Source organism: Oncorhynchus mykiss, chromosome 20 (genome assembly GCF_013265735.2).
Source record: "Oncorhynchus mykiss isolate Arlee chromosome 20, USDA_OmykA_1.1, whole genome shotgun sequence".
In the NCBI taxonomy this organism is placed as follows: domain Eukaryota; kingdom Metazoa; phylum Chordata; class Actinopteri; order Salmoniformes; family Salmonidae; genus Oncorhynchus; species Oncorhynchus mykiss.
The window spans coordinates 2,925,901-3,047,796 of NC_048584.1; the positions used below are offsets into that span (position 1 = coordinate 2,925,901).

The window sequence follows — 121,896 nt, forward strand, 5'->3', positions numbered from 1 at the left end:
TTTTGCACGCCCAATTTTTCAGTTTTTGATTTGTTAAAAAGTTTGAAATATCCAATAAATGTCGTTCCACTTCATGATTGTGTCCCACTTGTTGTTGATTCTTCACAAAAAAATACAGTTTTATATCTTTATGTTTGAAGCCTGAAATGTGGCAAAAGGTCGCAAAATTCAAGGGGGCCGAATACTTTCGCAAGGCACTGTATATGGAATCCTGTAGTAACTAAAAAACTGTTAAACAAATCAAAATATATTGTATTTTTGAGATTCTTCAAAGTAGCCACACTTTGCCTTGATGAAAGCTTTGCACACTCTTGGCATTTTCTCAACCAGCTTCATGTAGTCACCTGGACTACCTCATCTACAATGTAGAAAATAATAAAAAATAAAGAAAATCCCTGGAATGACTAGATATGCCCAAACATATGACTGGTACTGTATATTGGTCCATCCCTCCCAGACAAGACGAAGTAACCTATTAGCCTTCTCCCGCCGTTGGGCAAGTTTACCTATTTTAAGAGCTTTGATTGGTTCAATCAATCAATCAAATGTATTTATAAAGCCCTTCTTACATCAGCTGATGTCACAAAGTGCTGTACAGAAACCCAGCCTAAAACCCCAAACAGCAAGCAATGCAGGTGTAGAAGCACGGTGGCTAGGAAAAACTTCCTAGAAAAGCCAGAACCTAGGAAGGAACCAGGCTATGAGGGGTGGCCAGTCCTCTTCTGGCTGTGCCGGGTGGAGATTATAACAGAACATGGCCAAGATGTTCAAATGTTCATAGATGACCATCAGGGTCAAATAAGAATAATCACAGTGGTTGTCGAGGGTGCAACACGTCAGCACTTCAGGAGTAAATGTCAGTTGGCTTTTCATAGCCAATCCTTCAGAGTATCTCTACCACTCCTGCTGTCTCTAGAGAGTTTAAAACAGCAGGTCTGGGACAGGTAGCATGTCCTTGCAGGTCTGGGACAGGTAGTAAGTCCTATGGAACCCTGAACAAGTCAGGGTTCCATAGCTGCATGCAGAACAGCTGAAACTGGAGCAGCAGCAGGGCCAAGTGGACTGGGAACAGCAAGGCCAGGTAGTCCTGAGGCATGGTCCTAGGGCTCAGGTCCTCTGAGAGAGAGAGAAAGAAAGAAAGAGAAAAATAAAATTATAGAGAGCATACTTAAATCCACACAGGACACCGGATAAGACAGGATAAATACTCCAGATATAACAGACTGACCCTAGCCCCCGACACAAACTATTGCAGCATAACTACTGGAGGCTGAGACAGGAAGAGTCGGGAGACACTGTGGCCCCGTCCAATGCACAGCTACGAATACTGGAAACATAACTGTGCATTTCATGCTGGTCAGATGTTCATGTTAGAATAATGGTTAATTGGCTAAAGTTTTCTTATGGGAAAAGCTAACAGCTACTATGCTTAAACCTTTGTAAGTTTGGACCCATAGCATTTACTCCCAGTCCAGCTTTAAGTTCTTACCAGTGCATTGTCACAAAGCTGATCCTGCCAGACAAAGAAAACACAGTTTATCAAATACCAACTCAGTATATCAAGTTATTAGTGAGCATCATCAAGAAAAGCACCAGACCTAATGATAAAACAGCAGGCAGAATTTTGAGCTAGAATTGTGCCCACAAGAAATATGCAAAAAAATTATGTATATTCACTTAAGGTCAATTAAAGTTAACATGTTAATTATGCATTAAAGCACAACATTGTCACTCCCTGATATGTTTCATCTGTCTTTGTGATTGTCTCCACCCCCTCCAGGTGTCTCTTATTTTCCCTGGTGTATTTATCCCTGTGTTTCCTGTTTCTCTGTGCCAGTTTGTCTTGTATGTTCAAGTCAACCAGTGTGTTTTTCCCGTGCGCCCGCTTTTCTATTCTCTTTTATTAGTCCTCCCAGTTTTGACCTTTACCTGTTTTTCTGGACTCCATTCCCGCCTGCCTGACCTTTCTGCCTGCCTTGACCCTGAGCCTGCCTGCCATTCTGTACCTCTGGAACTGAACTGGTTTTGACCTTTTGCCTGTCCATAACCATTCTCTTGCCTACCCCTTTTGGATTGTTAATAAACATCTTGGACTCTAACCATCTGCCTCCTGTGTCTGCAACTGGGTCTTGCCTTGTGCCCTTCGAGTACGAACCAGACCTGGACCAGCTCTGCCACGCTGTCTCCCTGCAGAGAGCCGCCGTCTCCCTGCAGGGAGCCGCCATTGGAGGAGCTACTTCAGGACCTTCTGGAAGGGCTTCGTTCACTGATGGAACGCCATGACCAGGGGTTAAGCCTACCACCTCTGAGAACCCCCAACCACTCAGAAACTTTTTCCCTGTGAGTGGTGAGTCTGTACAGCCTACCCCGGCACCCCGAGAACCCCGCTTACCACCTCTGGAGCGATACTCTGGGGATCCTGGTACCTGCCGGGGTTTTCTTTCTCAATGCTCCCTTATTTTTGAGCTACAGCCATCTTCGTTTCCTTCGGACTGATCTATGATAGCATATATTATTACGCTAATGTCGGCAAGGGCGCTATCCTGGGCGTTGGCTGTTTGGAAGCAACAATCCACCGTTTGTTGTCATCTCAAGGACTTTATGTCAGAGGAGAGAAAGGTTTTCGATGCTCCGGTATCCAGTGCCTGGAATCCGGAGTCCCTTTTTGATACCTTCCTTCACGGACTATCTGAGGAGATAAAGGATGAGCTAGCTGCTTGGGCATTGCCTGTGGACCTCGATTCCCTCATCGACCTCACCATTACAATTTATGAGCAGCTAAGGGAACGCAGGAGTGAGAAGAGGTCTGTCCTGGATCACACTAGTTCATCCGCAGTTGCTCGCTCACCTTCGAAGGAATCCAGAAGTGAATCCATCGAGAATCATCAGCGACGGGTGAGTCAGATACTCCGGAACCTATGCAACTGGGCAGAGCTAGATTATCGCCTAAGGAGCGTTCACATAGGCTGAGTTCCAACAGATGTCTGTACTGTCTGTATTGTGGGACTGCAGGACATTATATAGCCACCTGCCCAGTTAGGAGACCTATCTCTATAGTAGGCACAAGTACTCTAGTGAGCCAGACTGGGAATCTTCTTAATCCCATTAACCGTACTCCCTCCTTTGTTATACTGCTGTGGGGAGACCAGTCTAAATCTCTTCGGGTGCTCATTGACTCTGGGGCAGATGAGAGTTTATGGATGCTACTCTAGTTTCTGAATTAGGTATTCCCACTCAACTTCTCTCTGTTCCCATGGATGCTAGAGCACTGAACGGACGCTCCATTGGAAGAGTTACCCACAGCACTGTGCCTGTTCATTGAGTTTCCCCATGTTCCAGTTGTTTTGGAATTTTCTTGGATTAAGAAACACAACCCAGTTATTGATTGGACCACAAGTTCAAACCTGGGTTGGTCCGTTTTGCCATTCCCAATGCCTCAAAGCAGCGCAGCCTTCCCAGAGACAGCCTCCTCAGGGTTTAAATCAAGTCTCGGATTTCTCTACCGTTCCCAAAGAGTACCACAACCTCCTGGAGGTTTTCAGCAAGGCACAGGCTACTTCTCTTCCCCCACATCGTCCTTATGATTGCGCCATTGATCTCCTCCCAGGCACCACACCACCTCGTGGTAGGTTATATTCTCTCTGGGCCGGAGACCAAGGCCATGGAGGTGTACATAGAGGAGTCTCTGGTAACTGGGGCCATCCGTCCGTCTGCATCTCCTGCCGGCGCAGGGTTTTTCTTTGTGGAGAAGAAGGACAAGACCCTGCGTCAGTTCATTGACTACCGGGGTCTTAATGATATCTCGATTAAGAATTGTTACCCCCTACCACTCCTCTCCTTGGCTTTGAACCTCTCCAAGGGGCCACCATTTTTTCCAAGCTGGACCTTTGGAATGCCTACCACCTGGCTTGGATATGTGAAGGTAATCAATGGAAGACAGCATTCAACACAGCCAGTGGACATTATGAGTACCAGGTAATGCCGTTTGGACTCACCAACTGTCTTCCAGGACCTGGTAAACGATGTGCTCCGGGACATGCTAAACCAGTTTGTGTTCGTATACCTTGACGACATCCTGTTTTTGTCCCGGTCTGCCCAAGAACATGTTCTGCATGTCAGACAGGTCCTTCAAGTGTGAGTTCCACCACTCAACCATCTCCTTTCTGGGATATGTCATTGCTGAGGGAAATGTCTAGATGGATCCTGGAAAGGTGAAAGCAGTGGTGGATTGGCCTCAACCCAAGTCCAGGATGCAGTTGCAACGTTTCCTAGGTTTTGCTAACTTCTACCGCCGTTTCATTCGGGGTTACAGCACCCTGGCGGCCCCCTCTCTGCACTAACCTCTCCCAAAGTACCATTTACATGGTCTCCAGCTGTCAACAAAGCCTTTGTGGAACTGAAGCATCGGTTCACAACAGCACCCATCCTCATCCATCCGGACCCATCAATTTGTGGTTGAGGTTGATGCTTCTGATGTTGGAGTGGAGGCCATCCTGTCCCAGCAATCTGCCCAGGACCAAAAGTTTCTTCCCTGTGCCTTCCTGTCCCATCGACTTAACTCTGCAGAAAGAAACTACAACGTGGGTACCCGAGAACTCGGGGGGGGGGGTTGTGCCTGATGCGGTCTTGTCTAAGGTCCTAGAATGGGCTCATTCCTCCAGGCTTACCTGGTACTTGTTCCTGATGTCTCTGCCTTCGTCGCCGCATGCATGCTATGCGCACAAAGCAAGACTCCGCGGCAAGCTCCATCTGGCCTCCTACAGTTACTTCCTGTCCCTCACTGCCCCTGGTCCCATATTTCTCTAAATTTCGTCACTTGGCTTCTTCCGTCAGATGGCAACACCACCATTCTGACAGTCGTGGACAGATCCTCCAAGGCCGCCCATTTCATCCCTCTTCCTAAGTTACCTTCAGCCAAGGAGACGGCCCAGCTTATGGTGCAGCACGTCTTTCGTATCCATGGACTCCGGTTGACTTTGTCTCGGACCCGGGGTCCCTGTTCTCGTCCCAAATCTGGAAGGCGTTCTGCACTCTTATTGGGTCGTCAGCCAGCCGGTCCTCTGGGTTTCATCCCCAATCTAACGGCCAGTCGGAGCGAGCCAATCAAGATATGGAGACGTCGCTCCGGTGTCTTGTTGCCAGTAACTCCACCACCTGGAGTCAGCAACTGGTCTGGTGGAATATGCCAGGAACACTCTCCCCTGCTCTAGTCTCTTCTACTCTGTGTTTTACTCTGATCATTGAGATTAGCTAGCAGCAGGCAGTAGCACTACGATAAATCAGTTTGGTCATTTCACTGGTCTCTTCTACTCCGGGTTTTACTCTGATCATTGCGATTGCTACTGCCTGCTGCTTGCTACTACGATAAATCAGTTTAACATCAACAAGTGGAGCGAGGGTAGGAAAAAAGTTACAAGCAAAAAACACATTTTCTCAAAGCACTTTCTACATATTTCCTTCTCCCTCTCCTTTTACACTTGATTTGAAGGGTAAAAAAAGAAGGGTTTCATGACATTTAAAAAAAAAATGTAACCTTTATTTAATTAGGCAAGTCAGTTAAGAACAAATTCTTATTTACAATGACGGCCTACACCGGCCAAACCCGGACGACGCTGGGCCAATTGTGCGGCGCCCTATGGGACTCTCAATCACGGCCGGTTGTGATACAGCCTGGATTTGAACCTGTAGTGACGCCTCAAGCACTGCAATGCAGTGCCTTAGACTGCTGTGCCACTCAGGAACCCAATATTCATAAGCCATACACAACACATCAACATGCTGTACAAAATAACTATTTTATTGCATTTCATGAATGCAAGTCGACATAGGATTATTATTGTGACATACAGAGTTTTCAGAAAGTATTCACAACCCTTTACTTTTCTACATTTTGTTGTGTTACAGCATGAATTTACAAGGTATTACATTTCGATTTTGTGTCACTGGCTTACACACAATAAATCAAAGTGGAATTATGTTTTTAGAAATGTTTACAAATTTATTTAAAATTAAACGTTGAAATGTCTTGTGTCAATAAGTTCTCAACCCCTTTGTTATGGGAAGCCTAAATACATTCAGGAGTAAAAATGTGCTTAACAAGTCACATATACTAAATATAAACGCATACATGCAACAATTTCAAATGAGTAAATTCAAATAAATGAATTAGGCCCTAATCTATGGATTTCACATGAATTGGAATAGAGATGGTCACAGATACCTTAAAAAGCATGCCAGTTGCACGCACCCTCAAAACATTTGTGGCGTTGTGTGACAAAACAGCACATTTTAGTGTGGCCTTTTATTGTCCCCAGCACAAGGTGCACCTGTGTTATGATCATGTTTAATCATCTTCTTGATATGTCACACCTGTCAGGTGAATGGATTATCTTGGCAAAGGAGAAATGGTCACTAACAGGTATGTAAACAAATTTGTGCACATCATTTGAGAGAAATAACCTTTTTTTACGTATGCATATTCCTAAGATCTTTTATTTCAGCTCAAGAAACATGGGACTAACACTTTACAGCACACAAGTACACTTTTATTAATTACACTTTGGATGATGTATCAATACACCCAGTCACTACAAAAATACAGGTGTCCTTCCTAACTTGCTGGAGAGGAAGGATACCGCTCAGGGATTTCACTGAAGCCAGTGGTGACTGTTCCTGACAGTTACTGAGTTTAATGGGTGTGATAGGAGAAAACTGAGGACGGATCAACATTGTAGTTACACCACCACAATATTAACCTAAACGACAGACTGAAAACAAAGAAGCTTGTAAAGAATACAAATATTCCAAAACATGCAATAAGGCAAAAGTAAAACTTAAATAAATGTGGCAAAGAAATTAACTTTATGTCCTGAATACAAAGCATTATCTTTGGGTCAAATCCAACACAACATCACTGAGTACCACTCTTCCCATTTTCAAGTATGGTGGTGGCTGCATCATGATATGGTTAAGTTTGTCATCGGAAAGGACTAGGAATTTTGTGGGGATAAACCCCCCCCCCCCCCCCCCGAATAGAACTATGCATACGCAGATCCTGGAGGAAAACCTGGTTCTGTCTGCTTTCCAACAGACACTGGCAGGCCAATTCACCTTTCAGCAGGACAATAACATAAAACACAAAGCCAAAATACACTTGAGTTGCTTACCAAGATGACATTGAATGATTCTAAGTGGCCTGGTTACAGTTTTGACTTAAATCTGCTTGAAAATCTATGGCAAGACTTAAAAATGCCTGCCTAGCAATGATCAACAACCAACTTGACAGAATTGTATAAATAATAAATGTGCAAATATTGTACGATCCAGGTATGCAAAGCTCTTAGAGACTTACCCAGAAAGACTTGTTGCTGTAATCGCTGCCAAAGATCCTTCTAACAAGAATTGCTTCAGGGTGAATACTTATGCAAATTAGATATTTCATTTGCAAACATTTCTAAAAACATGTTTTCACTTTGTCATTATGGGGTATTGTGTGTAGATGGGTAAGGAAAAAAATGGATTTAATACATTTTGAATTCGGGGTGTAACGCAACAAAATGTGGAGCAATATGAAGTCAAGGGGTATGAATACTTTCTGAAGGCACTGTAACAAAAATATAAACTTGTCATTGTTGAAAAATAAATTATGACATTCTCATATACTTTCTTATGAATGTTGTGTATGGGTTATGAATGTGTAATGAGGTAACCTTCAACATAAACCACTTACAGCACTTTTCAATTCCCTTCCTGATTCTACATGCACAGTTCCCTCAACATTATCTAATTGTATCTTGGGGTAGAAATTGCTCTTAATAGATCTAGGATCAGGTAACCCAACTCCAATCCCTTACTTCATCCATCAGGTGAATTAAAAAAGACCAGACCCTATATCAGTTAGAAGCAACGTCCACCTACCCCCTAGGGCAGGGGTGTCAAACTCATTCCATGGAGGGCCAAGTGTCTGCTGGTTTAAGACCTAGACAACCAGATGAGGTGAGTTCCTTACCAATTAGTGACCTTAATTAATCAATCAGGTACAAGGGAGGAGTGAAAACGCACAGACACTCGGCCCCCTCCGTGGAATAAGTGCGATACGTGCCCTAAGGCAACACCTTCTCACAACATTGTCTAAGCATTTTCTATGGCCGATGCCTCACTCGTTGTGGACATCTTGACTGTGTTCTCAATGGCTGAGACAGAGGTGGAAGCCATCATTGACTCTATGGCTGAGTTGGAAGACATCATTAACTTCTTGACGCTGCTATCCATGGAGGAGGAATTGGACTTCTTCACCGTTTGGATGGTCTTCTTCCTCTTGACGTGGAGGATCTCCATTGCGTCTAGATTGACTCCCGACTGCTGGAACTCTTTGCTGGTCTCAACAGGTTCTGACAGCTGCTGCTGCTCCTCCATCTGCTGCTGGTGGATGAAGAGAGAGATTGGACATATTTACACCTTCCATATTAGTTTTGTGTATGACCAGACTCCTTGCAGATATAAATGTGTTAGATCTGTCATTCTCATTGATAAGTGGAGATCAAATCCTAAAATCTAATTGTATTTGTCATATGCTTCGTAAACAACAGGTAGATCTGTGAACCTTCCCAACAATGAAGAGAAGAAAAAAAGGAGAAATAATAGAAGAATAATAACAAAAAGGAATCAATACACAATGAGTACTGATAACGTGGCTATATACACAGGGCACCACTACGGAGTCCATGTGCAGAGAGCTTGGGGGTAGAAGCTGTTCAGGGTCCTGTTGGTTCCAGACTTGGTGCATCGTTACCGCTTCCCGTGCATTTGCAGAGAAAACAGTCTGACTTGGGTAGCTGGAGTCTTTGACAATATTTTGTGCCTTCCACTGAAACAGGATGCACCTGAACTCAGTTTCAAGTCTCATAGCAAAGAGTCTGAATACTTATGTAAATAAGTTATCCGTTTTTGATTTGTAATACATTTGCAAAAATGTATAAAACCTGTTTTCACGTCATTATGGGATATTGTATGTAGATTGATTCCATATTGCAATAGCATTTTCATTTTTAACAATTGGCACGAACAGGATTCACCTTTGAGAGAGACTTGGTGGGAAGGAGAATCGGTAGGTGAACAGCCTAAAATAAAAAAAAGCTAGTTTCTTACCAATACCTCCTGTATTAAGGGCCATCTACCCTTTCTGTATCTGTAGGAGAGTGAAGTTTCAATTTGTTTATGTGATTGTTGGTGAGAGGGGTACCCTGAAATAGAGGCCGGACAACATAAGAATGCAGACTATTGGTAGTAGTTTTGAATTTGGGGGAAGGACTGTGACATATCCGGAATGTCTAGCATGGGGGCCTACGGCATTACGGTCGGGTTGTATCATCGTATGGTCTGAGGTGGGATTTCAGTATACAGAGTCTCACCAGAACGTTGTTCGGAGGGTTGTTCAACGCAGACGGGTCATATTAGGTGATCGATTCGGGTGCGTCCCTAACAGAGAATAGACGTGCAGTTGTGCCATGTTCGCCGCAAAGACAAGGGAAGGGGAAGGGAATACTGGAGTGGGCACTTGCATTTAATATAGGTGAAAACAATGACTGTGTGCTGGCTTTCATGGGCGAGAGCTGTATTTCATGAAACTATCCACAGGTGAATGTATACACTGTTCAAAAGTTTGGGGTTACTTTCTTTCTTTTTGAAAGAAAAGCACATTTTGTTGTCCATTAAAATAACATCAAATTGATCAGAAATACAGTGTAGACATTGTTAATGTTATAAATGACTATTGTAGCTGGAAACAGCTGTTTTTAATGGAATAGCTAGGCGCACAGAGGCCCATTATCAGCAACCATCACTCCTGTGTTCCAATGGCACGTTGTGTTAGCTAATCCAAGTTTATAATTTTAAAAGGCTAATTGGTCATTAGAAAACCATTTTGCAATTATGTTCGCACAGCTGAAAACTGTTGTCCTGATTAAAGAAGCAATAAAACTGGCCTTCTTTAAACTAGTTGAGTATCTGGTACATCAGCATTTGTGAGTTACAGGCTTACAAAATGGACAGAAACAAATAACTTTCTTCTGAAACTCGTCAGTCTATTCTTGTTCTGAGAAATGAAGGCTATTCCATGCGAGAAATTGCCCAGAAACTGAAGATCTCAACGCTGTGTACTACTCCCTTCACAGAACAGCGCAAACTGGCTCTAACCAGAATAGAAAGAGGAGTGGGAGGCCCCGGTGCACAATTGAGCAATAGGACAAGTACATTAGTGTCTAGTTTGAGAAACAGATGCCTCACAAGTCCTCAACTGGCAGCTTCATTAAATAGTACCCGCAAAACACCAGTCTCAACGTCAACATTGAAGAGGCAACTCCGGGATGCTGGCCTTCTAGGCAGAGTTGCAAAGAAAAAGCCAAATCTCAGACTGGCCAATAAAAATAAAAGATTAAGATGGGCAGAAGAACACAAGACACTGGACAGAGGAACTTGAAACTTCTCTTGAGCTTTTTCTCAATTTCTTATTGCAAAGAGGTTGCAATAGCATTTTTTAAAACAATATACATAAAAGCTGTATTTCGCTCTCTCACCATCATCATCATGTGTTGGTACTGGGCAATGGCCTCCTCAGTGCTCACGCTCTCCGTCAGGCCCAGTTCTGCAGCCCGCCGGGCCATCTCCACCTTATGGGAGCCAGGGGGGGTCCAGCCCACACCCCTGATCCAGTTCAGATCTGACTTGTAGTTCACCTGCAACAGATCGCGTTGGGGGGGGGGGCACAAGTCGATATTAGGAAGGTAATCCTAATGTTTTGTACACACAGTGCATATCTTGTACCAGTCAAAAGGGTTTTTCTTGAATTTGACCATTTTCTACATTGTAGAATAATAGTGAAGACATCAAAACTATGAACTAACTCATATGAAATCATGTAGTAACCAAAAAAAAGTGTTCAACAAATCTAAATATATTTTACATTTTAGATTCTTCTAAGTTGCCACCCTTTGCCTTGATGACAGCTGTGCACACTCTTGGCATTCTCTCAACCAGCTTCATGAGGTAGTCACCTAGAATGCATTTCAAGTAATTTGTGGAATTTCTTTCCTTCTTAATGCGTTTGAGCCAATCAGTTCTGTTGTGACAAGGTAGGGGTGGTATAAAGAAGATAACACTATTTGGTAAAAGACCAAGTCCATATTATGGCAAGAACAGCTCAAATAAGCAAAGAGAAATGACAGTCCATCATTACTTTAAACATGAAGGTCAGTCAATCCGGAAATTTCAAGAACGTTGAAAGTTTCTTCAACTGCAGTCGCAAAACCATCAAGCGCTATGATGAAACTGGCTCTCATGAGGACCGCCACAGGAAAGGAAGACCCAGAGTTATCTCTGCTGTAGAGGATATGTTCATTAGAGTTAACCTTACCTCAGATTGCAGCCCAAATAAATGCTTAACAGAGTTCAAGTAACAGACACATCTCAACATCAACTGTCCAGAGGAGACTGCATGAATCAGGCATTCATGGTCGAATTACAGCAAATAAACCACTACTAAAGGACACCAATAAGAATATGAAACTTGCTTGGGCCAAGAAACACGAGCAGTGGACATTAGACCAGTGGAAATCTGTTCTTTGGTCTGATGAGTCCAAATATGAGATTTTTGGTTCCAACCGTTGTGTCTTGTGAGACACAGTAGGCGAACGGATGATCTCTGCATGTGTGATTCCCACTGTGAAGCATGGAGGAGGTGGTGTGAAGGTGTGGGTGTGGGTGTGCTTTGCTGGTGACACTGTCTGTGATTTATTTACAATTCAAGGCACATTTAACCAGCATGGCTACCACAGCATTCTGCAGCGGTACGCCATCCCATATGGTTTGCACTTAGTGAAACTATCATATGTTTTTCAACATGACAATGACCCAACACACCTCCAGGCTGTGTAAGGGCTATTTGACCAAGAAGGAGAGTGATGGAGTGCTGCATCAGATGACCTGGCCTCCACAATCACCCGACCTCAACCCAATTGAGATGGTTTGGGATGAGTTGGACCGCAGAGTGAAGGAAAAGCAGCCAACAAGTGCTCAGCATATGTGGGAACTCCTTCAAGACTGTTGGGAAAGCATTCCAGGTGAAGCTTGTTGAGAGAATACCAAGAGTGTGCAAAGCTGTCATCAAGGCAAAGGGTGGCTACTTTGAAGAATCTAACATTAAAATATATTTTGATTTGTTTAACACTTTTTTGATTACTACATGATTCCATGTGTTATTTCATAGTTTTGATGTCTTCACTATTATATTCTCTGCACTGGAATCCCAGTAAATTGAGTATACCTTAAACTCTAAATATTTTCTACAATTTACAATGGGTACCCCCCCACAGACACACAAACACATTCATGCACGAGCACACACACACACTCACGTCACTCTGCAGCTTGTAGGCCTGCTTGGCGTGTTGGACGTTGAGCTGCTGGGGGTCAAAGGTGTAGTCATGGAGCCTCTGGTGATAGGTCTGGTTGCTGGCCAGAGCTTGGCTCTTCTTGGCCTGCTGGAACACAGGCTGGTTGGCATGCATCTTGAACTGGGAGCGCGTCTCTTGAGCCTGCCTCTTGTACCCCAGGCAGCTCTGGAGCTTGCTGGCTGCCAGGGAGTGCACCATCTTTGGGTCATCTTCGACACTGAGCAGCCCCACCTGCTGACCCTTCTCCTTCACAAAGGCTTCCTTGTAGCGGAACTGAGGGTGCAAAGACAGGAGCATTTTAGAGAATCGCCCAATTCCACTTGGCTCTACACTTGGCTCTCACGATCCTGACCGGTCTATTGTTTCAGCCCATCAACTGATGTGGAAAACGGTAAGCCGGTTTTTCATTTCCAAAAAGTCACAGAAGATGAGGTCTTATCTGCACCATCTGTTATAGATTAGAAGAAATCATTAGGCGCTGACAATCTGGATCCATATTTACTCAAATGCGGGGCACCTATAATTGCTAGTGCAGTGACGCATATCTTCAATCAAACATTAGCCGTAGGAAAGATTCCTAAATCTTGGAAAACAGCTTTTGTTTTACCACTCCTCAAGGGAGGTGATGGTAGTGAATTGGATTATTATCGGCCCATCTCTAAGCTCTCCTGTTTGGCTAAATTTTAGAGTCATTGGTGCTACAATGACTACAATAATTTTTAACTGTTAAAAATACTCTTTCTAGCAATCAATCTGGCTTCAGACCTAAACACAGTACCACTATGGCCACTGTACGTGTTGTAAATTATATTACAAACGCCCTAGATAATACAAAGTACTGTGCCGCCTTGTTCATAGATTTGTCTAAAGCTTTTGACACTGTAGACCATGTGATACTTTTGGGTAAGCTGTCGTCAATAGGACTGGGATCGGATGCCTGTTGTTGGTTTCATGACTATCTAAAGGATAGAGGTCGGGCTGTTTGAGTCGATGACATCCAGTCGGAGCCATTGGAGTTGGTTAAAGGGGTCCTACAAGGTTCTATACTTGGTCCATTACTGTTCACTCTCCACATAAACAATAATGGTGATGAGGTAAGAACGTGTAAAATACAAGTCGCAAGTTTACATACGTTTAGGATGGAGTCATTAAAACTTGTTTTTCAACCACTCCACAACTTTCTTGTTAACAAACTATAGTTTTGGCAAGTTGGTTAGGACATCTACTTTGTGCATGACACAAGTCATTTTTTCCAAAAATTGTTTATAGACAGATTTCTTCACGTATAATTCACTGTATCACCATTCCAGTGGGTCAGAAGTTTACATACACTAAGTTGACTGTGCCTTTAAACAGCTTGGGAAAATGACGGAAAATGATGTCATGGCTTTAGAAGCTTCTGATAGGCTAGTTGACATCATTTGAGTTAATTGGAGGTGTACCTGTGGATGTATTTCAAGGCCTACCTTCAAACTCAGTGCCTCTTTGCATGAGTCATGGGAAAATCAAAACATCATGGGAAAAATCAAAAGAAATCAGCAAAGACATCAATAAAAATCTGAAGACCCCCACAAGTTTAGTTCATCCATGGGAGCAATTTCCAAACGCCTGAAGGTACCACGTTCATCTGTACAAACAATAGTACGCAAGTATAAACACCATGGGACCACGCAGCTGTCATAGCGCTCAGGAAGGAGACGCGATCTGTCTCCTAGAGATGAACGTACTTTGGTGCGAAAAGTGCAAATCAATCCAGAACAACAGCAAAGGACCTTGTGAAGATGCTGTAGGAAATCGGTGAAAAGTATCAATATCCACAGTAAAACAAGTCCTATATCAACATAACCTGAAAGGCCGTTCAGCAAGGAAGAAGCCACTGCTCCAAAAACGCCATAAAAAAGCCAGACTATGGTTTGGGGACAAATCATACTTTTTGTAGAAATGTCCTCTGGTCTGAAGAAACAAAAATCAAACTATTTGGCCATAATGACCATTGTTATGTTTGGAGGAAAAAGGGGGAGGTTTACAAGCCGAAGAACACCATCCCAACCGTGAAGCACGGGGGTGGCAGCATCATGTTGTGGGGATGCTTTGCTGCAGGAGGCACTGGTGCACTTCACAAAATAGATGGCGTTATGAGGAATGAAAATTATGTGGATATATTGAAGCAACATCTCAAGACATCAGTCAGGAATCTAAAGCTTGGTTGCAAATGGGCCTTCCAAATGGACAATGACCCCAAGCATACTTCCAAAGCTGTGGCAAAATGGCTTAAGGACAACAAAGTCAAGGTATTGGAGTGGCCATCACAAAGCCCTGACCTCAATCCCATAGACAATTTGTGGGCAGAACTGAAAAAGCATGTGCAAGCAAGGAGGACTACAAACCTGACTCAGTTACACCAGCTCTGTCGGGAGGAATGGGCCAAAATTCACCCAACTTATTGTGGGAAGCTTATTGTCGGGACTAGGCTACAGTACTAAGATCATAACATTTTCACACCCTAATTACAGTCTAACCAATACCCAAACTGAGATTCAGTGAGAAAAAAAATATCATTGATTTATCAAGACCAGTCCCCATACTTGTTTCAGAGCAGCGCAGCAGAGATCACTTGCTAATATTCAGTCAACACATATATCTTAAGAATATCATGGAATACAATTGAACATTTTAGTTTCTCATAGAATAAAAACCTTTGTGTAACAACAGCTTTAGTAAGTAATACTGACGAGTTAGTAACAAAATAATAAGTGTATTTTTCCGGGTGTGAGCGTGCAGGACAGAAGAATAGCAATTCTTACCTATATTCAATTACCTTCTTCATCATTCGATTAATTGAAATAAAAATGTTGAAGTTGTGCAGAATTATCTGTTTCTATTTGTTTCACGTTGCCCATTCATTGTCAGTTAGACACATTAGCACCTTGGGACCCAAAAGCATAACCAGTGCTCTAACTCCCCCTTGGGCTGGTCTGGTGCAATGAAGCAGTGCGCCAGGGTACCGTACTAAAACACAAATGACCTATTTAATGAATTATTAAGTCCCGCAGTATAATCTCAAAACTTTTAGTTGAGCAACCACTGTACCTCAGCTCTTTAGCTAGCTCTCAGTCTCATTGACCACCAAATGTTGCTAATGCTAGCTCGCCACTAAACTTGTTTTCTAGCTAGCTAAGTTAGCCATGTTATTAATACAACTGTCTGTTGTCAACATCAGGATACAATTTGAGAGTTGAGTGCCTAGTCACACCACAAACACAATTTACACAAGAGTTTCCTGATTAGCAAGGGGTAGTCTGTGTTTATTTTCAATGTGTGTTGAAAACACATTTATGATCATTGTGAGGGCCTTTCGCCAGTGGTTAGAAGGTGAAATTGGGCTTCCTGGGAAAATGTTGTCCAAGGTTGCAACAGTAACCAAGAGGGGCGGGGCTTAGCAAAGGGTAAATTGCCACACTGCCTGTTGCACACAACAAGCTTCCATTCCTGGTGTCACAAGGGGATATACGGCTGACTTGAGAGATGGGTGAGAGAAGTTGAATGTGATCTTTACGACAGAATGTTACAATAAGGTGAAATCAAACATTTTTTAACCAAGTCAGACTTCTTAAAATCAACAAATTGGTGTAACGTCCAAGGTAAGACAAAAACCTTCCTCAATAAAGCAGCTATTAGCAAAATCAGTGCTAGTAAGTAAAATACAAGTGTAAGTGCAAGAAAGACAATTAAAACAGCAATGTGTTAGTATTTTTCGTAGCTTTTTTCTCGTGTAAACTAAACTTACATCACTGGCGATATTCGTGGAAGCCTTGGCCGTCTGGAAGGGAATAGCATCCAGCCTCAAGTCGTAGCCTGCCGACCTCATCTCATCCCCAGACGCTTTATAGGCTTTCTGCAGAGGCCGGGACAAAGAGATAGACAGGCATGGTTACTAAATCAGGATAGTTTGTGTGTTTCACTATGGACTGTTCATACACAGTAGGTGATGCATGAAGATCTGGGTGGGTTACCCCCACTGTTTTAGCACATGGTTCATTACATTTTCATTCTTGTGGCATGGAAATGTGTATTTAGGCTTACTCTGGTGTTTTGGTCTGGTACTTATGTAAAGTACACTGTCTATAACAAAGTCGATAACAGTACTTGTCTGGTACAAAATGGCACATTGCCAATCATGCATCCCTACAAACTGAGGAGTAATTATTGGGCATTGCATACGGAAAGTATTCTGACCCCTTCCTTTTATCCGCTCATCAATCTACACACAATACCCCACAATGAAAAAGTGAAAACAGGTTTAGAAATTGTTGCAAATGTTTTCAAGTGTATGTATTCAGACCCTTTGCTATAGGACTCGAAATTGAGCTCAGGTGCATCATGTTTCCCATTGATAATCCTTGAGATGTTTCTGCAATTTGATTGGAGTCCAGCTGTGGTAAATTCAAGTGATTGGACATGATTTGGAAAGGCATATACCGGTCTTTATTGTTTACTCCATGTGTAACTCTGTGTTGTTGTCTGTTCACACTGCCATGCTTTATCTCGGCCAGGTTGCAGTTGCAAATGAGAACTTGTTCTAAACTAGACTACCTGGTTAAATAAAGGTGAAAAATATACAGTGCCTTGCGAAAGTATTCGGCCCCCTTGAACTTTGCGACCTTTTGCCACATTTCAGGCTTCAAACATAAAGATATGTTATACAGTGTATACAGTGCCTTCAGAAAGTACTCACACCCCTTGACTTTTTCAACATTTTGTTGTTACAACCTGAATTTAAAATGAATTACATTTAAGGAAAGAAATATCACTGGCCTACACCACAATACCACATTTTAGAAATGATTTACAATTTAATAAAAAATGAAAAACTGGCATGTCTTGATTCAATAAGTATTCAACCCCTCTGTTACGTCAAGTAAGTTTAGGAGTTAAAATGTGTTTAACAAGCCAAATCAAATCAAATGTTATTTGTCACGTGATGAATACAACCTTACAGTGAAATGCTAACTTACAAGCCCTTAACCAACAATGCAGTTTTAAGGAAATACCCCCAAGCAGGTAAGAGATAAGAATAACAAGTAATGAAAGAGCAGCAGTAATACTATCGATGGAGTAGCTGTAAAACCTTTTGAGGATCTGAGGACCCCTGAGGGAGAGGTTGTTGTCCTTGCACCACAGGGTCAGGTCTCTGACCTCCTCCCTATAGGCTGTCTCATTGTTGTCGGTGATCAGGCCTATCACTGTTGTGTCATCGGAAAATGTAATGATGGTGTTGGAGTCGTGCCTGGCAATGCAGTCATGAGTGAACAGGGAGTACAAGAGGGGACTAAGCACGCACTCCTGAGGGGCCCCAGTGTTGAGGATCAGCGTGGCAGATGTGTTGTTACCTACCCTTCCCACCTGGGAGCTGCCCGTCAGGAAGTCCAGGATCCAGTCGCAGAGGGAGGTGTTTAGTCCCTGAGTCCTTAGCTTATTGACAAGCTTTGAGGTCACTATGGTGTTGAACGCTGAGCTGTAGTCAGTGAATAGCATTCTCATATAGGCGTTCCTTTTGTCCAGGTGTGAAAGGGCAGCGTGAAGTGCAATAGAGATTGCGTCATCTGTGGATCTGTTGGGGAAGTATGCAAATTGGAGTGGGTCTAGGGTTTCTGGGATAATGGTGTTGATGTGAGCCATGACCAGCCTTTCAAAGCATTTCATGGCTACAGACGTGAGTGCTACGGGTCAGTAGTCATTTAGGCAGGCTACCTTAGTGCTCTTGGGCACAGGGACTATGTTGGTCTGCTTAAAACATGTTGGTATTACGGACAGGGAGAGGTTGAAAATGTCAGTGAAGACACCTGCCAGTTGGTCAGCACATGTTTGGAGTACACGTCCTGGTAATCCGTCTGGCCCTGCGGCCTTGTGAATGTTGACCTGTTTAAAGGTTTTACTCATGTCGGCTGCAGAGTGCGTGATCAAACAGTCGTCTGAAACAGCTGATGCTCTCATGCATGTTTCAGTGTTACTTGCCTCGAAGCGAGCATAGAAGTTATTTAGCTCGTCTGGTAGGCTTGTCTTACTGGGGAGCTCTCGTCTGTGCTTCCCTTTGTAGTCTAATAGTTTGCAAGCCCTGCCACATCCGACGAGCATTGGAGCCGGTGTAGCATGCTTCGATCTTGGTTCTGTATTGAAGCTTTTCCTGTTTGATGGTTCGTCGGAGGGCAGAATGTGATTTCTTATAGGCTTTCGGGTTAGAATCCCGCTCCTTGAAAGCAGCAGCTCTACCCTTTAGCTCAGTTCGAATGTTGCCTGTAATTCATGGCTTCTGGTTGGGGTTTGTACGTACAGTCACTGTGGGGATGACGTTATCGATGCACTTTTTGATGAAGCCAGTGACTGATGTGGTGTACTCCTCAATGCCATCGGAAGAATCCTGGAACATATTCCAGTCTGTGCTAACAAAACAGTCCTGTAGCTTAGCATCTGCTTCATCTGACCACTTTTTTTATAGACCGAGTCATTGGTGCTTCCTGCTTTAATTTTTGCTTGTAAGCAGGAATCATGGAGATGGAATTATGGTCAGATTTGCCAAATGGAGGGTGAGGGAGAGCGTTGTATGGGTCTCTGTGTGTGGAGTAAAGGTAGTCTCGAGTTTTTCCCTCTGGTTGCACATTTAATACGCAATAGAAATGAGGTCAAACGGATTTAAGTTTCCCTGTATTAAAGTCCCCGGCCACAAGGAGCGCCGCCTCTGGATAAGCATTTTCCTGTTTGCTTATGGCGGTGTATAGCTCATTGAGTGCGGTTTTAGTGCCAGCATCGGTCTGTGGTGGTATGTAGACAGCTATGAAAAATACAGATGAACTCTAGGTAGATAGAGTATCTCATGATAAGCTGTAGACCACACTACCTCAGGCGAGCAAAAGCTTGAGACTTCCTTAGATAACCTGCACCAGCTGTTGTTAACAAATATACATAGGCCCCCGCCCCGTGTCTTACCAGAGGCTGCTGTTTTATCCTGCCGATAGAGTGTATAACCCACCAGCTGTATGTTATTAATTTCGGCATTCAGCCACGACTATGTGAAACATAAGATATTACAGTTTTTAATGTCCCGTTGGTAGGATATACATGCTTTCAGTTCGTCCCATTTATATTCCAGCGATTGAACGTTGGCTAACAGTACGGATGGCAAAGGCAGATTAACCACTCGTCACCTGATCCTCACAAGGATCTCTTTTCGCAAAATCTCTGTTTCTTTCTCCAGCGAATGACGGGGATGAGGGCCTGTTCAGGTGTTCGGAGTATATCCTTCCCGTCTGACTCACTAAAGAAAAATGATTAGTCCAATTCGAGGTGAGTAATCGCTTCTGATGTCCAGGAGCTCTTTTCGGTCATAAGAGACGGTAGCAGCAACATTATGTACAAGTTACAAGCGATGCGAATAAATAAACAAAATAGCACAGTTGGTTAAGAGCCAATGAAACGGCAGCCATCCTCTCTGGCGCCATCTTCATTTTAACATAATAAGTTGAATGGACTCAGTCTGTGTGCAATAATAGTGTTTAACATTATTTTTAAATTACTACCTCATCTCTGTACCCCACAAATACAATTATCTGTAATGTCCCTCAGCCGAGCAGTGAATTTTAAACACAGATTCAACCATAAAGACCAGGGAGGTTTACTAATGCCTCGCAAAGAATGGTACCTATTGGTAGATGCGTAAAAAAAAGAAAAAGCAGAAACTTGAATATCCCTTTGAGCATCGTGAAGTTATTAATTACACTCTGGATGGTGTATCAATTCACCCAGTCACTACAAAGATACAGGCATCCTTCCTAACTCAGTTGCAGAGGAGAAAGGGAACTGTTTGAGGATTTCAAAATGAGGCCAATGGTGACTTTAAAATAGTTACACAGTTTAATGGCTGTGATAGGAGAAACCTGACGATGGATCAACAACATTGTAGTTACTTCACAATACTAACTTAACTATAATATAATATAGAACTATAACTAACATAAACGAAGGGAAAAGAAGGAAGCCTGTACAGAACAAAAAATATTCCAAAACATGCATCATGTTTGCAAGTCACAAAAGTAATATTGCAAAAACACTATTTTTTTAAAAAAATAGTTATGTTCGGGGCAAATCCAATACAACACATTACTGATTACCACTCTCCATATTTTCAAGTATAATGGTGGCTGCATCATGTTATGGGTATGCTTGTAATTGTTAAGGACTAGGGAGTTTTTCAGGATGAAAAATAAACAGACTGGAGCTAAGCATAACCAAAATCCTAGCCTCATGTTTTAGTCTACTTTCCTCCAAACACTGGGAGATGAATTCACTTTTCTGCAGGAGAATAACCTAAAACACAGGGCCAAATCTACTCTGGAGTTGCTTACCAAGAACACAGTGAATGTTCCTGAGTGGCTGAGTTACAGATTTGACTTAAATCTAGAGTTACCAGCCTCAGGAATTGCAGCCCAAATAAATGCTTCACAGAGTTCAAGTAACAGACACATGTTCAGAGAAGACTGCGTGAATCAGGCCTTCATGGTCGAATTGCTTCAAAGAAACCCCTACAAAGGGACACCAATAAGAAGAGACTTGCTTGGGCCAACAAACACGGGCAATGGACATTAGACCGGTGGTAATCTGTCCTTTGGTCTGGAGTCCAAATATGAGATTTTTGGTTCCAGGCCTGTGTCTTTAGGAGACGCAGAGTAGGGGAACGAGTGATCTCCGCATATATGGTTACCACTGTGAAGCATAGGGGAGGAGGTGTGATGGTGTGGGGGTGCTTTGCTGATGATACTGTCTGTGATTTATTTAGAATTCAAGACACACTTAACCAGCATTCTGCAGCGATACGCCATCCCATATGGTTTGCGCTTAGTGGGACTATCATTTGTGTTTCAACAGGACAATGACCCAACACACCTCCAGGCTGTGTAAGGGCTGTTTGACCAAGAAGGAGAGTGATGGAGTGCTGCATCAGATGACCTGGCCTCCACAATCACCTGCCCTCAGCCCAATTGAGATGGTTTGGGATGAGTTGGACCACAGAGGGAAGGAAAAGCAGCCAACACGTGCTCAGCATACAGTATGTGGGAACTCCTTAATGACTGTTGGAATATTTTGAGAGAATGCCAAGAGTGTGCAAAGCTGTCATCAAGGCAACGGGTGGCTTGAAGATTTGAAGATTCTAAAATCTAAAATACATTTTGATTTGTTTAATGCTTTTTTGGTTACTACATGATTCCAAAGTGTGGCCCATGGCTCTTTACCATCATGTAAGGTTGCACCCTCCCAGGCCTCACCATCTCACTGTAATTTGCATTTTAATTTTGCCTTATAGAAGAAGAGGAATAATAATATTAATTAAAGCTGCAGGTAGCGTTGCCAGGGTTCAGCTGTGTGCTCACTGTGCCACCATCAGGACAAATTGGACACATTGCACTAGGATGAGCTAATTCTTTACTGTTTACAATGCTTGCCAAATATCAGAACTCCACATTGAACAAGTCATGCAATATTTTGCTTTTGAGCCATTTTCAATGATGTTGACTACTTTAAATGTCTTCCTTTCCAGGACCGCTGTACCGCTTGGCACCAAATTTGGTATATATCATCTATGTAGCCATGTCTTTAAACTGAACATTTTGCAGGACTCTAACTGAAACAGTATGGCTGCTATGAGCCAATGAGCTTGCATTAATGTGCGTTGGACAGGAAAAAACATTCATGCAGCCAAAATATACCATACTTTACAGGTTAGCTAGACTCATATCCCTGAGCATGTGTGCCAAATTCCATCACTCTGAGTCAAACAGATCAAGTGATATAAACATGCGCCCGTTACAGGCCCACAGTGTGAGGAGAGGAACCTATGTACACTTTTTTTTGGACACAGGGTGAGGGGCGTGACCTTTTAAATTTAGCATTTTTTTTGAATTTGCATGTGTTGTTTGCATGTATGTTCTCTTCACAGTGTTTGGAACATGTGTACCAAGTTATGTTACAATACTTAAATCTGTGACTGATTTATATGCATTAATGAGAATAAATATGTGCCCGTTATAGCACCACCGTGTGGTCAATCTCAATATGCTTGCATATGTTGAGTCTCACAGTGTTTGGATTTGTCTTGGATATTATGCATCTAAATATTTTGTTTGACATTTTCAGGCCCTGTACACACTCAGATTGACAACTTATGTACAACACATTTGACACAAGGTTGTGATGCAACTGATATTTTTGGTCTCTTACATTGCTAATCTGCTGGGCGTTGATCCTTGCTCTGATGAAGTCTGGGTCGTCGGCATGTAAGGTGTATTTGTGCATGGCGTCCGAGTCTCCAGACTTATACAGCCTCTGTGGTGAGAATAACATTGATAACAATTACACAGAATTTGCCTTTGAAGGGGTCACAGACATACATGGTTTTAAATACTATTGTAAATCTTTCAAATACTTATAGCGTTTGCTTTAGTCTGCCTGGAGTGCCAAATGGGTGGTGTTTGCTCTTTTGAGACTAGGCAAGCTCAATCAAGCTCAGCTGTATATTACATATTTCCCAAATAGTATTTGAAGCCTGGTCTGCTCAAATAGCAAGTTCCATTAGATTTAGTAGCCCTTCACAACAGGACACTGAAGATTTTACAAAATGAATAGGAGCTCATACCTCACTGCACTGGAGGTAGCTGTTCTTAGCATGAACAATGTCTGGAGAGTCCGCCACTTGGGTGAACTTCAGACTGTCTGGCAGTTGACGATATTTCTTCTGCAAGACCAATTCACATGAGGATCAGTCACACACACACACTCTCACTCTCTTATTTCTCAGGTAACACGGCCGCTAGTTGTGTACTTACATTACTGGTGAGTTCTCCGGCTTTCTTTGCCAACTCCATTTGAGGCGCACCCACACCATCCCAGGCCACGCCCTTCATGAAGTTCAGATCCGACTTGTACAGTTTCTAGAAAACAGACGCAGGGAGAGGGTTTCTATTTATACCCTCATATTTACTGACACTCTTATTTGAATATTGTTCTTTGTATTTCCTGAGAAAGACTTTGGTTGAGATGAAAATGTACTATGGTAAAAAATTATTCTATTTGATTGTATTCTCTTCTAGTCTATTCTAAACAATGTTGCACCCTGGGACATGATTTGTTAAATTAATTTGAGGGGAAAGGCCCTGCTCCAATATCCTAATACTTAATAGTATATTTCCCTTAATCATGTTCTCCCTCTCCCCTCCACCCTCCACTCTCCTCTTCCACCCACCCTTCTCCTCGCTGCCTCACCTCGCTCTGCAGGTTATAGGCCTTCTTGGCCCATTGGACTTTAATATCGTCAGGGAGGACAGTGTACGCATGGAGCCTCTTCCTGTAGTCCTGATCGCTGGCCAGAGCTTGGGCGTTCTTGGCTGTCACTAAATTGATCATATCTGGATTGAGGTGGTACTGGCCGCTGGTGGAAAGTGCGTCTTTGCGGTACTCCTGCTCACTCGTCAGCCGGCCCATCTGCATGCAGTGTAGCATGCGCGGGTCATCCAGAATGCTGCGGGCGCCGATGTGCTTGCCCTTATCCAGCAGGTGGTGGTGCTTGTATTGGACCTAGGTTGGTAGAAGGGAAAGAGAAGAGTGAACATTTCATTATTAACACATTATTATATTAACACATTTTTTTTGTTTATTTCCCAACACCCCATTGTATTGTTGTGCACCTCATATACCAAACCCCCCTTTTTTGCACTCAAACACTAAACCCCCCGTTTTGTCCTCAGAACAGCCTCAATTCATCTGGGCATGGACTCTACAAGGTCTGGACCATTCTACAAGGTGGACCATTCTTGATACATACAGGAAACTGTTGAGCGTGAAAAACCCAACAGCGTTGCATACCCCATTCAAATGCACATAAATCTTATGTCTTGCCCATTCACCCTCTGAATGGCACACATACACAATCCATGTCTCAATTGTCTCAAAGCTTAAAAAGCTTCTTTAACCTGTCTCCTCCCCTTCATCTACACTGATTGAAGTGGATTTAATAAGTGACATCAATAAGGGATCATAGCTTTTACCTGGATTCACCTGGTCAGTCTATGTCATGGGAAGAGCAGGTGTTCTTAATGTTTTATATACTCAGTGTGTCTTGCATGCAAATAGGTACTACTGTAGTGGCTAAGGTTCCCAGCTAAGGTTCCTTTTATTTTGTGTCTTTTCATTTACGGTTTTTGTTGGACAATTTTGTGCAGTTTTTGAGTTTCCTTTTTGCCATCATTATCATCCTGGAATCTGTTCAAATAACCTGGAAATAATCAATGCGTTCATTACTCAAACCTTGGAACAACTGTACCTGGGAATAATCAATGCGTTCATTACTCAAACCTTGGAACAACTGTACCTGGGAATAATCAATGCGTTCATTACTCAAACCTTGGAACAAATGTACCTGGAAATAATCAATGCCTTCATTACTCAAACCTTGGAACAACTGTACCTGGAAATAGTCAATGCGTTCATTACTCAAACCTTGGAACAAATGTACCTGGGAATAATTACAATCAAGAAATCTCAAGTTGTTTTATTGGAAGATTTGCATTAATTGGAAATGAGTTGGAACCCTACATCTATTTTGGTGTCTATTATACAACGGGTGGGTCTAATCCTGAATGCTGATTTGGTTAAAACTGCCTTCCAGCCGGTGTCTATTCCACAAGTTACCTCTGGCTAAAGCTATGATGTTAAAATGCCTATTTACTCTGTTCCATCTGACTGCGCAATCCACTAACTCATCAGCCCAGCCAGGCAATTTATAAAATTGATCTCCACTAAGAAAAGCATCTAGACATGATCTCACATTTCTTTTAGACAAAAAATGTAGTTTTCAACAGCTGAGATTCTACCGTTGTTATGGCTTCTGTTCTAATGTTCCAATTCGCCATTTCTATTAGACACCAAAATACAGGTAAGGGTGACGACTCATCTTCCAATAAAACAACTGTACATTTCTTGATTGCAATTATTAACATATTTATTACTCACTAAGTTCAGTTATGAACTCAGTTTCAAGGTTTGAGTAATGAACGCATTGATTATTTCCAGGTTATTTTAACAGATTCCAGGATGATAATGATGGCAAAAAGGAAACTCAAAAAGATACAAAATGATTCAACAAAAACAGCCAAAGGATAAGGAGAGATATGAAATGAAAGACACGGAAATGGTGCCATATTGCCAGCTATAAACTGGTTCTAGGTGTTAGTAACATGAATGGCCACCAGGTGGTACAATAACCTAAATAAAATGGGTTCAAAACATATTTATTTCTCCAGGTAATATTCTTTATATTTCTTACACAATTCTAGCACATTTTCTAATATTTAAAAATGGCTATTACAACTACTGTACTTTCAAAGAGTGCATTCATAAACGGAGTACTACTCACGTCGCTGGCTAAATCCATTGAGGTTTTGGCAGCCTGGAAGGGGATGTCCTGCATGGTCAGTTTGTAGCCCTGAGCCCTTAGAGTGTGCCATGACTCCCTGTACTTGGTCTGAAGAGGAAAACAAACCATCAGTAAGTCCAGGCCCTGGTTTGCCAGAGCCTTCATAAGCCTTAACGTAGACTGGATCAGTTATCATCTAATGTTACAATTGTTCATTGGAGATCCCATCATAAGGTGCGTCATTACACCTGAGCTGTTTGTCAAAATCAACTTACTATCTAGACTCTCTTTCTGATGGTATCTACATTCTGGAAAACGATTACACCTCGCTGCCCAAATCATGTCAGTTTCTGGCCCCATCACTGGCCCCATCAAAATAGAAATATGTGATGCTTTTAACTCTTAATATTTGAGAATTCTACCTTATGGTTTCTACGCAGACTGTAGACAGTGTGGAGCTCAACAGACACTAGGGATCCTTTGCTTTCCTTTAATCAGTTTACAGACAAGGACATGCTTCATTCTTTGCTTACTATAGAAGTTAAGTCCACAGGTTGACCAGTTAGATCCTGGTCATCTAGTTGTGACAGTCCCTCTTATTGTCAAACACATAGCCCATATTTTCTTAGTAATATTTCTTTCTGGGATTATTCCTAAAGAAGGGAAAACAGTGCATGTTTTCCCTCTTCACATCTGCCCGATATCAACACTTTTGTGTTTGGCTAAAGCACTAGAGTTATTGATACATTCTCAAAGTCGCTCCTTCTTTAACAGAAACTGTATCCTAAATACAGTACATATCAATCTGGATTGAGACAAGGACATAGTACCATCTCAGCTGCATCCCTTGTTGTCAACGATATTGTATGCTCTCTTGATTAAAAAAAAAAACGCATTACACTGCCTTGTTTATAAACCTGTTAAAAGCTTTCGACACTATGGATCATTCATTGTTATTACAAAGCGGTCCACTGGCGGACTTGATAGAAATGCATGTGCTTGGTTAAAAAAAACGACCTAATGGATAGCTCTCAATTGCTGACTATGTCATCTCGCAATTCCTCAAAGTCACAAAAGGAGTTCCTTAAGGGTCTATGTTAGGGCCAGTACTATTCACACAGTATTTAAATTATATTGGTTCCATAGTAAATAACTAAGCTACACTTTTATGCTGATGACACTGGGCTGTACACTTCTGCCTCCTCTGTGAACCAGACTATAGCTGATGGCTTTTAACTTCGTACAAAAAACTCTTCTTGACCTTAAACTGGTACTGCATGCAGATAAAAAAGTAGGCCTATATAATATTCTCTAGAGCACAACTTTGACTGTACAGACTTACATATTTGCACGTTAAATGGAACACAAATTGAGCAAGTCCCATAATGTAAATACCTTGGCATTTGGAGTGATGACAAGTTGTAATTTCCAGCCCTTGACTATGGCAACATTATCTATATGAACCCAGCTGCCACTACTTTAAAAACCACTGGATGTTGTTTATCATAGTGCACTCTGCTACGAGTGACCAATTTTGCACACATCACTGTGATCTGTGGGCTGGCCGTCACTGGCAACACAGAGAACGCAACATTGCCTTCTATTCACTTACAAAGCTTTCATGCAGAAACAACCATTTTACCTTACGTCGCTCCTCCTACAGAAGTATGAAATACCTTACTTGCTCACAGGAATGGCTAACTTGAAATTCCTTTTTATTTACTTGCACTAGTGCCATTCAATCATTTTAGGGTTCTGGTAAATGGTTCTGGTAAAGACTAATGTACGTGTCTTTAATCATTATATTTGTATTTTGCATTTCTCATGATCCCACATTTATTGTTGTAATTGTATCACTAATTACTTTGTATTTCTTGCAGCAATTTTTTGTGAAGCAGGGCTCCCTTGCAAAAGAGACGTCAACGGGACTTCCTTGTGTAAATAAAGGTTCAATACAAAGATACAATAGCTGCGAAACCTTTTTAACAAACACTCTAGCTAAGACTTAGGCCAACTAATTTAGCATATCTGATTCAGATCGTTAAGGTCTTGTTGACAGGCAGCTAATTTGCAGAATCAGTTGTGTTAAATTAGGTTTGGACTGAAAACCCACAGGACGGTAGATCTCCAGGAAGAGGGTTGGGCAGCCCTGACCTACATGTTTCAAGCAGACCACCATAATCCCTGTGCCCAAGAATGCCAAGGTAACGTGTCTAAATGACTACCGCCCTGTAGCACTCACAGCTGTAGCCTTTAAATGACTTGAAAGGCTGGTCATCAACACCAACTATAGCTCAGTGTCCAACACCATAGTGCCCTCCAAGCTCATCACTAAGCTCAGGACCCTGGAACTGAACAACTCCCTCTGCAACTGTATCCTGGATTCCTGACGGGCTGCCCCCAGGTGGTGAGGGTAGACAACAACAGATCCGCTATGCTGACCCTCAACACTGGGACCCCTCAAGGGTGTTTGCTTATTCCCATTATGTACTCTCTGTTCACACATGACTACATGGCCGCGCATGACTACAACACCATCATTAAGTGTGTTGACAACACGATGGTGGTTGGCCTGATCACTGACGACAATGAGACAGCCTATAGGGAGGTCAGTGACCTGGCAGTGAGGTGCCAGGACAACAACCTCTACTCTCAACGTCAGCAAGACAAAGGAGCTGATTGTGGAAAAGGAGTGCCGAGCACGCGGGTTGAGAGCTTCCTCTTGCAAAGGAATTATCATGGTCCACACACACCAACACAGTCATGAAAAAGGCACGACAATGCCTCTTCCCCCTCAGGAGGCTGAAAATATTCGACAGATCCTCAAAAGGTTCTACAGATGCACCATTGCATCTCGTCTGGCTGCATCACCACTTGGTATGGCAACTGTTTGGCATCCAACCGCAAATAACTACAGAGGGTAGTGCTGTGTAGCTCAGTTTTTCGAGCATGGCACTTGCAGCACCAGGGTTATGGGTTCGATTCCTGAGGGGGACTGTAAGTCGCTCTACATAAGTGCGGCTGCTAAATGACTAAAATGTAGTGCGTACGGCCCAGTACATCACTGGGGCTTAGCTCCCTGCCATCCAGGACCTCTAGACCAGGCCTTACAAGTTGTCAAAGACAAAGACAGCCCCCTAAGTCATAGGCTGATATCTGTGCTACTGCGTACCAAGCACTACAGATACCAAGTCTGGAACCAACAGGACTCTAAACAGCTTCTAACCCCTAGCCATAAGACTGCTAAATAGTTAGTAGTGTAACTATTTAACTCAGACTGCATCACATATGCTGCTGCTACTGTTTATCATCAATCCTGTTGCCTAGTCATTTTATCCCTAACTACTGTTTAAGTACATATCTACCTCAATTACCTGGTACCCCTCCACATTGATTCAGTACTGGTACCCCAAGTACAGTGCATTCGGAAAGTATTCAGACCCCTTGACTTTTTCCACATTTTGTTACCTTACAGCCTTATTCTAAAATTGATTACATTTTTTGATGCAAGCTTGCTCTTGTTTGCTGCATGTAGGCCTAAAATACCACAGACCAAAGAACTGGTGGGGAGTTTGAAAGGAAAGAGTGTGATCACATTGAATGGTGATGATACATTGATAGACTAACTCATAATGTGTGCTCCGAGGAAGAAACAATGATATAATGGAACAACACCGGCCGAAAACGGCCACATTTTAGTTGAGATTATAATTCTCCAATGGCATTGATCATGGTATTGATCATGGTATTGATCCTGGTATTGATCATGGTATTGATCCTGGTATTGATCATGGTATTGATCATGGTATTGATCATGGTATTGATCCTGGTATTGATCATGGTATTTATTGATCATGGTATTGATCATGGTATTTATTGATCCTGGTATTGATCATGGTATTGATCCTGGTATTGATTATGGTATTGATCATGGCATTGATCCTCTTAAAAAATACATAAGCCAGATTGAAATATTTAAGGGCATGTCCAATGGTCCGCTCTGCCGTTGCTCTCTTGATGCACTGATGATGCACTGATGTTGCACACTGAATGTTGTCAGGCTGGCCTGATTGCATTTACACTGAGCTGAGATCGGAACACAAAGCCAGCTCGTCCACCTCCGGAGGTCCTCAGGAAAATCTGCATTGTTTGCATTTAGACCTGGCATTAACATGCGTTTCTTGTTATGCAAATTATTTTAATGCAAGGTGCAAATTGGGTCTTCTTCCGGAGGTGGTCAGGCTGCGTGTTTTAATCATCTACACCTGATTAAAAATGTGGGCACAATCAGAACATGGACAAGATCAGGACAAAAGTACACTTTGGAACCACGCTAATACAATGAATTGTATCCCGGACTTAGGCTAAGACAGATATACCTCGCTGAAGTTAGCCGCGTTGATCTTAGCCTGTGTTATCTCTGGTCTCTCCAATGTCATTGTGTAGTTATGCCTGTCATTCTCCCCTTTCATCTTGTACAGGCGCTGATGAGAAGAAAATGTTATAAAAAGGATGTTTTGAATGTCTGTTCAGGACTATGTGAAGATATGTCCCCTCAGTGTGACGATAAGTGGCACATCTCACCTCGTTGGTAAGCTTATTGCTGAGTTTGGCATGGACAATGTCTGGTGAGTCTGCGACAGATGTGTGCTTGAAGGAGCAGGGCTGCTGACGGTAGTTTTTCTGTTGGAGAGGAAAGAATGAAGAGGTTAACATTTTCACACCAGTATATTAGGTAGCACTATATAATAACACCTTGCAATGAAGCATGTATAACGGATAAGTAAATAGTTTATTCATGTTTTGTGTGACTAGTGTAATGTCTCACAAAAATATGGACCTTCTAGCAGTACCTGATGCTCGTTGCGGTCTTAAAATAGCCTAGAACATATCAATGATAAAGGAATGAGCACACAACACAGCATGGGTAGCCTTTTGCACTCGTAAAAGGTTGAAAATGACAGATTTGGGCACTGATTAGCACCTAAATTGGAATGCAGTGCCTGGCCAGTAACATGCTATAAATGATGTCAGGGCTCTGGCTCTGCACTTCACTTCACTTTGTTGTATGGGTTGTGACTGACAGCCGTTCTGAATATGAGCACCGCACACACCAAGAAGTTTCCCTCCTGGGAATTGGGCAACTTTTGCACAGTTTTTGTTGTCTGAGTGAGGGAAATGCTGTAAGAGTACTCAATATATTTTGAAAGATGAGACATTGATGATTATAATAGATACCACTAACTGTAATCATCATGTGCGCTCAGAGGAATTGAGCTAGAAATGCCAATGGTACAGATGTTGCTGTTTATATTCAGAACCACATTCCTGTAAAGATGAAATACTGTTGAAGTAATATGGCTACAGGTTCATCTGCCTCACCCTAAAACCCACTCTGGTGGGAAGCTGCAATAAACCACCAAGTGCTAACAGTCAGTGTCTGGATAACATGTGTGAAATGCTTGATAATGTATGTGGTATAAACAGAGGTATATTTTCTGGGTGATATAAATATTAACGGTCTTTCATCGAGCTGCCCACTCAGGAAAAAACTTCAGACTGTAACCAGTACCTGCAACCTGGATCAGGTTGTCAGTCAACCTACCAGGGTATTTACAAACAGCACAGGAATGAAATCATCAACATGTATTGATCACATCTTCACTAATGTTACAGAAATCATCTGGAAAGCAGTATCCAGAAAAATAGGATGTAGTGATCACAGTATAGTAGCCATATCTAGGAAAACCAAAGTTCCAAAGGCTGGGCCTAATATAGTGTATAAGAGGTCAGGCTGGGCCTAATATAGTGTATAAGAGGTCAGGCTGGGCCTAATATAGTGTATAAGAGGTCAGGCTGGGCCTAATATAGTGTATAAGAGGTCATACAGTAAGTTTTGTAGTGATTCATATGTTGATGATGTAAATAATATTTGTTGGTCTGAGGTGTGTAATGAAGAGCAACCAGAAGCTGTTCTTGACACATTTATGAAATTGCTTATTCCAGTTACTAATAAGCACTCACCCAGTAAGAAAAGGACTGTAAAAACTGTTAAATCCCTGTGGATTGATGAGGAATTGAAAACTTGTATGGATGAGAGGGATGAGGAAAAAGGAATGGCAAATAAGTCTGTCTGTACAACTGATTGACAAATGTATAGCGAATTGATAAATCATGTGACTAAACTGAATAAAAAGAAGAAACTACACTATGAAACAAAGATAAATGAAGTAAAGAATTATAGTAAAAAGCTTTAGAGCACCTTAAATTACATTTTGGGGGGGAAAGGAAAACAGCTCCAGCATTCATTGAATCAGATGGCTCATTCATCCCAAAACCAACTGATTTTGCCAAATACTTTCATTATTTTTTCATTGGCAAGATTAGCAAATTTAGGCATGACATGCCAGCAACAAACACTGACACTACACATCCAAGTATATCTGACCAAATTATGAAAGACAAGCAAAATTCTGTAAATTTAGTATGAAAGACGTGAACAAATTATTGTTGTCTATCAACAATGACAAGCCACCAGGGTCTGACAATTTAGATGGAATATTACTGAGGATAATGCCTGACCAATAAACCCGTTACCAACCCTTAATAAACTTATGGAAAAAATTGTTTGACCAGATACAATGCTATTTCACAGTAAACAAATTGACAACAAACATTCAGCATGATTATAGGGAAGGACACTCAACAAGCTTAGCACGTACACAAATGAAGAGAAATTGATGACAGTCTGCTGCAGGAAAAACATGTGTTTTATGGCTTTACACCCCCTGCTATATTGTGGATAAAGAGTTACCGTTCTAACAGAACACAGAGTGTGTTCTTCAATGGAAGCCTCTCCTTCATAATCCAGGTAGAATCAGGAATTACCCAGGGCAGCTGTCTAGGCCCCTTACTTTTTCAATCTTTACTAACAACATTCAGTAAAGCCAGTGTGTCTATGTATGCAGTTGACTCAACACTATACACGTCAGCTACGACAGCGAATGAAATGACTGCAACACTCAGAGCTGCAGTTCATTTCAGAGTGGGTGGCAAGGAATAAGTTAGTCCTAAATATTTCTAAAACTAAAAGCATTGTATTTGGGACAAATCATTCACTTAACCCTAAAACATCAATTAAATCTTGTAATAAATAATGTGGACATTGAGCAAGTTGAGGTGACTAAACTGCTTGGAGTAACCCTGGATTGTAAGCTGTCATGGTCAAAACATATTGATACAACAGTAGCTAAGATGAGGAGAAGTATGTCCATAATAAAGCTCTGCTTCTTAACACTATCAACAAGGCAGGTCCTACAGGCTCTAGTTTTGTCTCACATGGACTACTGTTCAGTTGTGTGGTCAGGTGCCACAAAAAAGGACTTTTGAAAAAAAAAATTGCAATTGGCTCAGCAAAGGGCAGCACGGCTGGCTCTTGGACGTACACCGAGAGCTAATGTTAATAATATGCATGTCAATCTCTCCTGGCTGAAGTGGAGGAGAGGTTGACTTCATCACTGCTTGGATTTATGAGAGGAGGTATTAAGATGTTGAATGCACCGAGCTGTCAGTTTGAATTACTGGTGTACAGCTCGGACAACCATGCATACCCCACAAGGCATGCCACCAGAGGTCTCTTCACAGTCCCCAAGTCCAGAACAGAATATGGGAGGCACGCAGTACTACATAGAGTCATGACTACATGGAACTCTATTCCACATCAAGTAACTGAAGCAAGCAGTCGAATCAGATTTAAAAAACAGATAAAAATACACCTTATGGAACAGCGGGGACTGTGAAGCAACACAAACATTGGCACAGACACATGCACACACACACACGATAACATATGTACTACACACACACGTACATATGGATTTTGTACTGTAGATATGTGGTAGTGGAGGAGTAGTGGCCTGAGGGCACACAGTGTGTTGTGGAATTTTTGCTGGACCTCAGGAAGAGTAATGGGGATCCATAATAAATACAAATACTGCATAAAGCAAGTCAAACACCAATGAGTCCAAATGTGCACTTCACATCTCCATATCATAAAACTCATGTCATATACCGTGGCAACGTTTATGATCACGATGTTTGATGTACAGTCACAAGATGACATGGCGTCATACCCTGGGTTGTTCTGAACAGAATCAGCCTGTTAGTCTATTGTGAATAAATGTTGCCGCAGGACACGCACCTGAATGCACTCATGACTCCTTTGTATGCGCACCAAAATTACAATCTGTTTCTCTGAATTGCCTTGTCAAAGCCTAACACTGTAGGATTGCATTTTATCATTTTGCTAGTCATATTGGCTATAGAACAAGCTTTTAAATGATGCCGACCTGAACAAGATTGCGATATATAATGGGCTGTGTTGGATTGCGTAAACAACAACAGTAATTGTGTGATGGTGGAGATCCAGTGTTGTGTTCCGAAACAAAACTACATGTGTGCTCTAGTTCCTGAACGGCACTAGGAGATAAAAAAAAGATTTAAAAAAGCACCTTACAGTTCAAGACTCTTCTTACGGTCATAGAAGTGCATTGAAATTACTTAGGAACCGCAAACATTCACTCAAACCATTGTAAGTAAATGTTTTGTCATATGTTGCACCTGCCCCACATTTTCAAATAATAATCTTATCATGTTACTAATCATTTCCCCATAATCTCCAAACGGTTCGCTTTCAATTGCTACCATGCTTTTGCACATGGTGTTCATATTTCTTCTGTAGGATAGAAATTGTAGAAATTGCAAATTTATAACAAAAAAAACATGAAATATAACATTGACATAAGTATTCAGACCCTTTACGCAGTACTTTTTTGAAGCACCTGTTGCAGCGATTACAGCCTCAAGTCTTCTTGGGTATGATGTTACAAGCTTGGCACGCCTTTACTGGGAAGTGTCGCTGCACAGCTATTTTCAGGTCTCTTCAGAGATGTTTAAGTGGGTTCAAATTCGGGCTCTATCGGGGCCACTCGAGGACTTTCAGAAACTTGTTCCTAAGAAACTCCTGCGTTGTCTTGGCTGTGTGCTTAGGGTTGTTGTCCTGTTGGAAGGTGAACCGTCGCCCTAGTCTGAGGTTCTGAGCACTCTGGAGCAGGTTTTCATCAACAGTCTCTCTGTTCTTTGCTCCATTCATCTCTCTCTTGATCCTGACTAGTCTCCCAGTCCATGCCACTGAAAAACATCCCCACAGCATGATGACCATCTGGTTTGGTCACCTCCCTGACCAAGGCCCTTCTCCCCCGATTGCTCATTTTGTCCGGGCGGGCAGCTCTAAGAAGAGTCTTGGTGGTTCCAAACTTCTTTCATTTAAGCATGATGGAGGCCACTGTGCTCTTGGGGACCTTCAATGCTGCATACATTTTTTGGTACCCTTCCCCAGATCTGTGCCTCGACATAATCCTGTCTCAGAACTCTACGGACAACTACTTTGACCTCATGGCTTGGTTTTTGCTCTGACATGCACTGTCAACTGTGGGACCTTAGAAAGACAGGTGTGTGCCTTTCCAAATAATTTCCAATCAATTGAATTTACCACAGGTGGACTCCAATCAAGTTGTAGAAACATCTCAAGCATGATCAATGGAAACAGGATGGACCTGAGCTCAATTTTGAGTCTCATAGCAAAGGGGCTGAATACTTATTTAAATAAGGTAGTTCACTTTTTTATTTTGAATAAATTTGCTAAAATTATAATTTTCGCTTTGTCATTATGGGGTATTATGAAAAGATTGAGCTATTTAATCCATTTTAGAATAAGGCTGGCACATAAATTTTTTTTGGAAAAGTCAAGGGGTCTGAATACTTTCCGAATGCATTGTAGGTCAATTCCCACAAGTTTATTTCCAAAAGACCATATCCACAAATTGTTCATATGTGTTTTTTTCATCAGAAATGAATGTTTACCTTGTGTGTGTAAAATATTAGTCCTCAGATTTTTTAAGATGTGTATTACAATGGGCTTTGTTAAAAAAACTATATATCCATTGTTTACGATGTATGTATCCTGCTGGAATGAAATGTTCATATCCTGTATATTGAGCATATACAGTACATTCATCACATCATAAATCTAGCCTCATGCTATAGTGTTTGGTTAGAGTTAGGCCTTGTCCCAAATGGCAACCAATTCCCTATATCGTGCCCAGAGCCACTGGGTTAACGTAGTTTCTCTGGAGAATACAGTCATTCCACCTTCAAAACACTAGCTTCCTTTCCTTATGCAGTGATCCATCTATAGTTATATACCGTATTTAGCCACTATTTATGAACTTTTTATAAAAATGCATCATAAAATAGCCTAACAATGGGGAAAAAGTAGTCTGCTCGAGGATACATTTACCCACTATTTATTGTTGAACTCAACGGGTTTTGTCTGGCAATAGCCTACACAAATGGGCTGAAATATACAAGGGAAATGAAATCCAACTTGAGACTCCCCTGGGGTCCTTTTGTGTGTGCAAACGTTTTCACCGTGGCCTATAGGTCTAGGTTGCGGGTCCGACTGTGTTCTATGCTCAGTATTGCAGATCCAGACGGTCTTTCCTGAGACGTTGTGCATTATATGTCCATGCAATGAAGGAGAATGAGAGGCTCAAGAGATGTTACAGAACATTCTTAAACAATAACATTCAATTTTATCTTTATTTAAGTTAAGAACAAATTCTTATTTTCAATGACAGCCTGTTCAGGCGCAGAACGACAGATTTTTACCTTGTCAGCTCAGGGGTTTGAACTTGAAACCTTCCGGTTACTAGTCTAACGCTCTAACTACTAGGCTACCCTGCCTCCCCAATGTCCAGCAATGCAATTACATTGAACGTTACAAATTGGGAAACTCCATTCGATTTGTATTATTATATTCCTATATTATTTACAAATCTCATGACATGACTATGAGATGTAGGGGAGTATATTTAACTGAGCCTGCTAGCTAACAAAATTTCAGCTAGACAGCCATTGTTGTGAAGTAAGCGAAATGATTTGAAATAACAACAGGTAGCTACAGTAGGTAAACGACTACAAAGTCATTTAAATGACAATAAATAAAGGTTAACTTGCATGTTTTCCTCTGTCCGGTGGCACCACAATGGGGCATTTGATTTGCGAACTCATCACATGATTAGTGTCTCCTCAACATCACAAAAAATAAAGTTCTCCCAGGTCAGTTTATAAAAAATAAAAATCATAGTAATGTTATACTATAAAAGTCTCAACTTATTTGGGTTGAAAATGTGTTTTTTAAAAGATGTTCCAAGGACCCCAATGCAAGTCACTGTATATGAAAAAACATATTGGCTTATAGAGCAGAAACTATGCTGGTTGCCGCAGTAACCAGTAGGTTGACCAGTTGACTCAGTAGGGTCTCTCTCTCTCTCGAAAGTATGCATGATGTCTTTTCATGGGGCTCTGAATAGTACGACGCGTTGCTGACCTTTTTACTCCACCCATCCCATTGGTGGCCCCAATGCAAATCACTATATATGGAATACACAATCATCACATGTGTGATTACTGCGCTACAGAAAACCCTCTAACCAAACAACAGGGCAGGGCATTGTGTGTGAATTAAACTGTGAATTAACAGTGAATGAATGGGCAAATACACTCTAAACCTAAGTTTCTTAAATTTTTCACAGACCTCAAAAGTAATCTCATGATGTGCTTTTATCCAATGCGATTTACAGTCATGCGTAAAAATTTGTTCACGCATGGGTGGTCCAGGGAATCGAACCCACTATCCTGGCGTTGCAATGCCCTATCAATATGCATCACAAGGTTATTAATGCTTTGTGAAGCCTCAATTTAATATCGTTTATAAGGCCTTTATCAAGCGGTGCTTATACCACCCTTTATAAAGCACAGGTTTATGTCACATTTGACATTGGTGGTTATGTCACTCAGTTATGCCACATTTACGAAACCTTTATAAAGCATGACATACGGTTATAGATTATATGTAACACATTTATGTAGTGTTTTAGTCCTGACTGCTGACAAAATTGTTCAGCAATATTTCGCCCTTTGGTGGGCATCACCTGAACCAATTTATCCTGAAATATAGGTCTATTACTTCTACATTCTTATACTCAAATATGATTTGATTTAAATCAGCCTTCCATTTCCGATACTTCTGAAAGGTTGATCATTCATTGGGGATGGGAGTAGAGCACATAGACACATCTGTCTAGTATCATAACCACTTGACATAGTAACAGCGAGAGATCAACTGATCTGCTGGTTTATTATTGTGTGTTTTTGGTTGCAATGAAGTTTGTTAATGCGCAGGTGCATGTCATCTCCTGTTTGTGGCATTTTAAGAAATCCAGCGGGAACCTGCATGTTCAAGGTCCATTCTTGGACCATTCTTGATACGCACAGGAAACTGTTGAGCGTGAAAAACGCAGCACGTTGCAGTTCTTGACACAAACCGGTGTGCCTGGCAACTTCTACCACACCCCATTCAAAGGCACTTGACCGTTCAACCTCTGAATGGCACAGACACAATCCATGTGTCAATTATCTCAAGGCTTAAACATCCTTCTTTAACCTGTCTACTCCCCTTAATCTACACTGATTGAAGTGGATTGAACAAGTGACATCAATGAAGGATCATATCTTTCACCTGGTCACTCTATGTCATGGAAAGAGCAGGTGTTCTTAATGCTTTGTACACTCACTGTATATGTAATAATTTTGGACTAAACTGACCCTTTAAGGTCTGCCTCTTCGGTGCAATCAGGACTTCATATATGACATTTTATTCACAAAAGCTGTTGTAAAACAACTGTTGCATGACGTAAGGAAAAGTTGTAATGTGAATGATTTGCTAATGTTGTCAACCTCGCAAAAGCGAACTAATCATAAAATAGGGAGATGTATCCTACACACAGCTGGCCTGACGGGACTGTTTTTCTAGTGGATTTTGATTCCTTGATTACTACTGATGTGCGATTGAGGTAGAAACAGCTATGATTTGTAGGATTTTTCTTTTACAATACCCATGTAAGAATGCTGTTCAACAACTACAACTCAGCCTGCAACAACATACTCATCACTAAGCTCAGGGCCCTGGGTATAAACCCCTCCCTGTGCAATTAGATCCTGGACTTCCTGATGGGCCGACCCCAAGTGGTGAAGGTAGGCAACAACACTTCTGCCATGCTGATCCTCAACACGGAGGCCCCACAGGGGTGCGTGCTCGGCCCCCTCCTGTGTTCTCTGTTCACCCATGACTGCGTGGCCACCCACGTCTCCAACTCAATCATCAAGTTTGCTGATGACACAACAGTGGTAGGCCTGATTACCAACAGCGATGACACAGCCTACATGGAGGAGGTGAAAGCCCTGGCAGAGTGGTGCCAGGAACATAACCTCTCCCTCAACGTCAACAAAACGGAGGAGCTGATTGTGGAACGCATGAAACCGCAGAGAGCACACCCCAATCCACATCAATGGGGAGAGAGTCAAAAGCATCAAGTTCCTCGGCATGCACATCACTGACAACCTGAAATGTTCTCTTCACACAGACAGCGTGGTGAAGGCGGCGCGACAGCGTGGTGAAGGCGGCGCGACAGCGTGGTGAAGGCGGCGCGACAGCACCTCTTCAACCTCAGAAGACTGAAGAAATTTGGCTTGGTCCCTAAGACCCTCCCAAACTTCCACAGATGCACCTGGTACGGCAATTGAACGGTCCGCAACCGCAGGGCTCTCCAGAGGGTCAACCCAACGCATCACTGGGGGCACACTGCCTGCCCTCCAAGACATCTACAGCACCCGATGTCACAGGAAAGCAAAAGAAGATCATCAAGGATCTCAGTCACCTGAGCCGTGGCCTGTTCACCTGCTACCATCTAGAAGGCGGAGAGTACAGGTACATCATAGCTGGGACCGACAGACTGAGAAACAGCTTCTATCTCCCGGCTGTCAGACTGTTAAACAGTCACCATTAGCCTTAGTCACTGTTCTCTTTTCATCTATAAAGCCCTCTTACAAAAACTCCCATTTTACCTAACATCATTAATTACCTTTAGACGAACAAGTTACCACACACAGGCTCATGCATGGCTAACTCTGGAAATTCCTTCGGTCTCTACTAGTGTTGTCACGATACCATCATTTTGACTTAAATACCGATACCAGGTTTAGTATCACAATACCATCATTTTGACTTAAATACCGATACCAGGTTTAGTATCACGATACCATCATTTTGACTTAAATACCGATACCAGGTTTAGTATCACAATACCATCATTTTGACTTAAATACCGATACCAGGTTTAGTATCACGATACCATCATTTTGACTTAAATACCGATACCAGGTTTAGTATCACGATACTCGATACCAAAACGATACTCGATACCAAAACTCGATGCCAAAACAATATTACAGCAAAAAAAGAAAGCGTATTAGCTAAAGTCACAAAATAACCACTGGGCTTTTTTTAAACAATATGTTGATAACTGGTAGAACTAAAATAACAAATAAAATATGTTATATTCTATATCAAATGTATTTTTAAAATAAAACAATATTAAATGACAGAACAGAATAAAATAACGTTGTCGAGAATGATGCACTAACAGACTCACATACTTTATTTTCATTTCAACCCTTTGATGCCTGTCACGGCGTCATCGGAATGAGACCAAGGTGCAGCGTGGTGAGCATACATTTTCTCTTATTTGTAAAAATGTCACCAACAAAACAAGAAATAACAAAAATGACCGTGAAGCTTACAAAGGCTATAGTGCCCCTAACAAAGACAACTTCCCACAATGACAAAATGGGAAAAGGCTGCCTAATCTGATTCCCAATCGGAGACAACGATAGACAGCTGTCCCTGATTGAGAGCCATACCCTGCCAAAACATAGAAATACAAAAACATAAAAAACAGAACGCCCACCCAAATCACACCCTGACCAAACCAAAATAGAGACATAAAAAGGCTCTCTAAGGGCAGGGGGTGACAATGTCTATGATGTACTAAGTGCCTTTGTCACGCCCTGACCTTAGAGAACCGTTTTATTTCTCTATTTGGTTAAGTCAGGGTGTGATTTGGGGTGGACATTCTATGTTGTGTATTTCTATGTTGGCCTGATATGGTTCCCAATCAGAGTTGTCTGATTGGGGATCATATTTAGGCAGCCCTTTTTCCCACTTTCTGGTGTGGGATCTTGACTATGTTTAGTTGCCTGTCTGCACTAATTTGTATAGCGTCACGTTACGTTCCTTGGTTTTGTTAAGCGTTTCATTAATTAAAAAAGAATGTACGCATACCACACTGCGCCTTGGTCTCACTCATACGACGAACGTGACAGCCTTGCTCATAGGTGTTGATTCACTTGATCCCATCTCACTGCAGCTCTCTGACCCACTTATTGCAGGACCCATGACCTATAATTTTTACTTGACAATTCTACTGTCATTCCTATCATCTGGAAAGTGGCACATGTCCTCCCTCTACATAAAGGAGGAGATCCTTCTGACTTAAATAACTCCAGTCTAATTTCCAAGTTATCTTGCCTTTCTAAAGTTTTAGAATCCCTGACTAACTTTCAGCTAAGAACTTTTTTTAACTTCTCACTCTATTCTTAATGTGAACCAATCCAGTTTTAAACATGGACACAGAACAGTTTCAGCTGCTACGCCTGTTTTAGATATGTTTATTTGCTTGGAATAAAAATAATTGTGCTGCCTTATTTATAGACCTTTCCAAGGCCTTCGACCGTCTTGACCACTACATTCTCATTCAAAGGCTGACTGAAATAGGCCTGGATCAGGCTTCTTGCAACTCGTTTGAGAATTATATGTTAGATAGGACACAATGGGTGATTTCTGATGGTGTCTAGTTTCCTGTACTGCAGGGGTTGGTATTGGGATCTGCTCTCTTTACTATGTATATCAAAAAATATTGTCAGTATTTATACATTGGGTGGTTCTCCCATTGATCGGGTTCCCACCTATACATTTCTGGGCATCTGGATTGACAAAGAGTTCATGTTTACAAAAGATGGGGATGAGCTAGTTAAAAAGCTATAATTTAAAGTGGGCTTCTTTTTTAGAAATAGATCTTGCCTCACCCTAAATAGCAGGAAGCAGATTGTACAGTCAACTTTCCTGCCAGTTCTTGATTATGGTGATACCATTACCCAGATTGCAGCAGCCACTACTCTTAAACCTTTGGATGCAGTTTTAATACTCACCATTGCATCCTGTATCAAAAGGTTGGCTGGTCCTCATTAAATTCACAAATATTAATTAATTACGCCCTTTGTTTACAAAGCCCTACTACACAAGCTTCCAACTGACCTAACTTGGTTTCTAACGTATAAAAGAAAGAGATACCAAACCCTTTCACTGGGTGGCTGAACTCTTCAGATTAGTCGGATCTCCAGGAAGGTAAATCCCCTTTTAGTTTCCCCTCTCCACATGTTTGGAATCACCTACAAAATGAATTACATTTGGATTCCCTCTAGGGCACTTTAAAACCCTGATGATAAATGAGTTCACGAGGTGTGCAATTGTTTTTGATTTATTGATGTAGTAACTAGTTTATGATGGCTGTGATGTTGGTGATGTTCTGGTGTAGTGTACTTGTTATTTTGTTATATATGGTCTCAGGGCGCCATTGAAAATGAGCCCCTCATCTCAATTGAGCTCCCCTGATTAAATAAAAAGTTCATGAAAAATTACAGGAGACATTTGACATAAGTACTGTAAGTAACACAAATTCTAATACCGATGTGTTTTTCATGTTATAGTTCAGAAAAAGTACCAAAGTTTCAGTACAGCGTGCAACAGTAGTCTCTATAGGTAAATCAGCTTTTAGTCGTTTTTTTTGCACCATACTTACGGAATAATCTTCAAACTTCTCTGTTTTGGTGCCTCTAGGTCAATTCAGACAGCAGATTGAGGACCTTGTGTTTGTTTTCTATGATCATGTTTTGTTTTTCTGTTTTACATTTAATTTGATGTGTATATTTTTGTAATTACAGGGTGCATCTGTAAAAAAGAGACCTTGGTCTCAGCATAACTATGTAAAAAAGAAAGGTTAAAATATATATACAGTGGGGTCCAAAATTATTGACACCCTTGATAAAGATTACCAAAAATAAATATTTAAAATACTGAGCTAGATAATGTATGCAAAAAAAATAGGGAAATTACGTATATTATTTTATACTAATACAATTGCTCAGAGAAAGAGATTTTGTTTATCAAGTAATTCTATATTTTTTCAAAAAGATAGGGCTCAAAATTATTGACACCCATGTTTTGAATACCTTACGAGGATAACGGCACTGAGCCTTTTTCTCAAATGTTTCCACAGAATCTTTCCAGATCATTGATATCCTTCATCTGAGCTTATGGACTGCCCTCTTCAGTGCAAACCACAGGTGTTTAATGGGGTTCAATCCGGAAACAGAGATGGCCACCGCAAAATGTTTTCTTTGCAAGCATTTCTTTGTGGATTTTGATGTGTGCTTGGGGTTATTGTCTTGCTGGAAGATCCATTTGCGGCCAAGTTCCAGCCTGCCGCAGAAGCCACCAGGTTTATGGCTAAAATGTCCTGGTACCGGGTAAAGTCCATGATGCCGTTGACCTTAAAGCCCCAGGACCAGTCGATAATAACCCCATAACATCAAGCATCCACAGTAGGGATGGGGTTCTTTTCTGCTCATACATTTTTCATTTCAACACCAAAACCACCACTGGTGTGCATGGCCAAAGAGCTCTATTTTCATGTCATCCAACAAATGTGAACACCTGGAGTTTGCTACACGGCAGATTGGAACCGATGCCTTGGTCAGATGACATGAAAATAGAGCTCTTTGGCTACACACACTAGTGGTGGATTTGGCATTGAAATGAGAATGCATAAGCAGAAAATAACCCCACACCTCCTGTAAAATATGGTGGTGGATCTTTGATGTTATGGGGCTATTTAGCTTCCAATGGTCCTGGGGCCATTGTTAAGGTCAACAGCATCATGAACTTGGCTACTTGGCGAATGCATTGGGAAAGATAACATAAACAGCCTTCATTGAGGAGAGGGGAGGCTATGCTTGGTTATTAATCAAATGTAACGAAATATGAAAAAAAGTTTCTAAATACAAAGTTCACCAGCACAAAAATAACATATCTTGTTCCATGAGCATATAGGCACTGTTCATCATGGCTGGATAGGCTGCGATTCCACTCTAAAAATCCATGCCATTACCAACTGTGTTACCTCTAGGACGTGCTTTTTGTGGGTCTTAATTCTCCCCATTTGCTCTGTATGAAACTGTCACTTGTTTTTAAGGACACACCTCAAATATTGCTACCCCTCTCCCTCAGCGAAAGTGAGCTGATGCTAGACAGGTAAATTGCTGAACATGGTGCAAGGGGTGGGAAATTCCAGAGTGCCAGTTGTTACATGCCAAAATTGCCAACTAACATGCATTTGACAAGAGCACTGCCTTAGCGCCAGCCGAAAAAGCCCAGAGACTGTGATGTTGAAACAATTTAACATATAATAATACACCCCATTTAGCAGACACTTTTATCCAAATCAACTTTCAGTCATGTGTGCACTGCATACATTTCAACATTCTATTTCTATGGTTAACATACTATACTTAATAAGTCCAATGGTATCTTTAGTGACCACAAAGAGTCAGGACCTCAGTTTAGCCTCTCATTTGAAAGACGGTCGGAGGGCTAGAGCAGTTGCCTAAATGGTACTGACAATGCACCTTTTAAAGGCAAGATCGCACTCATGGTAAGCGCTGCGGAGTCAAGTACAATGCGCTTGTCGATTACTCTGCTTTGATTTAATTCTGGCCCAAGTCTCCCCTGGGTGGCAGCTAAGGACAGAGTTATAGAAGAGTGGAGTTTGACTCACCTCACTAATAAGGTCTGTGGCCCTTTTGAAGCCCTCCATCTGGAGGGCCCCGGTGCTGATCCAGGCTACACCACGCAGGTAGTTCAGGTCAGCGCGGTACACTTTCTGAGGGCCACATGCACACACACAAAATGATTGGTTCAATATGCAAAGTAGCACACTGCTATCTAACAAACTATCGAACACAATACACAAAAGAGTGTTCAATGTGCTTTAAATGTTCTTTGAAACTGTAGGGAATAACGCTCCTCTATCCAGAGACGTTCAATCACCAGTCTAGAAACAGAACCCCTCTTATAACGTCTAAACACTACGAGAGAAGGTTCCCTGAACATAGATTGGTATTTTATTTGACTGTCTTATTGTTCTAGAAACGTTCTGACAACAGCAACGTCTTTTACATTTTAATTCTATATCAATATATGAATAACTGAGCAAATGGCAGCTACAGCAGGAAAAAGTTACTGGTTAGCTGGGGTGTATTCATTGGTGCACACTGTAGAAAACCATAGCATAACGTTTTTCAATGAAAACAAGAGTTTCTTATTGGACAAATGTAGGTCCCTCCCAGTTTCAACCATTTGGTTCCTAGTGAATAGACCCCTGGTGAGGGGTTGTTACCTCGCTCTGTAGTTGGTAGGCTCTCTTAGCGGCCTGCACCTTCATGTCATCGGGTTGAGTAGTGTACTGGTGGAGTGTAAGCCGGTAGTCCTGCTCACTGGCCAGGGTCTGGGCCTTTTTAGCATGGGCCATCTCCAACATGTCCATAGAAAGGTGGTACTGAGAGCGCTTATTCACAGAGTCCTGCTTATACTTGATCTGCAAATAGAGAGCGACAAAGAATACAATTACACCGTGTCCTCTAACAGTGCATGTCCGCATATATCACTTACACTACACCATTTCAATACACTCAACATTTAACGCTCTGCAGTCTTTTTCAATCCATTGGTGTTTGAGCATCAGGGTGTGCACATTTTTTCTCTAACAGGAACACACCTGATTAAATTAATCAAATGCTCGGAAATAGTTTAATCAGATGGATTGTTGGTGGACTAGAACACACCCCTGGGGGTTTCTACCAGGAATTGGTTGAGAAACACTGCCTTACTGTATGAAGTGTATTAATCTACACTCCAATCACTCCCTTTCATACTACACCCTATACACCCATATTACTCTGATACAAACCCATTGCTCATGTTGAGCTGGTACTCACGTCACTCTGCAGTTTACTGGCATTCACAGAGTGAGACATGTTCATGTCGTTCTCCAGTCCCTTCAGTCCAATCATATGCCCCTTGGTCTTTTCAAACTGCTCCTTGTACTTGTGCTATAACAAATGTTTTATTTACGTACAATATGTTTTATGTACTGTATGTTCAGATGTTTCACAGAGAGGATCACTTTGGAAATACACGTTTAAATAATGCTTTTAAATTATATAGTCTGGAATCAAATTTCACCCAAAATAGAATATACAGTGCCTTGCGAAAGTATTCGGCCCCCTTGAACTTTGCGACCTTTTGCCACATTTCAGGCTTCAAACATAAAGATATAAAACTGTATTTTTTTGTGAAGAATCAACAACAATTGGGACACAATCATGAAGTGGAATGACATTTATTGGATATTTCAAACTTTTTTAACAATTCAAAATCTGAAAAATTGGGCGTGCAAAATTATTCAGCCCCCTTAAGTTAATACTTTGTAGCGCCACCTTTTGCTGCGATTACAGCTGTAAGTCGCTTGGGGTATGTCTCTATCAGTTTTGCACATCGAGAGACTGACATTTTTTCCCATTCCTCCTTGCAAAACAGCTCGAGCTCAGTGAGGTTGGATGGAGAGCATTTGTGAACAGCAGTTTTCAGTTCTTTCCACAGATTCTCGATTGGATTCAGGTCTGGACTTTGACTTGGCCATTCTAACACCTGGATATGTTTATTTTTGAACCATTCCATTGTAGATTTTGCTTTATGTTTTGGATCATTGTCTTGTTGGAAGACAAATCTCCGTCCCAGTCTCAGGTCTTTTGCAGACTCCATCAGGTTTTCTTCCAGAATCGTCCTGTATTTGGCTCCATCCATCTTCCCATCAATTTTAACCATCTTCCCTGTCCCTGCTGAAGAAAAGCAGGCCCAAACCATGATGCTGCCACCACCATGTTTGACAGTGGGGATGGTGTGTTCAGGGTGATGAGCTGTGTTGCTTTTACTCCAAACATAACGTTTTGCATTGTTGCCAAAAAGTTCCATTTTGGTTTCATCTGACCAGAGCACCTTCTTCCACATGTTTGGTGTGTCTCCCAGGTGGCTTGTGGCAAACTTTAAACAACACTTTTTATGGATATCTTCAAGAAATGGCTTTCTTCTTGCCACTCTTCCATAAAGGCCAGATTTGTGCAATATACGACTGATTGTTGTCCTACGGACAGAGTCTCCCACCTCAGCTGTAGATCTCTGCAGTTCATCCAGAGTGATCATGGGCCTCTTGGCTGCATCTCTGATCAGTCTTCTCCTTGTATGAGCTGAAAGTTTAGAGGGACGGCCAGGTCTTGGTAGATTTGCAGTGGTCTGATACTCCTTCCATTTCAATATTATCGCTTGCACAGTGCTCCTTGGGATGTTTAAAGCTTGGGAAATCTTTTTGTATCCAAATCCGGCTTTAAACTTCTTCACAACAGTATCTCGGACCTGCCTGGTGTGTTCCTTGTTCTTCATGATGCTCTCTGCGTTTTTAACGGACCTCTGAGACTATCACAGTGCAGGTGCATTTATACGGAGACTTGATTACACACAGGTGGATTGTATTTATCATCATTAGTCATTTAGGTCAACATTGGATCATTCAGAGATCCTCACTGAACTTCTGGAGAGAGTTTGCTGCACTGAAAGTAAAGGGGCTGAATAATTTTGCACGCCCAATTTTTCAGTTTTTGATTTGTTAAAAAAGTTTGAAATATCCAATAAATGTCGTTCCACTTCATGATTGTGTCCCACTTGTTGTTGATTCTTCACAAAAAAATACAGTTTTATATCGTTGTGTTTGAAGCCTGAAATGTGGAAAAAGGTTGCAAAGTTCAAGGGGGCCGAATACTTTCGCAAGGCACTGTACATGTACAGCGCATTCAGAAAGTATTCAGACCCATTTGTTAAGTTTCTGTCACACCCTGATCTGTTTCACCTGTCTTCGTGATTGTCTCCACCCCCTCCAGGTGTCGCCCATCTTCCCCATTATCCCCTGTGTATTTAGACCTGTGTTCTCTGTCTGTTGCCAGTTCATCTTGTCTGTTCAAGTCAACCAGTGTTTTGTGTTTCAGGTCCTGCTTTTCCAGTTTCTCTTTTCTCGCCCTCCTGGTTTTGACCCTTGCCTGTCCCGACTCCGAGCCCACCTGCCTGACCACTCTGCCTGCCCCTGACCCTGAGCCTGCCTGCCACCCGGTACCACTGCCCCACCTCTGGTTAACTGAACCCTGCTTGACCTGTCTATTACCTGCCCCTGTCGGAATATTAAACTATTGTTCGAAGTAGTCTGCATCTGGGTCTTACCTTCATACCTGACAGTTTCAGCCTTATTCTAAAATGGATTACATTGTTAACTCATCAATCTACATACAATACCCAATTATGACAAAGCAAAAACAGGTTTGGATTTTTTTTGCAAATGTATTAAAAATAAAAAACTGAAATATCACATTTATATAAGTATTAAGACCCTTTACTCAGTACTTTGTTGAAGCATCTTTGGCAGTGATTACAGACTCAAGTCTTCTTGGGTATGATGCTACAAGCTTGGCACACCTGTATTTGGGGAGTTTCCCCATTCTTCTCTGCAGATCCTCTCAAGCTCGTTCAGGTTGGATGGGGAGCGTCGCTGCACAGCTATTTTCAGGTCTCTCCAGAGACGCTCGATTGGATTTAAGTTTGGGCTCTGGCTGGGCCACTAAAGGAAATTCAGAGACTTTTCCCGAAGCCACTCCTGCGTTGTCTTGACTGTGTGCTTAGGGTCGTTGTCCTGTTGGAAGGTGAACCTTCGCCCCAGTCTGAGGTCCTAACCACTCTACTATAAAGGCCTGATTTGGTGGAGTGCTGCAGAGATGGTTGTCCTGCTGGAAGGTTCTCCCATCTCCACAGAGGAACTCTGTCAGAGTGATCATCGGGTTCTTGGTCACCTCCCTGACCAAGGACCTTCTCCCCTGATTGCTCAGTTTTGCCGGGTGGCCAGCTCTAGGAAGAGTCTTGGTGGTTCCAAACTTCTTCCATTTAAGAACAATGGAGGCCACTGTGTTCTTGGGGACCTTCAATGCTGCAGAGGTTTTTTGGTACCCTTACCCAAATCTGTGCCTCGACACAATGCTGTCTCGGAACTCCACAGACAATTAATTCGATCTTGTTTTTTTCTCTAACATGCACTATCAACTGTTGGAACTTTATAGGCAGGTGTGTGTGCCTTTCCAAATCATGTCCAGTCAATTGAATTTACCTCAGGTGGACTCCAATCAAGTTGAAGTCTCATTGGCAAAAGCTTCATTTTGAGTCTCATAACAAAAGGTCTGAATACTTATGTAAATAAGTAACCTGTTTTCACTTTGTCGATATGGGGTATTGTGTGTAGATTGATGAGAGAAAACATGTATTTAATCAATTTTAGAATAAGTCTGTAAAGTAACAAGATATGGAAAAAGTGAACTTTCCGAATGCACTCTAAAATATATACAGCATTAATTCATGAAAAAATGTGTTGACAGTTTTCATGGTCTTTCTTTATATGCAATATAGTAACATTATATATATATATATATATATATATATGACGTAAAATCAAACTCACATCACTAAGTATGTTCCCAGACGCTTTGGCTGACTGGAAGGGAATGGCATCCAAACGGAGCTTGTAGCCACCATCTCTGATTTTAGTCCACGACTCCTTATAGCGGGTCTGCCAAGACAAAAAAAATCAGAGTCCGTAAACTACCGGCACAAATGGATCCAACGATAGGTAATCAGAAAAAATAACTATCCACATTTGCTTGATTTATCTGCAAAACCAAGTGAGAGAACGGGTAAATTAATGGATCAATGGATGGATGAATAGGCAGCACTCTATTCGTTATTCATCTTTGCAGGAGTGTGTGTGTGTCTAGGGTACTGACCTCACTGATGTTCATGGCATTGAGCTTGGCCTGCACGTGTTCAGGCAGATCTCCGGAGAGTGTGTAGTTGTGCTTCATATGTTCCCCCTTTTCCCTGTACAGCCTCTGAAAAACACAGGTCAACCTTGTTGTGGTCACAAAACTATTGTACAGTCCTACAACGAATGAAGCATTTTCTTGTCATTTCTCACAGACATGTTCATGGCTATGATTCTTTGTTGTTGCCATTTTCACCGCGGGTAGCGCAAAACGGCTGGGTTTTGATACAATTTATTTATGTTAAGTGTGATGAGGGCTTGACCATTCACTGGCCAATCAACGTTTTTCATGGCTTAATTCTGAATTCGATGGTCTCAAGTTTTGTATGCTATTGAAGATCTTTGAGTTATCATCAACTACAATTCGGCTGGAGGGCACGGAATATTATTGTCCTAATCCATTGTGGATTGATACCGTTTTTAATAGGATACAGTAACTAATAATAGCAACAGTAGAATGCATCCTGTTTTGAAAAATAAGTTTGCAGTCCAAATAGTTCGAGATGACTTCAACAAAATCCAAAATAATACAAAGGGAATGTACTGTTTTGCTGTTCCCAAACGTGATCTTTCAATAAAGCTTTTGTGCTTACGATTCATTTCAAGGCAGTCTCACAAGCAGCAAAATCCTTTAGAATAATTTTTAAAAATCGTGAAAAAAAGCATTTGTTTTTTACGTTTCTAATTATAGATACAAGTTTCACCAGCCCATCTGTTGTTCCATGGGCATAAGAGCATTGTGCGTCCCGCTCTCAAAACCAATGCCATTGCTAACCGTGTTACTGCTAAAACCTGCTATTGGTTAGTGTTAAATGTCCCCACTTGCGCTGCTTTAAACTGGCACTTTGGCGCACATTTTTGAGGACCGCTCAGATATTGCCACCCTTCCCCCTCAGTGCAAGTGAGCTGATTTTAGACAGGTAAATTGCGGAACCTGGCGCAAGGGGTCGAACATGTCAGAGCGCCGGTATTTATATTGATTTGTACAACGATGGGTCTAATCCTGAATGCTGATTGTTTATTCCACACGTTATCACCGGTTAAAGCTTTGACCGGCTAAATGTATGATGTTAAAATGCCTATTTACTCTGTTTCATCTGACTGCGCAATCCACTGTCATCGGCCTAGCCAGGGAAGTTATAAACTTGACCTTCACTATAAAAATCATGCAGATATCTTTATTTTTTTATTTTTTACAAACATTACGTTTTCAACAGCGGAGATTTGTATAACCCTTTCTGTCGGTGAAAAAAATATTAAACGAAATTAATTGTATCTAGTTTGCAGTCTTCCCAACTTCCGTTTGAAGTTTGTGTTCGCTGTGTTGTTGGCTAGCTCCTCTGAACAACAGTGTCTTTATTTAGCAAGGAGACGTGGGCAGGGCTCAATATCTTGCTTGATAAATGAAAAACACTTATGAACGGTCCCTTCTGCCTCTGGTAGTCGTTTCTTCTTACACCGTCGGGTGCGGCATCTCGGCCGTGCGCGTGCCCACGACCACCTCCGCTTTTCCCTCGGCCCAGTCTCTCTTTGGATGAAAAACTGGCACTGGAAGCAGATGAGGCGCTGGTTGTAGAGCGTTGATCAGACCGGGGTGGATCGAAGTAAGCGGCATCCCTCCTGCGTCTGTCATGGAGAGGAGGAGCAGGACCTCTTTTGTCAGGGTTTCTCCAGAAGTAGACTTTGTCCTCGGCCTTGGTTGAATTGTTTGGTTTTAAGTTCCGTTATTTCTGTAGACAACTTGTCCTGGAGCGCTTGGTTAGTTTATCAGTTCATTGAATAGACCATCATTAACAGAGCTGTGCGTTTCTCTTCAATCGTGTTATCCATTTCAACATCCTAAATAAAAGCGCGAATTAAAAGTTTATCTCGGAGCATCGTAGCACCATTAGGTGCAAAAACTCGACTTACCCAGTTGCGGCCCACTTTTTGGAAGCAACCCATCGATTTTGTCTCTACGTTATTTGGCATCGAATATGTCACCCTCCCTAGGAGATGGGGTGACCTCGAAAATGTATTGTTAAAACGAGAGGCTGCCTGGATCTTTAATTTAAAGACCCTTGCTACCTTCGGTCTCAACGTAGACTTTGATCTCTAGCCATTGTTGGGATTTTGCTACTGTAAATGTTTCTAGGCTTATGTAGCCAAATTGTATCTATGATCGTACACTATCCATTTATGTTTTTTGTATGCTATTTCAATATAATATAATTAACCAATGATATCAGGCCACACCTGGCCATGATTACAGACACCTGTGTGTCTTTTGACACTATATAAACGAGTCACCCCGCAGTGTTTGTCATTATACCTTGATGAAGACAGATTGTCTGTCGATACGTTGGACATATACATTTTTTTTTGCATCTGAGCTCCTCGAGCTCTCCTTTATTTTTTAAAACCTTTACAATAAACACCTGCTGCGCTTGAAACCAGCTCTGTGGCTTCCCTTGTGTTCATTACAGTAGGTTTATGTGTATGATATTGGATGCGAAAGTGTGTATATCTGAATAAGAGTAGCGCAATAACGTGTGATGTCCAAATAAATAATAACCCAGACAATTTGCATTGTTGAGTGTATGTGTTTAACATGAAATGAGCATAGCCTTAATATTCCGGTTGATAATTGTAATCCATATCGTATCATCATCATAGATGCATCATATTGAAATTTAACAACATTTTCAGAGAAAAACATCCCAGCATTTCCATAGCAATTGACGTTTCAAGTGACTATGAAAGAGACCTTACTATAGATGGCTTCACTACAGTACACATGTATCCCGTACAATATGTTATTATTCCATAACGTCCCTGTTCTGATATCTTCCCATTGCTTGTTAAACATATCAACATGTAGACAGACATACAAAGGATAGACAAACAAAAACATTACATTTGAGAAGTTTCACAATAAAGAGTGTTCGATCGAGTGTTCGTATGTATAAGCGTCTATGTCATTGAGTGTGTGTGCTGATAAAGTTCATAGTGTTGAAATATTTGTTCAGCTCCAATATGTTTCCGTAACCTGACGTCCCGGTAGAATTTAGTACAGGTGTTATGGAGCAGTCTCGGAAGAGCAGTCCATAATGAGAAAGGCACACTTACCTCTCTCCCTCTGTTGCCTCTGTGTCTTGCGACGTTCATTTGTCTCCCGGGGAAATTGGTAATGGATTTGGTCCCTTTAGGCTCGCTTCCCCTGCTTTAGATCAGCACCTTTTGTTGGTCGTGTTCAAATTTTGCGTTGGTCTTGTCGCACTGAGCCACCTTGTTTACAGTCTCTATAGTAAGTTTCAAGGTGGATTGCACGAACTATCTGATCGCCCCCTCTGGACTATTTGATGCGTCCTCAGGAATCCCCCCAAAATATTAGATTTTCACGCATGCTACGGGTTTGTATGTCAAGTAGCGTCTCCTTCATCACCCTGTTTTCCCTGAGTAGACAATCCATGTTGGAATCGTGTATTTTTACCTTGGCTGTGAGTGTCTTGTTTTCTCTTTGGAGCTTGAGAATTTCACTCTGGCTGAACTCCGAACTCCCCCTCAGCCCTGCTACCTCCTCACACAACTGTTCCATTGTTGCATGGATTCCAGCCAGAACACTCGCCTCTACTTCAAAAGGTAAGTAAATCATCAGTGTCTTTAGATTAATCTGCCTTTCTATTTTTGTAGGGTTAGAGTTATTTTGTGAGGTAGCCGGATCTTTCTACAAAGGAGTATGTTGTTCCTCCATTGCATAAAGCTGTTGATACTCGTCGATTTCCCTCAGGATCTCCTTAGTATCACATTTGGCTCAGAACTGCAAGCAGTTGTTACCAAAACTTTTAACGACGTGTCTTTGCCAGGACGACCGACGATGTTATTGAGTTTGTTTAAAAATAAATAACAGACTGGCGAGATATTCTAACCGTTTTCCCCATTCACTTTTCCCATTGTAAAATAATGAAATTAAGCAACCGCATCTAAGCAGAATGAGTACAATGTAAGTGATGTCATTTCAATGGATAAACAAATGCATTGCCGTAAGATGACCACTTTTGTTTTTTGCTGAGCTTGACCTCGTTGATTATATTCATAATGCATGATAAATAGCTTGTGGGAAGAGGGGGATGCATGCTTATGGCATTGCCAGCAGTAAGATTTGAGTTCGATTCCAAAAAGGAAATCGCTGTAGGTTATGAATGGTGTGTCATTTATTTATATGTTTTACCTTATTAGACGGCGTTAGTGCACATGTTATCGGATCCAAAGCAACCGCCCAGAGTTTAAGTAGTGTCCCTTTTTAGCCGCTATGTATAGACTGGTGGGCTTACGTCTAGGGCCAGTTTGTTGCTGAGTTTGGCCTGGACCATCTCGGGAGTGTCCTCCACGCTGGTGAACTTCAGATCGCTGACATGTTGACGGTACTTTTTCTGGAAAACACCACAGATAAAGCACAGTATGTGAAATTAAGTCAAATCTAACTGTATTAAAAATGCATTTAAAATGTAAAACACACTTTACAGTAAAACAAATAAGACGTTAAAGCAAATAAGAGGTAGGCTGGGTCCAAAATAACTACCCCCAGTTAATGTCAATCTATTTTAGACTGTTCTGGAGCTGAAATAGTTGTTAAGGAAATTATAATAAAGGTCATTACTTTACATATTTAAAATCAACCCTGCAGAGATTCACAGAAATGAAGGATTAAGGCTCACTGCTAGCTAAAATAATGAGATGGGTCAATCATATTGCTTTCACATATCGTGTCACGGTTGGATTGAGGTCAAGCTGGAAAAGGTGCAGAGCAATACAAAGACGTTATGGTACGTAGACAGCTATACTGTAGCTGTTTTTCAATAAAACTAAACAGTTCGCTTGATTTGGCTGCTGGTGGGCAAGGAGACCCCCAGCTCCCCAAAACCATTAACAACTATGTGCCGTTTTTAAGGGATAGTTACATGTTAACTATTTGGTTTTAATACTGTATAATCACCTATTTAGCATAGTCAGAACTACACATTTCCTATTATTCAATATAAAACAATTACACACTTAGCTCCATGAGAGTTATACAGTAAGTCACTTTTCATGATCAGTAAACATCAATGATAATGTAATTTCAGATACGTCCAGGTACCTATCCATTTGGCATGTACTAAACAAACAACATCCTTTAGCTTTGCTTCATCAGAGATTAGTATTTTGGAACGAGGTTGACGTCGGCAAGTTGGACTACTGTTTTCACCACTATAGATGGCAAGGAAATCAAATAATATTTGGATATAGTCATTTAGTTTATCCCCTGAAAGTTTGCTTTTTACTAGCCATATTGGCATGATCTGTTATTAGCTAGCTAGCCAATTTCACCTGGTTCATCAATCAATGTAGCCTATATCATGTGTCAGCAGCAATCGTAATTAAACACACTTAAAAACAATGTTGAAAAGGGGATCATGTTAGCTAGCTTCTCTAGGTAGGCCTACATTGGTTGGCGAAAAAGTACATTAGGTCAACAGTACTTACCACTATGGACAAAGTTTCTGCTGGTAGCTTGCGAAGTAAACAGGCAAATGCTCACTTCTGCTACTTGACAGGCAGAGCCCACAATATATGCAAAAATAAACCACTCATACTTGTCAGGTGGAATTCACTATTATATTATATCACTCAAATATCCAATTAATGGTGGCCAATATTGAGCGACATTGTGAGGCTACCCTACATATCTTAAATTACATGATGAATTGATGTTTACTGATCATGAAAAGCATGCAGTTGGTTAATTTCTATATAACTCTAATCATAGAGCTAAATGTGCACAATTGTTTTACATAGAATAATCAGAAATGTGGTCTGACCATGATCTTCAAGGGGTGATGAGGTGATTACAACCAAATAGTTTTTATTACATTTTTTTTTTAAAACATTCAATCTATCTGCAGTGAAGCCACTCAACATTTCCATTCCATTCCATCATCTAGCAGACACTCCCATCCAGAGTGTCCGACAGGAGCAACCAGGGTCAAGTGCCCCACCCAAGGGCACAAGGACAGATCCCTCACCCAGTTGAATCGGGGACCCGAACCAGCAAACTCTCGGGCCACTGGCCCAAGCTCTCAGCCATCCAAGATCCCCAACAGTTCCCCTCAAGCGCTGCCCCTCAACCATCCAAGACCCTCCTGAAAAACCTCCCCCCATCTCCTCATCTCCCCAACCCACCGTCCCCTTCCAACCAACCAAAACCACCACCCATGCGCCAAACATCCAACAAAAAGAACAAAAGACAAAAAAGACAAAAACAAACAAAAACAGAAAACAATGCAAAAGCAAAAGACATCAAGGACAACAAAAACCAAAACATCAAGGACAACAAAAAACAAAACATCAAGGACAACAAAAACCAAAACATCAAGGACAACAAAAACCAAAACATCAAGGACAACAAAAACCAAAACAGCAAGGACAACAAAAACCAAAACAGCAAGGACAACAAAAACCAAAACATCAAGGACAACAAAAACCAAAACAGCAAGGACAACAAAAACCAAAACAGCAAGGACAACAAAAACCAAAACAGCAAGGACAACAAAAACCAAAACATCAAGGACAACAAAAACCAAAACAGCAAGGACAACAAAAACCAAAACAGCAAGGACAACAAAAACCAAAACAGCAAGGACAACAAAAACCAAAACAGCAAGGACAACAAAAACCAAAACAGCAAGGACAACAAAAACCAAAACATCAAGGACAACAAAAACCAAAACATCAAGGACAACAAAAACCAAAACAGCAAGGACAACAAAAACCAAAACAGCAAGGACAACAAAAACCAAAACATCAAGGACAACAAAAACCAAAACAGCAAGGACAACAAAAACCAAAACATCAAGGACAACAAAAACCAAAACAGCAAGGACAACAAAAACCAAAACAGCAAGGACAACTGTATGTGTTTGTGTGCATGTGTGGCACTATTTCATGAGTGTGTGTGTTTCCGTGTGTGCGTTTTGAATGTGAGTGTGTGTATGAATGTGTCCACGTGTACAAGCCCTTGCGTGGCATCAGCCGGGGGGCAAACTGGCATTGGATCTAACAAAGTTCCTTTTTAGTATCAGTTATACATATTTTTTCCTTCTTTTTTTTTACTCTTTGACTGTCCATTCCATCCTCCGCCCAGCAACTTCACTCACACTTTTCTCCAGTTCCACATCGCAACCCTCAGATTAGCTCAACCCCACCCCACCTACCTTTTCTGGCCAGCCTCTTTGGATTTCTACGAGCCATATATCTTTCAACTATGCTGTGATGTTTAACATACAATTTTAATCTATCAAATAGAATCTACAGATTGCGAGTTGAAGATAAACATTTTTACTTAGAGTATTTGTATATTAGTAATTGACTGACCCGGTCTCTCCAGATCTCCCAACAATACTATTTCTAGGGTACATTTTTGATTAATGTTATGCCTTTTCAGCCATTCCTGAACATGAGACCAGAAACAGGCTACCTGAGGGCAATACCAGAAGAAATTGTCTTTTGATTCTGTATTCTCTCAACAAAATCTGCAGAGCCGTGATGGTTGTATGCCCCAAATATTCAAAATGTTGTTGGTGGCAAGAATTCTGTACAGTGATTTTAGCTGAAAAGCATGAAGTCTTGAATCTTGCGCTGTTTTATATATCAACTCATACACCCTGTGATATGAAATCAGTACATCAAAAAATCTCTTCCCAGCTATTTTGCGATCTGTATGGCACAGCCGTCAACATCCTGGTCCTCAAATTAAACTGGTATATTTTCATATTTTTGTTCCTCCGCCAGGTTTGCTCCATTATATTGGGCAAACAGACCAGTTCCCTACCTCCTCCTCCTCCTCCTCAAAATAAATCATCAAAGACCAAACAGTTCTATTTTTGTTTCATCAGACCAGAGGACATTTCTCCAAAAAGTATGATTTTTTTCCCCATGTGCAGTTGCAAATCGTAGTCTGGGTTTTTTTATGGCGGTTTTGGAGCAGTGGCTTCTTCCTTGCTGAGCGGGCTTTCAGGTTATGCGATATAGGACTCGTTTTACTGTGGATATAGATACTTTTGTACCCTGTTGTTCTGGATTGATTTGCACTTTTCGCACCAAAGTATGTTAATCTCTAGGAGACAGAACGCGTCTCCTTCCTGAGCGGTATGACGGCTGCGTGGTCCCATGGTGTTTTTACTTGCGTACTATTGTTTGTACAGATGAACGTGGTACCTTCAGGCGTTTGGAAATTGCTCCCAAGGATGAACCAGACTTGTGGAGGTCTATAATTTTTTGGCTGATTTCGTTTGATTTTCACATGATGTCAAGCTAAGAGGCACTGAGTTTGAAGGTAGGCCTTGAAATACATCCACAGGTACACCTCCAATTGACTCAAACAATGTCAATTAGCCTATCAGAAGCTTCTAAAGCCATGACTTCATTTTCTGGAATTTTCTAAGCTGTTTAAAGGCACAGTCAACTTAGTGTATGTAAACTTCTGACCCACTGGAATTGTGATACAGTGAATAAGTGAAATAATCTGTCTGTAAACAATTGTTGGAAAAATGACTTGTGTCATGCACAAAGTAGATGTCCTAACCGACTTGCCAAAACTATATTTGCCAACAAATTTGTGGAGTGGTTGAAAAATGATTTTTAATGACTCCAATCTAAGTGCATGTAAACTTCCGACTTCAACTATATACTTAGCGTCATATATAGTCGATTTAAGTATGAAAGTATGTGATTCTTAACCCAGTCATACAGTATGTCCTCTATTCCCCTCTATTCCCCTCAAGGTCCTAAACGATATCTTAACCGCCATCGATAAGAAACATTACTGTGCAGCCGTATTCATTGATCTGGCCAAGGCTTTCGACTCTGTCAATCACCACATCCTCATCGGCAGACTCAACAGCCTTGGTTTCTCAAATGATTGCCTCGCCTGGTTCACCAACTACTTCTCTGATAGAGTTCAGTGTGTCAAATCTGAGGGTCTGTTGTCCGGACCTCTGGCAGTCTCTATGGGGGTGCCACAGGGTTCAATTCTTGGACCGTCTCTCTTCTCTGTATACATCAATGAGGTCGCTCTTGCTGCTGGTGAGTCTCTGATCCACCTCTACGCAGACGACACCATTCTGTATACTTCCGGCCCTTCTTTGGACACTGTGTTAACAACCCTCCAGGCAAGCTTCAATGCCATACAACTCTCCTTCCGTGGCCTCCAACTGCTCTTAAATACAAGTAAAACTAAATGCATGCTCTTCAACCGATCACTACCTGCACCTACCCGCCTGTCCAACATCACTACTCTGGACGGCTCTGACTTAGAATACGTGGACAACTACAAATACTTAGGTGTCTGGTTAGACTGTAAACTCTCCTTCCAGACCCATATCAAACATCTCCAATCCAAAGTTAAATCTAGAATTGGCTTCCTATTTCGCAACAAAGCATCCTTCACTCATGCTGCCAAACATACCCTTGTAAAACTGACCACCCTACCAATCCTCGACTTTGGCGATGTAATTTACAAAATAGCCTCCAATACCCTACTCAACAAACTGGATGCAGTCTATCACAGTGCAATCCGTTTTGTCACCAAAGCCCCATACACTACCCATCATTGCGACCTGTACGCTCTCGTTGGCTGGCCCTCGCTTCATACTCGTCGCCAAACCCACTGGCTCCATGTCATCTACAAGACCCTGCTAGGTAAAGTCCCCCCTTATCTCAGCTCGCTGGTCACCATAGCATCTCCCACCTGTAGCACACGCTCCAGCAGGTATATCTCTCTAGTCACCCCCAAAACCAATTCTTTCTTTGGCCGCCTCTCTTTCCAGTTCTCTGCTGCCAATGACTGGAACGAACTACAAAAATCTCTGAAACTGGAAACACTTATCTCCCTCACTAGCTTTAAGCACCAACTGTCAGAGCAGCTCACAGATTACTGCACCTGTACATAGCCCACATATAATTTAGCCCTATCAACTACCTCTTTCCCAACTGTATTTAATTTATTTATTTATTTTGCTCCTTTGCACCCCATTATTTTTATTTCTACTTTGCACATTCTTCCATTGCAAAATTACCATTCCAGTGTTTTACTTGCTATATTGTATTTACCTTGCCACCAAGGCCTTTTTTTGCCTTTACCTCCCTTCTCACCTCATTTGCTCACATTGTATATAGACTTGTTTATACTTTATTATTGACTGTATGTTTGTTTTACTCCATGTGTAACTCTGTGTTGTTGTATCTGTCGAACTGCTTTGCTTTATCTTGGCCAGGCCGCAATTGTAAATGAGAACTTGTTCTCAACTTGCCTACCTGGTTAAATAAAGGTAAAATAAATAAATAAATAAATAAATAAATATCAAGTGTTTATGTTTGGTGCAACTTTGTATTTCCAGTGGTGAACAAAGACCTCATTGACCTAAGATTGAGCATTCTTTTCTAGGTTAAGGATTTAAATGTTACCTCGCTAACGAGCTCGCCAGCCTTCTTTGCTTGTTTCACATCCAGGAAATCTGCTGCCACCCAGCCCACGCCCTTCATCCAGTTCCGATCCGACCTGTACTGTTTCTGAATACACAAACAAGGAACAGCTCTCATGCCAGTTCGTCATTTTAAATACTCATTTGTTCTTAACTGACTTGCCTGGTTAAACACATGTTAAGTTAATTCATACATTAAATACACAACTTTTAAAGGTGCATTCATTCTGTAAAATGTCCATATGCAAATAACCTTCAACATCTATGATATAATGCTATCTGTATTTAGGGTAAAAGAGAAAAATGCCAGCAGACATTCCCGGTGCTTTAGTTGTTCTGATGCTGCATTCATGCCCTATCGGAGTAATCAGAGGAACGATTGTCAACTTGGAGCCACAACTTGGTAGCATTCACTTGCTTCGAACTCGTTTAGAACGCTAACAACTAACTAGCTACAGCAAACATAATCTAAAAGTACAGCTATCACGTGTCCCGCAATCAAATTATGGTGTTAAAAAAACAATACTATTGTAAAAAAAAAAAATTAAAAAGTTATATTTAACTGCCAAAAAAATGCTGTCATCAAAGTCATTTCTGTGGTAATAGGTTACGTCAGCGTTCAGCATATAGGGAAAGTTAGGGACCAGAGAGTTTTCAACTTGTATGTACAGCTTGGAAGCTGGCGTGAGCGTTTTTTCCAAGTCGGGATTTATATTTACTATTACTCCGATTTGCTGTGAATGCAGCCTTAGACTTACGTGACTGAGAATGCTGGGAAATGTAGTTCCGGCAGGTAAAACTTACATCACTCAGTAGTCCGTAGGCCTTCTTGGCCCAGGCCACCTTCATGTCGCCGGGCAGGGTTGTGTACTTGTGCAGGAAGGTCCTGTAGTTGGTCTCAGTTGCCAGATCCTGGGCCTTCTTGGCGTGGGTCATGGTCAACATGTCCAAAGAGGCACCATGCTTGGTTTTAGTGTCCTCGTACTTCTTTCTGTAGTGGCGATCACTCTGCAACCGGGTGGCCAGAGCCGAGTGCGCCATCTGAGAGTCGTCAGTGACCATCTTCACCCCAATCATCTTCCCCTTAGTCTGCTCGTACTTCTCCTTGTATTTCACCTGGCCAGTCAGAGATTTTTCATTAGTGGCCGTTAGAAGAGATCCTTGAAAAGGACATTTAGCCCCATCCCTAACACTAACTTCTGGGACTAATCCCTGCCTACCATACCCTTTCTGATTGGTATTTTGACCAACCACATCCTACTTAAAATTAGCATTTGTGATTATGTTGTTGCTGTTCTTGTATCAATGCATGTCTGTGAGTGACAGAGATACTTAGCATAGTGCTATGCCTGGTACCTGGTCAAATACAGGTTAACGAACACATTAAGGGGGTAACTCACGTTACTGGCCAGGTCTCTCTTAGCCTTAGCTGTGAGGATGGACAAGGAGTCCATGCGCAACTCAAAGCCCTTTTCTCGCTGTTGCTCCCAGCTACTCTTATACACTTTCTGAAATGAGAACAAGATCGAATGATGGAACATGTTAAAAGACAGACATGAATTGTAAATTGCCCAGAGCTGTGTTTGAATACTCATACTAACCGCACTGTTTGACGTAAATTGAGTATATTATATGCTTATTGTTCATAGTATGGATACAGTTAATATGCCAAATGTTCCCAGATGTCGTACTAAATTCGCCAAAATACTGAAGAATACAAGCAGTGGACACTTTCCGTGCTTTTAGGGCCCATAATGCAATTCTTCTAAAAATGGGCGGGGCTTCACAACGTTTTCAGATTTGAAGGAAATGGCAGAAATGATGCGGCCGAAGTCCGACGAGAGTGGATACAAATTCATTGCTTTAACTAATTATGACAAATGTTAACATTTTCAGCAATGTAATAAAGTAATGACTTTCCAAATAAGTTATGTTATATGTTGGCTGAAGATTTGTTAGCTACGCCATCCTTACGAACCGCATAGCGTTACAGCAGTATGTTCATTTTTATCAGGATCCCCATTAGCTAACGCCGTAATGCAAGCTGATCTTCCTAGCATCCAAAAACAGCAGTATGTACCGGTATGTTAGCTAGTTATCTAACGTTAGTTTGCTTCTAATACAGTTAACTTGCCAGGCAGTATATTAACTATAATCTAACTAACTACCCAATGTTTATTGACTTGATTATTCATGTCATTCTTAGCTGAGTGGTGTAGTCGTTCTCAATGAACATGGTTAATTCTGTCTATCTACTCCGATTTCAGAGCACTCTCGTCTGAGTGAGCCAGAGTGCAGAATAACTGATGAATTTACGAACGCTCAACACCCTTTGAATATATGGCCGGTGTCAGTAAACGTCAGCAAAAAAGAGAATAATTAAATTGTTGCCAGCAGCACAGTTAGTCACCAACGCTCTGGATAACATTAAAACAGCTCTGCTAGGGTGAGTAAAATGGTCAGAGTGAGGTGTTCTCTCATTTGTGTCTGGAAATAGCTAGCAAGCTATCCAACGTTAGCTTGGGTGCTCGACTGCCGTACTCCTTAGCCAGAGCGTCCAGTGATGTGCTCTGAGAGCAAAATGTTCAGAATTTACGATGGACAATCTCACAACGCTTTGGATTTACAAACGCCCAGAGCGCACTCTGAACGCACTCTGGCACTCCACATTGAATTTACAAACACACCCAAAATTGTAAAATGTCTAGCTAGTAACAAGCTAGCAAGAAGTTGCATAGCAACAGCATCAACTTCCGGTAGACAGAAAAAGAGCTAGTATGCTCAACTGAAAGGATACCGTTTGTTCACAGTATACTAAAATGAACTAATAGTATGTAGTCTGCCAGAGTCCTTACCCCACTGAGGAGGTCTGCATTGGCTTTGGCCTGCCTGAAGAGTGGCTCATCTTTATCCATGGTGTACTGGTGCATCATCTGTTCGTTGCCCGCCTTATACGTTAGCTGACGGGAGAAATAGCCAATCAAACACAAGCCGACTGAATACAGCCAGAAGAAAAGAGCAGGACAGGGTTATAGCAAATGATCAGCCAACCTCACCTTGCTCTGCAGTTCCTGGCTCTTCTTGGCGTGTTTGATAGAGGGAGTATCGGCCACCTGGGTGAACTTGACGTCGTCCACTTTCTGACGGTACTTTTTCTGTGAGAGGAAACAAAGTGAGGAGTCAACACTAAAGAAACAAATAAAAAATACAATAATACACACACATACACGCTCTACCCTATTATACTGACGGTACACGCTCTACCCTATTATACTGACGGTACACGCTCTACCCTATTATACTGACGTCGCACGCGCTACCCTATTATACACGCTCTACCCTATTATACTGACGTCACACGCTCTACCGTATTATACTGACGTCACACGCTCTACCCTATTATACTGACGTCACACGCTCTACCCTATTATACTGACGTCACACGCTCTACCCTATTATACTGACGTCACACGCTCTACCCTATTATACTGACGTCACACGCTCTACCCTATTATACTGACGTCACACGCTCTACCCTATTATACTGACGTCACACGCTCTACCCTATTATACTGACGGTACACGCTCTACCCTATTATACTGACGGTACACGCTCTACCCTATTATACTGACGGTACACGCGCTACCCTATTATACTGACGGTACACGCTCTACCCTATTATACTGACGTCGCACGCTCTACCCTATTATACTGACGTCGCACGCTCTACCCTATTATACTGACGTCGCACGCTCTACCCTATTATACTGACGTCGCACGCTCTACCCTATTATACTGACGTCGCACGCTCTACCCTATTATACTGACGTCGCACGCTCTACCCTATTATACTGACGTCACACGCTCTACCCTATTATACTGACGTCACACGCTCTACCCTATTATACTGACGTCACACGCTCTACCCTATTATACACGCTCTACCCTATTATACTGACGTCGCACGCTCTACCCTATTATACTGACGTCGCACGCTCTACCCTATTATACTGACGTCGCACGCTCTACCCTATTATACTGACGGTACACGCTCTACCCTATTATACTGACGTCACACGCTCTACCCTATTATACACGCTCTACCCTATTATACTGACGTCGCACGCTCTACCCTATTATACTGACGTCGCACGCTCTACCCTATTATACTGACGTCGCACGCTCTACCCTATTATACTGACGGTACACGCTCTACCCTATTATACTGACGTCACACGCTCTACCCTATTATACTGACGTCGCACGCTCTACCCTATTATACTGACGGTACACGCTCTACCCTATTATACTGACGTCACACGCTCTACCCTATTATACTGACGATACACGCTCTACCCTATTATACTGACGTCGCACGCTCTACCCTATTATACTGACGTCACACGCTCTACCCTATTATACTGACGTCACACGCTCTACCCTATTATACTGACGGTACACGCTCTACCCTATTATACTGACGTCACACGCTCTACCCTATTATACTGACGTCACACGCTCTACCCTATTATACTGACGTCACACGCTCTACCCTATTATACTGACGTCGCACGCTCTACCCTATTATACTGACGGTACACGCGCTACCCTATTATACTGACGTCGCACGCTCTACCCTATTATACTGACGTCGCACGCTCTACCCTATTATACTGACGGTACACGCTCTACCCTATTATACTGACGGTACACGCGCTACCCTATTATACTGACGTCGCACGCTCTACCCTATTATACTGACGTCGCACGCTCTACCCTATTATACTGACGTCGCACGCTCTACCCTATTATACTGACGTCACACGCTCTACCCTATTATACTGACGTCACACGCTCTACCCTATTATACTGACGTCGCACGCTCTACCCTATTATACTGACGTCGCACGCTCTACCCTATTATACTGACGTCACACGCTCTACCCTATTATACTGACGTCACACGCTCTACCCTATTATACTGACGGTACACGCTCTACCCTATTATACTGACGTCACACGCTCTACCCTATTATACTGACGTCACACGCTCTACCCTATTATACTGACGTCACACGCTCTACCCTATTATACTGACGACGCACGCTCTACCCTATTATACTGACGTCGCACGCTCTACCCTATTATACTGACGTCACACGCTCTACCCTATTATACTGACGTCACACGCTCTACCCTATTATACTGACGGTACACGCTCTACCCTATTATACTGACGTCACACGCTCTACCCTATTATACTGACGTCACACGCTCTACCCTATTATACTGACGTCGCACGCTCTACCCTATTATACTGACGGTACACGCGCTACCCTATTATACTGACGTCGCACGCTCTACCCTATTATACTGACGTCGCACGCTCTACCCTATTATACTGACGGTACACGCTCTACCCTATTATACTGACGTCGCACGCTCTACCCTATTATACTGACGTCACACGCTCTACCCTATTATACTGACGTCACACGCTCTACCCTATTATACTGACGTCGCACGCTCTACCCTATTATACTGACGTCACACGCTCTACCCTATTATACTGACGTCACTGAGAAGCTCTCCAGCCTTCTTGGCTTGGGTCACATTCAGAGATCCATCAGCCTCCCAGCCAACTCCCTTCATCCAGGTCAGATCTGAACGGTATTGATTCTGAGGGGGAGAGTGAAAGAGAGAGCGCGAGAGAGAGGGGGAAAGGCAAAGAGTGTGAGACCGAAAAAGAGAGAGTTCACAATTCATTCATATTTGATAGTAAACACTAACTTGAATAACACCCATGTAGATATTTTCCTAAATCCCTATTCACCTTCCCTTTGCTCTCCCGGCCCTCTCGCCAAACCTCAACCCTGAAGATCTCAAGTCAATTCAAACATACCTTATGACTGTTCAACTATAAAACCAAAGCTTTCTGATTATTACTCCTTTAAACATTGGCACTCAAATTCTATTATCTGCATGAGAGGGTAAGCTGTTCATTTTAGTCTATCAAACACACATAGAACCCTCCACCAGTGCCGCCCATGGCCCACCCCTCTCTGCCTCACCTCGCTCTGCAGGTTATAGGCCTTTTTGGCCTGCTGTACTTGGATGTCGTCGGATAGGATGGTGTAGTGGTGGAGCTTCGTCCTGTAGTCCAGGTCGCTGGCAAGGGCCTGGGCTTTTTTAGCATGGCTCAGGTTGACCATGTCCATGGACAAGCTGAACTGGGACTGGTTCTCCTTGGAGTTCTTCTTGTACTCAATCTGTTGAGATTGTTGTGGATAACAGAGAGACAGACAGATAAGGGAGGAGATTGAGAATCAGGAGGGTGTGTGGTGGAAAGCAGACTGAACCAGGTTTTCCTCTAGAATTTTGCTTAGCTCCAATCTGTTTATTTTTTTATACTGAAAAACTCCCCAGTCCTTAATAATTACAAGCATACCCATAACATGATGCAGCTACCTCTATGCTTGAGTATATGGAGTGTGGTTTTCAGTAATGTATTGGATTTGCCCCAAACATAACACTTTGTATTTAGGACAAAAAGTGTATTGCTTTGCCACATTTTTTGCAGTATTACCTTGCTGCAAACAGGATACATGTTTTGGAATAATTATATTCTGTACAGGCTTCCTTCTTTTCACTCTGTCATTTAGGTTAGTGTTGTGGACTAACTACAATGTTGATGATCCATACACAGTTTTCTCCTATCACAGGCATTAAACTCTGTAACTGTTTTAAAGTCACCATTGACCTCATTGTGAAATCCCTGAGTGGTTTTCTTCCTTTCCGGCAACTGAGTTAGGAAGGACACCTGTATCTTTGTAGTGACTGGGTGTACTGATACACCATCCAAAGTGTAATTACTAACTTCACCATATTCAAATTGATATTCAATGTCTGCTTTTTTTACCCAATAGGTGTCCTTTGCAAGGAACTGAAAAACCTCCCTGGTCTTTGTGATTGAAACTGTGTTTGAAATTCACTGCTTGACTGAGGGACCTTCCAAATAATTGTATGTGTGGGGTACAGAGTAGGTGCCATCAGGTGCAAAACATACTAAATAGAAATTAACTTTATTAACCACAACAACCCAGTTGGAAAATGTTACCTCAGTATGGTTCTCAATCAGAGACAATGATAGACAGCTGCATCTGATTGAGATCCACACCCGGCCAAACAACAAAGAAATCCAAAACAGAGAAAATTAACATAGAATGCCCACCCTGGCCTAACCAAAATAGAGAATAAAAGCCTCTCTATGGCCAGGGCGTGACAATTGTGAACAAATATCTGGGTGCCTTGTTAGGATCCGTTGCTGACGACGACATGAATAACACACAGCTGGTTTTAAGCTCTTTCGGCAGGATAGAACAGCGGCCTCTGGTAAGACAAGGGGTGGCGCTCTGTGAATTTTTGTAAACAACAGCTGGTGCACGAAATCTAAGGAAGTCTCAAGGTTTTGCTCGCCTGAGGTAGAGTATCTCATTTTAAGCTGTAGACCACACTATTTACCAAGAAAGTTTATCTGTATTTTTCGTAGCTGTCTACATGCCACCACAAACCGATGACCGCAGTCATTGAGCTGTGTACAGCCATAAATAAACCGAAACGCTCACCCAGAGGCCGCGCTCCTAGTGGCCGAGAACTTTAATGCCGGAAAAGTCATCCGTTTTACCAAATTTCTACCAGCATGTTAAATGTGCAACAGAGGCACGTACAAAGTTCTCCCTCGCCATCCATTTGACAAATCTGACCATAATTATATCCTCCTGATTCCTGCTTGCAAACAAAAATTAAGGCAAGAATCCCCATTGACTCGGTCTATAAAAAAGTGATCAGATGAAGCAGATGCTAAAATACAGGACTGTTTTACTACCACAGACTGGAATATGTTCCGGGATTCTTTCGATGGCATTGAGGAGTATAACACCACATCAATCACTGCCTTCATCAATAAGTGTAGCGATGACGTCGTCCCAACAGTGACCGTACATACAAACCCCAACCAGAAGCCAATGACTACAGGCAACATTCGCATCGAGCTAAAGGGTAAAGCTGCCGCTTTCAAGGAGCGGGACTCTAACCCAGAAGCTTATAAGAAATCCCACTATGCCCTCCGACGAACCATCAATACAGGACTATTTTATTTATTTTACTAGGCAAGTCCGTTAAAAACAAATTCTTATTTTCAATGACAGCCTACCGAGGAACAGTGGGTTAACTGCCTTGTTCAGGGGCAGATCGACAGATTTTTACCTTGTCAGATTTAAAACATCTGTCTGAAAGGGTCTCTTTTCCAAGTTTAAAAGGATAAACATTCACACGCAACACCATGGGCCAGAAAAGGCAGAGTGCATTGACCACGCTGTCAATCGAGCATGACTTCTACTGTGTTCAAAACAATTGGAAACTCGGAACTGGGACATCTCAGACTTCAGTGCGTTCAAGACAACTGGGAACTCTAAAAAAAAAAACAAGCTCCAACTGAGAATTCCAAGTCGGGAACTCTGGCCTCTTTCTAGAGCTCTGACCTGAAGATCACTGACGTCATGATTCAACCTTGTTTTTCCAGTTGTCTTTAAGGCACCATAAATCCAGAGAATGTCAGACTTTGATGATAAAGTTTGATGTGAGCACAGCACAACAACGGTCAGTCCAAAACTGCATTTTATGCTACTGCATACAGAGCATTCGTAAATTATTCAGACACCTTCACTTTTTCCATATTTTGTTATGTTACGGCCTTATTCTAAAGTGGATCAAATTCTATATTTTTTTCTAATCAATCTACACACAATAACCCATAATGACAAAGCGAAAACAGGTTTTTAGACATTTTTGCAAATGAAATAAAAAACAGATACCTTATTTACGTAAGTGTTCAGACCCTTTGCTATGAGGCTAAAATTTGAGCTCAGGTGCATTCTGTTTCCATTGATCCTCCTTGAGATGTTTCTACAACTTGATAGGAGTCCACCTGTGGTAAATTAAATTGATTGTACATGATCTTGAAAGGCACACACCTGTCTATATAGGGCATGTCAGAGCAAAAACCAAGCCATGAGGTCAAAGGGATTGTCCGTAGAGCTCCGAGACAGGACTGTGTCAAGGCACATATCTGGGGAAGGGTACCCATAAATATATGCTGCATTCAAGATCCCCAAGAACACAGTGGCCTCCATCATTCTTAAATTAAGTTTGGAACCACCAAGACTCATCCTAGAGCTGGCCACCCGGCCAAACTGAGCAATCGGGGGAGAAGGGCCTTGGTCAGGGAGGTGACCAAGAACCCCATGGTCACTCTGACAGAGCTCCAAAGTTCCTCCATTGAGATGGGAGAACCTTCCAGAAGGACAAGCATCTCTGCAGCACTCCACCAATCAGGCCTTTATGGTAGAGTGGCCAGACAGAAGCCAATCCTCAGTAAAAGGCACAAGACAGCCCGCATGCAGTTTGCCAAAAGGCACCTAAAGGACTCTCAGACCATGAGAAACAAGATTCTCTGGTCTGATTAAACCAAGATTGAACTCTTTGGCCTGAATGCCAAGCGTCACGTCTGGAGGAAACCAGGAACTGCTCATCATCTGGCCAATACCATCCCTATGGTGAAGCATGGTGGTGGCAGCATCATGCTGTGGGGATGTTTTTCAGGGGCAGGGACTGGGAGACTAGTCAGGATCGAGGGAAGGCTGAACAGAGCAAAGAGATCCTTGATGACAACCTCCAGAGCGATTAGGACCTCAGACTGGGGGCGAAAGTTCACCTTCCAACAGGACTACGACCCTAAGCACACAGCCAAGACAATGCAGGAGTGGCTTTGGGACAAGTCTCTGAATGTCCTTGAGTGGCCCAGCCAGAGCCCGGACTTTAACCAGATCAAACATCTCTGGAGAGACCTGGAAATAGCTGTGCAGCTACCGTTTTGCGGGCGCCTAACCAATTGTGCTATTTGTTCGTTTTTCTTCAATTTTTTTGTATTATTTTGTACGTAATGTTGCTGCTACCGTCTCTTATGACCAAAAATAACTTCTGGACATCAATTATTCACCTCGACTGGACAAATATTTTTTTATTTAACTCGACGGAAATACTGCTTTCTCGAGAACGGGAGTGAAGAAAAGACAGCGGAGGTCGAGCTGAGAATTCATAGGCAAGTGAGTAAACCTCCATTACCATCCGTTCTATTGGCCAATGTGCATTCATTGGAAAAACAAATGAATGATATACCAGCAAGACTATCCTACCAACGTGTCACTAAAAACAGTAATATCTTATGTTTCACCTAGTTGTGGCTGAACGATGACACGGATAATATCAAATCAAATTTGTCACATACACATGGTTAGCAGATGTTAATGCGAGTATAGCGAAATGCATGTGCTTCTAGTTCCGACAATGCAGTAGTAACCAACGAGTAATTTAAACTAACAATTCCACAACTGCTACCTTATACACACAAGTGTAAAGGGATAAAGAATATGTACATAAAGATATATAAATGAGTGATGGTACAGAACGGCATAGGCAAGATGCAGTAGATGGTATCGAGTACAGTATACACATATGAGATGAGTAATGTAGGGTATATAAACATAAAGTGGCATAGTTTAAAGTGTCGAGTGATACATGTATTACATAAAGATGGCAAGATGCAGTAGATGGTATCGAGTACAGTATATACATATGAGATGAGTAATGTAGGGTATGTAAACATTATATAAACTGGCTAGTGATACATTTTTTACATCATTTTCCATTATTAAAGTGGCTGGAGTTGAGTCAGTATGTTGGCAGCAGCCACTCAATGTTAGTGGTGGCTGTTTAACAGCCTGATGGCCTTGAGGTAGAAGCTGTTTTTCAGTCTCTTGGTCCCTGCTTTGATGCACCTGTACTGACCTCTCCTTCTGGATGATAGCGGGGTGAACAGGCAGTGGCTCGGGTGGTTGTTGTCCATGATGATCTTTATGGCCTTCCTGTGACATCGGGTGGTGTAGGTGTCCTGGAGGGCAGGTAGTTTGCCCCCGGTGATGCGTTGTGCAGACCTCACTACCTTCTGGAGAGCCTTACGGTTGTGGGCGGAGCAGTTGCCGTACCAGGCGGTGATACAGCCCGACAGGATGCTCTCGATTGTGCATCTGTAAAAGTTTGTGAGTGCTTTTGGTGACGAGCTGAATTTCTTCAGCCTCCTGAGGTTGAAGAGGCACTGCTGCACCTTCTTCACCACGCTGTCTGTGTGGGTGGACCAATTCAGCTTGTCCGTGATGTGTACGCCGAGGAACTTAAAACTTACTACCCTCTCCACTACTGTCCCGTCGATAGGACAGGGGGGTGCTCCCTCTATTGTTTCCTGAAGTCCACGATCATCTCCTTTGTTTTGTTGATGTCATTTTTCTGACAGCACACTCCGATGACCCTCACCTCCTCCCTGTAGGCCATCTCGTCGTTGTTGGTAATCAACCTACTACTGTAGTGTCGTCCGCAAACTTCATGATTGAGTTTGAGGCGTGCATGGCCACGCAGTCGTGGGTGAACAGGGAGTACAGGAGAGGGCTCAGAACGCACCCTTGTGGAGCCCTAGTGTTGAGGATCAGCGGGGTGGAGATGTTGTTACCTACTCTCACCACCTGGGTGCGGCCCGTCAGGAAGTCCAGTACCCAGTTGCACAGGGCGGGGTCGAGACCCAGGATCTCGAGCTTGATGACGAGTTTGGAGGGTACTATGGTGTTAAATGCTGAGCTGTAGTCGATGAACAGCATTCTCACGTAGGTATTCCTATTGTCCAGATAGTTAGGGCAGTATGGTTGCGATTGTGTCGTCTGTGGACCTATTGGGGCGGTAAGAAAATTGGAGTGGGTCTAGGGTGTCAGGTAGGGTGGAGGTGATATGGTCCTTGACTAGTCTCTCAAAGCACTTCATGATGACGGAAGTGAGTGCTAGTCGTTTAGCTCAGTTACCTTAGCTTTCTTGGGAACAGGAACAATGGTGGCCCTCTTGAAGCATGAGGGGACAGCAGACTGGGATAAGGATTGATTGAATATGTCCATAAACACACCAGGCAGCTGGTCTGCGCATGCTCTGAGGACGCGGCTGGGGATGCCGTCTGGCCTGCAGCCTTGCGAGGGTTAACACGTTTAAATGTTTTACTCACGTCGGCTGCAGTGAAGGAGAGTCCGCAGGTTTTGGTAGCGGGCCGTGTCAGTGGCACTGTATTGTCCTCAAAGCGAGCAAAGAAGTTATTTAGTCTGTCTGGGAGCAAGACATCCTGTTCCGCAACGGGGCTGGTTTTCTTTTTGTAATCCGTGATTGACTGTAGACCATGCCACATACCTATTGTGTCACAGCTGTTGAATTGCGACTATACTTTGTCTTTATACTGACGCTTAGCTTGTTTGATTGCCTTGCGGAGGGAATAGCTACACTGTTTGTCATGTTTCCGGTCACCTTGCCCTGGTTAAAAGCAGTGGTTTGCACTTTCAGTTTCGCGCAAATGCTGCCATCAATCCACGGTTTCTGGTTTGGGAATGTTTTAATAGTTGCTATGGGTACGACATCGCCAATGCACTTTCTAATGAACTCGCTCACCGAATCAGCGTATTCGTCAATGTTGTTGTTGGACACAATGCGAAACATATCCCAATCCACGTGATCGAAGCAGTCTTGAAGCGTGGAATCAGATTGTTCGGACCAGCGTTAAACAGACCTGAGCACGGGAGCTTCCTGTTTTTAGTTTCTGTCTGTAGGCTGGAAGCAACAAAATGGAGTCGTGGTCAGCTTTTCCGAAAGGAGGGCGGGAGAGGGCCATATATGCATCGCGGAAGTTAGAATAACAATGATCCAGGGTTTTACCAGCCCTGGTTGCACAATCAATATGCTGATAGAATTTAGGGAGTCTTGTTTTCAGATTAGCCTTGTTAAAATCCCCAGCTACAATGAACAAGCCAATATCCCTTTCAATGCTGCTTGCAGCTATAATCATTATAATATGAAACATTTCATCTCAAATCCAAACTGCTGGAGTATAGGTTTAAATGAAAAATGTTAGCTTCACTGTCCAAATACATATGGTGCAACAGCATGTTTATTGTGTTTCATATTCTTACCTCACTGGTCATCTTGGACGCCTGAAGAGAGTGCAGGGTCTTGGAGTCGCTGACATTGCTTGTCTTATCTTTATTTTTCATGAATGACTCTTTGTACTTAATCTGTAACACACGGCCACCACCCAAATCACATCAGACAGTCACGTATAATCAGATGACCAATCCCTCCCTCATTCTTATCCACTAATATCTCATTCTCATTACATAAGAAAGGATTGTTCTGTGTGAGTACCAGCTACAGGAAGGGAATGCTTACATCACTGGCCAGGTCCCGAGATGCTTTGGCAGCCTTGACGGTCAGCGTGTCCAGGCCGATGTCACATGTTTTGGACTTGGTCTTCTCCCAGTCCTCCTTGTATTTTATCTGGAATAATTTCTATAAATAAAAACTACAGCAACCCTTATTCATATGGTATGTGTATAACCCTTTCGGAATATAGTGCATTCTGAACATATTCACACCCCTTGACCTTTTCCACATGTTATTACATTAGAGCCTTATTCTAAAATGTTTTTTTCCCCCTCATCAATCTACACACAGTAACCCTATAATGACAAAACAAAAACTATTTTTTTGTAATTTTTACCAAATATCTACTGAAATATCACATTTTACATAAGTATTCAAACCCTTTACCAAGTACTTCATTGAAGCACCTTTAGCAATGATTACAGCATTGAGTCTTCTTAGGTATGACGCTACAGCTTGGCACACCTGTATTTGGGGAGTTTATCCCATTCTTCTCTGCAGATCCTCTCAAGCTCTGTCACGTTGGATGGAGAGTGTCGCTGCACAGCAATTTTCATGTCCCTCCAGAGATGTTTGATCGTGTTCAAGTTCGGGCTATGGCTGAGCCACTCAAGGACATTCAGAGACTTGTCCCGAAGCCACTCCTGCATTGTCTTGGCTGTGTGCTTAGGGTCGTTGTCCTGTTGGAAGGTGAACCATTGCCCCTGTCTGAGGTCCTGAGCGCTCTGGAGCAGGATTTCATCAAGGATCTCTCTGTACTTTGCTCCGTTCATCTTTCCCTTGATCCTGACTAGTATCCCAGTCCCTCCGCTGAAAAACATCCCCACAGTATGATGCTGCCACCACCATGCTTTACCGTAGGGATGGTGTCAGGTTTCCTCCAGACGTGACGCCTTCGAATCAGGTCAAAGAGTTCAATCTTGGATTCATCAGACCAGAGAATCTTGTTTCTCATGGTCCGGATCCTTTAGGTGCCTTTTGGCAAACACCAAGCGGGCTGTCATGTTCCTTTTACTGAAGAGTGGTTTCCGCCTGGCTACTCTACCATAAAGGCCTGATTGGTGATGGGCTGCATAGATAGTTGTCCTTCTGGAAGGTTCTCCCATCTCCACAGAGGAACTCTAGAGCTCTGTCAGAGTGACCATCGGGTTCATGGTCACCTGCCTGACCAAGGCCTTTCTCCCCTGATTGCTCAGTTTGACCGGGCGGCCAGCTCTAGGAAGAGTCTTGGTGGTTCCAAACTTCTTCCATTTATGAATGATGGAGGCCACTGTGTTTTTGAAGACCTTCAATGCTGCGGAAATGTTTTGGTACCTTTCCCCATATCTGTTCCTTGATACAATCCTGTCTCGGCGCTCAACGGACAATTCCTTCAACCTCATGGCTTGGTTTTTGCTCTAACATGCACTGTCAACTGTGGGACCTTACATAGACAGGTGTGTCCCTTTCCAAATCATGTCCAATCAATTGAATTCACCACAGGTGGACTCCAATCAAGTTGAGAAACATCTCAAGGATGATCAATGGAAACAGGATGCACCTGAGCTCAATTTCGAGTCTCATAGCAAAGGGTCTGAATACTTACGCAAATAAGGTATTTAAGTTTTTATTTTGAATAACTTTGCAAAAATGTCAACCTGTTTTTGCTTTGTCATTACGGGCAATTGTGTGTAGTTTAATGAGAATCAAAAAATATTTAATTAATTTTGGAATAAGGCTGTAAACGTAACAAAATGTGGAAAAAGTCAAGGGGTCTGAATACTTTCCAAATGCACTGTATATGCAAATGCGGAGCGAAAGCTATGTTGTTTGTATGTACTGTATAGAGTGTAATGTTTGGTATAGACCGTGGCGTGATAGAAAGATAGTGTACATGTGTATCTTTGGCTCTACTTGCATTGCTGAGTTGTTGAGCGTTGATCCTGGCCTGGACGATTTGAGGGGTATCTGTCACCGAGCTGTACTTGACTTGGTCAATGTGTTGTCTGTAGTTAACCTACATGGGGGAATCAGAGATATCAAGTCAGGTTTCCTTGATATTATGAAAGGGGTTCCGCATAGGTTGGTTTTGGTTCCAGTACTTTTTACTATATACATTAACAATATTGGTTTGTCTGTAAAAAATTGTAACCTACAAGTAGGGCTGTTATGGTGCCCATATTACCGCCACATCTGTGGTCAAGAGTCATGATGGCAGTCAAATTTCACATGACCTTTAGTCACTAATTAGGCTTCTCCAAGCTCTGATGCTGCTGATGGTCAATAGTAGCCTAGTGAACTTGATAACTGCCTGGTACTCAGCACTCTATTGTCCCACTAATCACTCTGACAATGAAAATGTTAGCGAAAATCTACTCAAACACTTCATGAGAGCCCATGAGCTCGTGTTGCGCAACATTTCTATAGGCTATGCAATTGCTTGAGAAAACAGAGTGATGGCCTCTATTAAAAAGAGGAGGATCCCATCAGTTTGTATAGGCTAGGACTACTATATTTATTTCTCAACTTTCCTAATATTAAGCACATTGCTTATCTTTACAACAGGAGCATAGCCTACCTGGCTGGCAAGAAAATGAACCACGGTGAAAGCGTTCCTCCATTCACTATTTAAGTGCATAGATGACATGTATTTTCCCCCTGACCCTGTTTCGAGACAGGTGCATGATAAAGGTGCATGATAAAGGTGCATGATAATGGTCCATTCTAAATCTAAATAAATTTCACACATATATTATTTAGTATTTGTCAAGACAAGACCAAAACAATTATAGTCTGGTGGGTGACAATATTAGCTTTGCCTTAAAGCTTGTGTGCATATTTTTCAAAAAGTCGCAAAAGTCTAGCCTAGCCAACAGATTTAAAGTGGCAAAATAACTTCTTGAAATTAAGCACATGAATCCGCTTTACAAAGGGTGTAGAGCCTAACTGGCATACATACGCAGCACGTGAGTTTCAAGTTTGGGGAATTTTCACTTTCACCATACAAATTCACCTCTATAATAAAAGCATTACATGCATAATCACATTTGCCGCCACTTTTGAGAATGGTGTTTTCCCGCTAATGGAACATTTGATTTAAACATATGTAGATTGGACACTTCATTTTATTACGGCCACAGCTTCAGTGCACAATGCATTATTTACCAGAAAGTAGGCAGGCCCTCTTTAAAGTCAAGTAGGATGATTAATTTCTCTTTTTATTTATAAGTCTCTTTTATAAAAACTCCCACCGTACCTAACATCATTAATAAACTTTAGATGTATGGTACCATACCTAGTCTCAGGGATGGCTAACTCTGGAAATCCCTTCAGTCCCCCCAAAGTAAGGTAAATCAGCTTTTAGTTTCTTAGCATCCCATGTTCCCAAAGTTCCCAACAACTGGATGTACTGGTCCCACTCAGGTAGTTCAAAATATTGATTGGGGACCTCTTTGCTGAGGAATGTGATTGTTTTTCTTGAGTGTGTTTGTAATGTTGTACAGTGCCTTGCGAAAGTATTCGACCCCTTTGAACTTTGCGACCTTTTGCCACATTTCAGGCTTCAAACATAAAGATATAAAACAATAATTTTGCACGCCCAATTTTTCAGTTTTTGATTTGTTAAAAAAGTTTGAAATATCCAATAAATGTCGTTCCACTTCATGATTGTGTCCCACTTGTTGTTGATTCTTCACCAAAAAATACAGTTTTATATCTTTATGTTTGAAGCCTGAAATGTGGCAAAAGGTCGCAAAGTTCAAGGGGGCCGAATACTTTCGCAAGGCACTGTATATTTGTATTCTATAGTCATTTGTAAATTGTGTGTATGCAGAGCTCCCTTGTGAAAGAGACCTTGTTCTCAATGGAACTCCCTGTTAAAATAAAGTGGTATATTGTAGTATTACGTGTGTGTGTGTGTGTGTGTGTGTGTGTGTGTGTGTGTGTGTATTAGCTTGTGGTGTGTATACACTCACATCACTGCACAGTTCAGCATTTGGTCAGGTAAGGTTAGACAAATAGCTGAATGATTTAACGGTGAAACGTGTTTATTAATCAATGTCGAACATGCAATAGTGTCTCACCCCCCTCCCCCACACCAAAAAGCATCAAGAAGCACTTACATTGCTGAGTTGTTGAGCGTTGATCCTGGCTTGGACGATGTCAGGGGTATCTGTCACCGAGCTGTACTTGACTTGGTCAATGTGCTGTCTGTAGTTCTTCTACATGGGAAGATGAGAGATGCAATAAATGATTAATGTATCAGGGTAGAAAGATACCGTATGTAAAGACATCTGTAGTGCTGCCTCTGAACATATTTCTTTCTACCCCTGAGTTAATTGTGCCTGATAAAATGCAAAGGGGTCCTTAATATTTCAAAACTAAAAGCATTGTATTAGGGACAAATTATTCATTATTCCCTAAACCTCAACTAAATCTTGTAATAAATAATGTGGAAATTGAGAAAGGTGAGGTGACTAAACTGTCATGGTAAAAACATATTGATACAACAGTAGCTATGATGGGGAGAAGTCTGTCCATAATACAGTACTACATAGAGCCATGAGTACAAGGAGTACAAGGAACTCTATTCCACATCAAGTAACTCATGCAAGTAGTAATATTATATTTGTTTAAATGATAAAAATACACCTTATGGAACAGCGGGACTGTGAAGCAACACAAACATAGGCACTGAGACATGCACACACGCACACAAGATAACATATACACTATACACACACGTACACATGGATTTGTGTATTAGATATGTGGTAGTAGAGTAGGGGCCTGAGGGAACACACTTAATGTGTTGTGAAATCTGTTGTGAAGTATTGTAATGTTTTGAAAGTTGTATAAATGCCTTCATTTTGCTGAACCCCAGGAGGAGTAGCAGCTGCCAAGGGACCCATAATAAATACATATACAACATGAGCAGAATTGAGAAGATGTGAAGTCAACGGTACGCTTATGATTTAGATATTATGGGTTGAGCTCCCTCTATATATTAGTCTAGTTTAATGGGTGATCCACATTTAAAATGGTTTACCCAGCTACTAGACCCCCTTCAGTTGGCCTCTTTAAAATAGCCCACTTTTGAATTATACAGTCCTCAAGAGGAACCCTTTGGGTTTTTCTATCTGCGAAAGCACCCTGTTTACTGGTTTTGGTTACTATGTCCAGTATGAGAGCCAGGTTAAACTTATGAGGCGAAGGGGAAACTCACGTCCTTGAGTGGATCCAGTTTCCTCTGACTCTGGTAGCCTGGTGTGATGGTGGCTGGGTAGTTGTATTCTACATGGTCAGTTTTCTCCTGCTCATACTCCTGCTTGTAGGCAATCTGCAGGTCACAGAAACATTTCAATTAACGTTATTGATCCCCAGCAGTACCAATACAGACACACAGGCGTGCATGAGACAGAACACATAGATGTGAGTACTGATGGCTGATAGGCATTATATGTGCCACATTTACCAATAAAATAAACAACACCATGAAAAAGATTCATAAAGAAAGAACCTGTGTGGCTCAGTCCTGTGAGGCTTAGTTGGTAGAGTATGGCACTTGCAACTTCAGGATCATGGGTTCTATTCGCACTGGGGCCACCCACATGAAAATGTGTACATGTGTAACAGGTAGGGCCTCAGATGGTCTGATTAATTTCCTGACTTCCCTATATAAAGTGAATTCTAATCAGGCACTTGGAGAGACTCCTTTGCCGTGGGTCATATTAATGTGCCTGCTTTGTTTGAATAAGGTTGAACATCATGATGAAGCTGAAGCAGACCGCTCTAGGTGGTTCTTGGTGAAACTGATGTGACTCTAAGGATGTAATTGTAATTGCTTATCCAACCTCTGTTTTTTCTTTGTTAATGTGTCATTCCACGATTAGAGTGCCTTTTGGTGTAATTTTGTTTAAAAAAAAAAAACTATATTTCACGCAATTTTAACATTCTGTTAAAAATATCACATGTTCAACTTCATAACAAACATGCTTTTCTAGCTCAAATTTAGAAAACATTTTATAAACGAGGGACATTCCAAAAGGGGGATTTTCAGGGAAAACAACTTAATTTAATAAATAAAAAACTGCTACTGGAATTGTATATGTTATGTTTAGTAAGGGGAACATATGTATGTGATCCAACTGTTAGATTAAGTGTTTCATCAAAATGTATACGCATAATTCCTGAGAGACATAGAAGGCACTCTATTCGTGGAACGACGATCCTAAACTAAGAATTAGAGCCACTTCCCACGGTGTTGCAGTGCAGTGCCAGGATAATTGTAGAACTTATTGAGTGAACCTGCTTTTTGATAACCTAAAAGTGAGACTTATTGCGTAAACACGTAATTGTGTAATTGGTGACAGTTTCAAATGACTATTGAGTGCATCCTAACAATTTCTATTCTAACCTAATCAATGACTTATCCTTGTAATACAGTTGCAATTGTGGTAGAGTTGGTCTTAAAGAAACAGTGTATCTTTTTTACAAGAAACCTTAGCTCAACAACAGAATCCTATTTTTCTAAATAAAAGCTATTTTTGTATTCTGGTGTACTTCTATCATTTATTTGATAGGCCTGTGTTAGGAGCCTTAGTTTGGAGCTACCTTTTGCTCCTGTCTAAACTAATGGGTGGCATAGTGTAGCTAATGTCTGGTCACACATACACTACTGTAAGTCACTTTGGATAAAGGCGTCTGCTAAATGGAGTATATAGTGCCTTCAGAAAATATTCACAACCCTTTAAAAACGTTTTTGTTACAGCCTGCATTTAAAATGGATTGATTGAATTGAGATTTTGCGTCACTGATCTACACACAATACCCCATAACATCGAAGTGGAATTTTGTTTGTGGAACATTTTTTAAATTAATACAAATTTAAAGCTTGAAGGTCTTCAGTGGACAAGTATTCAACCCGTTTGTTATGGCAACACCTAAAAAAGTTAAGGAGTACAAATGTGCTTGACAAATCACATACAGTTGAAGTCGGAAGTGTACATACACCTTAGCCAAATACATTTGAACTAAGTTTTTCACAATTCCTGACATTTAATCCTAGTAAAAATTCCGTCTTTTTTTATTTTTTTTTATTTATACCATAAAACACAAGCAAGGGGTAACATTAAAGTATTAGAACATGAAGGACAAACAATACAGCATCAAGACACTATCAAACATGTATCAGTCTTTCTGCAACAGAGCTATCCTTATGTGTGAGGGTGCGTGTGTATGATAGTGATATAAAATATATGTCATAGTTTCTTTTTTCATGATCACAATGTTGTGAAACCCGAACCCTCCAAGATCCCCTCACAGTTCCCCAATAGCTGTCCCTCAACCATTCAAGACCCCTCCCACAGTCCCCCCCCCCCCCCCCCCCCCCCCGAAGAAAAAAAATTACAATTAATTCCATTCCCCACCATCAAGAACCCCCCCCCCAATGCACCAACAACCAAGATAATGAACTAAAGAGAAAAATGAAAAGACAGAAGAAAACAGCAAACAACAACGCAAAAAAATATATACAAAATAATACATTTAAAACAAAGAACATCAAGGACACCTGAAATCACAACAGCAATGCCAACTGTATATGGTTGTGCGCATGTCTGGCACTATTACATGTATGTGTGTGTTCTTGTATGTGTTTGTTTGAATGAGAGTGTGTGTGTATATGCATGTGTACAAACACCTGCACGGCATCAGCCTCAGGCAAACCGGCATTAGTTGTAAAAACCCCTCTGTGTCATTCAAATGTTATTTCATTATGTTTTATTTTGACTTTTTTTCCCTTTATCTTTTGACCATCATTCTCTCTCTCACACAGCAACTCCACTCCCACTTGTCTCCAATTCTACATACCAACCCTCAGCTTCCCTCAGCCCATCCCATCTCTCTCTGCTGGCCACCCACTTCCTGTTTCTACGCAACATATCTTTCAACTATGCTATAATGTTTAACGTACAATTTCAACCTATCTAATCGAAAATAATCTACAGATTTCCCATAAATACAGGTATTTTATCAACCAGCACATTTGAGTTCAGCCATAATATTTGTTGTAATATTTGTTCTATCTTTTCAGGGGGATGAAATTGAAATTGTAGCCAGCTCTGCAATGCTTGTTTGAGAAAGACAGATACTTTGAAAAAAGTATCATTTAACATTTTTGAACAATGGATGAGCTTTTCTTATTAATCTATTTGAGAACCATTTAGGGTTCAAATAAAACTTTTGAATAAGTGAAGCTTTTAGAGAGAGGTTTAGTGCTTTCATATTTAATAATCTCAACCTACCCAATTCATATTCATTATATAGATAGGCTCGTTTTATTTTGTCTGGTTTAGCATCCCAGATAAAGCTAGATATTTTTTGCTCGTATGATTTGAAAAACGAATCATCAGGAGTAGGCAGCGCCATAAGTAAGTGAGTAAACTGAGATATGACTAGGGAGTTAATCAGGGTAATTTTTCTATAAATAGACCAGAGATATTTACCTTTCTGGTTGCAGGATCTTGTCTAAGTTTTCTATTGAAATTTATTTATATATTTTGTGATATGAATACCGAGTATGTCTACTTCACCATCAGCCCATTTTATAGGTAAGCTGCAAGGTAATGCAGAAGTTGTATTTTTTAAGGATCCAATACGTAATATTGTACACTCATCATAATTCGGTTTCAGTCCAGAGAGTACATAAAAGTTATCTATATCTTTAATGAGACATTGCAGGGATCTAGCTTGCAGACTTAACATAAAACTTGAGTCATCGGCATACATGGACACCTTTGATTTTAAGCCTTGGATTTCTAATCCTCTGTTGTTATTGGATCTGATTTTAATAGCTGGCATTTCCATGGCCATAACGAATAGATATGGTGACAGCGGACACCCTTGTTTAACTCCTCTTGACAATTCAAAACTCTCTGAGAAGTAGCCGTTATTTACTATTTTACACATGGGGTTGCTATACATAATTTTTTACCCATTTTATAAAAGAATTACCAAAATTGAAAAAAATCCAGTCATTTATAAATAAAGTCCAGTCTTACTTTATCAAATGCCTTTTCAAAATCCGCTATAAATACCATTCCTGGCTTCTTATATGTTTCATGATGTTCTATTATTTCTAGTACTCGTCGTATATTATCTCCAATGTATCGTCCATGTAAAAAAACCTGTCTGATCAGGATGAACAATACCTGGTAAAAACCCTTTTAATTCTGAGTGCTATGCATTTTGCTAGTATTTTTGCATCACAACATTGAAGTGTAAGGGGCCTCCAGTTTTTTTTAGATAGACTGGGTCTTTATATTTGCCATCTGGGTCTTGTTTTAATAATAGAGAAATAAGATACCTGACAGACTACCATTGCTATAGGAGTAGTTAAAACAGTCTAATAATGGAGCTTTTAATATATCAAGAGATTATTGATGTACCTCTACCGGTATGCCATCAAGCCCTGGGGTTTTTCCAGACTGAAAGGATTTAATAGCCGCAAAGTTCTTCCTCTGTAATTTGGCCTTCGCACTGATCTTTCTGTACATTTGTTAATTTTCCATTTTTGTATATTATTTGGAAATAATTCCTTACCGTAATCTTCATTCAGTGGGAGAGGATGAGACGGAAAGAGAACATCTGTCTAAAATAATTAGCTTCCTCTTTTAAAATATAATTTGGAGAATAATAGATGACTCCGTCTTCAGTAATGAGTTTCTGCAAATTATTTTTGTTAGCGTTCCTGTATTGGAGATTCAGGAAGAATCTTGTGCATTTTTCTCCATATTCCATCCAGTTTGCTTTATTTTTGTAATAGATTACATTAGATCGTTCTTGAATAAGTTCCTCAACTTCTTTTTGTTTTTCCTCTAACTTATTTTGTATCTCTGTAGTGTGGTTGATGGATTTCCCTTGTTAGTCTTGATTCTTTAGCCAGAAACTGTTTTTTTTTTTTAAATTTATGAATATTGAATTGAACGACCCCTGAAGGTAGATTTAAAGGTATCCCAAACAATAAGGGGATTTGCTGAACCTATATTATACTGGACAAATTAAGTTATAAATTATTTTGTCTCAGTTAAATATATAAGTTGTCCTCTAGTAAACTTTAATTCAAATCCCCGTCCACGTAGAAAATCTATAAGAGTTATGTGAAGGCCAATTAGATGATGATCCGATCGCATTCTGTCTCCTATTAAAACTTTTTTAACCTTTTGATGCAAAAGAGAAAGAGACAAGAAAGTAGTCAAGATGACTAGCTTGATTAAGTCTTCTCCATATATATCTCACTAGGTCAGGGTTTTTTAGTCTCCAAATATCCACTATTTCTAATGTGTCCATAATATTTGTGATTTCCTTAAGGGGAAGGTGATGATAGTTTGTAGAGTGATTACCTTTACGGTCCATTGAGGTACTTAACACTCTGTTACCATAATGATTAGATCATCTGTTGCCTGTAAGTTCAATAAATTGGTATAAATGTTTTCAAAGAAGTGTGGATCATCCTGATTTGGACCATATAGATTAATGAGCCAAATCTCTTTTTCTTCCACTTTCATATTCAAAAGGATCCACCTTCCTTGCGAATCATTCCTGATTATTTGCACATTCAGATTTACATTTTTGTTAATTAATATCATCACCCTTTGAGTTCCTTTGTCCATGAAAAAAATTATTGCATCACCCCATTCCTTTTTCCACGCAACTTAATCTAAGGATGTAGAGTGAGTTTCCTGTAAACAGTAGATGTTATATTCCTTTTCTTTTAGCCATGTAAAGACTGATCTTCTTTTTTTATAATCTGCAAAACTTTTACAATTATAACTAGCTATACTTATTTCACCCCTTACCATAACTAGATACTATTCTCAGGTTAATTTGACCATAATTAGTGCTTGTAAAGTCATTGCCATCAGAGGTATTATGAAGGTCAAAACTAGAGCTTTCAAATGTCTGATATTTAGAATTCAATAATTCCTAGCAATATTTTTTAAATTCCCTTGCCTGTTTGCCTGTAAGCCAATGCCACAAATGTTAGAAAATGTAGACAAATTCTGTGTGTAACAAATCTGAGTAGGTTGATGTGTATGATATTGGATATGATATAATGAGAGTGTGTACGATGTCTGTATAAGAGTAAGACTATGTGTGATGTCCAAATAAATAATAACTCTGCCAATTTGCATGTTTGAGTGTCTGTTTGTGTAACATGTAGAGCGTATAGCCTTAATATTCATAATTGTAATTCATATCGTGTCGCCATCATAGTTGCATCATAATTACCTTTAACATAATTGAAAAACACATCCCAGCATTTCCATAGCAATTGACGTTTCACATGATCATGAAAGAGACTCTAGAGACGGCTTCACTACAGTACAAATGTATTCCGTACAATATGTTATTATTCCCCAATGCCCATATTTTGATATCTTCCCCTTGCTTGTTGTAAACATATATAAACTTGTGGACAAATACATAAAAAAAGATAGACAAACAATAAACACATTAAATTATAAAACAGTTCTCGACAATAGAGAGAGAGGGAGAGAAGAGGAGAGAAAGAGCGAGTGAGAGAAGAGCGAGATCAGGTGTGTGTGTGTGTGTGTGTAAGTCTATGTGTAAGCAAGCATGTAGTTGAGTACGTGTGTGTTCATGTCCACTTCATAATGTTCAGATATTTTAAACAGTTCCCATACCTTCTTTTTTTAAAACCTGAAGTCCCTGTAGAATTGAGTACAGCCACGGTGTTATGGAGCTGTCTCGGAATAGCTGTCCATCTATAAAGAGTTTGTCCACAATGATAAAGGCATGCCTACCATCCTTACTTTGTTGTCTTTGTACCGGATACAGTCTCTTACGAGGTTTGTTTATCTCCTTTGGAAATTGGTCATTGAGACCGAATTTGGTCCCTTCAAGCTCCCTTCCTCTGCTTTTGATCAGCTCCTTTTGTTGGTAGTGTTCAAATTTTGTGATAATCGGTCGGGAACCCTTGGTCTTGTCACTCCAAGTCTGTGTACTCGATGGAAAGCCACCTTACAGTCTCTAGAAGAAGTTTCAAGGCGGATTGCATGAATTCTCTGATCGCTCCCTCTGGATTATTGAATGCGTCCTCAGGAATAACAGAAAAAAAAGATTTTCACACATGCTACGACTTTGTATGTCTAGTAACGACTCCTTCATCACCCTGTTTTCCCTGAGTAGACAATCTATGTTGGAATCGTGTATTTTTTACCTTGGCTGTGAGTGTCTTGTTTTGTCTTTGGAGCTTGAGAATTTCACTCTGGCTGAACTCCAAACTCCCCCACAGCCCTGCTACCTCCTCACAACTTTTCTATTGTTGCATGGATTCCAGCCAGAGCATTAGCCTCTACCTCAATGGTAAGTAAATCGTCCGTGTCTGTAGATTCATCTGTTTTTCTTTTTTTGTCGGGTTAAAGTTATTTTGTGAGGTGGTCGGATCTTTCCATGAAGGAGTATGTTGTTCCTCCATAGCGTAAAGCTGTTGGTACTTGTCGATTCCCTCAGGATCTCCTTAGTATCCAGATTGTCTCTTTACTGCAACCAGTTGTTTTACGAAAAGATAACAATGAGTCTTTCCCACGACAATGACAGGTGTCTGTAGTACAGCCAGCTAGCACTCGCGGAATCCACGCAAAAAGAAGGAACACAAGCTTGCAGTCCCAGCCGTAAAGGCTAACCGCGTTGTGGAATCCTTAGCAACAAAACTTTAGTTCGGATTAAAATCGACTTAATGAAAATGTTTTAATGTAAAAAACAAACCGAGTGTAGACAGTACAGTGTCCTGTTGTGCTCTTTGATGACGTCTGACCGCTCTGATGAGGTCTGCCGGTAACAAAGAAAATTCCCTGTCTTAGGTCAGTTAGGATCACCACTTTTATTTTAAGAATGTGAAATGTCAGAATAATAGTAGAGAGATTTATTTGAGCTTTTATTTCTTTCATCACATTCCCAGTGGGTCAGATGTTTATATACACTCAATTAGTATTTGGTAACATTACCTTTAAATTGTTTAACTTGGGTCAAATGTTTGGGGGAGCCTTCCACAAGCTTCCCACAATAAGTTGGGTGAATTTTGGGCCATTCCTCCTGATATAGCTGGTGTAACTGAGTCAGGTTTGTAGGCCTCCTTGCTCGCACACACTTTTTCAGTTCTTCCCACAAATGTTCTATACGATTGAGGTCAGGGCTTTGTGATGGCCACTCCAATACCTTGACTTTGTTGTCCTTAAGCCATATTTAAACTACTTTGGAAGAATGCTAGGGGTCATTGTCCATTTGGAAGACCAATTTGCGACCAAGCTTTAACTTCCTGACGGATGTCTTGAGCTGTTGCTTCAATATATCCACATAATTTTCATGCCTCATGATACCATCTATTTTGTGAAGTGCACCAGTCCCTCCTGCAGCAAAGCACCCCCACAACATGATGCTGCCACCCCTGTGCTTCACGGTTGGGATGGTGTTCTTCGGCTTGCAAGTCCCCCCCTTTTTCCTTAGTCAAACCGTGTTTTTTTATGGTGGTTTTGGAGCAGTGGCTTCTTCCTTTCAGGTTATGTCGATAGAGGACTCATTTTACCGTGGATAGAGATACTGTTGTACCTGTTTCCTTCAGCATCTTCATAAGGTCCTTTGCTGTTGTTCTGGGATTGATTTGCACTTTTCGCAGCAAAGTATGTTCATCTCTAGGAGACAGAATGCGTCTCCTTCCTGAGCGGTATGACGGCTGCGTGGTCCCATGGTGTGTATACTTGCATACTATTGTTTGTAGAGATGAACGTGGTACCTTCAGGCGTTTGGAAATTGCTCCCAAGGATGAACCAGACTTGTGGAGTTCTACAAAAAAAATTCTGAGGTTTTGGCTGATTTCTTTTGATTTTCCCATGATTGTCAAGAAAAGAGGCACTGAGTTTGAAGGTAGGCCTTGAAATACATCCACAGGTACATCTCCAATTGACTCAAATGATGTCAATAAGCTTCTAAAGTCATGACATCATTTTCTGGAATTTTCCAAGCTGTTTCAAGGCACAGTCAACTTAGTGTATGTAAACTTTTGACCTACTGGAATTGTGATACAGTGAATTATAGGTGAAATAATCTGTCTGTAAACAATTTCCAAACTATAGTTTGAACAAGTGAAGAAATGTGTGGAGTGGTTGAAAAAATAGTTTTAATGGCTCCAACCTAAGTGTATGAAAACTTCCAACTTCAACTGTACTTCCATCACTCCAATTGTGATACAATGAATTATAAGTTCAATTATCTGTCTGTAAACAATTGTTGGAAAAATTACTTGTTTCATGCACAAAGTAGATGTCCTAACCGACTTGCCAAAAATATAGTTTGTAAACAAGAAATTTGTGAAGAGTTTTAATGACTCCAACCTAAGTGTATGTAAACTTCTGACTTTGAATCATTCAATAGTTGTTAACATGATTTTTTAATGACTTCCCCAACTCCGTACCCCACATATACAATCATCTGTAAGGTCCCTCAATCGAATAGTGAATTTCAAGCACAGATTCAAGCACAAAGACCAGGATGGTTATTCAATGCTTCGCAAAGAAGGGCACCGATTGATAGATATGTGAGATAAAAATACCCTGAATATGCCTTTGAGCATGGTGAAGTTATTAATTAGGCTTTGTATGGTGTATCAATACACCCAGTCACTACAAAGATACAGGCTTTCCTTCCTAACTCAGTTGCCAGAGAGGAAGGGAACTGCTCAGGGATTTCACCATGATGCCCGTACTGATTTTAAAACAGCAATAGAGTTTAATTGCTGTGATTGGAGAAAACTGAGAAGGGATAAACATCATTGTAGTTACTCCACAATATTAACCTAAATGACAGAGTGAAAAGAAGGAAGACTGTACAGAATAAAAAATATCCAAAAACATGCATGTTTGCAACAAGGCACTTAAGTATTACTGCATAAAATATGTCAAAGAAATGAACTTTTTTGTCCTGAATAAAAAGCGTTATGTGCAGGGCAAATCCAACACAACACATCACTGAGTACCACTCTTAATATTTTCAAGCATGGTGCCTGGTTGCATCAAGTTATGGGTAGGCTTGTCATCGGGAAGGACTAGGGATTTGGGGGGGTTTAAAAAGAAACGGAATGCAGCTTATAAACACAGACCAAATCCTAGAGGAAAACCTGGTTGTGTGCTTCCCAACAGACACGAGAAGAAAAATTCACCTTTCAGCAGGACAATAACCTAAAACACAAAGCCAAATCTACACTAGAGTTGCTTACCAAGACAACACTGAATGTTCCTGAGTGGCATAGTTACAGTTTTCATTTAAGTGGCTTGGAAATCTATGGCAAGACCTGAAAATGTCAGTCTAGCAATGGTCAACAATCAACTTTACAGAGCTTGAAGAATTTTAAAAAGAATAATCGGCAAATATTGTACAATCCAGGTGTGCAAAGCTCTTATAGGCCCAAAAAGACACCAAATGTGCTTTGACAAAGTATTTACTCAGGGGTGTGAATAGTTATGTAAATGAGATATTTCTGTATTTCATTTTCAATACATTTGGAAGAATGTTTTCACTTTGTCAATATGTGGTATTGTGTGTAGATGGGTGAGAAAAATTGATTTAATCCATTTTGAATTTAGGCTGTAACACAACAATGTGGAATAAGTCAAGGGGTATGAATACTTTCTGAAGGCACTGGATAAAAATATTTTTTAAAGACTGTTTTAATACATGGTAGACTGTTTAAATAGATACCACATGCTACAGTTATTGATACAAAGAATATGTTAATAAGTAACTTAATTACTAAGGTAAACGTGTTTTCTAGAGTGATGAATCATGCTTCACCATCTGACAGTCTGGAGGACAAATCTGGGTTTGGCGGATGCCAGGAGAACGCTACCTGCCAGAATGCATAGTGCCAACTGTAAAGTTTGGTGGAGGATGAATAAATGTCTGGGGCTAATTTTCATGGTTCGGGCTAGGCCCCTTAGTTCAAGTGAAGGGACATTTTAACACTACAGCATACAAAGACATTCTAGACGATTCTGTGCTTCCAACTTTGGGGGAGGCCCTTTCCTTTTTCAGCATGACAATGCCCCCATGCACAAAGCGAGGTCCGTACAGAAATGGTTTGTTGAGATTGGTGTGGAAGAACTTGACCGGCATACACAGAGCCCCGACCTTTACAGTTGGCATCATTCCCTCAACCCTAAACATCAACTAAATCTTCTAATAAGTAATGTGGAAATTGATCAAGTTGAGGTGACTAAACTGCTTGGAGTAACCCTGGATTATAAACGGTCATGGTCAAAACCTATTGATACAACAGTAGCTAAGATGGGCAGAAGTCTGTCCATAATAAAGCCTTCTTAACAGCACTATCAACAAGGCAGGTCCTACAGGCCCTAGTTTTGTCACACCTGGACTACTGTTCAGTCGTGTGGTCAGGTGCCACAAAGAGGCTCAGAACAGGGCAGCGCGGCTGTCCCTTGGATGTACTCAGAGATCAAACATTAATAATATGCATGTCAATCTCTCCTGGCTCAAAGTAGAGGAGAGATTAACTTCATCACTACTTGTATTTATGAGAGGTATTGACATGTTGAAAGAACCAAGCTCCGTTTAAAATACTAGCACACAGCTCAAACACCCATGCATACCCCACAAGACATGCCACCAGAGGTCTCTTCACAGTCCACAACTCCAGAACAGACTATGGGAGGCACACAGTACTACATAGAGCTATGAGTACATGGAACTCTATTCCACATCAGGTAACTGATGCAAGCAGTCGAATCAGATTTTAAAAACAGATAAAAATACACCTTATGGAACAGTGGGGACTTTAAAGCAACACAAACATAGGCACAGAAACATGCACACACACACGATAACATACATATACACAAGTACACATCGATTTTGTGTTGTAGATATGTGCTTGTGGAGTAGGGGCCTGAGGGCATACACTTGGTGTGTTGTGAATTCTGAAATGAATGTATTGTAATGTTTTTAAAATTGTACATCTACCTTAACTTTTCCAGTGCCCGAGCTCACTAATGCTCTTGTGGCTAAATGGAAGTAAGTCTCTGCAGTAATGTTCCAACATCCAGTGGAAAGCCTTCCCAGAAGCGCGTAGGCTGTTATAGTAGGAAAGGGGGGACCAACTTCATATTAATGCCCATGATTTTAGAATGAGATGTTCGACGAGCAGGTGTCCACATACTTTTGCTCATGTAGTGTATTAGTTCAGAGTAAAAACAAAGAAAGTCTTACATTGCTTGCCAGCTTTCTGACGTTCATAGCGTGTACAGCATTCTTGTCCATCTCAGAGCCTTCATAGTGCCCTTTCATGTGGTTGGTATACTTCTCCTTGTACTTGTTCTGTAGGAAAATATAAAATGTCACTCTTTGACCCCACTGAGTATAGGGCGACATCCATGAACGTCTTTTTTTTCTGTCCGGACCAGTGTTTTTTTAATTTATTTTTTATTTTTGGTCCGGACCGGCATTGATTTCAACGTCCACAGAAGTCCATACCGGACCGGCCTATATTTGGCCCAAACAAATCAAATCAAATGTCATTTTGTTAGTCACATGCGCTGAATACAACAGGTTACCTTACAGTTAAACGCTTACTTACAATCCCCTAACCAACAATGCAGTTAATATATATATTAAATAGATATACAGTGCCTTGCGAAAGTATTCGGTCCCCTTGAACTTTGCGACCTTTTGCCACATTTCAGGCTTCAAACATAAAGATATAAAACTGTTTTTTTTTGTTGTGAAGAATCAACAACAAGTGGGACACAATCATGAAGTGGAACGACATTTATTGGATATTTCAAACTTTTTTAACAAATCAAAAACTGAAAAATTGGGCGTGAAAAATTATTCAGCCCCTTTACTTTCAGTGCAGCAAACTCTCTCCAGAAGTTCAGTGAGGATCTCTGAATGATCCAATGTTGATAAATACAATCCACCTGTGTGTAATCAAGTCTCCGTATAAATGCACCTGCACTGTGATAGTCTCAGAGGTCCGTTAAAAGCGCAGAGAGCATCATGAAGAACAAGAAACACACCAGGCAGGTCCGAGATACTGTTGTGAAGAAGTTTAAAGCCGGATTTGGATACAAAAAGAATTCCCAAGCTTTAAACATCCCAAGGAGCACTGTGCAAGCGATAATATTGAAATGGAAGGAGTATCAGACCACTGCAAATCTACCAAGACCTGGCTGTCCCTCTAAACTTTCAGCTCATACAAGGAGAAGACTGATCAGAGATGCAGCCAAGAGGCCCATGATCACTCTGGATGAACTGCAGAGATCTACAGCTGAGGTGGGAGACTCTGTCCATAGGACAACAATCAGTCTTATATTGCACAAATCTGGCCTTTATGGAAGAGTGGCAAGAAGAAAGCCATTTCTTAAAGATATCCATAAAAAGTGTCGTTTAAAGTTTGCCACAAGCCACCTGGGAGACACACCAAACATGTGGAAGAAGGTGCTCTGGTCAGATGAAACCAAAATTGAACTTTTTGGCAACAATGCAAAACGTTATGTTTGGCGTAAAAGCAACACAGCTCATCACCCTGAACACACCATCCCCACTGTCAAACATGGTGGTGACAGCATCATGGTTTGGGCCTGCTTTTCTTCAGCAGGGACAGGGGAGATGGTTAAAATTGATGGGAAGATGGATGGAGCCAAATACAGGACGATTCTGGAAGAAAACCTGATGGAGTCTGCAAAAGACCTGAGACTGGGACGGAGATTTGTCTTCCAACAAGACAATGATCCAAAACATAAAGCAAAATCTACAATGGAATGGTTCAAAAATAAACATATCCAGGTGTTAGAATGGCCAAATCAAAGTCCAGACCTGAATCCAATCAAGAATCTGTGGAAAGAACTGAAAACTGCTGTTCACAAATGCTCTCCATCCAACCTCACTGAGCTCGAGCTGTTTTGCAAGGAGGAATGGGAAAAAATGTCAGTCTCTCGATGTGCAAAACTGATAGAGACATAACCCAAGCGACTTACAGCTATAATCGCAGCAAAAGGTGGCGCTACGACGTATTAACTTAAGGGGGCTGAATAATTTTGCACGCCCAATTTTTCAGTTTTTGAATTGTTAAAAAAGTTTGAAATATCCAATAAATGTCGTTCCACTTCATGATTGTGTCCCACTTGTTGTTGATTCTTCACAAAAAGATACAGTTTTATATCTTTATGTTTGAAGCCTGAAATGTGGCAAAAGGTCGCAAAGTTCAATGGGGCCGAATACTTTCGCAAGGCACTGTGTTACGGTGAGTGAATGAGGACCCATAAGCGAACTAACTTAAACAGAGCTTCTTTAATAACCAAACATAGGTAGGCTCAGATAGACCGGCAGATTCCGACAGGACAGGACAAGGTTACAGCAAACATGACGATAGTCTGGCTCAGGCATGAAACACAACAAACAAGAATCCGACAAGGACAGGAACAAAAACAGAGAGAGATATAGGGGACTAATCAGAGGGAAAAAGGGAACAGGTGGGAAACGGGGTGACGAGGTAGTCAGGAGGAGACAAGGAACAGCTGGGGGAAAGCGGGGGAGAAAAGGTAACCTAATACGACCAGCAGAGGGAGACAGGGTGAAAGGAAAGGACAGAAAGACACAACATGACAATACATGACAGTACCCCCCCACTCACCGAGCGCCTCCTGGCGCACTCGAGGAGGAAACCTGGCGGCAACGGAGGAAATCCTCGATCAGCGCACGGTCCAGCACGTCCCGAGAGGGAACCCAACTCCTCTCCTCAGGACCGTACCCCTCCCAATCAACGAGGTACTGGTGACCACGGCCCCGAGGACGCATGTCCAAAATCCTGCGGACCCTGTAGATGGGTGCGCCCTCGACAAGGATGGGGGGGGGGGGGGGGGGGGGAGACGAGCGGGGGCGCGAAGAACGGGCTTAATACAGGAGACATGGAAGACCGGGTGGACGCGACGAAGGTATCGCGGAAGAAGAAGTCGAACTGCGACAGGATTAATGACCCGAGAAATACGGAACGGACCAATGAACCGCGGGGTCAACTTGCGAGAAGCCGTCTTAAGGGGAAGGTTCTGAGTGGAGAGCCAAACTCTCTGACCGCGACAATATCTAGGACTCTTAGTTCTACGCTTATTAGCAGCCCTCACAGTCTGCGTCCTATAACGGCAAAGTGCAGACCTGACCCTCTTCCAGGTGCGCTCGCAACGTTGGACAAAAGCCTGAGCGGAGGGGACGCTGGACTCGGCGAACTGAGATGAGAACAGCGGAGGCTGGTACCCGAGGCTACTCTGAAAAGGAGATAGCCCGGTCGCAGACGAAGGAAGCGAGTTGTGGGCGTATTCTGCCCAGGGGAGCTGCTCTGACCAAGACGCAGGGTTGCGAAAAGAAAGACTGCGTAAGATGCGACCAATAGTCTGATTGGCCCGTTCTGCTTGACCGTTAGACTGGGGGTGAAAGCCGGAAGAGAGACTGACGGAAGCCCCAATCAAACGGCAAAACTCCCTCCAAAATTGAGACGTGAATTGCGGACCTCTGTCCGAAACGACGTCTGACGGAAGGCCATGAATTCTGAAAACATTCTCGATGATGATTTGTGCCGTCTCTTTAGCAGAAGGAAGCTTAGCAAGGGGAATGAAATGAGCCGCCTTAGAGAACCTATCGACAACCGTAAGAATAACAGTCTTCCCCGCTGACGAAGGCAGTCCGGTGACAAAATCTAAGGCGATGTGAGACCACGGTCGAGAGGGAATGGGAAGCGGCCTGAGACGGCCGGCAGGAGGGGAGTTACCGGACTTAGTCTGCGCGCAGACCGAACAAGCAGCCACGAAACGACGCGTGTCATGCTCCCGGGTGGGCCACCAAAAACGCTGGCGAATGGAAGCAAGCGTACCCCGAACGCCAGGGTGGCCGGCTAACTTGGCAGAGTGAGCCCACTGAAGAACGGCCAGACGAGTAGGAACGGGAACGAAAAGAAGGTTCCTAGGACAAGCGCGCGGCGACGGAGTGTGAGTGAGCGCTTGCTTTACCTGCCTCTCAATTCCCCAGACAGTCAACCCGACAACACGCCCCTCAGGGAGAATCCCCTCGGGGTCAGTGGAGGCTACTGAAGAACTGAAGAGACGAGATAAAGCATCAGGCTTGGTGTTCTTAGAGCCCGGACGATAAGAAATCACGAACTCGAAACGAGCGAAAAACAGCGCCCAACGCGCCTGACGCGCATTAAGTCGTTTGGCAGAACGGATGTACTCAAGGTTCCTATGGTCAGTCCAAACGACAAAAGGAACGGTCGCCCCCTCCAACCACTGTCGCCATTCGCCTAGGGCTAACCGGATGGCGAGCAGTTCGCGGTTTCCCACATCATAGTTACGTTCCGACGGGGACAGGCGATGAGAAAAATACGCGCATGGGTGGACCTTGTCGTCAGAGAGGGAGCGCTGAGAAAGAATGGCTCCCACGCCCACCTCTGACGCGTCAACCTCGACAACGAACTGTCTAGAGACGTCAGGTGTAACAAGGATAGGAGCGGATGTAAAACGATTCTTGAGGAGATCAAAAGCTCCCTGGGCGGAAACGGACCACTTAAAGCACGTCTTGACAGAAGTAAGGGCTGTGAGAGGAGCTGCCACCTGACCGAAATTACGGATGAAACGACGATAGAAGTTCGCGAAGCCGAGAAAGCGCTGCAGCTCGACGCGTGACTTAGGGGCGGGCCAATCAATGACAGCTTGGACCTTAGCGGGATCCATCTTAATGCCTTCAGCGGAAATAACAGAACCGAGAAATGTGACGGAGGAGGCATGAAAAGTGCACTTCTCAGCCTTCACAAAAAGACAATTCTCTAAAAGGCGCTGGAGGACACGTCGAACGTGCTGAAGATGAATCTGGAGTGACGGTGAAAAAATCAGGATATCGTCAAGGTAAACGAAAACAAAGATGTTCAGCATGTCTCTCAGGACATCATTGACTAATGCCTGAAAGACAGCTGGAGCGTTAGCGAGGCCGAAAGGAAGAACCCGGTATTCAAAGTGCCCTAACGGAGTGTTAAACGCCGTCTTCCACTCGTCCCCCTCCCTGATGCGCACGAGATGGTAAGCGTTACGAAGGTCCAACTTAGTGAAAAACCTGGCTCCCTGCAGGATCTCGAAGGCTGAAGACATAAGAGGAAGCGGATAACGATTCTTAACTGTTATGTCATTCAGCCCTCGATAATCTATGCAGAGGCGCAGAGACCCGTCCTTCTTCTTGACAAAAAAAACCCCCGCTCCGGCGGGAGAGGAGGAGGGAACTATGGTACCGGCGTCAAGAGCTACAGACAAATAATCCTCGAGAGCCTTACGTTCGGGAGCCGACAGAGAGTATAGTCTACCCCGGGGGGGAGTGGTTCCCGGAAGGAGATCAATACTACAATCATACGACCGGTGTGGAGGAAGAGAGGTGGCCCTGGACCGACTGAACACCGTGCGCAGATCGTGATATTCCTCCGGCACCCCTGTCAAATCACCAGGCTCCTCCTGTGAAGAAGAGACAGAGGAAACAGGAGGGATAGCAGACATTAAACATTTCACATGACAAGAGACGTTCCAGGAGAGGATAGAATTACTAGACCAATTAATGGAAGGATTATGACAAACTAGCCAGGGATGGCCCAAAACAACAGGTGTAAAAGGTGAACGAAAAATCAAAAAAGAAATGGTTTCGCTATGATTACCAGAAACAGTGAGGGTTAAAGGTAGCGTCTCACGCTGAATCCTGGGGAGAGGACTACCATCCAGGGCGAACAAGGCCGTGGACTCCCTTAACTGTCTGAGAGGAATGTCATGTTCCCGAGCCCAGGTCTCGTCCATAAAACAGCCCTCCGCCCCAGAGTCTATTAAGGCACTGCAGGAAGCTGACGAACCGGTCCAGCGTAGATGGACCGACAAGGTAGTGCAGGATCTTGAAGGAGAGACAGGAGTAGTAGCGCTCACCAGTAGCCCTCCGCTTACTGATGAGCTCTGGCTTTTACTGGACATGAAGTGACAAAATGACCAGCAGAACCGCAATAGAGACAGAGGCGGTTGGTGATTCTCCGTTCCCTCTCCTTAGTCGAGATGCGGATACCTCCCAGCTGCATAGGCTCAGCTCCCGAGCCGGCAGAGGAAGATGGTAGTGATGCGGAGAGGGGGGCAACGGAGAACGCGAGCTCCTTTCCACGAGCTCGGTGACGAAGATCAACCCGTCGCTCAATGCGAATAGCGAGTTCAATCAAGGAATCCACGCTGGAAGGAACCTCCCGGGAGAGAATCTCATCCTTTACCTCTGCGCGGAGACCCTCCAGAAGACGAGCGAGCAAAGCCGGCTCGTTCCAGCCACTGGAGGCAGCAAGAGTGCGAAACTCAATAGAGTAGTCTGTTATGGATCGATTGCCTTGACATAGGGAAGCCAGGGCCCTGGAAGCCTCCTCCCCAAAAACAGATCGATCAAAAACCCGTATCATCTCCTCCTTAAAGTCCTGATACTGGTTAGTACACTCAGCCCTTGCCTCCCAGATTGCCGTGCCCCACTCACGAGCCCGTCCAGTAAGGAGAGATATGACGTAGGCGACACGAGCAGTGCTCCTGGCGTAAGTGTTGGGCTGGAGAGAAAACACAATATCACACTGGGTGAGGAACGAGCGGCATTCAGTGGGCTCCCCAGAGTAACACGGCGGGTTATTGATTCTGGGCTCCGGAGATTCGAAAGCCCTGGAAGTGGCCGGTGGATCGAGGCGGAGATGGTGAACCTGTTCTGTGAGGTTGGAGACTTGGGTGGCCAGGGTCTCAACGGCATGTCGAGCAGCAGACAATTCCTGCTCGTGTCTGCCTAGCATCGCTCCCTGGATCTCGACGGCTGAGTGGAGAGGATCCGAAGTCGCTGGGTCCATTCTTGGTCGGATTCTTCTGTTACGGTGAGTGAATGAGGACCCATAAGCGAACTAACTTAAACAGAGCTTCTTTAATAACCAAACATAGGTAGGCTCAGATAGACCGGCAGATTCCGACAGGACAGGACAAGGTTACAGCAAACATGACGATAGTCTGGCTCAGGCATGAAACACAACAAACAAGAATCCGACAAGGACAGGAACAAAAACAGAGAGAGATATAGGGGACTAATCAGAGGGAAAAAGGGAACAGGTGGGAAACGGGGTGACGAGGTAGTCAGGAGGAGACAAGGAACAGCTGGGGGAAAGCGGGGGAGAAAAGGTAACCTAATACGACCAGCAGAGGGAGACAGGGTGAAAGGAAAGGACAGAAAGACACAACATGACAATACATGACACACTGTATATATATGGAAAATAATAAGAAATAAAAGTAAAAAATAATTATTGAGCAGCAATAAAATACAGAAAAGTACAGAGTCAATGTGCGGGGACACCAGTTAGTTGAGGAAATATGTACTTGTGGGCACAGTTATTGAAGTGACTATGCATAGATGATAACAACAGAGAGTAGCAGCGGTATAAAAGAGGGGGGGGATGCAAATAGTCTGGCTAGCCATTTGATTAGGTGTTGAGGAGTCTTATGGCTTGGGGGTAAAAGCTGTTTAGAAGCCTCTTAGACCTAGACTTGGCGCTATGGTGTCACTTGCCATGCGGTAGCAGAGAGAACGATCTGTGACTAGGATGGCTGGAGCATTTGACAATTTTTAGGACCTTCCTCTGACACCGTCTGGTGTAGATGTCCTGGATGGCACTGAGCTTGGCCCCAGTGATGTACTTGGCCCCATTCGCTCTACCCTCTGCAGTGCCTTGCGGTCGGAGGCCGAGCAGTTGCCATACCAGGCAGTGATGCAACAGCTGTAGAATCTTTTGAGGATCTGAGGACCCATGCCAAATCATTTTACTTTCATGAGGGGGAATAGGCTTTGTCGTGCCCTCTTCATGACTATCTTGGTGTGCTTGGACCATGTTAGTTTGTTGGTGATGTGGACACCAAGGAACTTGAAGCTCTCAACCTGCTCCACTGCAGCCTCGTGAGGGGCACTCCTGAGTGGCCCCCGTGTTGAGGATCAGCGTGGCAGATGTGTTGTTACCTACCCTTACCACCTGGGGGCAGTCCATCAGGAAGTCCAGGATCCAGTTCCAGAGAGAGCTTATTGATGAGCTTTGAGGGCACTATAGTGTTGAACGCTGAGCTGTAGTCAATGAATAGCATTCTCACATAGGTGTTCCTTTTGTCCAGGTGGGAAAGGGAAGTGTGGAGTGCAATAGAGATTGCATCATCTGTTTGGAGTGGGTCTACGGTTACTGGGATAATGGTGTTGATGTGAGCCATGACCAGCCTTTCAAAGCACTTCATGGCTACAGACATGAGTGCTACGGGTCAGTAGTCATTTAGGCAGGTTACCTTAGTGTTCTTGGGCACAGGGACCATGGTGGTCTGCTTGAAACATGTTGGTATTACACACTCAGTCGGGGATGGTTCGTCAGAGGGCAAACTATAGTTTTGGCAAGTCGGTTAGGACATCTACATCTTAAGTGTATATTTTTCCCCCTGCCACTGTTTTGAGACAGGTGCAAAACAAATTTCACACATATATTATTTAGTACAGTACATGAAAAAACAAGATTGAATCAAGAATAGTTTGATGAGTGACAATATTAGCCTATCACTTATTAATGATATATTATCACTTGTGAATGATGCCCAGTTTAAGGCAAGAAACAGGCATGATTTTTTTTCTAGTTTTTCCAATCATAGTCACACACCTTATGTAGCCTAGCCCATAGTATCAAAACACTAAAGTGGACAAACAACTTCTTAAAATTATGCACAATAATCCACTTTACATGTGAAGAAATAGCCTAATAGTTCATCAGCATTTTAAGCTAAATGTTCTGATCTATTGCGTCAGGCTCATTGCTTAAAACAGTTTTATTTTGCTGCTAGTGGTTGTATTGATTTGGGATCTATCACATCCCACAACTGTCCCAGACTATGTTTGGAATATTCAGTGCCTTCGGAAAATATTCAGACACCTTGATTAAATAAAAAACTTCCTCATCAATCTACACACAATACCCATAATGACAAAGCGAAAACTTCTCTGCAAATGTATAAACATTTAAAAACTGAAATAACTTATTTACATACGTTTTCAGACCCTAGGCTATGAGACTCTAAATTGAGCTCAGGTGCATCCTGTTTCCATTGATCATCCTTGAGATGTTTCTACAACTTAATTGTAGTCTACCTGTGGTAAATTCAATTGATTGGACATGATTGGGCAAGCCACACACCTGTCTATAAAAAGGTCCCACGGTTGACAGTGCATGTCAGAGCAAAAACCAAGCCATAAGTCGAAGGAATTGTCCGTTGAGCTCTGAGACATGATTGTGTCGAGGCACAGATCTGGGGAAGGGTACCAAAACATTTCTGGAGCAGGGAAGGTCCCCAAGAACATAGTGGAATCCATCATTCTTAAATGGAAGAAGTTTGGAACCACCAAGACTCTTCCTAGAGCTGGCTGCCAGGCCAAACTGAGCAATCGGGGGAGAAGGGCCTTGGTCAGGGAGGTGACCAAGAACCCAATGGTCACTCTGACAGAGCTCCTGGGGTAAAGGCTCACCTTCCAACAGGACAAAGACCCTAACCACACAGCCAAGACAATGCATGAGTGGCTTCAAGACAAGTCTCTGAATGTGCTTGAGTGACCCAGCCAGAGCCCAGACTTGAACCCGATCGAACATCTCTGGAGAGACCTGAAAGTAGCTGTTCAGCGACGCCCCGTCCAACCTGACAGAACTTGAGAGGATCTGCAGAGAAGAATGGGAGAACCTTCCCAAATACAGGTGTGCCAAGCTTGTAGCGTCATGCCCAAGAAGACTCGAGGCTGTAATCGCCGCCAAAGTTGCTTCAGCAAAGTACTGAGTAAAGGGTCTGAATACTTGATGTAAATGTGATATTTAAGTTTTTAATTTTTCATACATTTGCAAAAATGTCTAAACCTTTTTCCTTTGTCATTATGGGGTATTGTGTTCCCTTGATGAGGGAAATTCTTTATTTTCTTTGAATAAGGCAGTAACGTAACAAAATGTGTAAAAAGTCATGGGGTCTGAATGCACTGTATATTTCTTGCACAGAATAGGTCAACTTTTGTACTATGTGGGATTGTAGATTGACATAGGCTAGTGCTTTTGCTGTTCGTTAGGCCTAATTATCTGGCGATGATTGGCTGAAAAATTGGCTGATGAAAATTCAACGTGGACAGTTCTTCCAATATCTTCAATATGCGCCTCGGAATTGGATAAGGACGCACGCAGTTGTCTCCAATGTGTCTGTCTTTACTTGTAGCATACGAGAAAGACCCGATCACGTGAAGGAGAGCCATGTGAGTGAGAGGAGCTTCAGCATGCAGCCGGGAGAAGGGAATTATAATTATAATACTCGGCACAACGGCCACTGGGCGCAAAAGGCATGGATTTTTTAGGGGGCATTATGGCCTCACAAAGGGGATGCAGCTGGGAAATTCAAGGCATTATCAAGTGCTTGTCAAATTATGAATGAGAGACTGATGAAGTGTGTAAAGCCTGTGCAAAAAACTAAGCAGAGCTAATGCCTTTCATGCAACATTTTTCTAATCATTATTAGAGTCACATCATGCAGCCTTAGAATGTATTAAAAATCAAAACATATAGCCCAACATTTTTATCACAACTAAAGTTACATAACTCTAAAATAAGCATATAGGAGGGCCTGTTTCTTTGTTAACCTATCAACACAGAAGATCCTCATGTGTTCACTCCCTCAAATATTTTGGATAAAATATCCTTTCTAATTTATTCAGCTTTGTTCAATTGTATTCCATATGGCATAGCCAGTTCAGGACCTAACATAAGGACAACTCAGAGTATGCTATTCTGTTTTTCTGAAATATACATTTTCTTCATATCATGTTTCTTTAGACCTGTCTAAAATATATACTGGATTTATTGTGATGGTGTAGGCTATATTACATGCATTTATTATACTTTTTAAAATGTAGAAGTTCCAAAGGTCTGCATCAGTGGCTTGTAGGCTGTGCGTGGAAGACAGGAGATGCTAAATGTGTTTATGTTAATAACCTGTCAATTACTGTGAGAACGGCAGTTATTTGCTTGACCATCACTAACTGACAAATTGTTGTGACCGCCACAGCCCTACCCTCATACCGTCATGGCCACCTAATCATTCCCAGCTTCCAAAAGGCTCATTCATCCCCCCTTCTCTCCCCTGTTCCACAGGTCGTTGCTGTAAATGAGAATGTGTTCTCAGTCAACTTACCTTGTAAAATATTTGTGATGTATGAGTTCCGTGCCTTTCCGGCAGAACCATCATCCACAATGACACGTTGTGCTCCCAAAGCTAGCGTGCCTACCACTATCAAAATCATGGTCTAGGTTTGTGCAAGGACGACACTACTTCAGGTCTCAGGGAGGATGACATCACCCACGATGGTTACTAGTGCTAACTAGCTCACATCTGCTATTTAGAGTATTTGGTTATATGTTTTCCATTTACGAACCATTCTAGCATCTATTACATACTCATTCCCCATACTCCATACTCGCCAATCTATTTTTGTGTTTAAATCTTAAACTATGACACTTTAGCAATGCTTAGCTAGTGCTTAAACTAATGTAGTAGCAACACCATATGAAAAGCATCTTTGCACATGCATCTGCCGTGTTGCTCATGCATTCCTCACATCACTGCTGAACTTGGCAGCCTTGGATGCATTCTTGTACTGGGGCGTCTCACAGTAGTTGATGCTGTGGCCTTTAGTGTTCTCAAGGTCCTTCTTGTACTCAACCTGCCAGGGAGAAAACAGAGCACACATTACAATAGGTGTTCCATCACAGTCAAACAGACAATTAGGCAAACTTGAATCCCAAATGTGTCTCTGAGCTCGATCCTGACACCCTAAGCTTAACCTCTAAGGAATGTGTATGGATGATGTCACTGTATAAATCTGCCCCCTGCAGAGACTTTCCTGACCATTGACCTCCACAGAATAATTTGTCGAGATGATTTATAAGTTGGTTCAGAATAGATGCTCCAACTAACGTGTTGCATTTATCAACGTGCTCAAAGACAAATTGAATGACCTTTCCCTGCCCATGAAGCTAAGTTAAGTCCATAGGGCCGAGCGGACATCAAATTTGGGACACTATGTAAATGATTGTGGAACATGGCAATGCAAATAAGTAATAACTTTTGTTATTATTTTGTCCTCTTCTGTTTCTTTTTTTATCTTCATTGTTCGTGGTGTGCACTACATTTACATACCCACAACCAGAGGTGTGGACTAGATTTACATACCCACAACCAGAGGTGTGCACTACATTTACATACCCACAACCAGAGGTGTGCACTACATTTACATACCCACAACCAGAGGTGTGCACTACATTTACATACCCACAACCAGAGGTGTGCACTACATTTACATACCCACAACCAGAGGTGTGCACTACATTTACATACCCACAACCAGAGGTGTGCACTACATTTACATACCCACAACCAGAGGTGTGGGTATGTATATAACTTTGCTTGTGTAGCGTGTAGGCTAACGTAACATTAAGTCAACGAGCCTCCACACTGTCAGTCAGTGCGGGAGCGTGATCATTGCACCCAAGCTGTTCCTAAAACCAGAGAGAGCGTGTGAGAGAGAAGGTTGGGCGATTGTCTACAAGCCTATACATCACCCGATTGCGCCCCATAGCGGGGGTCTTTCTCATGGCTACCCATGTATTTCCATGGAAATATAATGTTTATTTAGAAAGTAATAAATATATATATTTTAAAGCATTCATGATTTGCGTAAATGTAATACACTAACTATTACTCTTGTTAAAATATGAAATGGTATTACATTTGGTGAAGAGCACATTATGACTTGTTTAGGACTCGAAACTCGGGACTTGAGTGCTATGACTTGAGACTTACTTGTAAAATAAAAAATAAAATAAAAAAGACTTGGTCCCACCTCTGCCCACAACCTTTCCATATTTTTTGCCCCCATTTTTTGCTCTCATTTCTCAGGTCTATCTCACCTCGCTGACAATCTTGTTGATTTTGCGGGCGCTCTTCAGGGCCAGGTTGTCCTCACTGGTCAGGTTGTGGAAGTGGGATGAGCCCTTCATCTTATTCAGGTCCTTCTTGTATTTCAGCTGGGGGGTTAAAAATGGAAAGAGAAGCAGAGAAAGACTAAAAAAGAGCGGAAGAATCCTCGGTCACACATTCCCATCTGTCAGATTGCATAACTTGTCTATGAGCGCATCTTCATACATGCTGTACACAATCGGCAACAAACACACAGGCACACACAACTGCGAAACACACACATGCGCGCATGCTCTCTCACTCACACACACACACACACACAGTCTAATTTGGTCTGTGGAGAGTTTGGAACATGACAGCACAGGATTCTTGGTGAGAGTCACAGGGAACGCTACTTATCCCTGTGACCATGACCTGAAATTCCACCCGGCAACACCAGACAAGGTGACGGATGAATGTGATCAAATCAAATTGTATTTGTCACATGCGCCGAATACAACAGGTGTAGACCTTGCAGTGAAATGCCTACTTATTGTGAGTTTTGAGAATCCCTAGACCTATTCGGAAAATGTGTTTGAAATGCATCTTTCCTTTCTCCCTTCATTGAAGTAATCACAGAACCACTGAAGTACATAGTTTTCACAAATACAGTCATGGCATATAAGTGAATACTTTCAAGAATAGAAGGAGGGATCCCTTTAAACTATCCTCTCTCTTTACTAGATTCCTCAATATATTGTCCAATCCATAGTGACTATACAGCTCCAAAATGAGATAGATATCAGACTGTCTGTCAATTGTGTTTCCTTATTGAAAATGAATTTACCCACATACCCCAACATATGATCCTCCGCTTTAGGGGTGTCTACTGCACAAAGTTGTGTACAACGTTGTATACGCAATACAACTTTTCACCCCAATAAATTCACTCACAATACAACATTGTGCAGCCGATACCCCTAAAGCAGAGTAGTTAAACCTCAATAAATTCATTCACAATACATTGTGCAGCCGATACCCCTAAAGCAGAGTAGTTAAACCTCAATAAATCCACCCACAATACCACTTTGTGCAACAGAGCACACAGGGGAGGAGCACACTTGTTCAGCAGGGACACTACTCACATCACTGGCGTGGGCCTGGGCTTTCTTGGCAAGCTGGTAGGCAGGAGTGATCATGGCTGGGAAACTGCCCTTCCCTCTCTGCTGCTCGTACTCTTCAGTGTAGGCAATCTGCAAGGAGGAACACACATCAGCACACAGTTGATACTACAGATAGAATGGGAACAGGGAGAGTATGGCAGACTTTTGTTCTGTCTAACAAACACATTTGATTCATAAGACCTTGATTAGTTGAACTGAGTATTGTTGTGTTGGGATGGAAATGTCTGCACACCCTATTGTTATCATATAATATGTACAGTGCTACAACAATTCAGCAAATGATATAAAGGTATAAATACACGCACACACTACCGTCAATCTCACCTAGTATTCTAAACTCATGTCACTGTCTGACATATCGACACCAATACGTAAACCTAATCCCGAAGCATTATGTGCATAGCGATCATTTTGGCAGGCAAGAGAAAATGTTCTGTCTAGCTAGGTACCAGCATCATCCAGGTATGGCTCTGTTTCACCCACTTCAGAGCCGATGGGTTGCACCTACTTTTGCATACATACAATCATATCAAATAGTGACAACTACAATCCGAAGAATATTGATTAAATAAAAAAAGACTATCGGATATAGGGAAAGCTTGGTTGGAAAGTGAAAACAATTGGAAGTTAAAAGAATTAGGCACCTCTAAGGCATTAAAGAATCTCAAACAGTACAACAACCATGTCTGTGAAGATGTAAGATATCGGCTACTCATTGTAAGGACAATTTGTGTTGGATGTTTCAACTGAAAAACTACTTTTCCACTTAAGTTTGGAGCCAGACCAATTTATACCAATCTGGAAGAGTGCTGTGGGTTGTTGTCTTTCTGAGAGGCATTGTAAAGTTAAACAACTATCAGTCCTCTTTGGGGATAAGATACTTTAGTAGTTTTATTTATCAATGAAACCACTACCAGTAGAATTTAACTTGCTTTAACTTAATAATCAATTACGCATTTCAAATTTAATTGAACGTTTCACAGGTCTCCCTCTTCACTTTTCTCAGAAAGAAAAAAAATACATCCGAAAAATGTTGAAGTTGTATTGAAAAATTGCATTATTATTGAAAACATAATGTACTTAAGCTTCCAGTTAACAGATACATAACTTCCTCTCAGATATTGGCTGAACATCCTCGCCAAGAGGCTAAAATCTCTTGGTTAGGTCGCTAGGTGTTGAACTAAGGAGGCTATAGTATTTTTAACAAGAGGGTCTACTTAAAAATATACAATTTGCTCACTCGCCTCACAAAAAAAAAAAAAGAAATCCGTTAATAATAATTATATGGCCTTATCGATCCCCTGCTGGGGAAAAAAAATGTAAGGGGGAGTAGCAATGGCAATGCAAAATCAAATTCCACTTAGCACGCTGATCTGCGAGGATTGGATGTACAGGGGTTTTTCCTTTAAAAGTTTCGAGTTTATGCCGCAACCATTTGGGGCAGATTGTGGTAAATTGCGTCGTTCATTCTGTCATTGCACCACTCCATCACAAGGGGGAGTTAGAACGCTGATCTATCAATAGTGTAGACTGTGGCACCATCCTGACTATATTCTTGTAAGTTAATGGAGGTGTGAATGTTTCAGTCCGAGAGTCTCTCTTCTCTGGCACTAGAGTCCTGCATCAGGCAACAGCAAAAAAATAGCTGGCGGGTGGTTCTGGAGTTGAGAGAGAACTTGGGTAAATACAATGGTGCAATTACACTTGACATGTCGACTGACGGTTTTCTAAAAATAGGCACGGTGGGCTTTTGGTTTCTCTCCCTCTAAAAACAGAAAGAAATAATTCTAAATAACAAACTGGCTTTTTTTTTACCAAAGTGTAAAAGAGTGATAGCCCCTCTATGTAAAGTGAGTTTCTGAAACGCGGAGTCCTTATTTGCTGATGTGAAGAAAAAACGTAATGAAAGAGTCCAGCAAGGATTTGTCAGCATAAAGTTGAGTGACTCACTCATTCGTGGCTTTGGATCAAAATCAAGAAATGTTTGTATTGTTTGGACCAAGTTAATCTGCTCATGTTGTGTGTGACCAATTATTTGTGACATTGTGGTTACAATGAAGAATGTAAATGAAATAAATCCTATTCATAATGAATAATCAGATGTGTGTTGCAAGCTTTACATTTTTCCCTATTTTTTTGTAGGAATTTATTTAATATTTTTAGACAATACAAAACATACATATACAAACGACAACTACATCACACCTGCCCAGATCCACCTGCTCACACGCCCATCTCCAACGCCCGCATCACTCTCTGCCACATTGCCTCAAGCTGCACCATTTTCTTTTTCTCTGTCGCCCACACGCACATTCAATATTTTGATAATGAAGCATTTAAAGGCTGACATTGTAATACTTCTGACAGACAAATGTCTAACTCCACCCATAACTTTTGGACTTCATAACATTCCCAGAAGGCAGGAATTATTATAACCTACTGAAAAATGAACCTGGTAATCAATTTTAATTTACTGCAGGCCTAAAACCTATGGGTTTAACCCTCTGAATTAATGATTATATTGAAGATAGAAGCCACCTATTAATTAGTTCCGAGAGCCAATCTGTTACCCAACAAATAATATCCATTTATTTAGCCTAATTGTTTTTATGACTACAGACAGTACTCTATTATTCCTCTTATCCTCCATGTACTAATTAATACGTCTGCATCTCTATTTAACATTTGGCTAAAAAGAAACCACGTCATGAATTAAGAACAGATATATATTTTTCTCTCTAAGGTTTTACATTTCTAACTCAATATCACAGACCAGATTTGCCCCAACAAAAAATGCATCAACCCCTACAAATATTTCAATTTACAAAAGGATAGTCTAATAGCTCGGCTAGGTGTGAAAAATCCCCCCAACTTGCAATGTATTCTATGCCCCAGTTGTTTTCACCTGGCTGAAGTTCCCAGCATTTTCTCTGGCAGAAGTGAATTCTGCTGCCCCAGCATCTGAGGTGGCCTTTCCCTTCATCTCCTGCTCATACATCTGACGGTACTTCACCTAAGATATGATCACAGTGTCAACATTAGTGTACTGTATGCGTATGACTTTGCATTTGTATGTGTGAGCATCAGTTTGTGTGTGTGTGTGTGTGTGTGTGTGTGTGTGTGTGTGTGTGTGTGTGTGTGTGTGTGTGTGTGTGTGTGTGTGTGTGTGTGTGTGTGTGTGTGTGTGTGTGTGCGCGTGCCTGTGTGTGTGTGTCCTCTACTCACACCACTGGCCATCTCTGTGGCTTTCTTTGAAACTTGGTAGCCAGGAGTGAGATGTGCGGGGAAACTGCCTTTACCCAACTGCTGTTCATACTCTTCAGTGTAGACATACTGGGAGGGAAAATACTATGTCATGGACACACGAAAAGTGACATAATTGCATTTGGAGGAAAGCATAAATCAGATTGAATAGGGTTTGTAATAAATACATGGATCTGTCCTTGGCTTTTGGACAGAAGCACTTCAGGGGTTTTGGAGGAAGGCATGAATCAGATTGAGTAGGGTTTGTAATAAATACATGGATCTGTCCTTGGCTTTTGGCCAGAAGCACTTCAGGGGTTTTGGAGGAAAGCATGAATCAGATTGAGTAGGGTTTGTAATAAATACATGGATCTGTCCTTGGCTTTTGGACAGAAGCACTTCAGGGGTTTTGGAGGAAAGCATGAATCAGATTGAGTAGGGTTTGTAATAAATACATGGATCTGTCCTTGGCTTTTGGCCAGAAGCACTTCAGGGGTTTTTGGCTACAGAGGAATATTTTGACACTTTCTCCTCTCCTTTATTGTACTCCGCCTGAATAACAGAAATGTTAACATATTATTTGCCCCCTCATAACACGCTATAACACTGTAATAATAAAATGTATAATAATTACAGCTAAAGTCATGAGCTGAAATCAACTGGTTATTTTATGGTCACACTACCTGCCTCCCGAAGTACTGTTCTGCCCCTATAGAGGGAGCTGCACTTACGCTGCTGGGCAAGGTATTTGGTTTCTTGGAAATCTGGTATCCTGGTGTGATCATGGTGGATAAGCTGCCTTTTCCTTTACTCTGCTCATATTCCTCAGTGTATTTGACCTGTCATCAGGGAGAAAGTATGCCCCCAAACTTTATGACACAAACACGGTCAGACCACTACTGAATAACAAGTACAGGAACGTTTCCTATGCCATAACTACGTGTTTTCTGTGTAATTTTGAACCATTTGAAATTGGCAAATTTGACAGGGTGGGGGTATGTGTGTGTGTGTATAACTATGATAAAGGTATGTGTAGGTTTGTCTGGGGGTTGTTTTCATGTTGGTTGGTTGTTCTGTGCTTACATCACTGGCCAGGGAGCCTCCAGTCTTAGCATGTAGAATATGGGAGGTGTCAGCCACAGAGGTAAATTGTGTCAATTTTTCTTCATGTCCCCTTTTGTACTCCACTTACGATCGAATACATATTGTACTCATCTATATTTAGCAGCTACCTGTACATCTGTAGCTGCATTGTATTGCAAAATCTGAGGGCAAATGCAGTTGTACTCCATTTTTAGTAATCACACCATTTTAGACCATTTAATGTACATCAAAAGTATTTTGTTCTGATAAGTGTTTTTGTGTTATGTTTCCCTATGTTGCTTTTTGAAATTCAGTTCAAATTGAATCACTTTTTTTATTTTATCATGTTTTATATCTACTCTTCAGACTTGGTCCAACCTTGTGTTTGTTATACAAATAAGGAAGATACTCACATCACTGATGGTCTTTTGGGCCTGTGTCACGCTCACAATCTCCTGGTTGGTGATGGTGCCTGAGTACGAGTAGGTCTGCTGCTCCTCAAACTTAGCCCGATAGTCCTGCTGTTGAATCACAATGCACACAGAATCAACTAAGGACTATCATTATATTGGGGGCGGTTCCAGAAAGCAGAATCAATGAGTTAGTTAGCTAACTGTTCAGGTAGTGGTTCCCAAAAGCAGTTTGTTTTGGTTGCGTTTTGTTTTGCCCAATAGGAACCGAATGGTGAATACTGTCTTGGGAGTCAATTTTATCGTAAGTAAGAATATAATATGTTTCTGAACATTTGTACATTCATGTAGATGCTATGTGTCACACCCTGATCTGTTTCACCTGTCTTTGTGCTTGTCACCACCCCCCTCCAGGTGCCGGCCATCTTCCGCATTATCCCCTGTGTATTTCTACCTGTGTTCTCTGTTTATCTGTTGCCAGTTCGTTTTGTTCGTGAAACCTACCAGCATTTGTTCCCCTGCTCATGCCTGTTTCTTGCTCCTGTTTTCTAGTCCTTCCCGGTTTTGACCATTCTGCCTGCTCTGAGCCTGAGCCTGCCTGCTGTTTGGTATCTTACCTCACCTAACTGGATTATTGACCCCTGCCTGCCCTGAGACTGCCTGCCGTTCTGGACCCTTTGCACCCTCTCTGGATTACTGACCCCTGCCTGCCTTTGACCTGTCGTTTGCCTGCCCCTGTTTTAGAAATAAACTTTTGTTTCTTTGACACTGTCTGCATCTGGGTCACACCTGAAACGTGATACAATGGATAATCATGAATCAATCATTAATAATTATCAGTAAGAAAGATGCACAAAGATCATACCACCACCCCCACTTCAATAAACTGAAGTAATACATGTATTAATAAAATACAAAATAGAAAAATAACAAAATATTAAGGAGCAACAATGAAATAACAGTAGCAAGGCTATATACAGGGGGTACCAGTACAGTGTCAATGTGCGGGGGCACCGGTTAGTCGAGGTAATTGAGGTAATATGTAGGTAGAGGTGAAGTGACTATGCATAGATAATAAACAGAGAGTAACAACAACGTAAAAATATGTGCATGCTGCAAATAGTTCCGGAAGCCATTTGATTAGCTGATTTATGGGGGTAGAAGCTGTTAAGAAGCCATTTGATTAGCTGTAAGCTTGGGGGTAGAAGCTGTTAAAAGCCATTTGGACCTAGAATTGGCACTCTGGTACTGCTTGCCATGCGGTAGAAGAGAGAACAGTCTATGACTAGGGTGGCTGGAGTCTTTGGCTATTTTTAGGGCCTTCCTCTGACACCTACTGGTATAGAGGTCCTGGATGGCAGGAAGCTTGGCTCCAGTGATGTACAGGTCCATTCGTACTACCCTCTGTACTGCCTTGCGGTTGGAGGCCGAGCAGTTGCCATACCAGGTGGTGATGCAACCATGCTCTCGATGGTGCAGCTGTAGAATTTTTTGAGGATTTGAGGACCTATGCAAAATCTTTTCAGTCTTCTGAGGGGGAATAGGCTTTGTCATGCCCTCTTCAAGACTGTCTTGTTGTGTTTAGACCATGTTAGTTTGTTGGTGATGTGGACACCAAGGAACTTGACGCTCTCAACCAGCTCCACTACAGCCCCGTCGATGAGAATGGGGGCATGCTCGGCCCTCCTTTTACTGTAGTCCATGATTATCTCCTTTGTCTTGATCACGTTGAGGGAGAGGTTGTTTTCCTGGCAACACACTGCCAGGTCTCTGACTCCGCCCTATAGGCTGTCTCATTGTTGCCGGTGATCAGGCCTACCACTGTTGTGTCATCCAGTTGCAGAGGGAGTTGTTTAGTCCCAGGGTTCTTAGCTTAGTGATGAGCTTTGAGGGCACTATGGTGTTGATCGCTGAGCTGTTGTCAATGAACAGTATTCTCACGTAGGTGTTCCTTTAGTCCATTTTCAGATATTACACATTTCTAATTTTGTCTATCAGTCTTTTCATTTCAAGGTATTGTACCAACGTTAGCTGGCTGGCTCGCTAGCAAACGTTACGTGTATGATCTCATTATTTGTATCTCAGAGCCATTTGCTTGACCAGTTATAGCCTAATGTTAGCTAGCTAACATTGAACCTGGTTGGTTAGCTACCTGCAGATTAATGCAGTGTCGTAGCGTCATGAGTTGGGATTATGGTTCATTGTTTACTTAGCTAGCTACATGTCTTAACAAAAGACTCTCATCTGAGTGTGCCAGAGCGCAGAGTAACTGGTGGTTTTACGAAAGCTCAACACCCGTTGATTATGGCTGGTGACAGTAAAAGTCTGCAAAAAAATTGTAATTGTTGCCAGCAGCACAGTTCCAGTCACCAATGCTCTGGATAACATGAAAACAGCCTAACCAGCTCTGCTAGGTCAAGTAAAATTGTCAGATTGGGGTTTGTGTCTGGAAGTAGCTAGCAAGCTAGTCAATGTTAACCAGTTAGCTTGGGTGCTTGACTGCTGTTATGAGGTCAGGACGTTCTGATCAACCCTACTCATTGACCAGAGCATCCAGTGTGTGAGAGAGTGAAACACTCCGAGAGTGAAACACTCTGAATTTACAAACAGACAATCTACGAGCACAGTTAGAGATCGACCCTTAAAGAGATGGGTGGGGCTAAAGCTTAAGAGTGTGTGAACGATGCTGAATGGGTGTAGACAAAAAGGGTGCTCCAATAGTAGTACCAAAACATTCAAGACCATTTTCTCAAAAGTGAGTTTACAAGTTTATCAACTTTCAAAGCAAAATTACTTTCCCATTGTTCCTCATCTGTAGTGTATGATATACAGTTTTGTAGCTCTGAGTCTCTACTTTTATCCAATGTAAAAAACACAATTTCAAATTTTGCTACATAAGACCGATTTGAGCCGGTCGGTCACATTTTACTCTATGGCAGCACCCAAGGGGCCTGAATTTTCTAGCTCTACCCTTAAACTTGGCGGTGAAGTAGTGTCCCCATGAGTGAACCCTGAGCCAATCACGGCAAGACGCCTAAGACAGTGCTACAGGGAGACAGGATGGACAGTTGATTGTCCTCGCAGTGGCAGACCACGTGTAACAACACCTGCACAGGATTGGTACATCCGAACATCACCTCTGTGGGACAGATACAGGATGGCAACAACTGCCCCAGTTACACCAGGAATCAATCCCTCCATCAGTGCTCAGACTGTCCGCAATAGGCTGAGAGAGGCTGGACTGAGGGCTTGTAAGGCTGTTGTAAGGCAGATCCTCACCAGACATCACCGGCAACAACAACGGCCATGTGCACAAACCCACCGTCGCTGGACAAGACAGGACTGGCAAAAAAGTGCTCTTCACTGACGAGTCGCGTTTTTGTCTCACCAGGGTTGATGGTCGGAATTGCTTTTATCATCGAAGGAATGAGCGTTACACAGGGGCCTGTACTCTGGAGCGGGTTCGATTTGGAGGTGGAGGGTCCATCATGGTCTGGGGCGGTGTGTCACAGCATCATCGGACTGAGCTTGTTGTCATTGCAGGCAATCTCAACGCTGTGCATTACAGGGAAGACATCCTCCTCCCTCATTTGGTACCCTTCCTGCAGGCTCATCCTGACATGACCCTCCAGCATGACAATGCCACCAGTCATACTGCAGGAATACAGGTTACAATGCTTGTTCTGTGTTCCTGCAAGACAGGAATGTCAGTGTTCAGCCATGGCCAGCGAAGAGGCCGGATCTCAATCCCATTGAGCATGTCTGTGACCTGTTGGATCAGAGGGTGAGGGCTAGGGTCATTCCCCCCAAAAATGTCCGGGAACTTGCAGGTGCCTTGGTGGAAGAGTGGGGTAACATCTCACAGCAAGAACTGGCAAATCTGGTGCAGTCCATGAGGAGGAGATGAACTGCAGTACTTAATTCAGCTGGTGGCGTCACCAGATACTGACTGTTACTTTTGATTTTGACCCCCCCCCTCCCTTTGTTCAGGAACACATTATTCCATTTCTGTTAGTGACTGTGTCTGTGGAACTTGTTCAGTTTATGACTCAGTTGTTGAATCTTGTTATGTTCATACAAACATTTACATATGTTAAGTTTGCTGAAAATAAACGCAGTTGACAGTGAGAGGACGTTTCTTTTTTTGCCGAGTTTATTTTACTCAATGTAGTCTTGCTAGCAGGAATGCTAGCCATGGCAATATTCTATGACTAACAAAGGCAAAAAAAGCTGAAGGGAGACTGAGTGCCAGACAGACATTCAGACCAGACATGCAGACAGACAGGGACAGGTGGAGTGCTGAGGGTGTTGGAGAGGAGGCGAGGAGAGGCTGTTTTCTGAAGGTATAATTTTAACCTCCTGAAACATAAACTAGGGCAGCAAGGGATGCCGTGTCTCTGTCACAGCCACAGAAATAGATAGTCATGCACACCATTCCAAACCTATGCTGTCAACATGGTCCCAAAGCTCTCCGAAATCAAATCAAATCAAAGTTTATTTCTCACGTGCGCAGAATACAACAGGTATTCCTTACAGTGAAATGCTTACTTTGTTCAGGGACACATTATTCAATTTCTGTTAGTCACTGTGTCTGTGGAACTTGTTCAGTTTATGTCTTATGACTCTCTTTCTTTCATAAAGAGGGGAAAACTGCATTTCTCGTTGACAAGCATAATAAATGTACAGTTTATTTGCCTATATCATGTTGGCTCCATGTGAACACACTATTTGCAGCCTCCACACTTTGAAAGTTCCACAGCAGGTAAAATGCAGTGGCTCCATGTTGCTCTTTTTAGTAACTGGTTGTTATATTCTGGAACAAAAAGACCAGTATAAAGGAGAAACCCCTTCTGTTTAGAACAGCATAATGCAGGTTAACGTTCTCAATTCTATCAAAACGACTGTTTAGGATTATTGAGCCCTACTAAATCAAATACAGGGATACCAGTAGGTCAAAAACATATTTCTTCCTTCACTGCAAGAATACAGGTTGCATCAACTATAAAAAACACAACAAAAAACAAAAATAAACTAATCTGCATACTGCTGTCTCTGGTTTCGGTCAAGTATGGGAATACAAAACATTGAAATTAGCTTCATTACTGGATAGCAGTTTTTTCAAAATTACAACAAGCCATCAGTGTGACGTCCTTTACACTTCCATTACATTACCCAACCAACATCCTCCATGGTGTCTATTTATGTCTATCTATGTATCAACTCGTGAGCTGTAACAATCAGAATGAATACCATTATTCACAATGCCACATGCTGTGTGTACACCAGTGTACTCATGTAGTCATACTTCCACAATACCATGCGCGATGACTACAGTGAATGACTAACTCATGTGAAATGTGCGGTGAGAGTCATTGAGTAATTTCAAGCCCAGCACACCTAAGTTCCACCGTCACTTGAGTGGAGGAGGGGGAGCTGTTTCAAACTGCTATTCTAGAATAATGACACACATGTCAAGTTCAATAGCCATGTTGAAGTAGAATACAAGGTCCTGCATGCGAAGTCTAAAAAAACAACTTCTTGATTCCTGATACATCTAGACCCAGTAACTGGGACTTTTGCTACATGTTGGTGTGACATCATTGCTTACTCACCTCACTGCTGGCAATGGCTTGCTTCTTGGCATTGATGGGGGTCTCATAGACACTGGTGAACATATTGTTTCTTGGATTGTGTCTGAGGGATTAAAGGTGAGAGGTCATCATCAACCCATTTTAAGAATCTCACTTTTGGTTTAGTCCATACTCGTAGCCATTTACAAATACAATTCCAGTGACATGGGACTAGAATGCTAAAGATGCTGAATGGGTCATTCAACAAAATGACTGCCTTTTGCATACGTGTGCACCAATATTGCATTTTAAAAGCCTGTCACATTAAATGAAGTGCCCTTTAAAATAGACCACAAGATTAACCACAAGATTTCTTGTAAAGCCCTAGTTATTTTTGTTGTTTTGAGAAAGTCATTTCTGAAGAATGATTATTTATTTCGTGTTTAGTGATTCACATATGTCTCCCTCATTTTAAGGTCCACCCTGTTACGTGAACTGCACTCTTATTTTAATATGGTGAAACTATTCCTATTCAAATATTTTTTCAAAAGAAGCATTGAATAAATAGTCAAATCATAATGTAAAAGCAGGTGAGCTGGTTCTATACTTTTTGGGCATTTACTGGTGTTTTGTGGTGGAAAGCTGAGTAGTTCAAGCATATGTCTACCCTTTTACCCATAGAGAGACAGGCTAGACTTTTTATAATATCAAGTTGAACATGTGCTCTTTATGACAGAATGTTGAATTCAAACATTTTATTTTGGTGGAATGACTCAAACGACAACAATCATAGTACTTTAAAGTACTATCATCCAACTAACTTCCTCATTTCATTCAGTGCCTAATTTCCACATTCATTTGGGATTGAGGCAAAGGGCTTTATCTACACCGATGGTGAGGAATGTGGGCTCATAGACCACTGTTGAGGTCTGAAAACGCGTAACAAACTTCGATTTTGGAGGGAACTATCCCTATAAATTCCCTAAACAGTGAAAGAAACCTCAGTAAAAAAAAGTGAAATAACACCTTTCTACTTACACAGAGCAGTATGGCCGCTTCTTGTGGCTAACAAAGTTCTTGGCTGTGAGCACCATTTTACAGACGTCGCAGTGAAAGCATGCTTTGTGCCAGTTCTGAGAAAAGGGGAAAAAACACAAGTGTGTTACACACATAAAATCCTGGGTTCTGATCTAGGAATTATGACTCCAATCTAAGTTATTGTAAAGAAACACAGTGAAGAGTGCTTTGAATTGACCTAAATGGATGTCTGACATCATAGACCAAGAGACTGTGATTTTAATCATATACTTGCTCACAATGTTGCTCAACTGTCCTTGAATACGCAAACCATGCCACTTTGACAGTATGAACTATGAAGGAGCAATAGCAGTCAGATGATGAATATGTTAAATTCATTCTTTGCCTTAACCTTTTAGAAGGCAAAATCAGGGTCACAGAGTGATTCTTGGTAGTCTTAAACAAGTCTACTTTGAAACAAAATTATACACCTCACACACATGGTTATGGGTTTAAAAAAAGAAGACAACAATACCATGTCAGATATAGAGTTGAAATCCAACTAGAGGTAAAGTATGGGAGTAACTCTGTCTTACCTGATCAATACAATTGATCTTCTCCGCTGGGTACACCACAAACCCACACCTGGCGCAGGACTGCATCTTCGTAACCTTTCCCCTTACCCAAAGTACTCAGAAAAAAAACTAAAAGGTAGCTTGAGTGAAGTGAATATTAGCCCCAAGAGAGAGCAAAAGCTCAGGCAGCAGTAAAGAGAGGCAGGATCTCCTAGACAGTCTCTGGTAGTAGTGCCTCTGGCAATGATAAACTTAGCTCTCGATTGTGACAGACAGATCAACCCTGTCTGTTACAAGACACCAGGACCCAGGAGGACCCACCCCCTTTTAAATGTATTTTTTATTTAACCTTCATTTAATCAGGGAGTCATGCTACTACAGGACTACAGTCTCTTTCGCAGATGAGCCCTGCATGAATACATCAAAAAACAACAATTACACTATACTGTATATACAGTATCTATATACACATCAATTACACTATACTGTATATACAGTATCTATATACACATCAATTACACTATACTGTATATACAGTGTCTATATACACATCAATTACACTATACTGTATATACAGTGTCTATATACACATCAATTACACTATACTGTATATACAGTATCTATATACACATCAATTACACTATACTGTATATACAGTATCTATATACACATCAATTACACTATACTGTATATACAGTATCTATATACACAACAATTACACTATACTGTATATACAGTATCTATATACACATCAATTACACTATACTGTATATACAGTGTCTATATACACATCAATTACACTATACTGTATATACAGTGTCTATATACACATCAATTACACTATACTGTATATACAGTGTCTATATACACATCAATTACACTATACTGTATATACAGTGTCTATATACACATCAATTACACTATACTGTATATACAGTATCTATATACACAACAATTACACTATACTGTATATACAGTATCTATATACACATCAATTACACTATACTGTATATACAGTATCTATATACACATCAATTACACTATACTGTATATACAGTGTCTATATACACATCAATTACACTATACTGTATATACAGTGTCTATATACACAACAATTACACTATACTGTATATACAGTGTCTATATACACATCAATTACACTATACTGTATATACAGTGTCTATATACACATCAATTACACTATACTGTATATACAGTGTCTATATACACATCAATTACACTATACTGTATATACAGTGTCTATATACACATCAATTACACTATACTGTATATACAGTATCTATATACACAACAATTACACTATACTGTATATACAGTATCTATATACACATCAATTACACTATACTGTATATACAGTGTCTATATACACATCAATTACACTATACTGTATATACAGTGTCTATATACACATCAATTACACTATACTGTATATACAGTGTCTATATACACATCAATTACACTATACTGTATATACAGTGTCTATATACACATCAATTACACTATACTGTATATACAGTGTCTATATACACATCAATTACACTATACTGTATATACAGTATCTATATACACATCAATTACACTATACTGTATATACAGTATCTATATACACATCAATTACACTATACTGTATATACAGTATCTATATACACATCAATTACACAATACTGTATATACAGTATCTATATACACATCAATTACACTATACTGTATATACAGTATCTATATACACATCAATTACACTATACTGTATATACAGTATCTATATACACAACAATTACACTATACTGTATATACAGTATCTATATACACAACAATTACACTATACTGTATATACAGTATCTATATACACATCAATTACACTATACTGTATATACAGTATCTATATACACATCAATTACACTATACTGTATATACAGTATCTATATACACATCAATTACACTATACTGTATATACAGTGTCTATATACACATCAATTACACTATACTGTATATACAGTATCTATATACACATCAATTACACTATACTGTATATACAGTGTCTATATACACATCAATTACACTATACTGTATATACAGTATCTATATACACATCAATTACACTATACTGTATATACAGTATCTATATACACATCAATTACACAATACTGTATATACAGTATAATAATAATAATTTTGCATGCCCAATTTTTCAGTTTTTGATTTGTTAAAAAAGTTTGAAATATCCAATAAATTTCGTTCCACTTCATGATTGTGTCCCACTTGTTGTTGATTCTTCACAAAAAAATACAGTTGTATATCTTTATGTTTGAAGCCTGAAATGTGGCAAAAGGTCGCAAAGTTCAAGGGGGCCAAATACTTTCGCAAGGCACTGTACATGGGGTGTATATTCAGTTCGCGTTAGGAGAGTTTGACTTATGGGTTCTACGAGAGGCATGAGTCTACTGGTGGAATCAAGGGCTCTGACAGATACATGGTTGAGCACAAACATTTCTGGGGGTCTGAGGCCTTATTGAGACATGGCCAGAGGCCTAGGAGAGTCAGGGGGTCTGGAGGAGGATTAATATTGTCCTTGGTCCTTCTGTGTGTATATCCTATTCTTAGCCTGCACCAGTGCTTAGTTTGTAAATCGGGAGGTGACGGCACAAAAAGTGAGCACGAGAGGGGGGTGACCTGGGGAGCTCTGTGGTACCGGAATGCATGAGGGGGAAAAACATCACCTTTTATAATAAAGCATTGCATGCACTACATTTGAGTAGTGGCATAGAGCAGTAGAGTAGAGGCACTTAGAATAAGTTTTTGACCTTTTCATAAACACATTTTATGCAATTCTATGTCCTTTTGCATGACTGGAGACAGCTGATGGGTACTGACTTCTGAACTTGAAATATCCTTATTCATGTTAAGGGAAAGAGGGGAATACAGAAAGTTTACATTCTGTAAGAACATGTGATAGTTAGGCACCAACTGAAAGGTTGCTGGATCGAATCCCAGAGCTGACAAGGTAAACATCTGTTGTTCTGCCCCTGAGCAAGGCAGTTCCCCGGGTGCCGTGGATGTCGATTAAGGCAACCCCCTACACCTCTCTGATTCAGAGGGGTTGGGTTAAATGCAGAAGGCACATTTCAATTGAAGGCATTCAGTTGTACAACTGACTAGGTATCCCCCTTTCTCTATTAGGTATCCTATGGAGAGGAGAAGGACCACAGTCTGGTTCCAGTCAACAGGACAGCTGTGAGTTTGGTATCCTACGGAGAGGAGAAGGGCCACAGTCTGGTTCCAGTCAACAGGACAGCTGTGAGTTAGGTATCCTACGGAGAGGAGAAGGGCCACAGTCTGATTCCAGTCAACAGGACAGCTGTGAGTTAGGTATCCTACGGAGAGGAGAAGGGCCACAGTCTGGTTCCAGTCAACAGGACAGCTGTGAGTTAGGTATCCTATGGAGAGGAGAAGGACCACAGTCTGGTTCCAGTCAACAGGACAGCTGTGAGTTAGGTATCCTACGGAGAGGAGAAGGGCCACAGTCTGATTCCAGTCAACAGGACAGCTGTGAGTTAGGTATCCTACGGAGAGGAGAAGGGCCACAGTCTGATTCCAGTCAACAGGACAGCTGTGAGTTAGGTATCCTACGGAGAGGAGAAGGGCCACAGTCTGGTTCCAGTCAACAGGACAGCTGTGAGTTAGGTATCCTACGGAGAGGAGAAGGGCCACAGTCTGATTCCAGTCAACAGGACAGCTGTGAGTTAGGTATCCTATGGAGAGAAGGGCCACAGTCTGGTTCCAGTCAACAGGACAGCTGTGAGTTAGGTATTCTACGGAGAGGAGAAGGGCCACAGTCTGGTTCCAGTCAACAGGACAGCTGTGAGTTAGGTATCCTATGGAGAGAAGGGCCACAGTCTGGTTCCAGTCAACAGGACAGCTGTGAGTTAGGTATCCTATGGAGAGAAGGGCCACAGTCTGGTTCCAGTCAACAGGACAGCTGTGAGTTAGGTATCCTATGGAGAGAAGGGCCACAGTCTGGTTCCAGTCAACAGGACAGCTGTGAGTTAGGTATCCTACGGAGAGGAGAAGGGCCACAGTCTGGTTCCAGTCAACAGGACAGCTGTGAGTTAGGTATCCTACGGAGAGGAGAAGGGCCACAGTCTGGTTCCAGTCAACAGGACAGCTGTGAGTTAGGTATCCTACGGAGAGGAGAAGGGCCACAGTCTGGTTCCAGTCAACAGGACAGCTGTGAGTTAGGTATCCTACGGAGAGGAGAAGGGCCACAGTCTGGTTCCAGTCAACAGGACAGCTGTGAGTTAGGTATCCTACGGAGAGGAGAAGGGCCACAGTCTGGTTCCAGTCAACAGGACAGCTGTGAGTTAGGTATCCTATGGAGAGAAGGGCCACAGTCTGGTTCCAGTCAACAGGACAGCTGTGAGTTAGGTATCCTTTGGAGAGGAGAAGGGCCACAGTCTGGTTCCAGTCAACAGGACAGCTGTGAGTTTGGGAGGAGTGAGGAATTTGGGCCAAGGTCAGGTCAGATGAAGTGAAAAAGAAAAGGCATCACTAAAGTCCTGTCCAGCAACAGAGATGTATTGGTTGTCCAGATGTGTAAGGGGACTCAGCATAGGAGGAAGGTATAAATATGTGCTTGTTTTAATGTCTTTTGTGTTTCAGTTTGTGAATAAACTTTGTTTGAGCTTCCCCTAGTTGTCCGATTGTTTATTTAGAACCTGAGTATTAACATACCGCGTTCAAAAGAACTGGGAACTCGGAGCTAGGAAATATTTGTCTTCTGACTTCAGTGTGTTCAAGACTGGGAAATCTGAAAAAAACTAGTTCCGACTGGGAAAA

At 41.9% G+C, this 121,896-nt stretch overlaps 1 protein-coding gene across 5 annotated transcripts; it reads right to left on the reverse strand.

Annotated features, from left to right (window-relative positions):
• Nucleotides 1–5,972: 5,972 nt before the first annotated feature.
• On the reverse strand, nucleotides 5,973–117,326 carry LOC110498821 (nebulin-related anchoring protein). Of its 5 annotated transcripts, none has more exons than XM_036955608.1 (40): nucleotides 117,064–117,326; nucleotides 116,489–116,583; nucleotides 115,493–115,574; nucleotides 109,884–109,991; nucleotides 109,119–109,226; nucleotides 108,370–108,477; nucleotides 108,050–108,157; nucleotides 105,106–105,213; nucleotides 103,972–104,088; nucleotides 102,621–102,725; nucleotides 91,146–91,253; nucleotides 79,072–79,185; nucleotides 77,969–78,067; nucleotides 75,766–75,864; nucleotides 73,875–73,982; nucleotides 73,619–73,720; nucleotides 66,581–66,778; nucleotides 66,084–66,188; nucleotides 63,565–63,663; nucleotides 63,364–63,468; nucleotides 61,909–62,016; nucleotides 61,313–61,624; nucleotides 60,492–60,596; nucleotides 54,323–54,421; nucleotides 49,972–50,076; nucleotides 49,650–49,757; nucleotides 46,039–46,152; nucleotides 45,441–45,638; nucleotides 44,820–44,924; nucleotides 30,493–30,591; nucleotides 30,288–30,392; nucleotides 25,909–26,016; nucleotides 23,760–24,071; nucleotides 23,324–23,428; nucleotides 23,134–23,232; nucleotides 22,719–22,823; nucleotides 16,237–16,344; nucleotides 12,411–12,722; nucleotides 10,575–10,733; nucleotides 5,973–8,418 (listed from the first exon to the last, which is right to left on the reverse strand). In XM_036955608.1, exons 1-40 carry the CDS (start codon nucleotides 117,127–117,129, stop codon nucleotides 8,131–8,133), a joined length of 5,196 nt encoding a protein of 1,731 aa, XP_036811503.1. In that variant the 5' UTR covers nucleotides 117,130–117,326; the 3' UTR covers nucleotides 5,973–8,130. The 5 variants fall into 5 exon arrangements, with proteins under 5 accessions (XP_036811503.1, XP_021431134.2, XP_021431137.2 ...); XM_021575459.2 differs by having other exon boundaries at nucleotides 5,973–8,421; XM_021575462.2 differs by lacking the exon at nucleotides 109,119–109,226 and having other exon boundaries at nucleotides 5,973–8,421.
• Between the last annotated feature and the right edge of the window lie 4,570 nt (nucleotides 117,327–121,896).

Bases quoted from the DNA above. Each gene is read 5' to 3' on its own strand.
- LOC110498821 (XM_021575459.2), bottom strand. From the start codon at position 117,129: ATGCAGTCCTGCGCCAGGTGTGGGTTTGTGGTGTACCCAGCGGAGAAG. The intron at 109,992-115,492 runs GTGAGTAAGCAA...GTGATTCAACAG, and splicing joins AAGCCATTGCCAGCAGTGAG to CAGGACTATCGGGCTAAGTT. The intron at 24,072-25,908 runs GTGAGTAGTACT...CTACCAACCTAG, and splicing joins CAATGGATTTAGCCAGCGAC to GTCCAATACAAGCACCACCA.